This window comes from Triticum aestivum, chromosome 4D, assembly GCF_018294505.1.
Source record: "Triticum aestivum cultivar Chinese Spring chromosome 4D, IWGSC CS RefSeq v2.1, whole genome shotgun sequence".
Classification (NCBI taxonomy): Eukaryota; Viridiplantae; Streptophyta; class Magnoliopsida; order Poales; family Poaceae; genus Triticum; species Triticum aestivum.
In genome coordinates, this window is record NC_057805.1 from 145,694,453 (window position 1) to 145,838,631 (window position 144,179).

The 144,179-nt window shown below is 46.8% G+C and overlaps 1 pseudogene; it reads right to left on the reverse strand.

Moving 5' to 3' along the window:
* Nucleotides 1–36,957: 36,957 nt before the first annotated feature.
* LOC123096781 (uncharacterized) lies at nucleotides 36,958–118,577 on the reverse strand (annotated as a pseudogene).
* Nucleotides 118,578–144,179: the final 25,602 nt, after the last annotated feature.

Sequence of the window (144,179 nt, forward strand, 5' to 3'; positions counted from 1 at the left end):
GTACGGGTTCCGGCAAAACCCTTGAGGTTCGAACTCTGGGGTGTGCACGAAGATCTCTCTCCCCCTAGCTCACACTCTCGCAACGATCTCAAGGCCTAGCTCGCCGAACCCACGGAACAAGGGACACAAGAGTTTATACTGGTTCGGGCCACCGATGTGGTGTAATACCCTAGTCGAGTGTGGTGTGGTGGATTGCCTTGTAGGCTGGGGATGAACAAGTACAAGGGAAGAACGACCTCCTGAGGAGAGGTGTTCTTGAGCTCGGTGAGCTCGTGCGTGTGAGGATGGAATGGATCCGATTCAAGATCCGTCGCCTCCTATGGTGGTGGCTAGTCCTATTTATAGAGGCCCGGGTCCTCTTCCCAAATGTTTAGGCGGGAAGGGATGCCACAACGTCCAATTTGAAGGGGGACAACTAGTAGAAGCTATCCTGACAAAAGGTGGTCTTCGCCTGCCAAAGGCTCTGGTAGTGACGACGTCGTGGGCTCCGCGATGACCTCCGTCCTGCCGTCCTGCTGGTCTTGGTCTTGTTGTACCGATATGGAAACCTTTGCCTGATGCCTCGGAACTCCTTGCCTGCACCTGCCACTTTAGCATCAAAGAGGCAACCGGTACTCTGTGCCCGCTAGCGCCCGCCTGGCCTTGGTCATCATGGCTCACGTCGTCACGGAAACCTCGCGAGCTACCCCTCGCCTTGATCTCTCCGCTCCTCGTGAGCTAGCCTAATGAGGCAACCCCTGAGAAGGTCTTGTGTCGTCCGCCTCGCGAGGCTTGGCCCCTCGCGAGGGTCTTGAGTGTTTGCTGGTGAAGATGGGTCGTACCAGGTCGTTAGTGGAGCCATGCTGTGGGCCGCATGCAGGCAAGTCTAGGGACCCCCGTTCCCAGAACGCCGACAGTAGCCCCCGGGCCCAAGGCTCTCTTGGTCTTGGCTTTGAGGCGAAGCCAAGGGGCAAGTGTGAAGCGTCGCGTGCCCCAACCGCATGAGGCCTTGATTGATGCATGGCGACCCACGGCGTGGGCGCCTCCACTTCCCCACGCAACCTCGATTTCCGCCTGGCTAAGCAGCCACTGTTGCCTACACAACACTACCCCCATCGCAGGCGGGTGCTCCATGGCTCCCTCATCTTTTGGAAAACAACAGATATTTTCCCTCAGCCTGATCTGACACCAGCTCTCCCCGCTACCATGGCACCAAGCCGGAAGAAGAAGGGGAAGAATGAGTCCCGTACCTCGGCTCCTGCACCGCCGATCTTCAAACTCGCTGTCGAGCGGTCGGTGGTGCTCAACCTGAAGGTGATGGGCAACGTGTGCCCGGTGCTCGCCGCCGACTCCAATGAGTGAGGGGCGATGGTGGCCCGGCTCGCTTCTTGTGCTGAAATCGACATGATGGCCACCGAGATACCCCTCCATCCTCACGCCCTCTGGGCCGGTCTGATCCCTCCTTTCTCCGACTTCTTCAATGAGGTGCTTTCGCATTATCAGATCAACGCGCTGCACCTTGATCCCCAATCCATCATCCTCCTTGCCGTCTTCGCCTTTGTCTGCGAGGCAATGGTGGGCATTGCCCCTTCCGTGGCCTTGCTCCGCCACTTCTTCTCTCTGCATCTGACAAACGCTCGCCAGCGCTCGGGGTGTGTATCTCTCCAGGCTGTGGCCCCTATGGCTGGCTCGGGGATCGACTTCGAGCTCTCATCGGCCGTCGGAGGCTTCCGGAAGCGATGGGTGTATGTGGATGTTGGCGTGCGCAAACCCTTGCTGCTACTTCCGTGGATTCCGGTCGCCCCAAGCTCTGGCTGGGAGCACGCGAGGCTTGCCGACCAGCGGCTCGCTCATGTCTAGCACCGGCTAGCCAGGCTGAAGGGCCTTGGGGTGACAACACCTATGGTGGTGAAGGAGTTCATCTGGTGCCGCATTGCTCTGCTTTAGCGTCACTCTCGGCCGATGTGGACCTTCTCCGATTACGGGGACCGCATGAGGCTTCAAGTGCCGGCTCTTTCCCCTGAGGCACGACGCACGGTGCTCGAGCTCCTGACTGGTGACCCAACGCCAGCCTGCCTGCCAGGAGAAGGTTGTCTTCTGTACTGCTGCTCGAACAAGGTGGAGTTCGCGAAGCAGATGCCCTCCTTTGATGAATGGGGGCCATGCCCGACTGGCCTTGAAGGGCCTCGGGGGAGCCCTGTCTTCGTGGCTCCCTTGCCTACCGTTCGCGCAGTGATCTCCCCGGAAATGGCCACAGGGGGGCGACCACCGTCGGTCGCCAGTGACGCGGCTGCTGAGGAACCGGCGCCGCTCGGGGCTCCTGAAGGGTCGTCCCACGGGCCCCGTGAGAACCATCCTGAGGAAGCGGCCGGCGGGGCGACGCAGTCCAACACTCCTGAGGCCGAAGCCCCCGAGGCCCCGGCGGGTCGCCACGGGGCGGAGGCCGATGGCTCCATGCAGTCCTGCACCCCTGAGGTCAACTCCTCAGAAGCCGCTCCAGCCGCGCCCAACGCTGGTGATTGCACCCAGGGCTTCGGCCGGCTCTGACCGAACTTTGACGCGCTCCGGAAGAGGAATGGATCTCCAAGCTGCAGATGAGCGAGTACCTTATCTTTGTAATTTCTCGAGTGCTGCTTCCCCCCTGACTGTGATTCCTCAGGGTCCCTGCTGCCAAGGCGGCGAGATCTCCCGAGAAGCCACCTCCTCCTGCCTCGAGTCCTCAACTGACCTTGGGCGCCCCAAGCCGGCCTGCCGCACTTGTCGCGAGGTCAGCCGGTGTGGTAAGCGTGCTGGCCTGGCATCTCAACCATGCGTTCTTGCCGCCCCTCCTTTGCGGGCTTGCCTGGGATGCAGGAGGTGTGCCAAGGGTTCTTCCTCTAGTTATTAACCATGGCTGGGTGGCTTCAGCCCTGGCCTCCCCTTCGGGCAACGAGCTTCCACCCCTCCTGGTCCACGACGGGGCCCGAAGGGCGACTGGAAAGGCGCCGGCCCCCAGCCCCCTGCTGGGAGAAGGCGAGCCACCTCGGACTCTTCAGCGACTTCCGGTCTGGAGGACGGGCTCGGTTGTGCGTTCGAGCTTGCGCGTGAGCGGGGTGCCGTCCGTCACGAGCTCTTCCGAGAGGCGATGGGTGTGCTGAGCCAGCTTGGGGAAGAGCTCGTGGACGTCGACGCCCGCCTTAAAACTGAGGGTCTTCGGCTAGTGGACGAATGGCATCAACTGAAGGTGGCCATCAACCTCGGGCGTCTCCAGCGCAAGCGTGCCAATGCGAAGGCCAGTGCTCGAGCCTTGGAAGAGGCCAGGGAGGCTGACCACCGCCGCGAGGTTGCAGAGAAGCGCAGGCAGGAGCTCCAGGCCCTGAACGCCTCCCTGGAGCAGCAGGTCGAGGCCCACGGGGCTGTTTTGGTGTCGATGAAGGGGGCGCCTTCCGAGGAGGAGGAGATCTCGAGGCACGAGGAAGCGCTGGTGCTAGAGGCTATGGAGCGTAGTCTCGAGCTTGAACGGTTGGAGACGAGGAAGCGCCAAGTCGCCCAGGCGGAGGATGCTGCAAGCGCGCGAGAGGCCAGGATCCAGGAGGAGATTGATCGCAGGGTGGCGGAGGGCCGTGCAGATCTTGCCAACGGATACAACCTGAAGTTGAAGCTCTTGGAAGCCGAAGCTGAGGGCAGAACAGCTGCCCTCTGGTCGAAGCTGAATGAGGTGGAGCAGCGCGAGAAGGCCGCTGCTGCGGCCCTGATATCCTTTCAGGCGGAGTTGGCCTCCGCTCATGCTGAGCTACTCCCGCTTCAGCGGCGGGTTACCAATGCTGAGTCCTTCGCGCAGCAGAGCAGGGAAGAGGCGCTCCGCCGGCAGACGTTACTGCGCTAGCGCACTCCCATGCTTCGGGACCTTAGGACCAGGGCCAATCGGGCGCTAGGCGTCATCAGCGACGAGCACGCCCCTCACCCCCACGCGGAGGACTCTGCCAGCCACCTTTGCTTCTTCACCGACGTCGTGATGCGCCTGGAGAACCGGGCCAAGAGGGCTCGCGAGCTCATGGACGGAAAGAGCCGAGGCCTCCTCGGGCGCGCGTTCTCCTGCATCTTCAGCCATCTTCAAAATGCCGACCCCAACTTCGATTTTGACGCCGCCATTGCCCCAGTGCCCGGGGCTATTCGGGATAACCTGGCACACTGGCTGGATGACAATGTGGATGCTCTGGTCAGGGCCTTCGCCTCCTAGGACGACGGAGTGGTGGTAGTGGCGGATGAAGGCGGCGCGGTTGACGATGGTGCCAACAGCGCGTCCGGGAACGATTCGAAAGACGCTGCGAGCGACATGTCCGACTAGGCCTGCAGTCCTTTGTTTTAAACCTGCGCGCAAAAGCTTAGGCATGGCCCTTCAAGATGTAAGAGCATTTTTGGGGAGGGGAACCCCTCATGTAATCAGACTATTGTTTTATTCCTTGAGCCAGACTTACAGCATGCTTTTGTGAGTCCTTAAGTTCTTCCGCGAGCTTGCTGTAGCAACTTACCTCAGTCCAGGCAGACCTCGGACCGGTCTTGTGGTTGTCGGTGTGTATTTCTCCCGAGGGGAGTCCTTTACGGGCCCGCAAGATGTCGGGCTCCTGAGGAGCCTGCTAGTCCGCCCAGGAGGGCCTCGCGAGAAGCAAGCGCCTGAGTGCGGCAGGATGCGCATGCATGCCACACCCAGCCCCCGCTCGCGAGGTGCTCGTGAGAGAGGGGTAGCAGGCGTGGTCCTTAAAAACAAGGCGCAGGACCAGAAAATTCAAGAAACCAATGCAACGATAAAAAGACGCACCCTGTACTTGTTGCCGGAAATACAATTTCAAGTTCAAATCCGAAAAGGTGGCAAACCGAGCTACAGAAAAGAGGGGCCAAAAGCAAATAGCCGCGTCCGGCACCTAGCTAGTCTACTTGTCTTCCCACCAGCGCGGAGCTAAGTGCTTTCACAGGCCGTGAGCATAGTCATTGGGGGACAATGTCGACGGCCAGCGCGGAGCATGGTGCTTCCACTAGGACGTGGGCGGGAGCCCCCAAGGCCCGAGGGCAGCTCTCCGGAGACTCCGGGGCGTGTACAGCCCCACTCATTATTAAGTGAGAGTGTCACGGGCGGAGACCTTCACAGGCGTGAGCCTTGCTTCATATCGCGAGATGAGGGCCCCACCTTGCGCCACCCTCGACCACCGTTGGGGGTCCGGAAACTAGGACGATACCAAGGGGCAAAGGGAACGCTAGCGGTGCCCTCGGCGACCACGGGCTCTCTGCCGGGGGGAAGGCTCGCTGGTGCCTCCCTGACAGATGACCTACCTACGGGCGACGCCTTGCTCCGTGCGCCGCAGAGAGGGGCCTTGCTCCAGGCCCCTCCCGCGCAGCCCCAATGCGCTTCCCCTGGTTGAAGTGAGGTTGCCGCGCTGGGATCGCCGTCCATCGCTATGACCCGGTCCACCTGCGACCCATGGTTAGCATAAGCCTGCTCCTGAGAGATTAGTGGTTCCCTGCAGTTATTGTCGTTGGGGGGGTCGGCGAGGCTCCTGGGTGGTTCCTGGAAGGCCTCAACTTCCAGCATCTCCTCTTCCAACCCGGCTCGAGGAACGAGCCGGGATCATCCTCCAGTGTGTATTCTCGATCCACCATGCAGGGCACATAGATCTCCAGAGCCGCCGCCCCGGAACCCCCGCCGAGACGCCCCGTGCTCCACACCGCCGGGCCCAGCACGCCACCCTGGTGGTGGTAGGGTGGCAGCCCGCTGGGTCGCGGGGGGAAACGTCCGTACCTGCGCCCGCTGGGGGAAGCGCAGGGGCGGCCGGGTGCCCGGCACCATTGGTCACGCCAACGCTGACGAACCCTCCTGGTGCGCCTGGGAGCACACGGGCGCGACGAGGCCCACCGTGTGATCTGGCCACAACTTGAGGCGTAGGTAAGGAGCAGAAAGGCGGTGTAACCCTGGTTGCAGCGTCCAACAGCTCAGCGACGCGCTCCAGCAATGCATCGCGGCTGCTCTCCGCCAGCCGGCATCGCAGCAGCTCCCGCGCCACTATGAGCGTGGCTCACATGTTCGCTTGTTCTCGTCGGGTGTGCGGCGCCATTGCTGCTGCGTAGCTTGAGGCCCTTGCGGCGGCCCGCGCGCGCCGCATTGTGAGGGTGGAAGGCGCCGGACCGTGCCGCCCGCGCCCCGCCGCGTTCGGCGGTGCACGGGCTGCCTGGAGTGCGGAGTTGAGTTCTTCTTGGGCGGACGGTGCTGCCCTGACGGGCCAACCTGCCCAATGGTCGGCATTGGTCCTTAGGTCGCCGGACATCGGCACCATGGGGTGTTGGCGGATCAGCTAACGAAAGAGACGCTTCAGCGCACCCCTACCTAGCACGCCAAATGTCGGATTACGGGTTCCAGCAAAACCCTTGAGGTTCGAACTCTGGGGTGCACACGAAGATCGCTCTCCCCCTAGCTCACACTCTCGCAATGATCTCAAGGCCTAGCTCGCCGAACCCATGGAACAAGGGACACAAGAGTTTATACTGGTTCGGGCCACCAATGTGGTGTAATACCCTACTCCAGTGTGGTGTGGTGGATTGCCTTGGAGGCTGGGAATGAACAGGTACAAGGGAAGAACGAACTCCTGAGGAGAGGTGTTCTTGAGCTCGGTGAGCTCATGCGTCTGAGGATGGAATGGATCCGATCCAAGATCTGTCGCCTCCTATGGTGGTGGCTAGTCCTATTTATAGAGGCCTTGGTCCTCTTCCCAAATGTTTAGGCGGGAAGGGATCCCATAACGGCCAATTTGAAGGGGGATAGCTAATACAAGCTATCCTGACAAAAGGTGGTCTTCGCATGCCAAAGGCTCTGGTGGTGACGGCGTCGTGGGCTCCGCGATGACCTCCGTCCTGTCGTCCTGCTGGTCTTGGTCTTGTTGCACCGATATGGAAACATTTGCCTGATGCCTCAGGACTCCTCGCCTGCACCTGCCCCTCTAGCACCAAAGAAGCAACCGGTACTCTGCGCCCTCTGGCGCCTGCCTGGCCTTGGTCGTCATGGCTCACGTCACGGAAACCTCGCGAGGTGCCCCTCGCCTTGATCTCTCCGCTCCTCTTGAGCCAGCCTAGTGAGGCAGCCTTTGAGGAGGTCTTGTGTCGTCCGCCTCGCGAGGCTTGGCCCGTCGCGAGGGTCTTGAGTGTTTGCTGGTGTAGATGGGCCCTACCAGGCCGTTAGTGGAGCCACGCCGTGGGCTGCACGCAGGCAAGTCTGGGGACCCCCGTTCCCAAAACGCCGACAGACTTGACCGGGATTAGTCCCTATGTCAGTGATACGCGGGTCCCACCAGTCAGGTTTGACCCTAGTCAACTCGATTGACCTGCTGATGTACTAGTGACACAATGCTGACATCATTAATCATTTTTTGGATTAAAAATAATCCAGGAAATTCCAGAAAATGTTTAAAACTTCAAAAACTCCTTGAAAATAATCTATAACTCCAATGAAAACATTTTATATATGAAAAATTATCAGAAAAATATGAAGAATCTGTTTATGCCATGATCATGCATGTTTGAACAAGTTAACCTCACTGAATAGGACAAAATATGATTAGGGCAATTTATGAAATAACATTTGGAGTTGGAATTTGATCTTGTTTGAATTCCACTTCAATTAACTTGGCCAGATATTGCCAGGTGAATTCGGTGCCTTAACATTACATGTCATTCATGTGAATGTGAATGTGCATTGCATTGATTGTGTTCCTTCTTTTCTAGTCGGTGTTGTTCCCTCTCGATGGTCGATGTTTCCGACGTTGTGATGGTTGTCACTGATGAAGGGCAATACTATCTTCAGAACTGCCAAGCAAGCAAATCCCCCTTTGATCACTTCGATACAATCCGACTCTCTCCTTCTTGCTCTCTTTTACTGCATTAGTACAACAATGATTCAACTGTTACATGTTGCGGTAGTTGAATCCCATTCCTTTGCATAACCTGTCTTTGCCACAGTAAATAGTTGAAACCCACTAGCATGAGTAGAAGTTGTTTGAGCCATGATACGCCTACTCATTCATGCTTTCTTGTTATACCTGCTATGCTTAGAGTTGTGTCAGGTCTGATCCATCTGGGATGGATTGGGCTGGTGATGAACATGTCCTACCATCGAGAGCTAAGTGTGTGAACACGATTTGGTAAAGGTAGCGATGAGAGGTCATGTAGGAGTACATGGTGGGTTGTCTCATTGAAACCGTTCTCAGGAACTGAGTTCTATGTTTGTGATCCAAGACAATTACTACCACACATTGGGCTCCGGGCACTCCAAGCTCTCTTGACTTATTAATCACCTTGATCTCTGTCCAGGAGATGCAACTAGTTTCTGGTGTTTGTATGTTGTGTTAGTAGTCTACCAAGTGGCACCCGGCCAGGTGGGCTTGGGACAGACTAGGCACAGTGGCACGGTGTACCAAGTGGCACCCAGATGGTGGGCTTGGGAACCATGCTCACATTTTTTGGGGCCGTAGTGGAAACCCCGGCTGGACTTCCTTGCTGATGGAACTCGAATAGGCGAAAAACCTGGACTAGAGACTTGTGTGGTTAGTCATGTCGTGGCCGACACACTCACTGGGCTTCCGCTTGAAGGTTGCCGAGTACATGTCGTCTAAACGGTGATAAGTGGTGAGAGTGTGTGTGAAGAAGTACACCCTTGAAGGGTAATATGATCTATTCGAATAGCCGCGTCCGCGGATATGGACTACTTGGAATGCTTACATTGTTCGTAGACAAGTGAAAGTGGATACTCTAAATGTGCAAGATAAGTGTGAGTGCTATGGATGGCCCTCTCGTAGGGAGACGGGAGCGGATCCATAGTGGTGTATCATAACCCACAAGTATAGGGGATCGCAACAGTTTTCGAGGGTAGAGTATTCAACCCAAATTTATTGATTCAACACAAGGGGAGCCAAAGAATATTCTCAAGTATTAGCAGTTGAGTTGTCAATTCAACCACACCTGGATAACTTAATATCTGCAGCAAAGTATTTACTAGAAAAGTAGTATGGAAGTAATGGTAGCAAAAGTAACAGTAGCGGTTTTGTAGTGATTGTAACAGTGGCAATGGAAAAGTAACTAAGCGGAGAACAATATGTGAAAAGCTCGTAGGCATTGGATCGGTGATGGAGAATTATGCCGGATGCGATTATTCATGCAACAGCTATAACATAGGGTGACACAGAACTAGCTCCAATTCATCAATGTAATGTAGGCATGTATTCCGAATATAGTCATACGTGCTTATGGAAAAGAACTTGCATGACATCTTTTGTCCTACCCTCCCGTGGCAGCGGGGTCCTAGCGGAAACTAAGGGATATTAAGGCCTCCTTTTAATAGAGTACTGGACCAAAGCATTAACACATAGTGAATACATGAACTCCTCAAACTATGGTCATCACCGGGAGTGGTCCCGATTATTGTCACTTCGGGGTTGCCGGATCATAACACATAGTAGGTGACTATAGACTTGCAAGATAGGGATCAAGAACTCACATATATTCATGAAAACCTAACAGGTTCAGATCTGAAATCATGGCACTCGGGCCCTAGTGACAAGCATTAAGCATAGCAAAGTCATAGCAACATCAATCTCAGAACATAGTGGATACTAGGGATCAAACCCTAACAAAACTAACTCGATTACATGACAAATCTCATCCAACCCATCACCGTCCAGCAAGCCTACGATGGAATTACTCACACACGGCGGTGAGCATCATGAAATTGGTGATGGAGGATGGTTGATGATGGCAATGGTGACAGATTCCCCTCTCCGGAGTCCCGAACGGACTCCAGATCAGCCCTCCTGAGAGAGATTAGGGCTTGGCAGCGGCTCCGTATCGTAAAACGCGATGAATCCTTCTCTCTGATTTTTTTCTCCCCAAACATGAATATATCGAGTTGGAGTTGAGGTCGGTGGAGCTCCAGGGGGCCCACGAGGCAGGGGGCACGCCCAGGAGGGTAGGCGCGCCCCCCACCCTCGCGGACAAAAATAACACCATGGCAATTCTGCTGAAAACAGCGTCAGTCTGGGTTAGTTCCATTCAAATCATGCAAGTTAGAGTCCAAAACAAGTGCAAAAGTGTGTGGAAAAGTAGATACGACAAAGACGTATCAACTCCCCCAAGTTTAAACCTTTGCTTGTCCTCATGCAATTCAATTGATAAACTGAAAGTGATAAAGAAAAAGTTTTGCAAACTCTGTTTGCTCTTGTTGTTGTAAATATGTAAAGCCAGCATTCAAGTTTTTAGCAAAGATTATGACTAACCATATTCACAATAACATTTAGGTCTCATGTTTACTCATGTCAATGGCATAATCAACTAGCGAGCAATAATAATAAATCTCAGATGACAACACTTTCTCAAAACAATCATAATATGATATAACAAGATGGTATCTCGCTAGCCCTTTCTGAGACCGCAAAACATAAATGCAGAGCACCTTTAAAGATCAAGGACTGACTAAACATTATAATTCATGGTAAAAGAGATCCAGTCATAGTCATACCCAATAGAAATTAACAGTAATGGATGCAAATGACAGCGGTACTCTCCAGCAGGTGCTTTTTAATAAGAGGGTGATGACTCAACATAAAAGTAAATGGATAGGCCCTTCGTAGAGGGAAGCAGGGATTTGTAGAGGTGCCAGAGCTCAATTTTTGAAATAGAGATAAATAATATTTTGTGTGGCATACTTTCATTGTCAACATAAAAACCGAGAGATGGCGATATCTTCCATGCTACACACATTATAGGTGGTTCCCAAACAGAATGGTAAAGTTTATACTCCCCCTCCACCAACAACCATCAATCCATGGCTTGCTCAAAACAACGAGTGCCTCCAACTAACAACAATCCTGTGGGAGTTTTGTTTGCAATTATTTTGATTTGTTTTGCATAAAGCATGGGACTGGGCATCCCGATGACCAGCCATTTTCTCGTGAGTGAGGAGCGGAGTCCACTCCTCTTGAGAATGACCCGCCTAGCATGGAAGATACAGACAGCCCTAGTTGATACATGAGCTATTCGAGAATACGAAACAGAATTTCGTTTGAAGGTTTAGAGTTTGGCACATACAAATTTACTTGGAATGGCAGGTAGATACCGCATATAGGAAGGTATAGTGGACTCATATGGAATAACTTTGGGGTTTTAAGGGATTGGATGCACAAGCAGTATTCCCGCTTAGTACAAGTGAAGGCTAGCAAAAGACTGGGAAGCGACCAACTAGAGAGCGACAACAGTCATGAACATGCATTAAAATTAATAAACATTGAGTGCAAGCATGAGTAGGATATAATCCACCATGAACATAAATATCGTGAAGGCTATGTTGATTTTGTTTCAACTACATGTGTGAACATGTGCCAAGTCAAGTCACTTGAATCATTAAAAGGAGGATACCACCCTACTATACCACATCACAACCATTTTAATAGCATGTTGGCACGCAAAATAAACCATTATAAACTTCTAGCTAATTAAGCATGTCATAAGCAACTATAAACTATAATTGTCATTACAAACATGTTTATTCATAATAGGCTGAATCAGGAACGATGAACTAATCATATTTACAAAAACAAAAGAGGTCGAGTTCATACCAGCTTCTCTTATCTCAATCAGTCCATCATATATCGTCATAATTGCCTTTCACTTGCACGACCGAACGATGTGAATAATAATAATAGTGCACGTGCATTGGACTAAGCTGGAATCTGCAGGCATACAATAAATAGGAGAAGACAAGGCAATATGGGCTCTTGGTTAAATCAACAATAATGCATATAAGAGCCACTTTAACAATTTCATTATGGTCTTCTCCTCTCGACCCCCAAAGAACAAGAAAATAAATAAAACTATTTACACGGGAAAGCTCCAACAAGCAAAAGAAGAACAGTAAATCTTTTTGGGTTTTCTTTTAATTATTACTACTAAAGGCAAGAAAGTAAACTAGCTAAAAGCTACAACTAATTTTTTGGTTTTTCTTAAGGTTTTTCAAACACACAAGAAGAAAGCAGAAAAAGGAAAATGAACTAGCATGGATAGTATAGTGAAAAAGTGTGAGCACCCACAACTAGCAACGAGTGTGTGAACATGAATGTAATGTCGGTGAGAAATACGTACTCCCCCAAGCTTAGGCTTTTGCCTAAGTTGGTCTATTGCCACGGCTGGCCTGGCGGATATCCAAAGTTATAGTTGGGGTCGTACTGAGATGCAGCGGCTATTGCATCGTGGGATGCTGCTTGGAGGCGAGCTGTCTCAGCCCTCCTCTCGTACTCGTTCGCCTCCTCCCTGGTTATGACATATCTCCCCTTTGCCTGAAAGTCAAAGAAGGTAGGAGCAGGGAGAGCGACGTGATAGGTGCGTCGTCTGTCAAAGATTAGTCGGTACTGGAGGAACTGATCGTTCCTCTCAACAAACTGATGAAGAACCATAGCCTCATAATCTAAATAAATAGGAGGCAACTCAATATCATACTCACGTATGGGTATGCCTAGAAAATTAGCTAAACAGGTTGCATAAATTCCACCAAAGAAATCTCCATTAATTCTATTATTATGCAACCTACGTGCAACAATGTCTCCCAAATTATAATGTTTATCTCCTACTACAGCACTCCTGAGAACACTGAGGTCAGGGACACACATGTGACATGCTTCATCCTTACCATTGATGCACCTACCTATGAAGAGAGCAAAATAATGTATAGCGGGAAAATGAATGCTCCCTATGGTAGCTTGTGTTATATCTCTAGACTCCCCACAGTTATACTAGCAAGAAAATCTCTAAATTCAGACTTGCGAGGCTCACTAGTGCTACCCCATTGTGGAAGTTTACAAGCAGTGCTAAAATCCTCTAAGTCCATAGTATAAGAATTTTCATAAAGATCAAACAGGACAGTTTGAGAATTGCGTGAAGATGAAAATTCAAACCTTCTCACAAAGGAATCAGTGAGATAGTGGTACTGATGGCACTTATCTGCCTCGAAGCTCACAAGATCAGCGTTACGCACATATGCGTCAAATTCCTCCTTGATTCTGGCTCGATCCATAAAGTCCTCTGACGGCCATTCAGAAGCCTGCACTTGAACTTCCCTCGGTGGTTCATCGTCTGCATCACGTATTGCGAGCCTGGGTCCTTGCTTTCTTGAAGGACCACCTTGGTACATTTTCGTAAACATATTTCTTCCTCTGAAAAATTTCTGAAAATTTTAGTAACTCAAAATAAAACTGAACCAAACTCAACAAAATTGATAGCAACTATTACTAAAAGTGCCTAGAGACTATATCATGCATTAGAACTACTTGGGACCATATAAATTTGACATGCAAGCTCAAGAACAGGGTCACCTAGGCAGCAAAAATTTGCAATGAATAAAGCACTAGAACAAAAACTAATTGGACCATGGGAGGAGTCACATACCGAAGAACAATCCCCCAAAGCAGTTTTGTGAGTGAAGCTTTGAGCAAGGAGATCGAAAATCGCAGCAAAATGAGCTAGAACTCGTGCTTGAGCTTGTTGGTGATTTTTTGGGAGGAAGAAGGAGTGCGTGGTGGCTGGAATAAGTGGAGGGGAGCCACCATGGGCTCACGAGGCAGGGGGCGCGCCCAGGGGGGCAGGCGCGCCCTGGACCCTCGTGGCCAGGTGCTTGCTCCCCTGCTGTGTTCTCAGTGCGAGATATTCTCAAATATTCCAAAAAAATATTCTAATTTTAGGGCATTTGAGAACTTTTATTTTTGGGGTATTTTTCTATTGCCCAGATAATTCAGGAAACTGACAAAAAATACTATTTTTACTTTATTTTAACTAAATAACAGAAAGTAAAAGGAGGGTACAGAAGGTTGTGCTTTCTAACTTCATCCATCTCATGCTCATCAAAAGGAATCCACTAACAAGGTTGATCAGGTCTTGTTAACAAACTCATTCTGAATCGCATGAAGCCGGAGAATTTTCGAATAGCACTAGGTTACCTCAACGGGGATATGCACGTCCCCAATAATAAGAATATCATATTTCTTCTTGACAGTAGGTAGAGGAAATTCAAAACCTCCAAAAATAATCGATGGAATTTTTCCAATAGAGTTTATACTATGAACTTGAGGTTGTTTCCTCGGAAAGTGTACCATATGCTCATTACCATTAACATGAAAAGTGACATTGCCTTTATTGCAATCAATAACAGCCCTTGCAGTATTCAAAAAGGGTCTTCCAAGAACAATAGACATACTATCGTCCTCGGGAATATCAAGAATAACAAAGTCCGTTAAAATAGTAACGTTTGTAACCACAAGAGGCACATCCTCACAAGTACCGACATGTATAGCAGTTGATTTATCGGCCATTTGCAAAGATATTTCAGTAGGTGTCAACTTATTCAAATCAAGTCTACGATATAAAGAGAGAGGCATAACACTAACACCGGCTCCAAGGTCACATAAAGCAGTTTTAACATAGTTTCTTTTAATGGAGCATGGTATAGTTGGTACTCCTAGATCTCCAAGTTTCTTTGGTATTCCACCTTTAAAAGTATAATTAGCAAGCATGGTGGAAATTTCAGCTTCCGGGATCTTTCTTTTATTTGTAACAATTTCTTTCGTATACTTAGCATAAGGATTCATTTTGAGCATATCAGTTAAACGCATACGCAAAAAGATAGGTCTAATCATTTCAGCAAAGCGCTCAAAATCCTCATCATCCTTTTTGTTGGATGGTTTAGGAGGAAAAGGCATGGGTTTCTGAACCCATGGTTCTCTTTCCTTACTGTGCTTCCTAGCAACAAAGTCTCTCTTATCATAACATTGATTCTTTGATTGTGGGTTATCAAGATCAACAGCAGGTTCAATCTCTACATCTTTGTCATTGCTAGGTTGAGTGTCAACAGGAAAATCATTATTAACATTATCGCTAGGTTCATGTTCATTACCAGATTGTGTTTCAGCATCAGAAATAGAAATATCATTGGGATTCTCAGGTGTGTCAACAACAGGTTCACTAGAAGCATGCAAAGTCCTATCATTTTTCTTTTTCTTCTTTTTAGAAGGACTAGGTGCATCAACATTATTTCTCTGAGAATCCTGCTCAATTCTCTTAGGGTGGCCCTCAGGATACAAAGGTTCCTGAGTCACTCTACCCCCTCTAGTGGCAACTCTAACAGTGAAGCCATTATTCTTACTATTCAATTCATTGAGCAAATCATTCTGAGCTTTAAGTACTTGTTCTACTTGAGTGGTAACCATAGAAGCATGTTTGCTAATGAGTGTAAGTTCACCTTTAACTCTAGACATATAATCACTCAAGTGTTCAATCATATAAGCATTGTGTTTTAATTGTCTACCAACAAAATTGAAGTTTTCTTGTTGGACAATAAAATTATCAAACTCATCTAAGCATTGTCTAGCAGACTTATAACGAGGAATATCACCTTCATCAAATCTATAAAGAGAATTTACCTTTACTACCTATGTCGGGTTATCAAGACCATGTGTTTCTTCAACAGGCGGTAAATTAAGACCATGTATTTCTTCAACAGGAGGTAAACTCTTAACATCTTCAGCTTTAATACCTTTTTCTTTCATAGATTTCTTTGCCTCTTGCATATCTTCAGGAATGAGAAATAGAACACCTCTTTTCTTCGGAGTTGGCTTAGGAGTTGGTTCAGGAAGTGTCCAATTATTTTCATTTGTCAACATATTATTCAATAGAATTTCAGCTTCATCAATTGTTCTTTCCCTGAAAACAAACCCAGCACAACTATCCAGGTGGTCTCTGGAAGCATCGGTTAGTCCATTATAAAAGATATCAAGTATTTCATTTTTCTTGAGAGGATGATCAGGCAAAGCATTAAGTAATTGGAGAAGCCTCCCCCAAGCTTGTGGGAGACTCTCTTCTTCAATTTGCACAAAATTATATATATCCCTTAAAGCAGCTTGTTTCTTATGAGCGGGGAAATATTTAGCAGAGAAGTAATAAATCATATCCTGGGGACTACGCACACAACCAGGATCAAGAGAATTAAACCATATTTTAGCATCACCCTTTAATGAGAACGGAAATATTTGAAGGATATAATAGTAGCGAGTTTTCTCATCATTAGTGAACAGGGTGGCTGTATCATTTAATTTAGTAAGATGTGCCACAACAGTTTCAGATTCATAGCCATAGAAAGAATCAGATTCAACCAAAGTAATTATATCAAGGTCGACAGAGAATTCATAATCCTTATCAGTAACAAAGATAGGTGAAGTAGCATAAGCAGGATCATACTTCATTCTAGCATTCAGAGATTTTTGTTTCAGCTTAGCTAATAATTTCTTAAGGTCGCTCCTATCATTGCAAGCAAGAAAGTCTCTAGCGGTTTCTTCATCCATAACATAAACCTCGCGCACAACAGGCAATTCATATCTAGGGGAGAATCTTCATCATCACTTTCATCAATATTATCAGTTTCAATAATTTCATTCTCTCTAGCCCTAGCAAGTTGTTCATCAAGAAATTCACCAAGTGGCACAGTAGTATCAAGCATAGAAGTAGTTTCATCATAAATATCATGCACACCAGAAGTGGCATCATCAATAACATGCGACATATCAGAATTAATAGCAGAAGCAGGTTTAGGTGTCGCAAGCTTATTCAAAACAGAAGGTGAATCAAATGCAGAGCTAGATGGTAGTTCCTTACCTCCCCTCGTAGTTGAGGGATAAATTTTGGATTTCTCGTCTTTCAAGTTCTTCATAGTGACCAGCAGATATAAATCCCAAGTGACTCATAGAATAGAGCTATGCTCCCCGGCAACGGCGCCAGAAAATAGTCTTGATAACCCACAAGTGTAGGGGATCGCAACAGTTTTCGAGGGTAGAGTATTCAACCCAAATTTATTGATTCGACATAAGGGGAGCCAGAGAATATTCTCAAGTATTAGTAGTTGAGTTGTCAATTCAACCACACCTGGATAACTTAATATCTGCAGCAAAGTATTTAGTAGCAAAGTAGTATGGAAGTAACGGTAACGGTAGCAAAAGTAACAGTAGCAGTTTTGTAGTGATTGTAACAGTGGCAACGGAAAAGTAACTAAGCGGAGAACAATATGTGAAAGGCTCGTAGGCATTGGATCGGTGATGGAGAATTATGCTGGATGCGATTATTCATGCAACAGTTATAACATAGGGTGACACAGAACTAGCTCCAATTCATCAATGTAATGTAGGCATGTATTCCGAATATAGTCATACGTGCTTATGGAAAAGAACTTGCATGACATCTTTTGTCCTACCCTCCCGTGGCAGCGGGGTCCTAGCGGAAACTAAGGGATATCAAGGCCTCCTTTTAATAGAGTACCGGACCAAAGCATTAACACATAGTGAATACATGAACTCCTCAAACTATGGTCATCACCGGGAGTGGTCCCGATTATTGTCACTTCGGGGTTGCCGGATCATAACACATAGTAGGTGACTATAGACTTGCAAGATAGGATCAAGAACTCACATATATTCATGAAAACATAATAGGTTCAGATCTGAAATCATGGCACTCGGGCCCTAGTGACAAGCATTAAGCATAGCAAAGTCATAGCAACATCAATCTCAGAACATAGTGGATACTAGGGATCAAACCCTAACAAAACTAACTCGATTACATGATAAATCTCATCCAACCCATCACCATCCAGCAAGCCTATGATGGAATTACTCATGCACGGCGGTGAGCATCATGAAATTGGTGATGGAGGATGGTTGATGATGACGATGGCGATGGATTCCCCTCTCCGGAGCCCCGAACGGACTCGAGATCAGCCCTCCCAAGAGAGATTAGGGCTTGGTGGCGGCTCCGTATCGTAAAACATGATGAATCCTTCTCTCTGATTTTGTTCTCCCCGAACGTCAATATATAGAGTTGGAGTTTAGGTCGGTGGAGCTCCAGGGGACCCACGAGGCAGGGGGCGCGCCCCCAACCTCGTGGACAGGGCGTGGGCCCCCTGGCCTTGATTCTTTCGCCAGTATTTTTTTATTATTTCCAAAAATAATCTCCGTGAAGTTTCAGGTCATTCCGAGAACTTTTATTTCTGCACAAAAATAACACCATGGCAATTCTGCTGAAAACTGCGCCAGTCCGGGTTAGTTCCATTCAGATCATGCAAGTTAGAGTCCAAAACAAGGGCAAATGTGTTTGGAAAAGTAGATACGACGGAGACGTATCAGTGTATTGATATGGTGAATATGTGGACTCATGTGTGCCACCTCAAAAGAGTTACCAACATTTGTAGTACATGATAACCACTGAGTAAAAGCTGGTTTGCTGCAGTTAAACTCCACCACCCCTTTGTTGATACTAGTGCATATGTAGCTAGTTCTGATGTAAGTCTTGTTGGGTACATTTGTAATCACGTTTTCTTAATTTATATTTTGCAGAGAAGACTTTGGTCTCACTAGTAGTTCCGCGTGGACTTCGACGATTAGCTTGTTACCTCAGCTACGATCGTGTACCCTTGGGAGCGTCTTGTACATAGTCACGCTTCTCAGCCTTTTCATTTGTAGTTGTTTGTCGTCAGACATGTTATGCTTCTATTGCTTGTATGCTTTGTATGTTGGGTCATGTGACCCCTGTTTGTAATAAATGTTATGTGGCTCTTCTGGGCCTTTATTTATATGAGTTGTTGAGTTATGTTGTGATGCCATGCTCTACGGCACATACTTGCATGTTAAGCGTACATGTACCGTGTATTGCTATGTGTGGGATCCGACACCTAGTTGTTTATTCTTGGTAGCCTCTCTTAAGGGGAAATGTCTCCTAGTGCTTCCACTGAGCCATGGTAGCTTGCTACTGCTCCGGAACACATGGGATGATCGGCATGTGTCCTTCTTTGCTCATGTGTCTGTCCCTATGGGGAAATGTCATGCGGTGCTTACTGGAGTCCTGCTAGCTTGCTACAGCCCGGTTTCACTTGCTATTGACCGACACGTGCATTGCTGGGTCATGTATGCATGTCCCTGTAAGTTTGTGCCACCTTGGGTTCACAACTAGTCATGTCGGCCCGGGTTCTCTGTCATATGGATGCTAGCGACACTATCATACACGTGAGACAAAAGGCACAAACGGTCCCGGGCCAGGTAAGGTGGCACCCGTGGGGATACCGTGCGTGAGGCCGCAAAGTGATATGATGTGTTACATGCTAGATCGGTGTGACTTAGGATCGGGGTCCTGACAGATTCATTTTATCAATGGCAATAGATTGAAAGCGGCATTACTTAACAGTGACATCACATTAATAGTGGCATTGTTTCATTTTACCTGTGATGTTCAATTAACAGCAGCAATAAGGGTTTGGGACAGGGGCGGCACAAGCATGTTTTACATCCACTGAGGCATAAAATGGTGAGGCAGAGGTGTTGCCGAGTGCGGCAAACATGCAAAGCATGTCAGGATTTGTGCATTTTTTGTTCTCGTTAGTGACCTTTCCTATGTGACCACATGTGGGACCCCGACTCATAAGTCGTGATCACCGAATGCACGTGTAAAGTGATCCCAGAGATCAATGCTCACTGAACATATAGAAGCTGAATAACAAGAGTCTTACATCCGTACATACCGTCTTACATAAATTATGACCATTATGGTCAAGTCTTGAGTATAACATCGCAGCGGAAATCTTCGCCGATAACTTGGACTCCTGCCATCTTCATTAACCCTACAGGCATTCTGACTGGGAAGCGTCCTAGCTCGCACAATCGTCACCAAAGAGCTCTTCTTCATATCATGTTCTTTCATGCCTGGCCAATAAAATAACTAGTGGCAAGCCAATGAGTACTTTGAATGTACTCGCAAGCAACCCATGATTGGAACAAGGCAGAATAATGCAATGATATAGCACTAAGTAGGTAGTTTGCAGAAAGCTAGTTTTGAGTGCAATTACATGATCTATCAACCTGTAAAGTATGCATCATGAGAGCACAGATATCCGTATGAACAAGTTACAGATATCAACATAAGCAGAGTTGGACACCAATCCAACTTGATTATCGTGTAAACTCATCTGACTTAACCCAAATAGTTTCATCAACACACACACACACGCGCGGTTTGTAAAACTCTGGATAGAGTTTAAGCAGCACCGCCCAACTGTCCTTGACCGTGGACACGGCTATTCGAATAGTTTTACACTCTGCAGAGGTTGCACACTTTACCCACAAGATCTGGGGAACTTCCGTGCCATCCACGACCCGCGGTACCTCAAGTACCCGGGGTAAGCACCCGATCACTATCTTTCCCTAGACGACACTAACATAGAGTCCACTCGATTGGTAGTAACCCCCGTGCCCAACATTTCATATCTTAAAATTGTGGAGCCTCGCTCCCATATTCATCACATACCAGTGGCACGGGGTACCAACGGTGTGTCCAGTGCCCTGTGAAAACAGTCATGGCCGCCCTACCTGGCACGACCCCGTCCCGAGAGTGACTCCATGTCACCCCCGTCACTAGTAATGTGGGCACCATGCTAGTATCGGCCTAGGTAATCAATAATGCCCTTTCCCATATAAGGGTACAGTGGTTGCGCATGTAAGGTTGGGACAGTCGACAAATCTTAAATCTAATCCATTTTCGAAAACACTCCCACACAACTTGCTCTGGTACACCACTTCTTTATCAAGTGGTAACCTAGCTCACCATCTCCCTCGGGCATTAGTGGCACCCGACGGGGTTTTTGAAAAGTCTTTGAAAACAACTTGGTTTCCTTCACCATGCATATACCCATCCCATTTGTGTAGCAGCTACTTAGCATCCTAACTACACCCACTCGCACAACCCTCGAAGAAAGGTAGGGTCATGCATCATGCAAGTGTTAACGTGAAAAGCAACGGAGGCAAACCACCTCAAGTGGTCACCACATTATCATGACTTCGATGCAAGCAATAAAAGTGACATATAACATGCACAAAAAGGGTTTATTAGACATGGTCAAAGGGTTGCTTGCCTTGTCCATCAGAGTCTTCAAACCTTTTGGTCCATCATCAACTACTCTGTCTACTTCGCCAACTAACGACGGAAACAATCACAATAAGCAACACAACAAGGCAAAAATAAAAGTGCTCTAAAATGTGAGTTGGACTTTTCTAGGATACCTCTGGTCATATGAGGAATGACCAAAGTGATTTCATTGGAAGTGGATCAATGGATATTTCTAAACATTTCGATATGATGGAATCAAGGGGTTTGTGGATTTGCAGGAAGTGTACAGAAGAATTATTTTGAAAAATGAACAAAGGCACCCATTTAACAAGGAATAATTTTAGAAGCATCTAGGAGTTGGTTTCACTGGATTTGGAGTTCAAAGGAATTTCCTAGGGATTTGCAAAGTTGGTTATACATGGATAATGGACCAATATTTTATGTGGTACAAAAAGCATTGGGAAAAATGTTCAGAAACTAAGTTATGAGCATATAAGTATCCAGGAATTTGAAACATTGCATTTGGATCAGGAATGGGCCCACTGTGATTTTCTAAAGTTTATCACAGAAATGGAAAAATAGGATTTGCTAATTATTTGTGAAGAAAGTTTCTGAAAAAATGTGCAAGTTGCACCATATGATAGAGCATGAATTTATGAACTACTAGAATTTGAATCATCCAATTCGGAGCTCTGTTGAATTATTTATGTATTTTTGAAGTTGACGGGAAAAGAAAAAGGAAATACGACTTTAACCTTATCCTCCGCACAGGGCGACAGATAGTCCGTGGGCCGGCCCAGCTGCACGGCCGCACGGGGCGACAGCGGTGACGTCGAAGGCGCCTTCCTGGTAGTACGCCTTTGGTGCGGGTTCACGGAAACAATGGACCCGTCTCCACTTAAACGGCGGGGCCCGCCCGCTGGGTCGCTGACGCGCGGGGCCCAGCGCTCAGGTCGTCTTCCACCTCCGTCGCACGTTTTGGCCGCGGGGAGGAGCGTCTCCCGACGGCGATGGCCGGGGCTACAGGGCGTCTCCGGAGACGCTCTGCCCACCGGCGTTCTCAGGAGGATGAGTCGCATGCATCAGTGTACGGCTCGCTCGTCGAGGAGGGCCGTAGCGGTGTCGGCCTGGACGACCGTGGAAGAGGCCGCCGGCCATCTTTGGCTTCGAGCACACGACGCTCCAGGGGATGAACGGCGGCGAGGGAAGGGCTTTTGGTGGTGACAAGAGGGCTCGGGGCTGTCCAGGGGGAAGAGAGAGGGGTTGAGGCCTGCGAATTTAAGTAGCGGCCGGCGGCTCTGCTCCGGTCTAGGAGGAGGATGGAGGGCACGAGAGAGAGAGAGGGTTGGTCCGGGGGCATACGGGAGAGAGATAGAGCGAGTGGTGAGGAGAGGAGGGCTCGGGGAGGCTTTATACAGCCGGCCAGTGGCTCACCATCGGCCAGTGCGCCGGCGAGGTTGTTGTCGTCGTTGTAGGTCACAGGGGCCTCGTCGCGGTGTGTCTGGGGCGTTCCTGGATTCGGTCCAGAGCTAGGGGAGAGAAGAGAGAGAGAGCAGGGGGGCCAGGGGCATCGCGCGTGTGAGCTTGCTCACTGGTGCACTCGGGCGGCCGACACGCGTGCGAGCAGGGGCAGGAGGAGGGAGAAGGAGGAGGGGGCTGACCAACTGCCGTGCTGCGGATGCCGAGGCACCTCGTCGGGCGCGCTGGGGAGGCCCGAGGTGGCCGGAGGCGTTGGGTAGAGGGCCCGCACTGTAGCACGCTCCAGAGCGTGCAAATGGCCCACATGCCATTTCATATGCACGGTGAGCACGTCCATTGGTGTCTAGCAGGTGTGGGAGAGAGTAAAGAAAGGAGAGGGAGCCTTGGATGCTCCAGAGGGCTCGGTGAGAGAGGAGGGGTGAGAGAGAAGGGTGATGTGGCTATCCAGAGGGGTAAATGAGGAGGTTTCACCCCTCAATCATTGAGCTGAGGCCAGGGGAAAATTACTAGAGGTAGAAGAGGGTCAGGAGTAGCTGTGGTAAAAACTTAAACCCATGGAGATTAGTGGAAGAGGTCAAAGTGATGCTTTTGGAAAAATGGCAGAAGGTGTTTGTTGTTGGTTTGGGCAAGAAAATGAACTCCAATTGCCATGAGACTTAACAGGATGGAATGGCACTTAGAAATAGGGTGTTCCACAAAATTTGAGCACATTTGGGCAAAGTTGCAAGTGCAACTTTTGTAAACCCTAGAAATCAACAGAAATGGGTTTTCCAGGATCTAGCCATGCAAAACTATTCTCCTTAATGCACCACTTGGTGTAGTGTCATCATTTGGAGATGTGGGCATGTCCACAAAAATTTAGGTAAAAAGGAGAAAGTTGGCAATGTAGAGTTGTTCAAACTTGCATCTGGACAGAGATGGTTTTGGGGCACTTTTGTGAACCAAAACTATTCTGATCGGAATAAAACTTTTCAAGATCATCACATTAGGCATGTGTAACTTGCTAGAATTTTCCTAGATTTATTTGAAAATATTTCTTATAGAAATATTTCAAATACTTGAAATGAGCAGAAATGGTTCTGGAGGGTTTTGTCCAATATTTTGATCATGACCATATGTTGAAACTCATATATATGGACACTATAGAAATTTTTGTCCTTTTTCGACCAAGAGACCGGTCAGGCCAGCATCTTTACTTCCCTTTACAACCAAGAGATCGGTTCGTTAGCCAGTATCTGCAGTACTTTTTTCCTCTAATAGTAAAAATTTAGTGGTGTTCGAGTGTTCGACAAGCCAACGGAGCTAGCTACATGGGGAGCTTTATAATACTAGAAGAATATCCACATGCAGGATGCAACAACGTGGGGAGCAATCCTAACTTGATGAAAAAGGGGATGCAGCGACATGGGGAGTTGGGCCATTAGAACAAGGCTAGTTCTAAAATAAGTTATACCTCCGGTCTGCGGGATGTGATGAGGCAGGCGGCGAGATCTGCCAGCTCGATGACGGGGAGCAAGGGTGAGGAGGACCTCCCACGCCGGCGCCAGGTCAGAGAAGATGGCGCACGTCGGCTTCCTCCCTTGCCACCGACGACCACCAACGGAAGGGATCCGACCGGATCTCTGTCAACCGATGAGGAGAGAGAGAGAGAGAGAGAGAAAGATAGTGGACACCGCTGTCTTGTTTAGATCTGGAGAGGATGAGAGAGTGAGAGGAAGAGAGCAACCCTAGCAAGCAAGTCCCGAAGTGGGCTAGTGGAGTAGTAATTGTTTTTCTCTCCATAGCGATCATTTTAAATTGAATACACGCAAAGCCATCTTTTCATTTAACGTACCAGTAGAAAGAAACTCGATCAATAACTGCGCCACCGCGTTTAGGTCGCACTTGGTATGGCTGACATTTGGTCCCAGACCCCACATTAAGTTGATGATTAGATGTCTCAAATTGTCACGTTACCTGCCTTTTCGTGTGCAAATGCGCTCCACCATGAGTGTACCCGCGCGTGTGCGTGGGGGGGAGAGTGAAGTACTATTTATAAACCTTGAGGTTGTAGAGCTAGAAGAAACAAACCCTCACCTTTAAATCCCTGAAGTTTGTACCCTATCCTTTGTAATCCCGGTCATTTTTACACTGGTACGCGTCAGTGCTATACAAACGGTTTTTAACCCCTTTCCGCGACGCCATTTGGAACCGTCGCCATGTGAGTGTGGGCGATAGGGGGTCCTTCCCACACGACCCGTAAACCGTCGGGGATAGGGAGCCAAGATGCATACACAGTACTCCTACTCGTTTCTGCTCGCATTGGTATCGTAGTCGGTATTCTGTGGTGCTACGTTTACGATGCGCGGCCCATCACAAATGGTTCACTATTATAGAACGTGTATGATAAGCATACAATCACACACATTCGCTTTTCCCAAACTGTGTGCGATAACTAATTAAGAAGGTTAGCTAATATTCATACGACTGTCGAACAGTATTACGAAACATCGGACCGTCGTAATCGTCGTACATGACCACTATTGCACACGCTATTCTGTGGTGCAACGCTTACGATTCATACTTCATCAGAAATAGTTCATGGTTGCGAATCATGTACGATAAGGCAACTAACACAAACGTTTAGTTTTCCCGCACCATTTGTGATATTGTCTGACATCGCACACGCTTTGCAAACGGCAGTTGTGTGCATGCTTGCACACGTTTCCTTTCTATGAACTGTGTCGGATTATGGTGTGTGCTTTACCAAAAGGTTTGTGCTTTACTAACTGTGTGTGCCGTAACGACCTAGAGGGCGTAATTTCACCAAAATTTAATTGTTGCTATTTCAAATTGTACCTGATTTGGATTTGGATTTGAATTTGAATGTATGTTGTAGCTTTATTCATATCCATCAGGTTCCAACAACCAATGCATTATTCGATTCATAGGTACATATGTTCAAGAATTACAAAAGAACCAAATAAAGAATGATGAACCACAGTTGTATACTTGTACTATTAAAGACAGTGAAGAAAGAGGCGAAATACATTCTGGTTGCTGAGCAAGGTGAAGAGGAATGCCCATATTGTGCCCTCCTCCATGCAGAAGGCACAAACGACTCTAGTCCAACCCTTTGTGATGTCCGACCGCCCATCCTTCACGATCTTCAAGAAAACATCTAGATAATCATCATGTTCTAGTAGAAATACTTTAACCTTTGCATGGCCACCAATCATTTATTTTGAGAGGTAATCTTGAGTAAAGTGCTTTGGCAACCACTGCAAAGGAAAAAGATTCAGACATTGTCATCTAACACAACTCATTATGGGCAGTAAAAAGAAGGCTGCAGAGTTCTTACTTACCATCCTGCAGTTCGCTGTTGTCTTGGATAAAGTGCAAACAAATAGTTTAATTTCCATCTTTTGACCCATTTTACTAAAAATCTTTATCAGCTTCCTCACTTGATGTTGGTTCATCGATATCTCATTGCCCCATACGCAGAAAGGGTCGAAGCGCGGATCTTTACCAATGACATATGTACCTAAAAGCACCAAGTTAATATTAGAAGCTAAACAGCAATTGCACAATGATGTAGTACAACACTCTTTTATAATGTCTTATAACATCCAATATACTCACATATTAGATGAATTAACATCTTATATTATGGGCCGGAAGGAGTTTCTTGCATTCTTACAAATTATCGGTTGATTAACTGCTATTGTATCCATGGGTTAGAGTTAGTTTGAGCTAGTTCGGGATCAAATAGCCCTAAAGTATATCCAAACATGAGGGCTAGTTAGAGCTAGTTGCATCTAACCCACCCAAAAAATTATCCAACCCAAGAGGTGCTAATTGGAGCTAGTTCACCTAGTGCACTTATTGCCAATCTAACCTTGTCATCCAAACACCTCTTTGGATGGAGTTAGTTCAGGGTTAGTCATGAGCTAGAAACTAACTCTAACCTCTAGCTAAGTTGAGTATCCAAACAGGGTTGTGTTGTTGTTGTGGTTGTTCCTGCTGCTGCTCTTCTACGTATATCTAGACATCATCAGAACATTAAGGTAACACTCTTCCTTGTTGCTATGTAGCCTAGGATTGCATATTTAGACATTAAGTACAGTGCAAGTCACTATGTAGCCTCAGATATACTACATATGGCCCTAGTTAACCTAACGATAAATGGGTTATAGATATATTCAGTTAAAAGTCTGATTCACCGATTAGTCCCTTATCAGCCCTCGGCCTATCTGGTACCAGCTACCGATATCCTGAACAGTGAGTATATATAAGCCATGGGATGAAACTAACCTCGACGAAAAATAGTAGTCGTTCCCAAAATTGTCCTGTGTTGGTACATCGAGAGGCATGTTAAGCACAACAGGCTAAACATCAACCAAAATATCCATGGCAGACAAAATAATCTCCAAAAGATAGCTTCAGTGTGCAGGTTTAAGCACGCTAGTAAGCAAAACAAGTGGAAAGGTGTGTTAACTACAATAGGCCTAACATTTAACAACAAGCAAACATAGTCATTCAAACTGGTATTGTGCCAGTCTAAGTACACTGTTTATTGTTAAATAACAATGGGAAGGCGTGTTAACTACAAGATGTAGCAACCAAATGTAGTCATTCATAGTGGTATTGTTCAAACTGGTACTGATGAAATTGAACTGCACAGTTCAGACTTCCACATATAGAACATCACATTGGAAATAACTGGAATAAACAAGGCATACTACGAACAACCAAAGATAGCATTTGAAACTGGACATATGCTAACTAGAAACAATCGAACAATCAAAAAACTTTAAAAGAGGCATAGCTATAACAGGCTTAACAGCAAGCTAATATATGCATTCCTATCAGTATGTTTAAAACCGGATTGATGAAATGTATTGCACAGTAAATAATTGCACATATAGAGGATCACATTGTGACAACTAAAATAAACAAGGCATATTGCAAGCAACCAAATATAGCAATTAAAACTGGACATATTCTCACTACAAAAGGGACTCGACAAAACAAATCATGGGTTCCCCCTATGAAGAGGCACGGAAAAACAAATCATGGGTTTCCTCACTTGTCACAGATGGGCTCATTCCCGTGGGAAGAGCTCGGACCCTGTATGCGCTCCATGTTGGCGCAGATGGGCTCCTTTCCCTTGGAAGAGCACGGCTGTAGGGTACCTCCCTGATGTTGCAGATAGGCTCTTTCCTCTTGGAAGAGCAGATGGGCTCTTTCCCCTTGGAAGAGCCGGAGAGGGTGCCCTCCTGCTGGTCGTCGTCGATGAGGTCTGACTTGGAAGCTGTGCATCCCAAGCCAGCATCGCAGAACGTGTCCTTCAGAAATGAAAAATGGCTTGATGGCGATGTAGGATGGCAAATTGTTGACAACGAGCCAGAGGAGATCAGTTGCGGGGCCATGGATGAGATCGACGGCGGTTGAACCCGAGGAGTTGGGAGTGGGCCACTTAACCTGTGACATAGCCCGTCTCAGGCCGTTGTTGTTGATGACCTCGATGTCCTAGCCGGCGTCCGAGACATACCCGCATACTCTAGCCCGCTGCTTGAGTGCCTGCGGCCAGTAATGGTCGTCAGCTTCCTCGGCGACGTCGGGTGAAGAGTCTGCGATACAGCTCTTTTGGGCCAGTCGCTCCTCGAGCTCCACGGGAAGCGTAGCCGGGCTTAGGCTGCGACGCTCTGGAGTGGGGGATGGGGATGGGAATGGAGATCTGTGGGAAAGGGGGCATTTGGCAGGCGTCATCTAAGAAACTCAGGGCGGCCTGGGTATGAAGATAGGTGGGTAAGCTATTGGGGAATGTAGTATTTCAAAAAAATTCCTACGATCACGCAAGATCTATCTAGGAGAAGCATAGCAACGAGCGGGGAGAGTGTGTCCACGTACCCTCGTAGACCGAAAGCGGAAGCGTTTAGTAACGCGGTTGATGTAGTCGAACGTCTTCACAATCCAACCGATCCAAGTGCCGAATGTACGGCACCTCCGTGTTCAGCACACATTCAGCACGATGACGTCCCTCGAGCTCTTGATCAAATTGAGGACGAGGGAGAGTTCCGTCAGCACGATGGCGTGGCAACGGTGATGATGAAGTTACTGGCGCAGGGCTTTGCCTAAGCACTACGATGATATGACCGAGGTGTTAACTGTGGAGGGTGGCGCCGCGCACGGCTAGGAACAATTGATGTGTGTTCTAGGGGTGCCCTCCCCACGTATATAAAGGAGGGAAAGGGAGGGAGGCAGCCTAGGGCGCGCCCAAGTCGGAGGAATCCTACTTGGGCCCCTAGTCCAATTCGCCCCCCTACCATATTTGGACAAGGGGGAATGGAAGGAAGGGGGAGGGGAAGGAAGTAGGAGTCCTACTTCATACTTCCCTTTTCCTCCTCTCCTTTCCCTTTCTCCCCATGTGGCTAGCCCTATAGGGGGCGCACCAGCCCCTTGTGGGCTGGTGTGTTCCCTTACTTGGCCCATTAAGCCCATATCTTTGGCGGGGGTTGCCCGGAACCCCTTCCGGTGACCCGGTATCAACGGAACACTTTCGATGTACAAATACCATCGTCCTATATATGAATCTTTACCTCTCAACCATTTCCAGACTCCTCGTCATGTCCGTGATCTCATCCGGGACTCCAAACAAACTTCGGTCATCAAATCACATAACTCATAATACAAATCATCATCGAACGTTAAGCGTGCAGACCCTACGGGTTCGAGAACTATGTAGACATGACCGAGACACATCTCTGGTCAATAACCAATAGCAGAACCTGGATGCTCATATTGGCTCCTACATATTCTATGAAGATCTTTATCGATCAAACCGCATAACAACATACGTCATTCCCTTTGTCATCGGAATGTTACTTGCCCGAGATTCGGTCGTCGGTACCATCATACCTAGTTCAATCTGGTTACCGGCAAGTCTCTTTACTCGTTCTGTAATGCATCATCCCGCGACTAACTCATTAGTCACATTGCTTGCAAGCCTTATGGCGATGTGCATTACCGAGAGGACCCAGAGATACCTCTCCGATACTTGGAGTGACAAATCCTAATCTCGATCTATGCCAACCCAACAAACACCTTCGGAAACACTTGTAGAGCATCTTTATAATCACCCAGTTACGTTGTGATGTTTGATAGCACACAAGGTGTTCCTCCGGTATTCGGGAGTTGCATAATCTCATAGTTACAGGAATATGTATAAGTCATGAAGAAAGCAATATCAATAAAACTTAACGATCATTATGCTAAGCTAACGGATGGGTCTTGTCCATCACATCATTCTCTAATGATGTGATCCCATTCGTCAAATGACAACACATGTCTATGGTTAGGAAACTTAACCATCTTTGATTAACGAGCTAGTCAAGTAGAGGCATACTAGGGACACTCTTGTTTGTATATGTATTCACACATGTACTAAGTTTCCGGTTAATACAATTCTAGCATTAATAATAAACATTTATCATGATATAAGGAAATATGAATAACTTTATTATTGCCTCTAGGGCATATTTCCTTCAGTCTCCCACTTGCACTAGAGTCAATAATCTAGTTCACATCGCCATGTGATGTAACACCAATTGTTCACATCTTTATGTGATTAATACCCATAGTTCACATGTCAAGTGACCAACATTCAAAGGGTTTACTAGAGTCAATAATATAGTTAACATCGCTATGTGATTAACACCCAAGAGTAATAAGGTGTGATCATGTTTTGCTTGTGAGAGAAATTTAGTCAACGGGTCTGCCACATTCAGAGTCGTATGTATTTTGCAAATTTTCTATGTCTACAATGCTCTGCACGGAGCTACTCTGGCTAATTGCTCCCACTTTCAATATGTATCTAGATTGAGACTCAGAGTCATCCAGATCGGTGTCAAAGCTTGCATCGACGTAACTCTTTACGACGAACTCTTTTATCACCTCCATAACCGAGAAATATTTCCTTAGTCTTCTAAGGATAATTTTGACCACTGTCAAGTGATCCACTCCTGGATCAATATCGTACCCCCTTGCCAAACTCATGTCAAGGTACACAATAGGTTTGGTACACAACATAGCATACTTTATAGAACCTATGGCTGAGGCATAGGGAATGACTTTCATTCTCTTTCTATTTTCTGCCGTGGTCGTGTTTTGGGTCTTACTCAAGTTTACACCTTGCAATACAGGCAAGATCTCCTTTGATTGTTCCATTTTGAACTACTTGAAAACTCTTTTCAAGGTATGTACTCATTGAAAAATCTTATCAAGCGTCTTGATCTATCTCTATAGATCTTGATGCCCAATATGTAAGCAGCTTGACCAAGGTCTTTCTTTGAAAAACTCCTTTCAAACACTCCTTTATGCTTTCCACAAAATTCTACATTGTTTCCGATCAACAATATGTCATTCACATATACTTATCAGAAAGTCTGTAGTGCTCCCACTCACTTTCTTGTAAATACAGGCTTCACCGCAAGTCTGTATAAAACTATATGCTTTGATCAACTTATCAAAGCGTATATTCCAAATCCGAGATGCTTGCACCAGTCCATAGATGGATCGCTGGAGCATGCACATTTTGTTAGCACCTTTAGGATTGACAAAACCTTCTGGTTGTATCATATACAACTCTTCTTTAATAAATCCATTAAGGAATGCAGCTTTGTTATCCATTTGTCAGATGTCATAAAATGTGGCAATTGCTAACATGATTCGGACAGACTTTAAACATCGATACGAGTGAGAAAATCTCATCGTAGTCAACATCTTGAATTTGTAAAAAACCATTTTTGACAAGTCGAGCTGTGTAGATAGTAACACTACTATCAGCGTCCGTCTTCCTCTTGAAGATCCATTTATTCTCAATGGCTTGCCGATCATCGGGCAAGTCCACCAAAGTCCACACTTTGTTCTCATACATGTATTCTATCTCAGATTTCATGGCCTCAAGCCATCTGTCGGAATCTAGGCTCATCATCGCTTCCTCATAGTTCGTAGGTTCATCATGGTCTAGCAACATGACTTCCAGAACAGGATTACCGTACCACTCTGGTGCGGATCGTACTCTGGTTGACCTACGAGGTTCGGTAGTAACTTGATCTGAAGTTTCATGATCATCATCATTAACTTCCTCACTAATTGGTGTAGGCATCACTGGAACTGATTTCAGTGATGAGCTACTTTCCAATTTGACAGAAGGTACAATTACCTCATCAAGTTCTACTTTCCTCCCACTCACTTCTTTCGAGAGAAACTCCTTCTCTAGAAAGGATCCACTCTTAGCAACAAAGAGCTTGCCTTCGGATCTGTGATAGAAGGTGTACCCAACAGTTTCTTTTAGGTATCCTATGAAGACGAACTTCTCGAATTTGTGTTTGAGCTTATCAGGCTAAAACTTTTTCACATAAGCATCGCAACCCCAAACTTTAAGAAATGACGGCTTAGGTTTCTTGCTAAACCACAGTTCATACGGTGTCGTCTCACCGGATTTTTAGACGGTTCCCTATTTAACGTGAATGCAGCTGTCTCTAATGCATAACCCATAAATGATAGTGGTAAATCGGTAAGAGACATCATAGATCGCACCATATCTAATAAAGTACGGTTACGACGTTCGGACACACCATTACACTGTGGTGTTCCAAGTGGCGTGAGTTGCGAAACTATTCCACATTGTTTCAAATGAAGGACAAACTTGTAACTCAAATATTCGCCTCTGCGATCAGATCGTAGAAACTTTATTTTCTTGTTACGATGATACTCAACTTCACTCTGAAATTCTTTGAACTTTTGAAATGTTTCATACTTGTGTTTCATTAAGTAGATATACCCATATCTGCTCAAAACATTTGTGAAGGTGAGAAAGTGAAGATACCCGCCGCGAGCCTCAACACTCATCGGACTGCACACATTGGTATGTATTATTTCCAATAAGTCAGTGGCTCGCTCCATTGTTCCGGAGAACAGAGTCTTAGTCATCTTGCCCATGAGTCATGGTTCGCAACCATCAAGTGATTCCAAAATCCCATCAGCATGGCATTTCTTCATGCGCTTTACACCAATATGACCTAACCGGCAGTGCCACAAACAAGTTGCACTATCATTATCAACTTCGCATCTTTTGGCATCAATATTATGAATATGTGTATCACTACGATCGAGATTCAATAAACCATTTACATTGGGTGTACGACCATAGAAGGTTTTATTCATATAAACAGAACAACAATTATTCTCTAACTTAAATGAATAACCGTATTGCAATAAACATGATCTAATCATATTAATGCTCAACGCAAACACCAAATAACATTTATTTTAGGTTCAACACTAATCCCGAAGGTAAAGGGAGTGTGCGATGGTGATCTTATCAACCTTGGAATCACTTCCAACACACATCGACACCTCGCCCTCACCTAGTCTCTGTTCACTTTGTAACTCCCATTTCAAGTTACTAGTCATAGCGACTGAACCAGTATCAAATACCCAGGGGTTACTATGAACACTAGTAAAATACACATCAATAACATGTATATCATATATACTTTTGTTCATGTAACGCCCACGATGCGGCTATATCTCCCACGTGTCGAGGCACGACTTAGAGGCATAACCGCATTGTGGTTTTGTCGCAAGAAGGGTCCTCTTCACACAATTCCATGTAATGAACAAGAAAGGGATAAATAGAGTTGGCTTGCAATCGCCACGTCACACAATGCGATAAATAATTCATACATCATTCAGAGTACACACATAGTCCGACTACGGACAAATCTAAATGAAAATAAGATAACCCCAAATGCTAGATCCCCGATTGTCCCAACTGGGCTCCACTACTGATCTTCAGGAAACAAAACATAGTAACGACCAAGGTCCTCGTCGAACTCCCACTTGAGTTCGGTAGCATCACCTGCATTGGCATCATCGGCACCTGCAACTGTTTTGGTAGTACCTGTGAGTCACGAGGACTTAGCAATCCCAAAACCCGCGAGATCAAGACTATTTAAGCTTATGGGTAGGATAAGGTTATGAGGTGGAGTTGTAGCAAGCACTAAGCAGATATGGTGGATAACATACGCAAATAAGAGTAAGATGAGAAGCTACACAAGGGTCGTGAAGTTAGAAATGATCAAGATGTAATCCTGAACTACTTACTTCAATCATAACCCAAACCGTGTTCACTTCCCGGACTCCACCGAAAAGAGACCATCACGGCTACACACGCGGTTGATGCATTTTAATTAAGTCAAGTGTCAAGTTCTCTACAACCCGATATTAACAAATTCCCATCTGCCACATAACCGCAGGCATGGCTGTCGAAAGTTTATACCCGGCAGGGGTGTCCCAACTTAGCCCATCACAAACTCTCACGATCAACGAAGAATGTTCCTCCTCCCGGAACAACCCGATCAGACTCGGAATTCCGGATACAAGACATTTCGACAATGATAAAACAAGACCAGCAAGACCGCCCGGATATGCCGACAAATCCCGATAGGAGCTGCACATATCTCGTTCTCAGGGCACACTGGATGAGACAAGCTACGAGTTAAACCAGCCCTCAAGCTTCCCCGAGGTGGCCCTGCAGACTGCTCGGTTCGGACCAACACTTAGAGGAGCACTGGCCCGGGGGGTTAAATAAAGATGACCCTCGGGTTTACAAATCCCAAGGGAAAAGTTTAGGTTGTTAGTTAGGCAAATGGTAAAACCAAGATTGGGCCTTGCTGGAGGAGTTTTATTCAAAACGAACCCTCAAGGGGGTCCCATAACCCCAACCGCGTAAGGAACGCAAAATCAAGAAACATAACACCGGGCGGCAAGAGTGGAACAAAACACCGAGCAAAAGGCCAACCTTCCACCCTTTGCCAATTATATAGATGCATTAAATAAATAAGAGATATTTTGACATCCCAACATATCCATGTTCCAACATGGAACAACCTGCACTGCACTTGCAACTAGCTATGCTATAAGAGGGGCTGAGCAAAAGTGTAACATAGTCAAACAACGGTTTGCTGGGAAGGTGGGTTAGAGGCTTGACATGGCAATATGGAAGGCATGATAAACAAGTGGTAGGTAGTGCGACATAGCGATAGAATGAACAACTAGCAAGCAAAGATAGAAGTGATATCGAGGGTAATGATCATCTTGCCTGAAATCCGGCTAGGAAAAAGATTGAATCCATGAAGTAAACGAACCAACGTAGTCGAACGAATTCTCACAATCACAACGTAACCGGAATTATCAAGGAGAAGCGCAACGAAAAGAAGCAAACATCATGGTAAACAACCATAACATAAACAGGGCATGATGCACAATCAAGTATGATGCATGTCCAGTTTTAATAGGCATGGCATGACAAAGTGCAACAAACAACACTACAAATTAAGTGGAGCTCAATATGCAACGAGTTGCATATTGACGAAACACCACCTCAACTATTTAGTTCTCTCTCGTTTATGTACCCAACAATATTAGATGTTATTAAACATGGCAAGGGGTGAAGCATATGAAAACTACCTATCTAGGCAAGTTTAAATGAGGCCGGAACAACAAACAAAAATTCCTGAAAATCCCCATATGCATATTTAGCAATTTAATGCAACAATTTTAAACATCCTAAATGTTGTTATCATGATGCGGATGAGATATACAAGTTTTATGCAAGTTTTATGAAAATGTTGACATGAGCATATTATGAAGCATTTTTCACCGTGGTGGAACGAAAGGGGTGCCACGGCAACTACAACGGAAATGGTGCCACGGCAACATTCCGATGATCCGGCAACTCGATTGAGATACCGATGCAAAAGAGAAGTGTGCGGATGTGTGGAACACGCAAGAGATGGTGGGGTGATCCTGGTAACCGGGTTCCCACGGGTCGATGGCAAACGAGGAGGACCGAGCAATGAAAACTCAGACACGGTGCAAACACGATCATCTCATACAACATGCATTCATCCACGGGCGTCGTTCCGGCGGTTATACCTTCGAAGCGTTCATTTTTGGGGCCGAACGAGTTCAATGCGGTGTAGATGGAAGGAGACGTTCTCGCGATGGTAGTGGAAGTAGTAGTTCACGAGTCGAAGAGGAAGTAGTCGTTCATATTCCATAGGTGTTCGGGGTCGCCGGTAGTTGTACACAGTCGTTATTGGACTTGACGGATCCGAGGTCTCCGGGCGTAGTGGTACTTGGCGATTTCGGAGACGGCGGAAGACGAACTTGGCGGTCCTCATTGACCTGGTACTTGGCGTTATTCCCTATTCAGTGGTCAAACTTGGCGTCTATAGCAACAGCAAGTGGAGGTGTATGACGCGGGGCGTGCACAGGAGCCAAAGGTCATCGGGGCCAAACAGAGGGCCTTGGCAGTCTTCGATGGAGGCAGCAGCAGGGTTCGAAGGAGGGGCTCCGAGAGCAAAACCCCAACAGAGAAGACAATAGGGGGCCTCGGATTGGAAGTTGCGTGGCCTATTGGTGGAGTTGCAGCAGAGCCGGGGCTTCCCAGACCAGGGGAGCAACGGAACAGCGGCGGACGAGCTCCTCCTGGTGACGGCGACGGCGAGGATGACCTGCTTGTGCTGATCACCGGCGAGAGGACGGCGGGGGAGGAGCAAGGCGGCGGCCAACTCGGAGCTCGGGGACGAGGCGCCGCGGACGAGGCGGGGAACCAGCGGCCTGGTGGCACTCTGGCGCACTTGGCCGCAGGGACGTCCGGGTAGCAGCAAAGGAGCGGGCGTGACGAGGGAGGCGGGACGCGCGCAGCAGAGTAGCGGCAGTGCACGTCCATGGCTGAGGTTGGGCGGAGGAAGGAGAGGCCGGCGTGGTCGCGCGCATAGGGCGGCGCCCTGCTGGTGGTCGTCGGCGTGGCTCCATGGCCGAATGCCGAGGTCAGCGTCGAGGGGATCGGGCGTCTCCCTTGGAGGCGCTGGGTGTATGCGTGTGGGAGATCGAGAGGCTGAGGAGGAGATCGAGCGGAGGGAGATGGGGATCAGGGTACTGGCGGCGCTGGAGGGAGATGGGATCGAGAGAAGAGCGAGGGGGTCGGACCTAGGGTTAGATAGGCGGCTGGGCTTAGGGGTGTGTTTGGTTGGGGAACCAACTGTCATGGAATGGAATGGTTCCATTCCAGAGGAATGGGTCCGTTCCATTCCTGTGTTTGGTAGGAGCAAAAGAGCGGAACGGGTTGGTTCCATTCCGCTGTTTGGTTGGAAGAACGGAATAAAAAATGGCATGATATAAATTCAAAATTTCGGCAGCATTTCATTTGTATTTTCAAGAAAGACAACATGACAATATATATTGACAATCTTAACATATAAATGACAGCACATATAACACAGGTTTCAACAACACATAAAACACAGGTTTCCCAAAAGCAATCAGAGTGCAATAGAGCCATACATGTCAAGTTCACATACTTGACAGCCACACATGTCAAGTTCACATACCAAATGTCCAAAAGCAATCAAAGTGCACTACATCCATACATGTCAAGTTCACATACTTGGAAACCATACAACCATATCGAATTTAGAAGTTCTTCTTGACATACCTACTCACCCAAACGGACTTGTTGATTTGGGTAAGTTTCATGAAGGCTCTTGCAGTCTTGGGGTTGTCCACAAGATGAGCATAGTAGTGGGCTAGGTGCTCTTCTTCAAAATCTGGCAATGTGGATAATACATCCCAAAGGTCATCGGGTATGTCATCATCATCTCCACTAAACTTCACAAGCGCTTCAGCCACAAGTTTGAACCCATCTTTGAGAGTGATAACTAGTGGATCCTCAACAACGTGCTTTATCTTAGCCTTCTTTTTGGGTGGTGCTTTGGGGTCAGAAGACTCACCAACATTTGGTGACGTGTTCACCTCACCATTCTCCTTGTCTTCGAGATCAATAGAAAGAAGATCATTGCCAGACCTAGCATTCTGCCCCTTGGCCCCCATTGTCCCATAAATGGAAGCCATGGCATGATAGTGTTCAATTGGTGTATTCAAGAAGGGGGCATCAGCTTTGTGGGTCTACAAACATTGTGCAAATTGATTAGCATAATGCAAACATAAATGGCATCAGATTTGTGGCGTGAGAAGCATACCATACAATGCCCTGCATAGTGCTCCTCGTTGAGCCTAATTGTGCAAGTGTCTTCATCCCATAGAGCTCCACTTAAATTCTTCAAGTTGGCTACCCTTCCCCATATCTTCCTCCACTTCTTGAGATGGTTTTTGACTTGATCTCCAGTGACAGAAAGCTTGAATTGCTCGTTCAAAACAGCAGCACATTGTCTATGATGCACATCCCTGAATCCACTTGAAGTTCTCTTCCCATCAGCAACAAGACCAGCCAAAAAAACAAAGCATGGTTTTCGTCATGGAATTGGTCCATACAATGATGCCAGCTCTACCGTCACCCATAGTGAAGAGTGCCTAAGGTTGAATAGCTCCTTATCATTTTGGACTGGATTGTTGCCCCACTCATTCAAATGGTACCTCACACCACGAAAAGGTGGTAAGAACCCGGGCTTGGCTCCATAACCGGCATCAACTAGGTAGAACTTCCCTAAAAAGGTGAAACAAATAATTGTGACAATGGTTTCTTGAGGCAAAGAACATATGGACAATTTCTATCTAAGCCATCTTCTTACCTGGTGGTACTTGTAAGCCTCTCTCACGTGTTAACGCATCAGCTAAAACGGTTGCATCGTGTGCTGACCCTTCCCGACCAGCCAATACATACGTGAAGCGGAGATCAAAATCTACCGCTGCCATCACATTTTGAGTTGTAAAGGCCTTCCTACCATGAAAAGAATGCTCCACATCTTTGGTAACACCTGCTCGCACATGTGTACCATCGATAGCTCCAATACAATCCTATATAGTGACAAGTAGTAAATACCATATCATATAGCCTACATACCTAAGGAATAATTTTAGAAATTACCTTAAAGTATGGGTCAAACCGATGATTTCCTGCAATTTTTGTGGGAGTCTCCAATGATGGTGGCCGTATATAATCATTATGAAGCTCGCCTATGGCATGAAGAACCTTTCTAAAATATATGCTGGTTGTGCCGTATGATCTACAAAAATTGGCTGACACAACCCTATTCCGAAGGTTATGCCCAATTGTATGCAAAAACATCGCCAATTGTTGCTCCACAGTAAGATGTGGACTGTCTTCTAGCAACTTGCGATCCCTCATTATGCGACACAAATTAAAAAACGCCGCTCTTTCAAACCTTAACATGTTTTCGCACAACACATCACTTTGCCATATTTTTTGGTTTAGATAATCAAATCTGACTCGATCTCTTTCATGCACTGGCCCATAGGTAATGCGTGGTCTTCTTTTCCTTATTACAGCCCAAACAATGACTGCCATTGTAGCTAGTGCAACAAAAACAGCAGCTCCCCTAACCATCTTTTTTCTTGTTCATCTTCTTGACCATCTACAAGTGATGCATACTATCAAAAATATGGCTACCAATGATACTTACATCAACATATATATTGCAAAGATACACTGGACAACATGTATTTTGCTAGGAATATACATGAGCAGCAGCAACATATACAAGAGGAAGTGATGATTGTTTTACCTTGAGAGTCAGGTGTTGTGTTGCGCCTCTGCTGCCGTTGTCAGCTCGTCGGAAGCCGCCGCCGCCCCGCTGGTAATCCTCTGCAAGCCGCCGCAACAAGATCCAGACCGACCTCCCTTGTGTTTTGCTGCAAATCGCGAGAGGAAAGAGAGGGTTAGCGGGCGGAGGGGAAGGGAGGAACCGGCCAGCGGGGAATGGAGGAACCGGCCGGCGGGGAAGGGAGGAACCGGCCGGCGCCGCTCAGATCGGTGGGGGAGAGAGAGAGGATGGGAGGCGGCGCACCTGGGAGGGCGAGGGGATAGGGCTGCTGCGAGTGCGAGGGTGAGCGGTTCCGCGTGGTCCGGCCGTTTTCGAGGTCTCACCACGTTCTGCATCTGGGCCGAATATTTGGTCCGTGGGAACGAGTGGGTTCCGGTCCATTTTCTAACCAAACGCGAAAACGAGGCCTGGGACTGGGTCAGACCCATGCCATTCCGGTCCATGACTCCAACCAAACACACCCTAGGAGGACATGGGTCGGCCTGTGCATAGGTTGCAGCTGGGCTAGGCTCTCTCTCTCTCTCTCTCTTTCTCCCTCATATTTTCTTTAGCAGAAAAGAAATAGAGAGAGGAAAAGAAAGATAGGGTTAGGGAAATATTTGCGCATGGGTCAATTTTCCCGGACTCACAAAAATGAGCTTGTTCCGAGAAAATAGGAATGGCCATGGTTGCAAGATTTAAATTCAAATGCATTTGAATTTAATTCAACTTGTTTGAACAACGAGTAGGAATCCGAAGTTTCTGAAAATGTTGAACATTTAGGAAGAGCCTCGATAAAATGATAAAAGAATATGAGGACAAGTCGGAGACCAAGAATTGAGATAACAAAGGCATTGAGATTTATTTGCAAGTGTGTCAAAGGTAATTCCACATCAATGGAAAATTTTATACTAGCTCCCTAATATTGGGAGGGTAAGTTAGCTGAGTTTTTTTAAAAGGGGTGCAAGATGACATGATGCAATGCACATGATGCAAAGATGAATGCAACGAACAAAACAAATCACACGACGAATCTCGGAATCCATAAGGCATCTGGAGCGCCGGTCTTGGGGCGTCACAACTCTCCTCCACTTACAAGAGATCTCGACCCGAGATCTAAGGATGGCACCGGAGAGAAATGGAAGAAGGAAGAGGTAAAACTAAGTTGCTTCTTTGACAAACGAGTGAAACTGATGGACCTTGAGAGGTTGAAAACTTGAAAGAAAGAACACAACAGAGTTGAACGAAATTGAGAGCACTCCGGTAGAAAAAAGAAACAAGGAACACCATGTGAACCTTGGAGGTTGCAAAGCTATGAATGACGAGCACAATGGACAAGAAGGAATTGAAACCACTCTGGTTGGAACGAGATAAACAAGGAACAAGGAAGAACAGATTCGAACAGCAGTCCGGTTGAAAAGAGGTGCAAGACTTGATAAGATGAAAAGAACTTGAAGAGGTGACACAACACTCCGGTTAAATGGATATGCAAGGAAAGAACATGATCTTGAGAGAACGAGAAGATTGGTTGAAGAGAGAAACATCACAATGCCTCCAGAACGAACGAATAGAATCTAGATCGTCGGAATAAGAGAACGGAGAAGGAATGACAACTTCTACCAGAAATTAATTTGGAAAGCATCCTTGCAAGAAGGTTAGAGAGGAGTTGTTGGAAAACCAACAACGAAAGGATATGATCCTCGTGGGCTTATGGAGACATCTCAAAACTTGATGTGAAATTCTGCCACTAACGAATGCTTGCTTGAGATCAGCGAAGAGATGAAAACTTCTTCCACCAAGAGAATAAAGAGCAAGCTTGGGTCATGCATAATCAACAAAAATAGCAACAACCCTTAAGGAAAGGCTTTAGGTGAAACCTATACCAAGATAACACCAACGAAGAGATCGATGGATTGCGAAGGATCTTCTTAACAAAGAGAAAATGATGGGTTTAAATATCTCATCCTTAACAACTTGTGAACCTTGAAACACAAAGGGAAATTGTCTAGAATGGCATAACACCATCTCAAAAGATAAGGCAGAAAGAATTGCACTTCGAAATGCAAGATGAAGAATGGTTGAGCTCCTCCAATAAGAATTTTGGCGAACACTTCGAGAAGGAATTAAACCCTTGATGAACCACCATGAAGAAACTCTTGAAGAACTCCAGATAGATAAAAAGATGGTCGCAAAGAAAGGAAGCTTGAAAAGAATAAGATGAAGCCTTGCAATGATTTAGATGGAACTTCGCGACGAGATAATTGAGAGCTTGGAACTCCAGAAACAAAAGATGAAGCATCTCGAACCGAGAATGTGATATGATGAACAACTCCAGAAAGAATACATTAGATGACTTGGATGAAACAATAATAAGAATTATGTTATGCGTATCCTTCACCAATTTAAATTGATGACAAGCAACGGATTTGGCATACTACTTATTCTCGTAGAATGATTAAGAGAGATATAGCGTAAACTTGAGAAAGGTCTTCAACGAACCACCGGTAGGATTTGGGAAGAAAGAATGAATAGATTCGGTAACAAGGAAGCGGAATCTCGAACGAACCACCGTAAGAATTGAAAATGAATGAAGAAAATATAAAGAAACACCGGGAAGAATTAGAAAACGAACAAAGATACTTGAGAGATTTTAGATACAAGAGAATGAAGACATGACAGGCAGACTAGAGAATACTTGAACGATGCACCGGAAGAATTCGAGAACGAGAGCTGAAAGCTGAGAACGAATAAATCCGAAATGATGGCCTTCGTCGGAACAAAATGGAAAGAACTCATGAAATGCTTCGGGTGGGCATGAAAAGAATTCTCGAAATCAAAAATAATTTTGAGAGGACGGCAACAAGTTAGAACCACGCATCTCTGAGAGAACAGATAAGATTTAGAGGAAAAACTCTTCTTCGGTCTTGAAATGTTGAGAATGATGATGAGAACCACCATGACAATTGATGAGCCACTCCGAAACAGTGAAGAGTAGAAATGATGAACCAACGATGACAAAGTTTCGAAAGCAATCTTGAAGAAGGAATATGACTGATGGGAATTCATTCTTACGTCAAACTTTGAAAAGAATTTGAGAATAGCTTCGGAAAAATTAGAAGAATCAGGTAAGATCCTAGGAAAAGACATGTGGGTTAGGGCCCACTCAAAAGGAAACACCGTTGAACGATTTAAAAGAGAGATTGCGCTGGTTGAATTAAATGGCTCAAAAGAGATAACAACGTCGAGATATCTTGAACGGATTAGGAATGAAAACACTAATCTCTTGAGATATCTTCAGCACTCCGGGACAAATAAATAGCGAGAGGTGGATGATTAAGAGGTGCACCAGCATGAGAAACATTTGAAACGAGGAAAGGATATGATCGACAAAGCTTGAATTGAATCCACCGGAGAAGAAAACAGAACGAAGAATAATAAACTTGAAGCTCCGTTAGTATCTTCCTGAGAATCACCAGGTAAGAACATTGACGGAAAAGAATGGAGAGACTTCCCATCAATAAAAGGATAATTGATTAAGAAATCTGAGTCCTTGAAGAAAAGGGTGGGTGGGCGGGAAAACAAAGGCAACTTGGGGCCGATGGAATGGATACCGTTGAGAAAACTTAGAATTGATCTCGCGAATGGGAAAAATGATAAGATTAGCCTAGAGAGAAGCACGCCGGTTAGAAAAGAATTGACTTGACAATCTCGATGATCGAAAGGATTAGCACTCCCATAGAAATATGAGAACACCATTTAGAAAAGGTATGGAATCCACATTTGACAATGAAGCAACACGAATACCACAAACAAAAACAAAACAAAGTATTTGGCTTGGAACATTAGCCGGAACAAACATATGATAGACCCCATATCGTATCATGTGTCTGTTGGAAAGACATCCTATGTGATACTCGAATTCCCACCTATAAACTCCCGAAACTTTCTGGTTATGCAATCTGGTGTTGGGGATGCAGGGGAAGCAATATATCTCACCCAACTAAACAATCCCTACATCCAGTTGTATCCCTCCGTCAACACATAACCAAGAAAACTCTGGAAATCGTGTACCTCAACCTTCAAAAAGCATCTGTTATACAAGCTATGACAATACTCCTGAACTCCCGCCCCAGTACTAGGTGGCGTCAAGGTTATCTCACCAACAATTGCATAAAAGAGATTTTCGATGTCGGCAAACTCAGGTATTCCAGAACTGCAACGATAAAATTGTGACAACAACACCTCGGAGCTCAACTCCCCAGGACACTGCCACAACCCCTCAATGTTAGGAGGCACCAAGAACAATGTTGTCGCCACAAGAATATCGGAACGATCCCAAGATACCCGCGTGATCCTAAAAAAATTCGTGAAATTTGAGGAGAGGAAAGTCAAAACGTCTACCTCACGAGGCCTCACCAGAGCGACGAAGGGACAGAGGAGTAAAAAGAATCCTACTCTCCGATATATATAATCCTAAGACTCAAAACATTTTTGTTCTAGACTCAACAACATCAGCGATTCAATCAAGCAGGGGGCTCCTAAGTCGGGGATTGCTCTGATTACCAACTTGTAACACCCACGATGCGGCTATATCTCCCACGTGTCGAGGCACGACTTAGAAGCATAACCGCATTGTGGTTTTGTCGCAAGAAGGGTCATCTTCACACAATCCCATGTAATGAACAAGAAAGGGATAAATAGAGTTGGCTTACAATCGCCATGTCACACAATGCGATAAATAATTCATGCATCATTCAGAGTACACACATAGTTCGACTACGGACAAATCCAAATGAAAAGAAGATAACCCCAAATGCTAGATCCCCGATCGTCCCAACTTGGCTCCACTACTGATCATCAGGAAACGAAACGTAGTAACGACCAAGGTCCTCATCGAACTCCCACTTGAGTTCGGTAGCATCACCTGCACTGTCATCATCGGCACCTGCCACTGTTTTGGTAGTATCTGTGAGTCACGAGGACTCAGCAATCCCAAAACCTGTGAGATCAAGACTATTTAAGCTTATCGGTAGGATAAGGTTATGAGGTGGAGTTGCAGCAAGCGCTAAGCAGATATGGTGGCTAACATACGCAAATAAGAGTAAGATGAGAAGCTACGCAACGGTCGTGAAGCTAGAAATGATCAAGAAGTGATCCTGAACTACTTATGTTCAATCATAACCCAAACTGTGTTCACTTCACGGACTCCGCCGAAAAGAGACCATCATGGCTACACACGCGGTTGATGCATTTTAATTAAGTCAAGTGTCAAGTTTTCTACAACCGGATATTAACAAATTCCCATCTACCACATAACCATGGGCACGGCACTCGAAACTTTATACCCTGCAGGGTGTCCCAACTTAGCCCATCACAAGCTCTCACGATCAACGAAGGATATTCCTCCTCCCGGAACAACCCGATCAGACTCGGAATTCCGATTACAAGACATTTCGACAATGGTAAAACAAGACCAGCAAGACCGCCCGAATGTGCCGACAAATCCCGATAGGAGCTGCACATATCTCGCTCTCAGGGCACACCGGATGAGACAAGCTACGAGTAAAACCAGCCCTGAAGTTTGCCCGAGGTGGCCCCGCAGGCTGCTCGGTATGGACCAACACTCAGAGGAGCACTGGCCCGGGGGGTTAAATAAAGATGACCATCGGGTTTATAACTCCCATGGGAAAATTTTAGGTTGTTAGTTAGGCAAATGGTAAAACCAAGGTTGGGCCTTGCTGGAGGAGTTTTATTCAAAACAAACTGTCAAGGGGGTCCCATAACCCCAACCGCGTAAGGAACGCAAAATCAAGAAACATAACACCGGTATGACAGAAACTAGGGCGGCAAGAGTGGAACAAAACACCGAGCAAAGGGCCAAGCCTTCCACCCTTTGCCAAGTATATAGATTCATTAATTAAATAAGAGATATTGTGATATCCCAACATATCCATGTTCCAACATGGAACAACTTGCACTGTACCTGCAACTACCAACGCTATAGGAGGGGCTGAACAAATGTGGTAACATAGCCAAACAACGGTTTGCTAGGAAGATGGGTTAGAGGCTTGACATGGCAATATGGGAGGCATGATAAAAAAGTGGTAGGTAGCGCGACATAGCGATAGAACGAACAACTAGCAAGCAAAGATAGAAGTGATATCAAGGGTAATGATCATCTTGCCTAAAATCCTGCTAGGAAAAAGATCGAATCCATGAAGTAGACGAACCAACATAGTCGAACGAATCCTCAGAATCGCAACGTAACCGGAATTATCAAGGAGAAGCACAACCGGAAAGAAGCAAACATCATGGTAAACAACCATCCCATAAACATGGCATGATGCACAATAAAGTATGATGCATGTCCGATTTTAATAGGCATGGCATGGCAAAGTGCAACAAACAACACCTCAAATTAAGTGGAGCTCAATATGCAACGAGTTGCATATTGACGAAACACCACATCAATTATTTAGTTCTCTCTCGTTTATGTACCCAACAATATTAGATGTTATTAAACATGGAAAGGGGTGAAGCATATGAAAACTACCTATCTAGGCAAGTTTAAATGAGGCCGGAACAACAAGCAACAGTTCCGGAAAATCCCCATATGCATATTTAGCAATTTAATGCAAACAACAATTTTAAACATCTTAAATTTTGTTATCATGATGCGGATGACATATCCAAGTTTTATGCAAGTTTTATGAAAGTGTTGACATGAGCATATTATGAAGCATTTGTCACAGTGGCGGAACGAAAGGGGTGCCACAGCAACTACAACGGAAATGGTGCCACGGCAACATTCCGATGATCCGGCAACTCGATTGAGATACCGATGCAAAAGAGAAGTGTGCGGATGTGTGGAAAACGCAAGTTATGGTGGGGTGTTCCCGGTAACCGGGGTCCCATGGGTCGATGGCAAACGAGGAGGAAAGAGCAATGACAACTCGGACACAGTGCAAACACGATCATCTCATATAACAACATTCATCCACGGGCGTCGTTCCGGCGGTTATACCTTCCAAGCGTTCATTTTTGGGGCGGAACGAGTTCGATACAGTGTAGATGGAAGTAGACGTTCTCGCGACAGTAGTGGAAGTAGTGGTTCACGAGTTGAAGAGGAAGTAGTCATTCATGTTCCGTAGATGTTCGGGGTCGCCGGTAGTTGTACATAGTCGTTGTTGGACTTGACGGATCCGAGGTCTACGGGCGTGGTGGTACTTGGCAATTTCGGAGACAGCGGAAGACGAACTTGGCGGTCCTTGTTGACCTGGTACTTGGCGTTATTCCATGTTCGGTGGTCGAACTTGGCGTCAACAGCAACAACAAGTGGAGGTGCATGAGGCGGGGCGTGCACAGGAGCCAAAGGTCATCGAGGCCAAACAGAGGGCCTTGGCAGTCTTTGACGGAGGCAGCAGCAGGGTTTGAAGGAGGGGCTCCGAGAGCAAAACCCCAACAGAGAAGACAATAGGTGGCCTCGGACGGGAAGTTGCGTGGCCTATTGGTGGAGTTGCAGCAAAGCAGGGGCTTGTGGGAGCAGGGGAGCAACGGAACAGTGGCGAACGAGCTCCTCCTGGTGCTGCTCACCGGCGAGAGGACAGCAAGGGAGAAGCAAGGTGGTCGCAAACTCGGAGCTCGGGGACGAGGCGCCGAGGACGAGGCAGGGAAGCAGCGGCCTGGTGGTACTCCGGCGAACTTGGCCGCAGGGACGTCCGGGTAGCAGCGAAGGAGCGGGCGCGACGAGGGAGGCGGGGCTGTTGGGGATCGTAGCAGAATTTTAAAATTTTCCTACACTCACCAAGATCCATCTATGGAGTATACTAGCAACGAGGGGAAAGGAGTGCATCTACATACCCTTGTAGATCGCGAGCGGAAGCGTTCCAATGAACGAGGTTGATGGAGTCGTACTCGTCGTGATCCAAATCACCGATGACCGAGTGCCGAACGGACGGCACCTCTGCGTTCAACACACGTACGGAGAAGCGACGTCTCCTCCTTCTTGATCCAGCAAGGGGGAAGGAGAGGTTGATGGAGATCCAGCAGCACGATGGCGTGGTGGTGGATGTAGCGGGATCTCGGCAGGGCTTCGCCGAGCTTCTGCGAGAGGGAGAGGTGTTGCAGGGGAGGAGGGAGGCGCCAAAGGCTGTAGTATTGCTGCCCTCCCTGCCCCCCTTTATATAGGCTCCCTGGGAGGGGGGCGCCGGCCAAGACCCATCTGCATGGGGGGCGGCGGCCAGGGGGGGACTTGCCCCCCAAGGCAAGTGGGGCGCCCCCCCACCCTAGGGTTTCCAACCCTAGGCGCAGGGGGAAGGCCCATGGGGGGCGCCCCAGCCCACTAAGGACTGGTTCCCTTCCCACTTCAGCCCATGGGGCCCTCCGGGATAGGTGGCCCCACCCGGTGGACCCCCGGGACCCTTCCGGTGGTCCCGGTACAATACCGGTGACCCCCGAAACTTTCCCGGTGGCCGAAACTTGACTTCCTATATATAATTCTTCACCTCCGGACCATTCCGAAACTTCTCGTGACGTCCGGGATCCCATCCAGGACTCCGAACAACTTTTGGGTTTCCGCATACTCATATCTCTACAACCCTAGCGTCACCAAACCTTAAGTGTGTAGACCCTACGGGTTCGGGAGACATGCAGACATGACCGAGACGCCTCTCCTATCAATAACCAACAGCGCACTACTAGGAAAAGTCCTACTAATGGCGCACCTAATTTGGCCATTAATGGCGCATTAGTGGTGCGCCATTAGTAGCACACCATTAGTATATTTTACTAATGGCGCACCACTGGTGCGCCATTAGTATCTGGTATACTAATGGCGCACCCCAGATGCGCCATTAGTATATACAACAGTGCGCCATTAGTATGCCTCCCAGGGGGCCATCTATACCCAGGTGCTTTGGCATACTAATGGCGCACAACAACAGGATGCGCCATTAGTAACTTCGGCATACTAATGGCGCACTGTTTAGTGATGCGCCATTAGTATCCTTTGCTATTTTTGAATTTGGATCTGGATCGCGATTTTTGTGCCCAATTTTTGCTCGTTTTTTGGCTCATTTTTTTGCACGATATTATTTCTAATTTTGTTCCTGTTTTTGGATCTTGTACGTACTTTTGCCGTGTTCTTTTGCCGGAGAGGAGGAGGAGGAGGTCGCCGGAGAGGTGCTCGCCTACATCGCCGGAGAGGAGGAGGAGGTCGCCGGAGAGGAGTTCACCGGAGCATCGGAGAGGCGGAAGGAGAAACCATGAGGGGAGCTCACCGAAGAGGAGGGAGGAGGAGCTCACCGAAGAGGAGGAAGGAGGAGCTCACCGGAGAGGAGGGAGTAGGAGCTCACCGGAGAGGAGGGAGGAGGAGCTCACCGGAGAGGAGGGAGGAGGAGCTCACCGGAGAGGAGGGAGGAGGAGCTCACCGGAGAGGAGGGAGGAGGAGCTCACCGGAGAGGAGGGAGAAGGAGATGAAGTGGAGGAGAGGTGGAGTGGAGCAGAAGAATGAAGAGGTAAGGAGGAGAGGACACGCCCAGCCATATATACGGCATAGTAATGGCGCACCGTGGGCAGGTGCGCCATTAGTAACTTTTTTTGAATTTTGAAGGCGGGAAGATACTAATGGCGCACCATGGGCAGGTGCGCCATTAGTAACTTTTTTTATTTTTTTATTTATTTTGAATTCTGAAGGCGGGAAGATAGTAATGGCGCACCATGGGCAGGTGCGCCATTAGTAACTTTTTTTTTATTTTTTTTATTTATTTTGAATTCTGAAGGCGGGAAGATAGTAATGGCGCACCATGGGCAGGTGCGCCATTAGTAAGTTTGATTTTTTTTGAATATTTTTGCCTCTCCAGATCTTAAAAGCCCCGTATCTTTTTTTCTGTTAGGTTTTTGAGGATTTTGAAAACGTTTAACAGGGTTCCCGTGGGGGTGGGGGTGCATTCGGTGGAATGGGCCAAGTTACTAATGGCGCACCGTGGGGGTGGTGCGCCATTAGTAGTTCACCTAGTAATGGCGCACCTCCCCAACCGTGCGCCATTAGTAGTTTTTCAAAAAAAAATTGAAACAAACAAAATTTGTAACAAAATTACTAATGGCGCACCTGTGAGTGGTGCGCCATTAGTAGTTCAACTACTAATGGCGCACTGTGGGAGTGGTGCACCATTAGGTGCGCCATTAGTAGTTTAAAAAATAAAAATAAAAAAATGGAAAAAAAATTTGAAACATAATTACTAATGGCGCACCGTGGGGTGGTGCGCCATTACTAGTTGAACTACTAATGGCGCACCATCCCACGGTGCGCCATTAGTAGTTTTGAAAAAATAAAAAAAAAATTACTAATGGCACACCGTGGATGTGGTGTGCCATTAGTATTTTCACACTAATGGCGCACCGACACATGGTGCGCCATTAGTATTTAGTAATGGCGCACCACATGTACAGTGCGCCATTAGTGGCCATTCCATCTATAGCCCTTTTCCTAGTAGTGGCGGGATCTGGATACCCATGTTGGCTCCCACATGTTCCACGATGATCTCATCGGATGAACCACGATGTCGAGGATTCAATCAATCCCGTATACAATTCCCTTTGTCAATCGGTATGTTACTTGCCCGAGATTCGATCGTCGGTATCCCAATACCTTGTTCAATCTCGTTACCGGCAAGTCTCTTTACTCGTACCGCAATGCATGATCCCGTGACTAACTCCTTAGTCACATTGAGCTCATTAAGATGATGCATTACCGAGTGGGCCCAGAGATACCTCTCCGTCATACGGAGTGACAAATCCCAGTCTCGATCCGTGCCAACCCAACAGACACTTTCGGAGATACCCGTAGTGTACCTTTATAGTCACCCAGTTACGTTGTGACGTTTGGCACACCCAAAGTACTCCTACGGTATCTGGGAGTTGCACGATCTCATGGTCTAAGGAGAAGATACTTGAAATTGGAAAAGCTCTAGCAAACGAACTACACGATCTTTGAGCTATGCTTAGGATTGGGTCTTGTCCATCACATCATTCTCCTAATGATGTGATCCCGTTATCAATGACATCCAATGTCCATAGTCAGGAAACCATGACTATCTGTTGATCAACGAGCTAGTCAACTAGAGGCTTACTAGGGGCACGTTGTGGTCTATATATTCACACATGTATTACGATTTCCGGATAACACAATTATAGCATGAACAATAGACAATTACCATGAACAAAGAAATATAATAATAACCATTTATTATTGCCTCTAGGGCATATTTCCAACAGTCTCCCACTTGCACTAGAGTCAATAATCTAGTTACATTGTGATGAATCGAACACCCATTGCGTCCTGGTGTTGATCATGTTTTGCTCTAGGGAGAGGTTTAGTCAACGGATCTGCTACATTCAGGTCCGTATGTACTTTACAAATATCTATGTCTCCATTTTGAACACTTTCACGAATGGAGTTGAAGCGACGCTTGATATGCCTGGTCTTCCTGTGAAACCTGGGCTCCTTGGCAAGGGCAATAGCTCTAGTGTTGTCATAGAAGAGAGTCATCGGGCCCGACGCATTGGGAATCACCCCTAGGTCGGTAATAACTCCTTCATCCAGACTGCTTCCTGTGCTGCCTCCGAGGTTGCCATGTACTCCGCTTCACATGTAGATCCCGCCACAACGCTTTGCTTGCAACTGCACCAGCTTACTGCTCCTAAATATACACGTATCCGGTTTGTGACTTCGAGTCATCCACATCTGTGTCGAAGCTAGCGTCGACGTAACCCTTTACGATGAGCTCTTCGTCACCTCCATAAACGAGAAACATATCCTTAGTCCTCTTCAGGTACTTCAGGATATTCTTGACTGTTGTCCAGTGTTCCATGCCAGGATTACTTTGGTACCTTCCTACCAAACTTACGGCAAGGTTTACATTAGGTCTGGTACACAGCATGGCATACATAATAGACCCTATGGCCGAGGCATAGGGGATGACACTCATCTTTTCTCTATCTTCTGCCGTGGTCGGGCATTGAGCCGTGCTCAATTGCACACCTTGCAATACAGGCAAGAACCCCTTCTTGGACTGATCCATATTGAACTTCTTCAATATCTTGTCAAGGTACGTACTCTGTGAAAGACCAATGAGGCGTCTTGATCTATCTCTATAGATCTTGATGCCTAATATATAAGCAACTTCTCCAAGGTCCTTCATTGAAAAACACTTATTCAAATAGGCCTTTATACTTTCCAAGAATTCTATATCATTTCCCATCAATAGTATGTCATCCACATATAATATGAGAAATGCTACAGAGCTCCCACTCACTTTCTTGTAAACACAGGCTTCTCCATAAGTCTGTGTAAACCCAAACGCTTTGATCATCTCATCAAAGCGAATGTTCCAACTCCGAGATGCTTGCACCAGCCCATAGATTGAGCGCTGGAGCTTGCATACTTTGTTAGCATTCTTAGGACCGACAAAACCTTCCGGCTACATCATATACAATTATTCCTTAAGGAAGCCATTAAGGAATGCCGTTTTGACGTCCATCTGCCATATCTCATAATCATAGTATGTGGAAATTGCTAACATGATTCGGACAGACTTCAGCTTCGCTACGGGTGAGAAAGTCTCATCGTAGTCAACCCCTTGAACTTGTCGATAACCCTTAGCGACAAGTCGAGCCTTATAGATGGTCACATTACCATCCGCGTCTGTCTTCTTCTTAAAGATCCATTTGTTTTCTATGGCTCGCCGATCATCAGGAAAGTCAGTCAAAGTCCATACTTCATTTTCATACATGGATCCTATCTCGGATTTCATGGCTTCTAGCCATTTGTCGGAATCCGTGCCCGCCATTGCTTCTTCATAGTTCGAAGGTTCACCGTTGTCTAACAACAAGATTTCCAGGACAGGGTTGCCGTACCACTCTGGTGCGGAACATGTCCTTGTGGACCTACGAAGCTCAGTAGTAACTTGATCCGAAGCTTCATGATCATCATCATTAACTTCCTCCCCAGTCGGTGTAGGCACCACAGGAACATCTTCCCGCGCTGCGCTACTTTCCGGTACGGAAGGGGTGACTATCACCTCATCAAGTTCCACTTTCCTCCCACTTACTTCCTTCGAGAGAAACTCTTTCTCCAGAAAGGACCCGTTCTTGGCAACGAAGATCTTGCCTTCGGATCTGAGGTAGAAGGTATACCCAATAGTTTCCTTAGGGTATCCTATGAAGACGCATTTCTCCGACTTGGGTTCGAGCTTTTCAGGTTGAAGTTTCTTGACATAAGCATCGCATCCCCAAACTTTTAGAAACGACAGCTTAGGTTTCTTCCCAAACCATAATTCATACAGTGTCGTCTCAACGGATTTTGACGGAGCCCTATTTAAAGTGAATGCGGCAGTCTCTAAAGCATAGCCCCAAAATGAGAGCGGTAAATCGGTAAGAGACATCATAGATCGCACCATATCCAATAGAGTGCGATTACGATGTTCGGACACACCGTTTCGCTGAGGTGTTCCAGGCGGCGTGAGTTGTGAAACGATTCCACATTTCCTTAAGTGCGCACCAAATTTGTGACTTAAATATTCTCCACCACGATTTGATCGTAAGAATTTTATTTTTCTGTCACGTTGATTCTCAACCTCACTCTGAAATTCCTTGAACTTTTCAAAGGTTTCAGACTTGTGTTTCATTAGGTAGACAAACCCATATCTACTTAAATCATCAGTGAGAGTGAGAACATAATGATATCCTCCGCGAGCCTCAACACTCATTGGACCGCACACATCGGTATGTATGATTTCCAATAAGTTGGTTGCTTGCTCCATTGTTCCGGAGAACGGAGTCTTGGTCATCTTACCCATGAGGCATGGTTCGCACGTGTCAAATGATTCGTAATCAAGAGACTCCAAAAGTCCATCTGCATGGAGCTGCTTCATGCGCTTGACACCAATGTGACCAAGGCGGCAGTGCCACAAGTATGTGGGACTATCGTTATCAACTTTACATCTTTTGGTATTCACACTATGAATATGTGTAACATCACGTTCGAGATTCATCAAGAATAAACCATTGACCAGCGGGGCATGACCATAAAACATATCTCTAAAATAAATAGAACAACCATTATTCTCGGATTTAAATGAGTAGCCATCTTGAATTAAACGAGATCCAGATACAATGTTCATGCTCAAAGCTGGCACTAAATAACAATTATTGAGGTTTAAAACTAATCCCGTAGGTAGATGCAGAGGTAGCGTGCCGACGGCGATCACATCGACCTTGGAACCATTCCCGACGCGCATCGTCACCTCGTCCTTTGCCAGTCTCCGTTTATTCCGCAGTTCCTGTTTTGAGTTACAAATATGAGCAACCGCACCGGTATCAAATACCCAGGAGCTACTACGAGTACTGGTAAGGTACACATCAATTACATGTATATCACATATACCTTTGGTGTTGCCGGCCTTCTTGTCCGCTAAGTATTTGGGGCAGTTCCGCTTCCAGTGACCACTTCCCTTGCAATAAAAGCACTCAGTCTCAGGCTTGGGTCCATTCTTTGACTTCTTCCCGGCAACTGGCTTACCGGGCGCGGCAACTCCCTTGCCGTCCTTCTTGAAGTTCTTCTTACCCTTGCCCTTCTTGAACTTAGTGGCTTTATTCACCATCAACACTTGATGTTCTTTTCTGATCTCCACCTCCGCTGATTTCAGCATCGAATATACCTCAGGAATGGTCTTTTCCATCCCCTGCATATTGAAGTTCATCACAAAGCTCTTGTAGCTTGGTGGAAGCGACTGAAGGATTCTGTCAATGACCGCATCATCCGGGAGATTAACTCCCAGCTGAGACAAGCGGTTGTGTAACCCAGACATTCTGAGTATGTGCTCACTAACAGAACTATTCTCCTCCATTTTACAGCTGAAGAACTTGTCAGAGACTTCATATCTCTCGACCCGGGCATGAGCTTGGAAAACCATTTTCAGCTCTTCGAACATCTCATATGCTCCATGCTTCTCAAAACGCTTTTGGAGCCCCAGTTCTAAGCTGTAAAGCATGCCGCACTGAACGAGGGAGTAATCATCAGCACGTGATTGCCAAGCGTTCATAACGTCTTGGTTCTCTGGGATAGGTGCTTCAACTAGCGGTGCTTCTAGGACATAATCTTTCTTGGCTGCTATGAGGATGATCCTCAGGTTCCAGACCCAGTCCGTATAGTTGCTGCCATCATCTTTCAGCTTGGTTTTATCTAGGAACGCGTTGAAGTTGAGGACAACGTGGGCCATTTGATCTACAAGACATATTGTAAAGATTTTAGACTAAGTTCATGATAATTAAGTTCATATAATCAAATTACTCAATGAACTCCCACTCAGATAGACATCCCTCTAGTCATCTAAGTGAAACATGATCCGAGTTAACTAGGCCGTGTCCGATCATCACGTGAGACGGACTAGTCAAGATTGGTGAACATCTCCATGTTGATCGTATCTTCTATACGACTCATGCTCGACCTTTCGGTCCTCCGTGTTCCGAGGCCATGTCTGTACATGCTAGGCTCGTCAACACCCGTTGTATGCGAACGTTAGAATCTATCACACCCGATCATCACGTGGTGCTTCGAAACAACGAACCTTCGCAACGGTGCACAGTTAGGGTGAACACTTTCTTGAAATTATTATAAGGGATCATCTTACTTACTACCGTCGTTCTAAGCAAATAAGATGCAAAACATGATAAACATCACACGCAATCAAATAGTGACATGATATGGCCAATATCATTTTGCTCCTTTGATCTCCATCTTCGGGGCACCATGATCATCTTCGTCACCGGCATGACACCATGATCTCCATCACCATGATCTCCATCATTGTGTCTTCATGAAGTTGTCACGCCAACGATTACTTCTACTTCTATGGCTAACGCGTTTAGCAATAAAGTAAAGTAATTTATATGGCGTTTATTCAATGACACGCAGGTCATACAAAATAATAAAGACAACTCCTATGGATCCTGCCGGTTGTCATACTCATCAACATGCAAGTCGTGATTCCTATTCAAGAATATGATAAATCTCATACATCACATATATCATTCATCACATCTTCTGGCCATATCACATCACATAGCACGTGCTGCAAAAACAAGTTAGACGTCCTCTAATTGTTGTTGCAAGTTTTTTTACGTGGCTTGTATAGGTTTCTAGCAAGAACGTTTCTTACCTACGTAAAACAACAACGTGATATGCCAATTTTTATTTACCCTTCATAAGGACCCTTTTCATCGAATCCGTTCCGACTAAAGTGGGAGAGACAGACACCCGCTAGCCACCTTATGCAACTAGTGCATGTCAGTCGGTGGAACCTGTCTCACGTAAGCGTATGTGTAAGGTCGGTCCGGGCCGCTTCATCCCACAATACCGCCGAAACAAGATAAGACTAGTAGCGTCAAGAAGAATTGGCAACATCTACGCCCACAACTGCTTTGTGTTCTACTCGTGCATAGTAACTACGCATAGGCCTGGCTCATGATGCCACTGTTGGGGATCATAGCAGAATTTTGAAATTTTCCTACGCTCACCAAGATCCATCTATGGAGTATACTAGCAACGAGGGGAAAGGAGTGCATCTACATACCTTGTAGATCGCGAGCGGAAGCGTTCCAATGAACGAGGTTGATGGAGTCGTACTCGCCGTGATCCAAATCACCGATGACCGAGTGCCGAACGGACGGCACCTCCGCGTTCAACACACGTACGGAGCAGCGACGTCTCCTCCTTCTTGATCCAGCAAGGGGGAAGGAGAGGTTGATGGAGATCCAGCAGCACGACGGCGTGGTGGTGGATGTAGCGGGATCTCGGCAGGGCTTCGCCGAGCTTCTACGAGAGGGAGAGGTGTTGCAGGGGAGGAGGGAGGCGCCAAAGGCTGTAGTATTGCTGCCCTCCCTCCCCCCCTTTATATAGGCCCCCTGGGAGGGGGGCGCCGGCCAAGACCCATCTGCCTGGGGGGGCGGCGGCCAGGGGGGACTTGCCCCCCAAGGCAAGTGGGGCGCCCCCCCACCCTAGGGTTTCCAACCCTAGGCGCAGGGGGAAGGCCCATGGGGGGCGCCCCAGCCCACCAAGGACTGGTTCCCTTCCCACTTCAGCCCATGGGGCCCTCCGGGAGAGGTGGCCCCACCCGGTGGACCCCCGCGACACTTCCGGTGGTCCCGGTACAATACCGGTGACCCCCGAAACTTTCCCGGTGGCCGAAACTTGACTTCCTATATATAATTCTTCACCTCCGGACCATTCCGGAACTTCTCGCGATGTCCGGGATCTCATCCGAGACTCCGAACAACTTATGGGTTTCCGCATACTCATATCTCTACAACCCTAGCGTCACCGAACCTTAAGTGTGTAGACCCTACGAGTTCGGGAGACATGCAGACATGACCGAGACGCCTCTCCTGTCAATAACCAACAGCGGGATCTGGATACCCATGTTGGCTCCCACATGTTCCACGATGATCTCATCGGATGAACCACGATGTCGAGGATTCAATCAATCCCGTATACAATTCCCTTTGTCAATCGGTATGTTACTTGCCCGAGACTCGATCGTCGGTATCCCAATACCTTGTTCAATCTCGTTACCGGCAAGTCTCTTTACTCGTACCGCAATGCATGATCCCGTGACTAACTCCTTAGTCACACTGAGCTCATTATGATGATGCATTACCGAGTGGGCCAAGAGATACCTCTCCGTCATACGGAGTGACAAATCCCAGTCTCGATCCATGCCAACCCAACAGACACTTTCGGAGATACCCGTAGTGTACCTTTATAGTCACCCAGTTAGGTTGTGACGTTTTGCACACCCAAAGTACTCCTACGGTATCCGGGAGTTGCATGATCTCATGTTCTAAGGAGAAGATACTTGACATTGGAAAAGCTCTAGCAAACGAACTACACGATCTTTGAGCTATGCTTAGGATTGGGTCTTGTCCATCACATCATTCTCCTAATGATGTGATCCCGTTATCAATGACATCCAATGTCCATAGTAAGGAAACCATGACTATCTGTTGATCAACGAGCTAGTCAACTAGAGGCTTACTAGGGACACGTTGTGGTCTATATATTCACACATGTATTACGATTTCCGGGTAACACAATTATAGCATGAACAATAGACAATTACCATGAACAAAGAAATATAATAATAACCATTTATTATTGCCTCTAGGGCATATTTCCAACAGGGGCGTGCGCAGCAGAGTAGCGGCAGTGCACGTCCATGGCTGAGGTCGGGCGGAGGAAGGAGAGTCCTGCATGGGCGCGCGCACAGAGCGGTGGCCTGCTGGTGGTCGTCGGCGCGGCTCCATGGCCAAAGGCCGAGGTCAGGGTCTAGGGGATCGGGCGACTCCCTTGGAGGCGCTGGGTGTATGCGTGTGGGAGATCGAGAGAGTGAGGAGGAGATCGAGTGGAGGGAGATGGGGATCGGGGTCCTGGCGGCGCTGGAGGGAGATGGGATCGAGAGAAGAGCGAGGGGGTCGGACCTAGGGTTAGATAGGCAGCTGGGCTTAGGAGGACATGGGTCGGCCTGGGCATAGGTTGCAGCTGGGCTGGGCTCTCTCTCTCTTTCTCCCTCATATTTTCTTTAGCAGAAAAGAAATAGAGAGAGGAAAAGAAAGAGAGGGTTAGGGAAAGATTTGCGCATGGGTTAGTTTTCCCAGACTCACAAAAATGAGCTTGTTCCGAGAAAATAGGAATGGCCATGGTTGCAAGATTTAAATTCAAATGCATTTGAATTTAATTCAACTGGCTTGAACAAGGAGTAGGAATCCGAAGTTTCCAAAAATGTTGAACATTTAGGAAGAGCCTCGATAAAACGATAAAAGAATATGAGGACAATTCGGAGACCAAGAATTGAGATAACAAAGGCATTGAGATTTAGTTGCAAGTGTGTCAAAGGTAATTCCACATCAATGGAATATTTTATAATAGCTCCCTAATATTGGGAGGGTAAGTTATAAAGAGAAGTCACCATTGTGAACATCTCTCAATTTAAATGGATCAAAGATCTATGCAATTTATTTAGCTGAGTTTTTTTAAAAGGGGTGCAAGATGACACGATGCAATGCACATGATGCAAAGATGAATGCAACGAACAAAACAAATCACATGACGAATCTCGGAATCCATGGAAGGCAACTGGAGCGCCGGTCTTGGGGCATCACAGTTCACTTTACTATCCTTCTTATCGCTAAATACATGGGGCAGTACCGCTTCAAGTGACCAGTCCCTTTGTAGTAAAAGCACTCAGTCTCAGGCTTAGGTCTAGCTTTGGGCTTCTTCATGGGAGTGGCAACTTGCTTGCCATTCTTCTTGAAGTTCCCTTCTTTCCCTTGCCCTTTTACTTGAAACTAGTGGTCTTGTCAACCATCAACACTTGATGCTTTTCTTGATTTCTACCTTCGCCGATTTCAGCATCGCGAAGAGCTCGAGGAATCGTTTTCGTCATCCCTTGCATATTATAGTTCATCATGAAGTTCCAGTAAATTGCTGATAGTGACTAGAGAACTCTGTCAATCACTATCTTATCTGGAAGATTAACTCCCACTTGATTCAAGCGATTGTAGTACTCAGACATTCTGAGCACATGCTCACTGGTTGAGCTATTCTCCTCCATCTTGTAGGCAAAAATACTTGTCAGCGGTCTCATACCTCTCGACTCGGGCATGAGTCTGAAATACCAATTTGAACTCTTGGAACATCTCATATGCTCCATGGTGTTTCAAAACATTTTTGAAGTCCCGGTTCTAAGCCGTAAAGCATGGTGCACTAAACTATCAAGTAGTCATCATACCGAGCTTGTCAAACGTTCATAACGTATGCATTTGCTCCTGCAATAGTTCTGTCACCTAGCGGTGCATCAAGGAAATAATTCTTCTGTGCAGCAATGAGGATAATCCTCAGATCACGGACCTAGTCCGCATCATTGCTACTATCACCTTTCTACTTAGTTTTCTCTAGGAACATATCATAAATAAAATGGGGAAGCTATACGCGAGCAATTGATCTACAACATAGATATGCAAATACTATCAGGACTAAGTTCATGATAAATTTAAGTTCAATTAATCATATTACTTATGAACTCCCACTTAGATAGACATCCCTCTAGTCATCTAAATGATCACGTGATCCATATCAACTAAACCATGTCCGATCATCACGTGAGATTGAGTAGCTTTCAATGGTGAACATCACTATGTTGATCATATCTACTATATGATTCACGTTCGACCTTTCGGTCTCAGTGTTCCGAGGCCATATCTGCATATGCTAGGCTCATCAAGTTTAACCCGAGTATTCTGCATGTGAAAAACTATCTTGCACCCGTTGTATGTGAACGTAGAGCTTATCACACCCGATCATCACGTGGTGTCTCAGCACGAAGAACTGTCGCAACGGTGCATACTCAGGGAGAACACTTATACCTTGAAATTTTAGTAAGAGATCATCTCATAATGCTACCTGTCGTACTAAGCAAAATAAGATGCATAAAAGATAAACATCACATGCAATCAAAATATGTGACATGATATGGCCATCATCATCTTGTGCCTTTGATCTCCATCTCCAAAGTACCGTCATGATCTCCATCGTCACCGGCATGACACCATGATCTCCATCATCTTGATCTTTATCAACGTGTCGTCACATGGTCGTCTCGCCAACTATTGCTTTTGCAACTATTGCTATCGCATAGCGATAAAGTAAAGAAATTATATGGTGCTTGCATCTTATGCAATAAAGAGACAACCATAAGGCTCCTGCCAGTTGTCGATAACTTTAACAAAACATGATCATCTCATACAACAATTTATATCTCATCACATCTTGACCATATCACATCACAACATGCCCTGCAAAAACAAGTTAGACATCCTCTACTTTGTTATTGCAAGTTTTACGTGGATGCTACGGGCTTCTAGCAAGAAACGTTCTTACCTACGCATCAAAACCACAACGATTTTTCGTCAAGTGTGTTGTTTTAACCTTCAACAAGGACCGGGCATAGTCAAACTCGATTCAACTAAAGCTGGAGAAACAGACACCCGCCAGCCACCTATGTGCAAAGCATGTCGGTAGAACCAGTCTCATGAACGTGGTCATGTAATGTCGGTCTGGGCCACTTCGTCCAACAATACCGCCGAATCAAAGTAAGACATTGCTGGTAAGCAGTATGACTATTATCGCCCACAACTCTTTGTGTTCTACTTGTGCATATAACATCTACGCATAGACCTGGCGCGGATGCCACTGTTGGGGAACGTAGTATTTCAAAAAAAATTCCTACGATCACACAAGATCTATCTAGGAGAAGCATAGCAACGAGCAGGGAGAATGTGTCCACGTACCCTCGTAGACCGAAAGCGGAAGTTTAGTAACGCGGTTGATGTAGTCGAACATCTTCACGATCCAACCGATCCAAGTACCAAACGTACGGCACCTCCGTGTTCAGCACACGTTCAGCACGATGACATCCCTCGAGCTCTTGATCCAGTTGAGGACGATGGAGAGTTTCGTCAGCACGACAGCGTGGCGACGGTGACGATGAAGTTACCGTCGCAGGGCTTTGCCTAAGCACTACGACGATATGACCGAGGTGTTAACTATGGAGGGGGCGCCGCACACGGCTAGGAACAATTGATGTGTGTTCTAGGGGTGCCCTCCCCATGTATATAAAGGAGGGAGAGGGATGGAGGCAGCCTAGGGTGCGCCCAAGTAGGAGGAATCCTACTTGGGCCCCTAGTCCAATTCGCCCCCTACCATATTTGGACAAGGGGGAAAGGAAGGAGGGGGAGGGGAAGGAAGTAGGAGTCCTACTTCATACTTTCCTTTTCCTCCTCTTCTTTCCCTTTCTCCCCAAGTGGATGGCCCTATAGGGGGCGCACCAGCCCCTTGTGGCCTGGTGTGTTCCCTTACTTGGCCCATTAAGCCCATATCTTTGTCGGGGGTTGCCCGGAACCCCTTCCGGTGACCCGATATCACTCGGAACACTTCCGGTGTCCAAATACCATCGTCCTATATATGAATCATTACCTCTCGACCATTTGGAGACTCCTCGTCATGTCCGTGATGTCATCTGGGACTCCGAACAAACTTCGGACATCAAATCACATAACTCATAATACAAATCGTCATCGAACGTTAAGCGTGCGGACCCTACGGGTTCGAGAACTATGTAGACATGACTGAGACACATCTCCGGTAAATGACCAATAGCGGAACCTGGATGCTCATATTGGCTCCTACATATTCTATGAAGATCTTTATCGGTCAAAGCGCATAACAACATACGTCATTCCCTTGGTCATTGGTATGTTACTTGCCCGAGATTCGATCGTCGGTATCATCATACCTAGTTCAATCTCGTTACCGGCAAGTCTCTTTACTCGATCCGTAATGCATCATCCCGCAACTAACTCATTAGTCACATTATTTGCAAGGCTATAGTGATGTGCATTACCGAGAGGGCCGAGAGATACCTCTCCGATACTTGGAGTGACAAATCCTAATCTCGATCTATGCCAACCCAACAAACACCTTCGGAGACACCTGTAGAGCATCTTTATAATCACCCAGTTTTGTTGTGATGTTTGATAACACACAAGCTGTTCCTCCGGTATTCAGGAGTTGCATAATCTCATAGTCAGAGGAATATGTATAAGTCATGACGAAAGCAATAGCAATAAAACTTAACGATCATTATGCTAAGCTAACAGATGGGTCTTGTCCATCGCATCATTTTCTAATGATGTGATCATGTTCATCAAATGACAACATATGTCTATGTTTAGGAAACTTAACCATCTTTGATTAACGAGCCAGTCAAGTAGAGGCATATTAGGGACACTCTTGTTTGTCTATGTATTCACACATATACTAAGTTTCCGGTTAATACAATTCTAGCATGAATAATAAACATTTATCATGATATGAGGAAATACAAATAACAACTTTATTATTGCCTCTAGGGCATATTTCCTTCATAAGCTACACGGGACCGACAGATGTTGACAATGCAGGCCTTGCGGTGGCGGCGGCGGTGGCGGGGACCTTGCTAGGGTTTCGAGCGTGGGAGGGGGTATGTGTGTGTGCGCGCGCCCGAGGAGGTTTTGGTGTGTGTGTGTGTGTGTGTGTGGAGGGGGCGGGGCTGTGTTTGAGGAAATGACGCAGGTACTGAAAATTTTACTATGCGGGAGTCAAACGCGAGAGTGAAATGTCGGGGCTATTGAAAATTTTGATGATGGTGCATCGCACACGGTCCGGAGATAACAACCGTGTGTTATGAAACAGAAAAACCCTCGAGGCGGGCAGATATTTTCGAGGGATGCAGGCGGGGTTGAGAACAAGAAACATCACACACGGTCGAAACACAATAACCGTGTTCTATCAAACAGAAAAAAGCTGCAGGCGGGCAGATATTTTTGAGAGGGGAAGCCTCGTGCCCTCCTGGAGCCCAATGTACTGTGCGGATGTGTGCATGACAGGGGCACCGGCTTGGTACACGGTTAGTTTGGGTGAACTGTGTCTATTGCGTCATCCGACTTGTCTAATGTTCATAAATTTGGCTAAAAATGATGCGAGAGATGGTCAGAACAGGAACACGCTTGCATGCGGACCAAATTTATGCGTGAAAAGGGTGGTTTGATGTTCAAATACCAAATGCAACTTCGATGTGGCACCTATCTCACAAAGCGCACAGTATTGCTTGCCCCCCACGTGTCGGCATGAAGGGAATCCTAAGCTATGAATGCATGCCCCCCCATCGAGGTTCACCCAGCAAAGTGCGAAGTAGCTATCAACCCCCCCTCGTGTTGGCACGAAGGGAACCCTAAGCTATGAATGCATGCCCCCCTCATGTCGGCATGAAGGGAATCCTAAGCTATGAATGCATGCCCCCCCCCAACCGAGGTTCACCTAGCAAAGTGCGAGGTAGCTAGAATCCCCCCTCGTGTCGGCACGAAGGGAATCCTAAGCTATGAATGCATGCCCCCCCAACCGAGGTTCACCTAGCAAAGTGCGAAGTAGCAGCCCCCCCACACACACACATACTTTCAGTCGGCAGGCCAGAGAGGCATCTCACCAAGATGGATCGTAACGGACCAAGAATAATCCACCTTCGTTGTACAACCTCTCTCTTGTTGTTGGTGAAAGTGATGGCCGTCCATGCGACCCCGGAGATGGGCTAGCTTGCCAATAATCAGGCAAGTAGCTACTCCCCGAAGACAACCACTGCATGCATGTGGCCCAAACATATATATGTATGAAGAGGTGTGTTTTTAAATGCACAATGGAACAACTTTGGAGTGGCACCATGATATCGAACTAGAAATCCCCACACTGAGTGAGAGTTATTGGGTTGACAATGCATCTGTATGTTACACCACACTTCAAGCCGATGACGGGATTCATGCCTGCATGCGTGCATAGTATATGCTCTCAAACTTAATTAGGTCTAAATATCACCATGACCTATACTACGATAACAGGAACTGGAGGAAGAATCCGCCATGGTAACCAATCTTGTTGTCGGTCAAGGTGATCATGGATGTCCACGCGGGCCCACGAATATATAGGCTGGTTGCCGATAACCACGCGAGGGAGTGTACCGTTCGAAGACAACCACTACATGCATATGTATGGAGGTGATGCGTGCATGCATGTTTGAATACCATTTCCCAACATTGTTGTGGTGCGTGCGTCGAAAATCATACAGTCCCCACATAGAGCGAGATCAGTTCATGACGTGTCGTAGTCCTAGCCACTTCGACTCGATGGGAGGGATTCATGCGTACACATGCATGTGTGTGTGTGCTCAAACTGTATCATGTCATCCCAGAGCATGACCTATATATATACACTGTATTAGAAGCAAAAAAATAATCCCTCCTAAATCAAATTAACCTCTCTCGTTGTCAGGCAAAAAGTAGTGATGGACCAAGCGGGCCCACAGATGGAAAACATCGATATCACCGATAACCGCTTAAGTGGCACTGGTGCGCGTCGGTCCTAAACAAACGGTTTTTAACCCATTTGCGCGACGGCATTTGGAACCGTCGCCAAGTGAGTGTAGGCGATAGGGGGGTCCTTCCCACACGACCCAGAAACCGTCAGGGATAGGGCCCCTACAGTACTCCTACTCATTTCTGCTCGCATTGACATCGCAGTCGGTATTCTCTGGTGCTACGTTTACAATGCGCGGCCCATCACAAACGGTTCACTATTATAGAATATGTATGATGCGCGGCCCATCACAAATGTTTCACCGTTAAGAAGATTAGCTAATCGTCGTACGAGTGTCGGACAGGATTACGAAACGTCGGACCGTCGTAACATCGTCGTACACAACAATTATCGCACACGCTATTCTGTGGTGCAACGTTTACGATGCATACTTCATCAAAAACAGTTCATGGTTGCGAATCGCGTACGATAAGGCAACTAACACAAACGTTTAGTTTGCCCGCACCATTTGTGATATTGTCTGACATCGCACACGCTTTGCAAACGGCAACTGTGTGCATGCTTGCACACGTTTCCTCTCTGTAAACCGTCTCGGATTATGGTGCATATCGCAAACGTTTGTGTTTTACCAATCGTGTGTGCCGTAACAACCTGGAGAGCGTAATTTCACCGTAATTTAATTGCTGCTTTTCCAAATTGTATCGGATTTGGATTTGAATTTGAATTTGAATGTATGTTACAGCTTTATTCATATCCATCAGGTTCAAACAACCAAAGCATTATTCGATTCATAGGTACATATGTTCAAGAATGAAATAAGAACCAAATAAAGAATGATGAACCACAGTTGTATACTTGTACTATTAAAGATGGTAAAGAAAGAGGCCAAATATATTCTGGTTGCTGAATAAGGTGAAGCGGAATGCCCATATTGTGGCCTCCTCCATGCAGAAGGCACGCACGACTCTAGTCCAACCCCTTGTGATGGCCGACCGCCCATCCTTCACGGTCTTCATGAAAACATCTAGATAATCATCATGTTCTGGTAGAAATACATTAACTTTTGCATGCCCACCAATCATGTAGTTTGAGAGGTAGTCTTAGTAAACTGCTTTGGCAACCACTACAAAGGAAAAAGATTCAGACATTGTCATCTAACACAACTCATTATGGGTAATAAAAAGAAGGCTGCAGAGTTCTTACTTACCATCTTGCAGTTCGCTGTTGTCTTCGATAAAGTGTAAACAAATAGTTTAATTGCCATTTTTGGACCCATTTTACTAACAATCTTTATCAGCTTCCTCACTTGATGTTGGTTCATCGATATCTCATTGCCCCATACGTAGAAAGGGTCGAAGCGCGGATCTTTACCAATGACATATGTACCTAAACGCACCAAGTTAATATTAGATGCTAAACAGCAATTGCACAATGATGTAGTACAACACTCTTTTATAATATGTCTATATACATCCGTATGTGGTAGTCCATTTGAAATCTCTAAGAAGACAAATATTTAGGAATGGAGGGAGTTTCTTGTAACATCCAATATACTCACATATTGGATGAATTAACATCTTATATTATGGGCCGGAAGGAGTCTAGTTCATTCTTACAAATTATCGACTGATTAGCTGCTGCTGTATCCATGGGTTACAGTTAGTTTGAGCTAGTTCGGGCTCGAATAGCCCTAAAGTATATCTAAACATGAGGGCTAGTTTGAGCTAGTTGCATCTATAACCCACCCAAAAAAACTATCCAACCCAAGAGTTGCTAATTGGAGCTAGTTCTCCTAGTGCATTTATTGTCAATCTAACCCTGCCATCCAAACAACTCTTTGGATGGAGTTAGTCCAGGGTTAGTAATGATCTAGAAACTAACTTTAACCTCTAGCTCAGTTCAGTATCCAAACAGGGCTGTGATGTTGCTGTTGCTACTGCTGCTCTTCTACGTATATCTAGACATCATTAGAACATTAATGTAACACTCTTCCTTGTTGCTATGTAGCATAGGATTGCATATTTAGACATTAAGTACAGTGCATGTTGCTATGTAGCCTCAGATATATTACATATGGCCCTAGTTAACCTAACGAAAAATGGGTTGCAGATATATTAAGTTAAAAGCCTGATTCACTAATTAGTCCCTTACCAGCCGCCGGCCTAAATGGTACCAGCTACCGATATCCTGAATAGTGAGTAGATATAAGCCATGGGATGAAATTAACCTCGATGGAAAACAGCAGTCATTCCCAAAATTGTCCTGTGTAGGTACATCAAGAAGCATGTTAAGCACAACAGGCTAAACATCAACCAAAATTATACATGGCAGACAAAATAATCTCCAAAAGATAGCTTCAGTGTGCAGGTTTAAGCACACTAGTAAAGCAAAACAAGTGGAAAGGTGTGCTAACTGCAACAAGCCTAACATTTAACAACAAGCAAACATAGTCATTCAAACTGGTATTGTGCCGGTCTAAGTACACTGGTTATGGTTAAATAAAATGGAAAGGCGTGTTAACTACAAGATGCAGCAACCAAATGTAGTCATTCATAGTGGTATTGTTGAAACTGGTACTGATGAAATTGAACTGCACAGTTCATACTTGCACATATAGAACATCACGTTGTGAATAACTGGAATAAACAAGGCATAGTACGAACAACCAAACATAGCATTTGAAACTGAACATATGCTAACTACAAACAACCAAACAATAAAAAAACTTTAAAAGAGGCATATGCTAGCTATAACAGGCTTAACAACAAGCAAATATATGCATTCCTATCGGTATGTTTAAAACTGGATTGATGAAATGTACTGCACAGTACATAATTGCACATGTAGAGCATCATATTGTGAACAACTGAAATAAACAAATCATGGGTTTCCTCACTTGTCACAGATGGGCTCGTTCCTGTGGGAAGATCACGGACCCTGGATGTGCTCCATGTTGTCGCAGATGGGCTCCTTCCCCTTGGAAGAGCACGGAAGTAGGGTGCCCTCCCTGATGTCGCAGACGGGCGCTTTCCCCTTGGAAGAGCAGATGGGCTCTTTCCCCTTGGAAGAGCCGAAGAGGGTGCCCTCCTCGTGGTTGTCGTCGATGAGGTATGAATTGGAAGCCGTGGATCCCAAGCCAGCATCGCAGAACGTGTCCTTCAGAAATGAAAAATGGGGCTCGATGGCGATGTAGAATGGCAAATTGTTGACAGCGAGCCAGAGGAGATCAGCGGCGGGGCCATGGATGAGATCGACGGCGGTTGAACCCGAGGGGTTGGGGGTGGGCCACTTAACCTGTGACATAGCCCGCCTCAGGGCATCGCTGTCGATGACCTCGATGTCGTAGCCGGCGGATGAGACATGCCCACATACTCTTACTCGCTGCTTGAGTGCCTACCGCCAGTAATGGTCGTCATCTTCCTCGGCGACGTCGGGCGAAGAGACCTCTATACACCTCTTTTGGGCCAGTCGCTCCTCAAGCTCCACGGGAAGCGTAGCCGGGTTTAGGCTGCGACGCTCTGGAGTGGGGGGGATGGGGATCTGTGGGAAAGGGGGCATTTGGAAGGCGTCATCTAAGAAACTCAGGGCATCCTGGGTATGAGATCGGTGGGTAAGTTGCACGGGCAAACCGACAGATGTTGACAATGGAGGCCTTGCGGCAGCGGCGGCAGCGGCGACGGGGACCTTGCTAGGGTTTTGAGCGAGGGAGGGTGTGTGTGTGTGTGCGCGCGCGTGCATGCCCGAGGAGGTTTTGGTGTGTGTGTGTGTGTGTTGAGGGGGCGCGGGGTGTTTGAGGAAATGACGTGGGTACTGAAAATTTTACTATGCGGGAGTCAAACGCGGGAGTGAAATGCCGGGCTATTGAAAATTTTGACGATAGTGCATCACACACGGTCCGGAGATAACAACCGTGTGTTATGAAACAGAAAAACCCTCGAGGCGGGCAGATATTTTCTAGGGATGCAGGCAGGATTGGGAACAAGAAACAACGCACACGGTATGGAGATAACAACCGTGTGTTATGAAACAGAAAAACCCTCGAGGCGGGCAGATATTTTCTTGGGATGCAAGCGGGATTCGGAACAAGAAACATCGCACATGGTCTGGACATAACAACCGTGTGTTATGAAACAAAAAAACCTTCGAGGTGGCAGATATTTTTGAGAGGAGGAGCCTCGTGGAGCCCAATGTACTGTGCAGATGTGTGCGTGATAGGTGCACCGGCGTGCCACACGGTTAGTTTGAGTGAACCATGTCTGGTGCGTCATCCGACTTGTCTAATGTTCATAAATTTGGCAAAATATGACGCGGGAGAGGGTCAGAACACGAACTACTTGCATGTGGACCAAATTTATGTATCAAAAGGGTGGTTTGATTTCAAATACCAAATGCAACTTCGATGTGGCACCTCTCTCGCAAAGCGCACGGTATTTCTTGCCCCACCCCACCCCCCTCGTGTCGGCACGAAGGGAATCCTAAGCTATGAATGCCCCCTCCCCCCCGAACCGAGGTTCACCTAGCAAAGTCCGAAGTAGCTAGCAACCCCCCTCCTCCCTCGTGTCGGCATGAAGGGAATCCTATGCTATGAATGCATGCTCCCCAACCGAGGTTTATTCACCTAGCAAAGTGCAAAGTAGCTAGTAGCCCCCCTCCCTCGTGTCGGCACAAAGGGAATCGTAAGCAATGAATGCATGCCCCCCCAACCGAGGTTCACCCTAGCAAAGTGCGAAGTAGCTAGCAGCCCCCCTCCCTCATGTCAGCACAAAGGGAATCCTAAGCTATGAATGCATGCCCCCCAACCGAGGTTCACCATAGCAAAGTGCGAAGTAGCTAGCAGCCCCCTCCCTCATGTCAGCATGAAGGGAATCCTAAGCTATGAATGCATGCGCCCCCCCAACCGAGGTTCACCTAGCAAAGTGCGAAGTAGCTAGCAGCCCCCCTCCCTCGTGTCTGCACGAAGGGAATCCTGAGCTATGAATGCATGCCCTCCCCCCCCAAACGAGGTTCACCCTAGAAAAGTGCTAAGTAGCTAGCAGCCACCCCTCCCTCGTGTTGGCACGAGGGGAATCCTAAGCTATGAATGCATGCCCCTCCCCCCAACCGAGGTTCACCTAGCAAAGTGCGAAGTAGCTAGCAGCCCCCCCTCGTGTCGGCACGAAGGGAATCCTAAGCTATGAATGCATGCCCCCTCCCCCCAACCGAGGTTCACCTCACAAAGTGTGAAGTAGCTAGCAGCCCCCCACCCCCCCTCGTGTCGCCATGAAGGGAATCCTAAGCTATGAATGCATGCCCCCCCAACCGAGGGTCACCTAGCAAAGTGCGAAGTAATAACCCCCCCCCCCCCACATACACACACACTTTCAGTCGGCGGGCCAGAGAGGCATATATCTGACCAAGATGGATCGTAAAACGGACCAAGAATAATCCACCTTGGTCGTACAACCTCTCTCTTGTTGTTGGTCAAAGTGATGGTCGTCCATGAGACCCCGGAGATGGGCTAGCTCGCCAATAATCATGCAAGTAGCTAGTCCCGAAGACAACCACTGCATGCGTGTGGCCCAAACATATGTACCGGAGAGGTGTGTTTTTGAGTAATAATGGAACAACTTCGATGTGGCACCGTGATTTCGAACTAGAAATCCACACACTGAGTGAGGGTTATGTTGACAATGCATATGTATGTTACACCACACTTCAAGCCAACGACAGGGATTCATGCATGCATGCGTGCATAGTATATGCGCTCAAACTTAATTAGGTCTGAATCTCACCATGACCTATACTATGATAACACGAACCAAATGAAGAATCCGCCATGGTAACCTATCTTGTTGTTGGTCAAGGTGATCATGGATGTCCACGCGGGCCCATGAATATATAGGCTTGTCGCCGATAACCACACGAGGGAGTGTATTGTTCGAAGGCAACCACTACATGCATATGGATGGAGGTGATGCATGCATGCATGTTTGAATACACAACATTGATGTGGCGCGTGTGTCAACAATCATACACTAGCTCCCCACACAGAGCGAGATCGGTTCATGATGTGTCGTTGTACTAGACACTTCGACTCGATGGGAGGGTGATACGTCTCCAACGTATCTATAATTTTTGATTGTTCCATGCTATTATATTATCTGTTTTGGATGTTTAATGGGCTTTATTATACACTTTTATATTATTTTTGGGACTAACCTATTAACCGAAGGCCAGTGCAAATTGCTGTTTTTTTGCCTATTTCAGTGTTTCGCAGAAAAGGAATATCAAAAGGAATCCAAACGGAATGAAACCTTCGGGGGAGTTATTTTTGGAACAAACGTGATCCAGGGGACTTGGAGTGGACGTCAAGAAAGAAGCGAAGAGGCCACGAGACAGGGAGGCGCGCCTGCCCCCTGGGCGCGCCCCCACCCTCGTGGGCCCCTCGCAGCTCCACCGACCTACTTCTTCCTCCTATATATACCCATATACCCAGAAAACATCTAGGAGCACCACGAAACCCTATTTCCACCGCTGCAGCCTTCTGTACCCGTGAGATCCCATCTTGGGGCCTTTTCCGGCGCTCCGCCGGAGGGGGAATCGATCATGGAGGGCTTCAACATCAACACCATAGCCTCTCCGATGATGTGTGAGCAGTTTACCACAGACCTTCGGGTCCATAGTTATTAGCTAGATGCCTTCTTCTCTCTCTTTGGATCTCAATATAAAGTTCTCCTCGATCTTCTTGGAGATCTATTCGATGTAATTCTTTTTGCGGTGTGTTTGTCGAGATCCGATGAATTGTGGGTTTATGATCAAGATTATCTATGAACAATATTTGAATCTCCTCTGAATTCTTTTATGTATGATTTTTTATCTTTGCAAGTCTCTTCGAATTATCAGTTTGGTTTGCCTACTAGATTGATCTTTCTTGCAATGGGAGAAGTGCTTAGCATTGTGTTCAATCTTGCGGTGTCCTTTCCCAGTGACAGCAGGGGCAGCAAGGCACGTATTGTATTGTTGCCATCGAGGATAAAAAGATGGGGTTTATATCATATTGCTTGAGTTTATCCTTCTACATCATGTCATCTTGCTTAATGCGTTACTCCGTTCTTATGAACTTAATACTCTAGAGCATGCTAGACAGCGGTCGATGTGTGGAGTAATAGTAGTAGATGCAGAATCGTTTCGGTCTACTTGTCGCGGACGTGATGCCTATATACATGATCATGCCTAGATATTCTCATAATTATGCACTTTTCTATCAATTGCTCGACAGTAATTTGTTCACCCACCTCAATACTTATGCTATCTTGAGAGAACCCACTAGTTAAACCTATGGCCCCCGGGTCAATTTTCCATCATATAAGTTTCCAATCTATTTTTACTTTGCAATCTTTACTTTCAATCTATATCATAAAAATACCAAAAATATTTATCTTATTATCTCTATCAGATCTCACTTTTGCAAGTGGCCGTGAAGGGATTGGCAACCCCTTTATCGCGTTGGTTGTAAGGTTCTTATTTGCTTGTGTAGGTACGAGGCGACTTGTGTGTGGTCTCCTACTAGATTGATACCTTGGTTCTCAAAAACTGAGGGAAATACTTACGCTACTTTGCTGCATCACCCTTTCCTCTTCAAGGGAAAAACCAACGCAGTGCTTAAGAGGTAGCAACAAGGATTTTTGGCGCCGTTGCCGGGGAGATCTACGCTCAAGTCAAGACATACCAAGTACCCATCACAAACTCTTATCCCTCGCATTACATTATTTGCCATTTGCCTCTCGTTTTCCTCTCCCCCACTTCACCTTTGCCGTTTTATTCGCCCTCTTTTTCCGTTCGCCTCTTGTCGCTTGCTTCTTGTGTGCTTGTGCGTTGGATTGTTTGTCACGATGGCTCAAGATAATACTAAATTGTGTGACTTTTCCAATACCAACAACAATGATTTCCTTAGCACTCCGATTGCTCCTATTGCCGATATTGAATCTTGTGAAATTAATGTTGCCTTGTTGAATCATGTCATGAAAGATCAATTCTCTGGCCTTCCTAGCGAAGATGCCGCTACCCATCTAAACAACTTTGTTGATTTGTGTGATATGCAAAAGAAGAAAGATGTGGATAATGATATTGTTAAATTGAAGCTATTTTCGTTTTCGCTTAGAGATCGTGCTAAAACTTGTTTTCGTCTTTGCCTAAAAATAGTATTGATTCTTGGAATAAGTGCAAAGATGCTTTTATCTCTAAGTATTTTCCTCCCGCTAAAATCATCTCTCTTAGAAACGATATTATGAATTTTAAGCAACTTGATCATGAGCATGTTGCACTATCTTGGGAGTGGATGAAATTAATGATACGTAATTGCCCTACACATGGATTGAATTTATGGATGATAATACAAAAAATTTATGCCGGATTGAATTTTGCTTCTAGAATCTTTTAGATCCGGCCGCGAGAGGCACTTTTATGGAAATCACTTTAGGATAATCTACTAAACTCCTAGATAATATTATGGTTAATTATTCTCAATGGCACACCGAATGATCCACTAGTAAAAAGGTTCATGCAATAGAAGAGATTAATGTTTTGAGTGGAAAGATGGATGAACTTATGAAGTTTTTTGCTAATAAGGGTGTTTCTTCTGATCCTAATGATATGCCTTTGTCTACTTTTATTGAGAATAATAATGAATATATGGATGTGAATTTTGTTGGTAGGAACAATTTTGGTAACAACGCTTATAGAGGAAACTTTAATCCTAGGCCGTATCCTGGTAATTCCTCTAATAATTATGGTAATTCCTACAACAACTCTTATGGAAATTCTAATAAGATGCCCTCTGATTTTTAGACTAGTGTTAAAGAATTTATGATTTCTCACAAGAATTTCAATGCTTTGCTCGAAGAAAAATTGCCTAAGATTGATGAGTTGGCTAGGAACGTGGATATAATTTCCCTTGATGTTGATTCTTTGAAACTTTGATCGATTCCTCCTAAGCATGATATCAATGAGTCTCTCAAATATATGAGAATTTCCATTGATGAGTGCAAAGAAAGAACCGCTAGGATGCGTGCTAAGAAAGATTGCTTTGTAAAAGCGTGTTCTTCTAGTTTCCATGATAATAGGGATGAAGATCTAAAAGTTATTGATGTGTCCCATATTAAATCTTTATTTTACAATATGAATGTTGATAATGATGGGGCTGGAGATGAGTCAACTTTAGTTAAAGGGCGTCCCAATGATTCAGAGTTTTTAGATGTTGATGCAAAAATTGGTAAAAGTGGGATTGAAGAGGTCAAAACTTTACATAGCAATGAACCCACTATTTTGGATTTCAAGGAATTTAATTATGATAATTGTTCTTGAATAGATTGTATTTCCTTGTTGCAATCCGTGTTAAATTCTCCTCATGCTTATAGTCAAAATAAAGCTTTTACCGAACATATCGTTGATGCTTTAATGCAATCTTACGAAGAAAAACTTGAATTAGAAGTTTCTATACCTATAAAACTTTATGATGAGTGGGAACCTACTATTAAAATTAAGATTAAAGATCATGAATTCTATGCTTTATGTGATTTGGGTCCTAGTGTTTCCACGATTCCAAAAACTTTGTGTGATGTGTTAGGTTTTCGCGAATTTGATGATTGTTCTTTAAACTTGCACCTTGCGGATTCCACCATTAAGAAACCTATGGGAAGAATTAATGATGTTCTTATTGTTTCAAATAGGAATTATGTGCCCGTAGATTTCATTGCTCTTGATATAGATTGCAATCCTACATGTCCTATTATTCTTGGTAGACCTTTCCTTAGAACGATCGGTGCAATTATTGATATGAAAGAAGGAAATATTAGATTCCAATTTCCGTTAAGGAAATGCATGGAACACTTTCCTAGAAAGAAAATAAAATTACCTTATGAATCTATTATGAGATCCACTTATGGATTGCATACCAAAGATGACAATACCTAGATCAATTCTTGCCTTTATGCCTTGCTAGGGGCGTTAAACGATAGCGCTTGTTGGGAGGCAACTCAATTTTATTTTTGTTTCTTTATTTTTGGTTCTGTTTAGTAATAAATAATTCATATAGCCTATGTTTAGATGTTTTTTCATGTTTTAATTAGTGTTTGTCCCAAGTAGAACCTTTGGGAAGACTTGGGTGAAGTCTTTTTGATCTTGCTGTAAAAAATAGAAACTTTAGCGCTCACGAGATTAGCTGCCATTTTTTACTGGGGAGTGATATTTAGTTGACTCTTTTTTTCAGATGATTAATAGACAAATTCCTCACGTCCAGCAATTTATTTCAGAATTTTTGGAGTTCCATAAGTATACGTTTGATACAGATTACTATAGACTGTTCTGTTTTTGACAGGTTCTGTTTTTCGTGTGTTGTTTGCTTATTTTGATGAATCTACGGCTAGTATCGGAGGGTATGAACCATAGAGAAGTTGGAATACAGTAGGTTTAACACCAATATAAATAAATAATGAGTTCATTACAGTACCTTGAGGTGGTGGTTTTTTTTTAGATAACGGAGCTCATGAGATTTTTCTGTTGAGTTTTGTGTTGTGAAGTTTTCAAGTTTTGGGTAAAGATTTGATGGATTATGGAATAAGGAGTGGCAAGAGCCTAATCTTCGGGATTCCCAAGGCACCCCAAGGTAAAATGAAAGGACAACCAAAAGTCTAAGCTTGGGGATGCCCTGGAAGGCATCCCCTCTTTCGTCTTCGTCCATCGGTAACTTTACTTGAGGCTATATTTTTATTCACCACATGATATGTGTTTTGCTTGGAGCATCTTGTATGATTTGAGTCTTTGCTTTTAGTTTACCACAATCATCCTTTCTGTACACACCTTTTGGGAGAGACACACATGAATCCGAATTTATTAGAATACTCTATGTGCTTCACTTATATCTTTTGAGCTAGATAATTTTGCTCTAGTGCTTCACTTATATCTTTTAGAGCACGCTGGTGGTTTTATTTTATAGAAATTATTGATCTCTCATGCTTCACTTATATTATTTTGAGAGTCTTTTAGAACAGCATGGTAGTTTGCTTTGGCTATAAAATTAGTCCTAATATGATAGGCATCCAAGATAGTTATAATAAAAACTATCATAAAAAGTGCATTGAATACTATGAGAAGTTTGATACTTGATGATTATTTTGAGATATGAAGATGGTAATATTAGAGTTGTGCTAGTTGAGTAGTTTTGAATTTGAGAAATACTTGTGTTGAATTTTGCAAGTCCCAAAGCATGCACGTATGGTAACTGTTGTGTAACAAATTTGAAACATGAGGTGTTCTTTGATTGTCATCCTTATGAGTGGCAGTCGGGGACGAGCGATGGTCTTTTCCTACCAATCTATCCCCCTAGGAGCATGCGCGTAGTGCTTGGTTTTTGATGACTTGTAGATTTTTGCAATAAGTATGTGAGTTCTTTATGACTAATGTTGAGTCCATGGATTATACGCACCCTCACCTTTCCATCATTGCTAGCCTCTTCAGTACCGTGCATTGCCCTTTCTCACCTTGAGAGTTGGTGCAAACTTCGCCGGTGCATCCAAACCCCGTGATACGATACGCACTATCACACATAAACCTCCTTATATCTTCCTCAAAACAGCCACCATACCTACCTATTATGGCATTTCCATAGCCATTCCGAGATATATTGCCATGCAACTTTCCACCGTTTCATTTATTATGACACGCTTCATCATTGTCATATTGCCTTGCATGATCATGTAGTTGACATCGTATTTGTGGCAAAGCCACCATGCATAATTTTTCATACATGTCACTCTTGATTCATTGCCCATCCCGGTACACCGCCGGAGGCATTCATATAGAGTCATATTTTGTTCTAGTATCGAGTTGTAATCATTGAGTTGTAAATAAATAGAAGTGTGATGATCATCATTTAATAGAGCATTGTCCCAATTAAAAAAAAGAGCATTCCACATCATCGTTTACCTACTCGAGGACGAGCAGCAATTAAGCTTGGGGATGCTTGATACGTCTCCAACGTATCTATAATTTTTTATTGTTCCATGCTATTATATTATCTGTTTTGGATGTTTAATGGGCTTTATTATACACTTTTATATTATTTTTGGGACTAATTAACCTATTAACCGAAGGCCTAGTGCAAATTGCTGTTTTTTTGCCTATTTCAGTGTTTCGCAAAAAAGGAATATCAAACGGAATCCAAATGGAATGAAACCTTCGGGAGAGTTATTTTTGGAACAAACGTGATCCAGGGGACTTGGAGTGGATGTCAAGAAAGAAGCGAGGAGGCCATGAGGCAGGGAGGCACGCCTGCCCCCTGGGCGCGCCCCCACCCTCGTGGGCCCCTCACAGCTCCACCGACCTACTTCTTCCTCCTATATATACCCATATACGCCGAAAACATCCAGGAGCACCACGAAACCCTATTTCCACCGCCGCAACCTTCTGTACCCATGAGATCCCATCTTGGGGCCTTTTCCGGCGCTCCGCCGGAGGGGGAATCGATCATGGCGGGCTTCAACATCAACACCATAGCCTCTCCGATGATGTGTGAGTAGTTTACCATAGACCTTCGGGTCCATAGTTATTAGCTAGATGGCTTCTTCTCTCTCTTTGGATCTCAATACAAAGTTCTCCTCGATCTTCTTGGAGATCTATTCGATGTAATTCTTTTTGCGGTGTGTTTGTCGAGATCCGATGAATTGTGGGTTTATGATCAAGATTATCTATGAACAATATTTGAATCTCCTCTGAATTCTTTTATGTATGATTTTTTATCTTTGCAAGTCTCTTCGAATTATCAGTTTGGTTTGGACTACTAGATTGATCTTTCTTGCAATGGGAGAAGTGCTTAGATTTGGGTTCAATCTTGCGGTGTCCTTTCCCAGTGACAGTAGGGGCAGCAAGGCACGTATTGTATTGTTGCCATCGAGGATAAAAAGATGGGGTTTATATCATATTGCTTGAGTTTATCCTTCTACATCATGTCATCTTGCTTAATGCGTTACTCCGTTCTTATGAACTTAATACTCTAGATGCATGCTGGATAGCGATCGATGTGTGGAGTAATAGTAGTAGATGCAGAATCGTTTCGGTCTACTTGTCGCGCACGTGATGCCTATATACATGATCATGCCTAGATATTCTCATAATTATGCACTTTTCTATCAATCGCTCGGCAGTAATTTGTTCACCCACCGTAATACTTATGCTATCTTGAGAGAAGCCACTAGTGAAACCTATGGCCCCCGGGTCTATTTTCCATCATATAAGTTTCCAATCTATTTTTACTTTGCAATCTTTACTTTCAATCTATATCATAAAAATACAAAAAATATTTATCTTATTATCTCTATCAGATCTCACTTTTGCAAGTGGTCGTGAAGGGATTGTGTAACACCCCGGATGTAACTTTCCATATTTGTAACTCCAACTCTTGCCATTTTCGGCTATGTGTTATGATATTCCCTTCGTGGTTGGGTTTTGTTTTTCGTTTTGCATTTTGTTCATGTCATGCATCTCATATCATGTCATCATGTGCATCTCATTTGCATACGTGTTCATCTCATGCATCCGAGCATTTTCCCCGTTGTCCGTTTTGCAATCCGACACTCCCACGTGCACCGGCGCACCCCTCTTGTTCCTTTTTCGTGAGCGGGTGTTAAACGTTCTTGGAATGGACCGAGTCTTGCCAAGTGGCCTTGGTACACCACCGGTAGACCACCTGTCAAGTTTCGTTCCATTTGGAGGTCGTTTGATGCTCCAACGGTTAACCGGGTAACCGTAAAGTCCTTTTGGGTGTTGCAGCAAAAAAACCCTCCAAACAGTCCAATAACCCATCTAAGTCACCTCCATGCTCTCGGTCATTCGATCATGATCGTGTGGGCGAAAACCGCACTCCATTTGGAGTCTCCTAGCTCCATCTGCCTATATAAACACCTCCCCCTCCGAAATTTCGGATCAAACCCTAGCGCCGCCGGACGTTTCTTCCTCAGCCGGCCGGACATGTCCGCCGCCCACACCGCGCCATGTGGCGGCTCCTGATTCGCCGAGCCGCCGCGCCCACTTCGCCTGCGCGCCCGCTTGCCGGCCCGCGAGGCCCCCCGGAGCCCGAGCCGCACCCCGCGGATCCGACCGCGCGCCTCCGCCTCCTCCGCCCGCGGATCCCCGCCGCCGCGGTCCCGCGCCCGCCGAGCTCGCCCGACGCCGCCCAACGCCGCCTACTCTCCCCGTCTACGCGCCCGTCCCCGACCACCGTCGTCGTCCTCGTCTCCTCCCGCACCTCCTCCGGCCGCCGCCATCTCCCTCCGTCTCCGGCAGCCGCGCCAGCCCCGTCTCGGAGTGCGCGCCGGATCTGGATCCAGTGAGGTTGACCCCAAAAATCCCGCAAGTCCCGTATATTTCACATTATGTGCTCTTGTTCATTGCATCATAACTCCGTGCATACTGCTCCGTTTCGTGCGCGTAATATATCGAAATTTTCGCCTCGAGATGCTCTTCATTTTGTTCCAGTGTGCCCTGCTCGTTTGAGTCCATCTTGGTGCCCAAATCTCTGTTGCAAGAGTGCTATATGATGTTTACTGCTGTTACTTATCAGAACTTGGGGAATTGTTATTTTTTGCAATTGATGTGTGCATCTTATGAGCATGAGCTCTACAGGTGTTTTGATCTATGCCATGCCATCTTTACAGAGGTGTATGCCATGTATTTTTTTGATCTACGTGGTGACTAGAACAAGCATGCAAACTAGGCTTCGTGATGTTTCTGTTTTCAGGGACTTAGTATTTTCACCGTCTGTTTCTGCTGTTATTTTGTTGCCATGTATCCATGTGTCTACAGAGAGATCCATGCTCCTTTTGGTGATGTCCAGTAAGGATGTTTTGTAGATATAGTTGTGCTCTATTCATCCATGCGCCTGTTTGCAATTATGGAGTGCCCTAGCATGACTCAAACTTGCTCTACGTTTGCTATAAAATATTTCTGGCAGAATATTAACATGATATTCAATTTTTTCAAGGTTGTTGTAGTTGATCCATACATGCTATGTACTTTCTCTTGCCATGGTTAGCTTCAAGAACATGCCATCTTGCTGTAGGTATGCTTGTTTTGTCATGCATTGCTTTGTGAGGAGTATATCGAGCTCACGAACATGCCTTCATAATACTGTTTCTGCTATGCTCTGTTTTCTGCTAAGTCTGAAACCTGTTAACGGAACTTGCTATGTTTACATGGGTGCCATCATATCTTCTGCTCCTTTCTGGCTCATGGCCAGTAAGGGACGTTTTTGCTATGCAATTATTAGTTTCATGCCATGCCTTGTTTTGCTATGTTTAGTTCCTGTAGCATGTTGATTGCTTGCTCTGAACATTGCTACCTGATGCTGTTCCTGCCATGTCCAGTAATTTCACCAAGTCTGTGAACCTGATATCTTTTGCACTTTTGCCATGCTTGTTTGAACCTGTTATGATGTGATCTAGCCGTAGCTCAGTGTTCATCTTTTGTCAAGCATCTCCTGTAGATTACTTCCATATGTTTTGTTGCTATGTTGGGATGCTGTAGCATAGCTACTTGTTGCACTCTAAGTGCTATCATGCTGTTAATCGCAGATTCGTGTCATTCTTGTTTTGCTTGCCATTTGCAAACCGTGCATCCGTTTCCGGTGATCTTCATATCGATTTCGACTGAAATCATCTCATCTTGCCAGTGGCATACTTGGTTTGCCAAGTTACTGCCTTGTTCATCATTTTTCTTCCAGAGCATGCATATGCATCGCATATCATATCCCGCATATCATGCATGTTTTGCATCATGTTGCTTGTGCATTTCCCGTATTTGATTGTGGTTCCATAGCTTGTGTTCTTGCTGTGGGTAGAGCCGGGAGACGAGTTCATGAACGAGGAACCTGTTGAGTACGCTTACGACGATCAAGCTTTCGACAACTCTGAGAACCTTGCAGGCAAGATGACCATACCCTCGAGATCACTTCTATCTTTGCTTTGCTAGTTGTTCGCTCTATTGCCATGTCGCGCTACCTACCACTTGCTATATCATGCCTCCCATATTGCCATGTCAAGCCTCTAACCATCCTTTCCTAGCAAACCGTTGTTTGGCTAAGTTACCGCTTTTGCTCAGCCCTTCTTATAGCGTTGCTAGTTGCAGGTGAAGTTGAAGTTGGTTCCATGTTGGAACATGGATATTTTGGAATATCACAATATCTCTTATTTAATTAATGCATCTATATATTTCGTAAAGGGTGGAAGGCTCGGCCTTATGCCTGGTGTTTTGTTCCACTCTTGCCGCCTTAGTTTCCGTCATACCGGTATTATGTTCCTTGAGTTTGCGTTCCTTACGCGGTTGGGTGATTTATGGGACCCCCTTGACAGTTCGCCTTGAATAAAACTCCTCCAGCAAGGCCCAACCTTGGTTTTACCATTTGCCACCTAAGCCTTTTTTCCCTCGGGTTTTCGCGAGCCCGAGGGTCATCTTTATTTAAACCCCCGGGCCAGTGCTCCTCTGAGTATTGGTCCAACCTGTCAGTCGCCGGTGGCCACCAGGGGCAACTCTGGGCTCGCCTATCGGAATCTTGGACAATCCGGTGTGCCCTGAGAACGAGATATGTGCAGCCCCTATCGGGATTTGTCGGCACATTCGGGCGGCTTTGCTGGTCTTGTTTTACCATTGTCGACATGTCTTGTAAACCGGGATTCCGAGACTGATCGGGTCTTCCTGGGAGAAGGTTTATCCTCCGTTGACCATGAGAGCTTATAATGGGCTAAGTTGGGACACCCCTGCAGGGTATTATCTTTCGAAAGCCGTGCCCGCGGTTATGAGGCGGATGGGAATTTGTTAATGTCCGGTTGTAGAGAACTTGTCACTTGACTTAATTAAAATACATCAACCGTGTGTGTAGCCGTGATGGTCTGTTCTCGGTGGAGTCCGGGAAGTGAACACGGTTTGAGTTATGCATGAACGTAAGTAGTTTCAGGATCACTTCTTGATCATTTCTAGCGTCGCGACCGTTGCTTTGCTTCTCTTCTCGCTCTCAATTGCGTATGTTAGCCACCATATATGCCTAGTGCCTGCTGCAGCTCCACCTCATTACACCATCCTTTCCTATAAGCTTAAATAGTCTTGATCTCATGGGTGTGAGATTGCTGAGTCCTCGTGACTCCAAGATTCTACCAAAACAGTTATAGGTGCCGGCAATGCCAGTGCAGATGACGCAACCGAGCTCAAGTGGGAGTTCGACGAGGAACGTGGTCGTTACTATGTTTCTTTTCCTGATGATCAGTAGTGGAGCCCAGTTGGGACGATCGGGGATCTAGCATTTGGGGTTATCTTATTTTCATTTGGATGCGACCGTAGTCGGCCTATGTGTGGAATTTGGATGATGTATGAATTAATTTATGTATTGTGTGAAGTGGCGATTGTAAGCCAACTCTCGTTATCCCATTCTTGTTCATTACATGGGATTGTGTGATGATGACCCTTCTTGCGACAAAACCACAATGCGGTTATGCCTCTAAGTCGTGCCTCGACACGTGGGAGATATAGCCGCATCGTGGGCGTTACAAGTTGGTAATCAGAGCCATCCCCGACTTAGGAGCCCCCTGCTTGATCGAATCGCTGGCGTTGTTGAGTCTAGAACAAAAATGTTTTACGTCTTAGGACTATATATATCGGAGAGTAGGATTCTTTTTACTCCTCAGTCCCTTCGTCGCTCTGGTGAGGCCTCCTGACGTAGAAGTTTTGACTCTTCTCTCCTCAAATTTCACAATAAAAATTAGGATCACGCGGGTATCTTAGAATCGTCCCGATGGTTTTGTGACGAGAACATTGTTCTTGGTGCCTCCTGACATTTAGGGGTTGTGGCAGTGTCCTAGAGAGTTGAGCTCCGAGGTGTTGTCGTCACAATTTTATCGTTGCAGTTCTGGAATACCTGAGTTTCGCCGACATCGAAAATCTCTTTTATGCAGTTGTTGGTGAGATCACCTCGACGCCACCCAGTACTGGGGCGGGAGTTCGGGAGTATTGCCATAACTCGTATAACGGATGCTTTTCGAAGGTTGAGGTACACGATTTCCGAAGGTTTCTTGGTTATGTGTTGACGGATGGATACAGCTGGATCTAGGGATTGCTAGTTTGGGTGATATATTTTGTGTCCCCTGTATCCCCAACACCAGATTGCATAACCAGAAAGTTTCGGCAGTTTATAGGTGGGATTCAAGTAGCTCTTAGCATTTCTTCCCGCAGATATTTGGTTTGAGATTGGGTAATCCTTACCACTTATTTGTTCCAGTTGCACCTTGTTATTTTATTCATCAACCCTTTATCAAGTGGCTTCTCACCTTAATGGAAGTGTGATGATTTACTATGGAATTCATTCGTTCATCCTCGTTCGAATGTTTATTGTGAAGACTATATGTTTCAATTTCTATCCATTGATTCAACTTGTCTATTTGTCTATCAAGATGCTAACGGATGTCACCCTCTTCAGGATGGCTCCGCCAACGCGTCAGAATCCGGAACGCAATGAGGGGAGTCAGGCGAAACCTCCGCCACCACCTCCGCCTCCGGAGGCATGGCAAGCTATCATGGCAGCCACCAACGCCAATGCTCAGATGATTTTGCAACTCTTGCAAGAACGCACCCAAGGGCAAGGCAATCAAGGAAATCAAGGCCAAGGCAACAATCAGCCTCACTTCGCTACCCTCAACCAGTTCCTCGCAAATCAGCCGAAGTCTTTCAGCTGCTGTGCCGAGGCCACAGACGCCGATGATTGGCTCGTGGACATCAACAAGCATTTTGAATGTAGAAATGTCAGGCCTGAGGACTTTGTCAAGTTCGCTTCTTTTTAACTCAAGGATCAAGCTGCCGAGTGGTATCAACAATACAAAGATTCCAGAGGAGGTCGTGTGATTACCTGGGATGATTTCCACCAAGACTTCAAAGCTCACCACATTCCACAAAGTGTTGTTGAGAGCAAGCGTGAGGAGTTCCGCAATTTCAAGCAAGGCAGCATGTCCGTGTATCAATATAATACTCAGTTTCAGAAACTCGCTCGCTTCGCTAAGCAAGACGTTCCTGATGAAAAGAGCATGATCTATCAATTCAGAGGTGGCCTCAGAGAAGATCTGCAATTGCCTCTCGTGCTTTTTGAGCCGACCAAGTATGATGATTTCTACAATATGGCACTGAAGCAAGAGGCTGCTCAGCTCAAGTGTGAGGCTTCCAAGAAGAGAGTCAGGGACGCAGTTCAGTCTTCTTCTTCCTCACTAGTGGCTGCTAAGCAACAGAAGTTCTGGTTGCCTCCTCCTCCTCCGTTTCGTCAGCCTTTCCAGCAGAAGAGCAAAGATGGCCATGGATCTTCCCACCCACCCAACCCTGGCTATCAGAACAAGTCTCAGAATCAAGCTCCAAAGTCGAATGCTCCTTATGATCGTCCACTCTCAGAGGTGACTTGCAACAAGTGTCAGCAGAAAGGTCACTATGCTAACAAGTGCTTCAATCAAAGGCGCCTTCCGCCTCCTCCTCCTGTGAGATCTTCCAGCAATGCAGTGGTCAAGAATAATCCCAAGTTTGCAAAGGTCAACATGATGAACGCAGCTCAAGCGGAGGAATCTACTGATGTGATAATGGGTAATCTCTCAGTTAATGATTTTCCTGCAAAAGTTCTTTTTGACACTGGTGCATCGCTTAGCTTCATCTCAAGACCATTTGCATCTAAGCATGAATTGCATTTCCACGAATTGCCTAGAACGTTAGCAGTTGTCTCTCCGGGCAAATGCATGAACGCAAGCTACATGGTTCCGGATGTTTCCATCAAGATGGGGAACTATAAATTTCTGTCTAAACCAATTGTTCTTGGTGACTCGGATATTGATCTAATTCTCGGGATGGACTGGCTTTCTAAGCACAAGGCTCAACTTGATTGTGCTGCCAGGGAAATTCAATTGACACACTCTTCTGAGGATGTTATCATCTATGACGCTCGTGATGAAACCATTCGGTTGTTTTCTCTCAATGAGAAGGGTGAGTTGGATGCTATTTCTCAAATTCCAGTCGTTTGTGAGTATCAAGATGTCTTTCCAGAAGAGCTTCCGGGTATGCCTCCTCACCGGCCAGTTGAGTTCGTTATCGATCTTGAGCCCGGCACTGAACCCGTTTGCAAGCGTCCTTACAAGCTTGGACCCAAGGAGCTGAAGGAATTGAAGAAACAGCTCGATGAACAAGAGCGTCTGGGTTTGATCAGACCGAGTTCATCTCCATGGGGTTGTGGTGTTCTTTTTATCCAGAAGAAGGATGGCACGGACCAACTTTGTGTCGACTACCGTCCATTGAACAAGAAGACAATCAAGAACAAGTATCCACTTCCCAACATCAATGAGCTATTCGAGCAACTCAAAGGTGCTAAAGTATTCTCCAAGCTTGACCTTCGTATGGGTTATCATCAGATTCGCATTCGTGAAGAAGATATTCCCAAGACAGCATTCAGAACAAGCTTTGGTTCTTATGAATATACTGTCATGTCTTTCGGCCTTATCAATGCTCCTCCAACATTCTCTCGGATGATGAATTTCATCTTCAACCCCTATACCAATGAATTCGTCCTGGTGTATCTCGATGATATCTTGGTCTTCTCCAAGAATAAGAAGGATCATGCCAAACGTTTGCGATTGGTGCTCGACAAGCTTAGAGAGTATCAATTCTATGACAACCCCTTTATCGCGTTGGTTGCAAGATTCTTATTTGTTTGTGTAGGTACGAGGCGACTTGTGTGTGGTCTCCTACTGGATTGATACCTTGGTTCTCAAAAACTGAGGGAAATACTTACGCTACTTTGCTGCATCACCCTTTCCTCTTCAAGGGAAAAACCAACGCAGTGCTCAAGAGGTAGCAGAGGGATACATGCGTACACATGCATGTGTGTGTGCTTAGACTGTATCATGCATGTCATCCCAGAGCAAAAATAATAATCCCCTCCTAAGTCAAATTAACCTCTCTTGTTGTCAGGCAAAAAGTAGTGATGGACCAAGCGGGCCCACAGATGGAAAGCTTTGATATTGGTGATAACCGCTTAAGTGGGTGCGAGAGGACAACCACCACCGCTTTGCATGTGGGCCAAACATATATATGTTGAATACCCAAAATGCACAACTTTGATGTGCAAAATGCCTCAAAAACGGTAAACCATGCACCCACACAGAGTGTGGTTCATATCAAGCGTACTACATATGATGGTCCCCTTCCCCCCTCTTCACCGCATACTATATGCTCCTGCCATAATATATGTACAACCCAAAAGAACCCTCATCGATGGTGAAATTAATTAACCTCTCCTGATGTAGGTCAAAGTGATGCATGCATGCATCGACGATGGCCTCGTGGGCCCACAGATGGAAGCATCACACATGAGTGTCCTAGCTAGGATATGCATGTGGCCCGAAAAGGTGTTGTGTGATGTTTGAATAACCAATTTCACAATTTTGATGTGGCACATGCCTCGGTAACCAAAAAGTCCCGACACTGAGTGAGGTGTACTTGTTCATGGACGCGTACGTATAGTATATATGCTAGTCCCCTCCCACCTCTTCGATGCGTACTATATACCACCATAACACAAACAAAAAAAGATTCTACCTTGCTGGTCAAATTAACCTCATTGCCGACTGTTCGTCAAAGTGATGGACGACGACCTCGCGGGCCCATAGAAAGCGTCACACGCGAGTATCGAGTGTCGTGTAGGACAACAATCGACTGCATGTGGCCAAAACATTTATGTATGAAAGGGTTGTGTAATGTTTTAAATAACGATTTTCACGACTCTCATGTGGCACCGGCCTGCCTAACAAAATGGCCAACCCACACGGTGGCTCACAACTTGTAGTGTACTGTGAGCCACCAGCCACCCCCAGAAGCACACACCCACACACACACTACGAATCCACCGCAACTACGATGCATGTTAAATTAATTATCCGGAGGTTAACATACATGTTACCAAAGGAGGGACGTTTTAATTTCAAAAAAATCACAGAGATCATTAAGACGTTTTAGTACATTGATTGATTGATTTTCTATGGGTATAATGTGCAAAAATCAAATTTGAGCTACATGCACAAATGACAGTGCACCTAAATGGATTGCAAAAACACATGTGCCTCACTGGGTGCATGTTTACTCCCCGTGCAACAAATTTCAAACATTGAGAATCTTGATTTTCAAATTCTAGTACATCTAAAACTTATTTGAAGTTCATGAAACTTATCGTGTTGTCATATGGACACCAATACAAAGTGGCATTGTACTTTTTTTTGTCAAATTTGAGACCAGTTTTGATGTAATCTTTATCTAATTACAGACGGGAGATTATTAATAATTGGGAACCAATATCCCAAACGGATTATTTGTTCGAACCGTGAGCGTTAGACCAACAATAGATACGTGCCATGCTTCGGCTAAGCAATAAAGCGACAACATTAATCATCCAAATAGAAAAACAATATACGTGCCGCCGCGTGACCCGTGTGGCGTGCGAGCAGGCAAGAGTTGACGGGACGCATGCGAGCAGTCCGCCGCGCAGGCAGACGGGGAGGCGTGCGTGCAGGTGTGTGAATTGAAGGAGGCGTGCTCGCTACGCAGTGTCATCGGGAGGCGTGCGAGTAGCTATGTGAAACTCTGGTAGGCATGCCAGCAGTCCGATGCGCAGGCTCACCGGGAGGCGAGCCATCGGTTTGACCGCCACCCGCCTCTCTCCCACAACTCCCACTACTCCATATTAATGGTGCGCCCAACGGCCGCACCCCCCATCCTCGCTACGCACACACAATACTCTCTCTCTCTCTCTGCTTGCATCCTCGACGCCGCTCTCAGTCCTCAAAGTTTTCAGTGTATGAGGATGCCACCAAAGCGCCCCATCGGAGGGAGTGGTGACGCCGGGGCTGCTAAAGCACCGGAGCACGGCGTGGAGATGGAGACAGAGGTTGCCGTCACCGCCGGCGAGTTATCGCTGCACCCTGACATCGTCGACGGTGTCGAGCTTCCACAACCGGAGGCGGAGTTCCACACCGACTCCGACGACCACTCCGGCGACGACTCCGACAACGACGGACAGCTGGTTAGTCATCTATACTCATTTATGTGTCAAATAGATCATAGGGTTTCTCTGCTTACTCCTGCCTCCCCCTTTTTGGAATAGAATCATGTGGTTATGTTCTCCCAATCCATGAAATCTGAGTAAGTTTCGTTAGATCCGTGTAGTGTATTGATTGTTTGAATGGTACAGGTGATAAGTGATTATTTGTTTCATCTGTGCAAACGATTTCTGCTAGTAATCCGACTAGGGTTAGCGTTCATGCTAATAATTCCTAGCCAGGACTTGAAAATTGATTTTGAATGCCCTACATATGTTTGTGCCATTATTTTCTTCAAGATTGGTCTGTACATAGACGACTGTGCTTAAAAATCGAACCATAATCTCTGGATATGTATAAATAAATAGCCATAAATTCCTAATCCTACTTCACGGCATGTAATCAGTGATTTGATGCCAAATTTGTTTTACTATTTGTATAGGTGCTGTCTCACGATGTGGACAGCGAGGATGAAGATGCCCAGAGGAGGTACAAGAGGCGAATCCTGGGGGGGCTTTATGCGGGAATGCATAACAGGCGTATTAGGACCTGGAACGACGGCTATGGATGCCCATTTTGTAACCACAAGATTCATGACGCATATCTAAGTGTTCTGGTGCATGCAAGAGGACGGGTCGTTGGCTCTTTCAAGCAGAAGTATTCTCGCAGGGTGGCGCACGACGCGTATGCCGAGTACCTGGAGAAGCTTCAGGATCGTGCCGGCCGCATGTGAGATGAGATGTGGGATGGATCGAACTTTGTACGCTTGAGTATGCTTAATGATGGTTGAACTATGTACTTATGGTTGAACTATGCTTATGTACGTGTACGCTTATTATCTATGTCTGAGTATGTTAAATATTTCGCCAAATTTTGGTAAAAATTACAACGGGGGACCAATAAACCAGGACGGAGGTAGTACGTCAATCACACATGGTTCCCAAAATTGGAACCGTGTGCAATGACTTTCATTTTGCCTGCTGCGTCAATCACAAACGGTTCGCTCTAGCAAACCGTCGCCCCCAAAATTCTTTGTGGGACAGAAAACCCTCACCACCCAATTCAAAAAAGAAAAAAGAAAACCCTCACCATCCCCATGTCACAAAAACCCTCACCCCGCCCGCCACCCCCTCCAGTACGGTCCCCATTCACACCTGCACAAGCTCCTCCACGTCTATGCCATGGCACCGCCTATCGTGGCGGTAAACACTTAGCTCGATGTCTGCCGCCGCCGCCAGGCTGCCGGCAAAGTCCACCACATTTTTTCGCTTCCGCTTGCCGCCGCCTATCGCCATCGACTTTCTCGGTGCTGCTCGCGGTCGACCCAGCTCCGCTCGGTTGGGGAATCTGCCGTACTGTGGCTTCTTTCTCATGGACGACGAGGTAACTAATTTAACGAGATATTATCTCATCTCTTATCCCAGTTCATCTGCCTCCTTTAATCACCCGGCGAAAATCACCGAGAATTCATTTTTATTCGAGCTGATTTGAGGGTTTTCTTTCATTCATAGAATGTACAGTGCGCCGACACTTCAGGACTTGGCGACCGCCGCCAGAGATTCCATCTCATTGTACCAGATAACTTGAGGACGCGCGCGGTATGTTCAATCTCACCCTAAATCGGTTGGCATGGCCTACTTTCCTGAACATATTCTAAATATTGCTACATTTGGATAAAAGGTGCCACATGCACCATATACGTCAAAGGGGATTTCCCCCTCTTTTTCTATATTAGGGAAATTAATGATGTATTGTTCTTTCGATTACTCTCATTTTTTCATGACATCATGTTTACCCTATCTATTTAATTATAGATTTTGTCCTTCGATTTCAACTGATGTACAGTTCTTTCAATTTGGGCCCATATTTGCATGTTACCATATTTTCTTTAACAATCCTACCATTTTCTGTAGGACATCCCTCGCTATGCAACATATTATGTAGTGCACAATTTTTCCCTTTACATAGATCAAGGCTCCACGAATGTCACACTGCACACAAACCATGGATTTACAATTGTTGCTACTGTAAGACTTGATGACCGTGGTAACTCCTATTTTGCCACTGGCTTTGGAATGAAATTGCAAAGTTTTATGTACTGAAAGCTGGCACTAAAGTTGCACTGCACATAGAAGCGCCTGGTCATGAGTTATATGCTAACTTCCCTAACAAAATCATCCGTCCAGACTTTGTTCGAAGTAAGTTTTCTTTTCAACTATCTGCATATGTTGACTTACCTAGCAATGTCAAATGAATTGTGTAGTATTTAAGCAACCAATTGTTATTCCCTTTTCTTACTATATTCCTACCTAATAACTTCTAGTTACCAATACACTTTTCTATTGCCCTGTTTTAACTAAATATTCCTTGTACTCTCATTTCTATCCAAATGCGCCTCTGACAAGGAGACTCCGGAGGTGGAGAACGGGGATGCCAACAAGCGGAGGCGGGGCGAGCTAGAACCGCAAGCGACTCCAGCAGGCCTAGACTTAATCAGCAGCCTCCCCGATGATATGTTGAGAGTCATCATCTCCCTCCTCCCAATCAAATATGGGGCACGGACAACCCTCCTTTCCCGGCGGTGGCGCCCCCTATGGAACTCCAGCCCTCTCGACCTCATCGACATCCACGAGCTCTGCCATGGCTATCGCAAAAGCTTGGATGCATTCTCCAAGATCCTCGGCAGTCACCTTGGCCCAACCAAAAGCTTTATAATGGGCAAGTTCCGTTCCAACGGCAAGGACCGAGCCAAGCTTGACGACTGGTTCCGATCCCCTGCCCTAGATCAGCTCGAGGAGCTCACTTTTGATGATGGGCATATGCGGTCGCTGCCAACGTCCGCACTCCGCCTCGCGCCCACGCTGCGCGTCGCCAAGTTCAGGAACTACCATTTCCCGCCCCTTAATGACGCGCCCGCTCTTATTCTACCATGACTAAAGCACCTCGAGCTCGTCGCCGTTTGCCTCTCAAAGGGTGACATGGAGCGCCTGCTCCATGGCTATACTGCACTCGAATACCTTCATCTTCAGGCGATCGATGGGTTGAGTACCTTCCACATCACCTCCATGACTCTCCGGACAATTTATGTGTGTTGCTGGTGCAGCAGGAAGACATCACAAAAGGTGGACCACGGTATGGTCATCCAGGACACACCTGCACTTGAGAGATTACTTGTAGTTGATCAAGGTCCAACAAGAATCAATGTCATTTCTGCACCAAAATTGACAGTGGTGGGCTACTCGTCTGACAAATACTCCGAACTTGTTATTGGATCCACACCCGTTCAGGTACAACAGCCGCCTTCTACCTCTCCTTCTACAAATTAACATTATTTCTAATTTTGAAGATGTTTGTTCGTCTGTCATTCAGTAAATGATTCCGACAAGCTTGACCCCGAAACTGCGCATAGTGAAGGTCTTGGCACTAGAATCTATTGGCCCCGACTTGGAGCAAGTTGTCAGTTTCCTGAGATGCTTTCCGTGCCTGGAGAAGCTATATATCGAGGTGATGTTCCTTTCCTGTTAAATGTTAACCATAAGGGAGTTCAATTTGTAACACCTTTTGCCCAGTTTACAATGACAATGTACTACGATTTCTGAAGGTTCTTTTGGAGGATTTCAGTACATACATGCCCCCACCCCCATATTGGTTGCTTGATCCATATGGTTACAATCAATAAGCATTTGTCCTTTGGATTCATATGTACTAGTTTTCTTAGGGAACTTTTCATCCACTCCAACCTCTTGTGAAGAAGGCTACATTTTTCTAGAATGTAATCAAATGCCCATGTTAATCATGTCAGATCGAAGATGGCATGTTAGTGCATTTTACAAATCCTGCAAACCAAACAACTAGGCATGTAGTAATGTTCAAAACTGCATGTAGGCACTAACATGTTTTCTTCTTTTGCAGATAAGATTAGGCCCAGTGGTGGATAATGTGATACAATATAACAATCACGTCGAATGACTAGGTCTGCATCTCTCATAAATTACTTTGAACTCCTACCGAGGGACCTTACCGGAGATTATATTCACCAGGTTCTTTGTTCTTAGAGCAAGGGTGCTGAAGACAATGAGGTTTGCCCTACATTTATTTCGCAAAAATGAATGGTTTGTTGATCACCGCCGGCGCCTGCGGCAGAATGGAGTAGGCTCCAAAAATGCTGAATTTCGTTTGGAACTTCAGATGATAGAGTAATCGGAAGTCATCATGTCAACCCCATACATGACTTCTCAGTGGTTGACCCCTTTGCAAAAATTGTGAGGTTTCGAAGCCAGACTTAGAAGCGGTGATATTAGTTTGAACCTCTCTGATATCCATGTTCAACGGATCAGCGCGAGCATTTGTAGCTGATGAGCTGAATTTCGTTTCTAATACCAGTTTCAACCTTGTAATCTTTGGATTTGAGCCATATAACTCTGGATTTGAACCTTGTAACATTTCGAGCTTTTGTGGTACAATCGTTGAAATGGCATCGTATGAGACTCGTATATTGCTATCACTATTTTGACCTTAATATGCAACGGGCTTAGATTTTATTAACCATTCTCGAATCAGTTTACCTTGTCGATATCACAGCACATGATCTGTATAGCTAACTCGACTGCGATCTTCGACATTATTGCACACAGTTGGTTTCTTCCACCATGTGCACTGTAGATCGTAGAATTAATTATCGCACTCGAGTGTCCATCATCACCCTTCTGTGTAACTTAGACATCATCACCCAAGGGTAAACTTATGACCGAAGTCATTCCACATACTTTGTTTTTACAAAGCTTTTTGGCAATAAAAGCCCACGATTTATCCCTCTTCTAGCCGACGCGTGGCCAAACTAGCCGGGCGGGAAGCTTGCGCGGTAAACAGCACGGTAGCGCGGGAACAGGCTCACCGACGATACATTTGGCGCCTCTTCGAACCCATGCGTGCGGTGCGGTGTTGTCAAGCGTGCACTGGAATCCTCCGCTATGAACGCCGTGACAAGACGTGACGATTACAGGCCGGCCAGCCCCCATTTATTACAGCGGCCATTTAACCTACCCTTATGTCTCTTCAACCTTTCGATCGCGCCCCACCATTGCAAGAAGCACACCCACCACGAGAAATTCTTAGAGGGTATCCTGCGTGGCTCCAATGGCGCTCCGAGCGGCTGCCAACGACGAGCAGCAGTTCACCAGGCGTGCCATGGTGGACACCCACAAAAGGTTCATGGACCTCTCGGTGGTGTACACCAATGACCCGGTCTGGGTGGAGCGCTCCATCCACATCATGGAGCTGTTGCTTGCCGAGGAGAAGTACAAGGTGCTCGGGTTCGACCTCGAGTACACTCGCGCTCGTGTTGGGTCTCGTCCTAAGGTCGCCGTCGCCCAGATGTGCGTGCGCCACCACGTCGTCGTCTACCACTACTGCCTGGCCACAAGGCCTTGCGAGCGTTTCGCCAGGTTTGTCAACAGCCCCCACTACATGTTCGCTACGGTGGACATCACCAACGATGTAAAGGCGCTCGAGAATTCGGGCATCGCCTGCCAGAATCTTGTCGACATCCACGGCCAATACAAGATCTGGGGCAGCAAGGAGCATGAGAAGGACTCACTGGTTCACCTCGCCGAGGCCATCATCGACCCCTAGTACAGAGACATGAAGGATTTGTGCAACAAGGACAAGCGTGCTTGGCACTCGGCCTGGATGGAGAAACTCGACAAAGCTCACGTCGTGTACGCGGCCAAGGAGGCGTACACGAGCTACGACATGTACAAGCGGATCGTTGACATGAGGAAGTGCCTCCTTCCCCAAAACGGCCAGGGATCCATCCGGAAGCAGAGCAATGGCAAGCGTCGTCACAACAATAAGTAGATGATTAGATCCTCGTTTCTCCTACTTTAGTATGCATGTAATTGCTTACTTTTGTGTGTGCAAATGTTATGTGTGTAGTCACTTGTGTAATTGTATGCTTAATTTGGTTATGCTATGCTGTCTTTTTAAGTATATATGTTGATGCTCTGTAGACAGAGCGTAGACGGTGTGCGGACAAACAAAATCACATCGCACACGGACTAAACAATGGAACCCATCGGTGATGTTTTCATCAATCACTCACAATTGTATACCAGCAATCGTTTCCTCACAACACACACGGCTTGTTAGCAGTAATCGTCTGTGTTCTTATCGGTCCTCGCACACATTTCCGATTACAGACCTGTTTGCCTCGTATCACACACATCTTGTTCATTTGAACCATTTCTGTTCTCATGTCTCAACACAAACAGTTCATCCGAGTGAACCACATGTCGTATATCGCACACACCTTTGATCTGGCTGACCGTTTCTTTTGAGTTTCCTAATCACAAACAGTTCATCCGAGTGAACCATATGATGTACATCGCACACACCTTCATCTGGCTGCCCGTTTATTTTGTTCCTCCTCATCGCAAACAGTTAATTGAGCCGAACCGTATGCCCTGCATCGCACATGCAACTAAAATCTAAACCGTGTATGATGCATCCTCCATCACAAATGTTTTGCACCTTTTTTGACGGTTTTTTACACCACCGTTTGCGATAATGGCATCGCACACAGTTTCGTCGAAGGGTCTCTGATCGTAGTGTCGAGTTACCAGCATCCTGCAGTAGTGTGGGTGCGAGAGGACAACCAGCATCGCTTTGCATGTGGGCCAAACATATGTTGAATACCCAAAATGCACAACTTCGATGTGCCACATGCCTAAAAAACCGTAAATCCCCACACACAGAGAGGTTCATGAAGCGTAGTACATATGATGGTCCCCTTCCCCCTCTTCTACACATACTATATGCTCCTACCATAATACAACCCAAAAAGAATCCTCCTCGATGGTGAAATTAATTAACCTCTCCCGATGTAGGTCAAAGTGATGCATGCATCGACGATGGCCTCGTGGGCCCATAGATGGAAGCGTCACACATGAGTGTCCTAGCAAGGATAACCACCGCCTGCATGCATGTGGGCCAAAGTGCTGTTGTGTGATGTTTGAATAGCCAATTTCACAACTTTGATGTGGCACGTGCCTCAAAAATCAAAAAGTCCCGACACTGAGTGAGGTGTACTTGTTCACGGACGCGTACGTATAGTATATATGCTAGTCCCCTCCCACCTCTTCGACCCGTACTATATACCACCATAACACAAACAAAAGAGATTCTACCTCGCTGGTCAAATTAACCTCACTGACGGCTGTTCGTCAAAGTGATGGACGACGACCTCGCGGGCCCACAGAAAGCGTCACACATGAGTACCGAGTGTCGTGTAGGACAACCATCAACTGCATGTGGCCAAAACATGTATGTATGAAAGGGTTATGTAATGTTTTAAGTAAGAAATTCACGGCTCTGATGTGGCACCTACCTAACAAAACGGCCAACCCACACGGTGGCTCACAACTCGTAGTGTACTGCAAGCCACCCCCCCCACAGACGCACACACCCACACACAAACCGCGAATCCACCGCAACTACAATGCATGTTAAATTATCCCGTGGTGAACATATGTTGCCAAAGGAGGGACGTTTTAATTTAAAAAATAGAGATCATTAAGACATTTTAGTACATTAATTGATCGATTTTCTACCGGTATAATGTGTAAAAATCAGATTTGAGCTACATGCACATGTGATAGTGCACCTAAATGGATTGCAAAAACGCATGTGTCTCACTGGGTGCATGTGTCTCAAACATTGAGAATCTTGATTTTTTAATTCTAGTATATCCAAAGCTTATTTCAAGTTCATGAAACTTATCGTGCTGTCATATGGACACCAATACAAAGTGGCATTGTACTTTATTTTGGTCAAATTTGAGACCAGTTTTGATGTAATCTTTATCTAATTACAAACGGGAGATTACTAATAATTGGGAACCAATATCCCAAATGTATTATTTATTCGAACCGTGAGCGTCAGACCAACAATGGATTCATGCCATGCTTCAGTTAAGCAATAAAGCTGCAGCATTAATCATCCAAATAGAAAAACAATATACGTGCCGCCACGCGACCCATGTGTCGTGCGAGCAGGCGTGAGTTGACGGGACGCATGCGAGCAGTCCACCGCGCAGGCAGGCCGGGAGGCGTCCGTGCAGGTGTTTGAATTGATGGAGGCATGCTCGCTGTGCAGTGTCATCGGGAGGTGTGCGAGTAGCTGTGTGAAACAACGGTAGGCATGCTAGCAGTCCGTGCGCAGACTCAAAGGGAGGTGAGCCAGCAGTTTGACCGCCGCCCTCCTCTCTCCCACTACTCCATATTAATGGTGCGCCCGAGCGGCCGTCCCCCCATCCTCGCCACACACACAATCCTCTCTCTCTGCTTGCATCCTCGACGCCGCTCTCAGTCCTCAAAGCCGTCAGTGTATGAGGATGCCGCCGAAGCGCCCCATCGAAGGGAGTGACGACGCCGGGGCTGCTAAAGCACCGGAGAATGGCGTGGAGATGGAGACAGAGGTTTCCGTCACCGGCGGCGAGTTATTGCTGCACCCTGACATCATCGACGGTGTTGAGCTTCCACAGCCAGAGGTGGTGTTCCATTCCGACTCTGGTGACGACTCGGGCGACGACCCCGGCGACGACTCCGATGACCACTTCGGCGATGACTCCGATGACGACGGACAACTGGTTAGTCACCTATACCCATTTATGTGTCAAATAGATCCTAGGGTTTCTCTGGTTACTCCTGCGTCCCCCTTTTTGGAATAGAAATCCTATGGTTATGTTCTGCCAATCCATGAAATTAGAGTAAGTTTTGTTAGATCTGTGTAGTGTATTGATTGTTTGAATGGTACAAGTGATTGTCGGTGTCCTGGGAACGGGGCTACCCAGACTTGCCTGCCTGCGGCCCACGGCACGGGTCCGTCGACGGCCCGGTATGGCCCAGCTTCAGCAACAACAACCCAAAACCCTCGCGAGGCGGACGACACCAAGACCTCCCTGGGGGCGGCCTCACCAGGCTGGCTCCCGAGGGTACACCTCGCGAGGTTCATGTGACGTGAGCCATGACGACCAAGGCCAGGCGGGCGCAGTGTACCAGTTTCCTCTTTGGTGCTAAGGAAGCAAGCGCAGGTGCGGGGTCCAGAGGAATCAAGCAAAGGTTTCCATATCGGTGCAACAGACCAAGACCGCCAGGACGGCAGGACGAAGGTCATCCCGGAGCCCACCATGGCATCACCACTAGAGGCTTTTTGCAGGCGAAGACTACTTTTGTTAGGATAACTTGTACTAGTTGTCTTCCTTCAAATTTGGCCATTGTGGGATCCCTTCCCGCCTATATTTGGGGAGAGGACCAAGGCCACTATAAATAGGACATAGCCACCACCATAGAGAGGACTGATCATTCAGATCATCCTCTCATCCACAAGCTCATCGAGCCCAAGAACACCTCACCTCCTGAGGCTGTTCGACCATTTTACTAGTTCGTCCTCGGCCCCTCGAGGCAATCCACCACAAAGCTAGAGTAGGGTATTACACCACAAGGTGGCCCGAACCAGGATAAACTGTTGTGTCTCTGGTCCCTTGGGTTTGATGAGCTAGGCCATGGATACGGTGAGCGGGCAGACTAGGGAGGACAAGTTCTTCGCACGCACCCCAGAGTTCGAACCTCTCAAGGGTCTCCGGAACACTGAATCCGACATTTTGCATGCCAGGTAGGGGTGCGCCGGAGCCTCTCTTCCGCCGGTCGACCCGCCGCCGCTCCACCACTTCCATGGCAGACACCCGTCGAGCGCGTGCTGAGCGTCGGGCCGCCCTTGCCGCTTGTGTCGCTCAGACGGCGCCCGTCGTTCTCCATTGCTTGCCGCCAGCGCCGCCACCGGCCCGGCGGGGCACGAGCAGCAAGCTTCGTCGCTGCACCCCTCCGTGTGGCGTGATGGGTGAATGGCCACTCCGTCGCTGACTCCAGCTGCTTCGTCGTCTCACGCTCGTCGCGTGCCGGAGGACGCGCAGGCTGCGCTGCTCATGGCGCGCGAGCTCCTGCGCTACTGATACGTCTCCAACATATCAATAATTTTTTATTGTTCCATGCTATTATATTATCCGTTTTGGATGTTTAATGGGCTTTAATATGCTCTTTTATATTATTTTTGGGACTAACCTATTAACCGAAGGCCCAGTGCCAATTTCTGTTTTTTTGCCTATTTTAGAGTTTCGCAGGAAAGGAATACCAAACGGAGTCCAAACGGAATGAAACCTTCACGATGATCTTTCTTGGACCGAAAGCAATCCAGAAGACTTGGAGTTGAAGTGTGGAACTCTACGAGGCGGCCACGAGGCAGGAGGGCGCACCTAGGGGGGTAGGCCCACCCCCACCCTCGTGGGCCCCTCGTAGCTCCACCGACATACTTCTTTCACCTATATATACTCTTATACCCTAGATCGATCAGGGAGAGCCACGAAACCACTTTTCCACCGCCGCAACCTTCTGTACCCGTGAGATCCCATCTTGGGGCCTTTTCGTACGATCTGCCGGAGGGGGAATCGATCACGGAGGGCTTCTACATCAACACCATTGCCTCTCCGATGAAGCGTGAATAGTTATTAGCTAGATGGCTTCTTCTCTCTCTTTGATTCTCAATACAAAGTTCTCCTCGATGTTCTTGGAGATCTATTCGATGTAATACTCTTTTGCGGTGTGTTTGTCGAGATCCGATGAATTGTGGATTTATGATCAAGATTATCTATGAACAATATTTGAATCTCCTCTGAATTCTTTTATGTATGATTTTTTATCTTTGCAAGTCTCTTCGAATTATCAGTTTGGTTTGGCCTACTAGATTGATCTTTCTTGCAATGGGAGAAGTGCTTAGCTTTGTGTTCAATCTTGCGGTGTCCTTTCCCAGTGACAGCAGGGGCAGCAAGGCACGTATTGTATTGTTGCCATCGAGGATAAAAAGATGGGGTTTATATCATATTGCTTGAGTTTATCCCTCTATAGCATGTCATCTTGCTTAATGTGTTACTCTGTTCTTATGAACTTAATACTCTAGATGCATGCTGGATAGCGGTCGATGTGTGAAGTAATAGTAGTAGATGCAAAATCGTTTTGATCTACTTGACACGGACGTGATGCCTATATTCATGATCATTGCCTTAGATATCTTCATAACTATGCGCTTTTCTATCAATTGCTTGGCAGTAATTTGTTCACCGACCGTAATACATGCTATCTTGAGAGAAGCCACTAGTGAAACCTATGGCCCCGGGGTCTCTTTCTTAATATATTGCATCCCTTTTATTTACATCGCATCTTGTTTACTATTTTGCAATCTTTACTTTCCAATATATACAACAAAAATACCAAAAATATTTACTTTACTATCTTTATTAGATTTCACTTTTGCGAGTGACCGTGAAGGGATTGATAACCCCTTTATCGTGTTGGTTGCAAGGTTCTTGATTGTTTGTGCAGGTACTAGGTGACTTGTGCGTTGTCTCCTACTGGATTGATACCTTGGTTCTCAAAACTGAGGGAAATACTTACGCTACTTTGTTGCATCACCCTTTCCTATTCAAGGGAAAACCAACGCATGCTCAAGAGGTAGCAAGAAGGATTTCTGGCGCCGTTGCCGGGGAGATCTACGCCAAGTCAAGACTTACCAAGTACCCATCATAGACTCTTCTCCCTCGCATTACTTTATTCGCCATTCGCCTCTTGTTTTCCTCTCCCACTTCTAAAACGATTTTCGAAAACCTTTGCCTTTTCTTCGCCCTTCTTCCGTTCGATCTTTTGTTTGCTTGTGTTACCGTGTACCTTATTTTTGCTTGCATCTTCGCTTGCTAAAAGTTTATGGATCCTCATCCACTTGCTAATCGATCCAATTATGATGAACCTATTGCTAGTGAGTTCAGTGCACTAGATTATCTTTATGAGGTTTTGCTTGAAATTCGTGAATCTGGAAATTGTAATGAAGTACTTCATGAAGTGATTCATGGTAGATCTTTGAATGAAAAGCATCATTGCAATGATGGTATTATAAATTCTATTAATTTCAATTGTGTTAATGATATGCAAAACCCTAAGCTTGGGGATGCTAGTATTGCTATGTCCACTACTTGTTGCAATGATCATGATTGGGGTGATTCTTCTTATGATCTTGAAAATTTATTTAAGCCCCATGATGAATATCAGATTGATAATAGTGTTTGCAATAATACTGAAAGTGGGTTTGGAAGAGTGTCAACTTTAGATCCCACATATTTGGAGAATGTTCAGTCTTATGAAATTTTTGATAAAAGTGGGTTTGGAGAGGTCATGACTTTAGTTAATGTTAATCCCACTATTTTGGAAGAGTGTCAACTTCACATGCATGTGGATCGTGTTGAAAATATGTTATGTGAGAGCTATATTGTTGAATTTGAATATGATCCCACATGTAATTATTATGACAGAGGAAAATATGGTTGTAGAAATTTTCATGTTACTAAATTTCCTCTCGTTATGTTGAGATTGTTATTGTTTCTCACTTCTTTCTTGCATATGCTAGCATTTGCTTGTCTTGATAATTTATTTTCCTATAATATGCCTATTCATAGGAAGTATGTTAGACTTATATGTGTTTTTCATATGCTATATGATGCTCTCTTTGTGCTTCAATTCTTGTCTTTCATGTGAGCATCATCGAAATTATCAATGCCTAGCTAGGGGCGTTAAACGATAGCGCTTGTTGGGAGGCAACCCAATTTTATTTTTGTTCTTTGCTTTTTGCTCCTGTTTAGTAATAAATAATTCATCTAGCTTCTGTTTAGATGTGGTTTTATGTTTTAATTAGTGTTTGTGCCAACTAGAACCTTTGGGAAGACTTGGGTGAAGTCTTTGCGATCTTGCTGTAAAACAGAAACTTTTGCGCTCACGAGATTAGCTGCCATTGTTTTTACTGGAGAGCGATTTTAGGTTGATTCTTTTTACAGATGATTAATAGACAAATTCCTCACGTCCAAAAATTTATTTCGTAATTTTTGGAGTTCCAGAAATATTCGAACAAGTCAGATTACTACAGACTGTTCTGTTTTTGACAGATTCTGTTCTTCGTGTGTTGTTTGCTTATTTTGATGAATCTATGAGTAGTATCGGGGGGTATGAACCATAGAGAATTTGTAATACAGTAGGTTTAAGACCAATATAAATAAAGAATGAGTTCATTACAGCACCTTAAGGTGGTGGTTTATTTTCTTATACTAACGGAGCTCATGAGATTTTCTGTTGAAATTTTGTGTTGTGAAGTTTTCAAGTTTTTGGGTAAAGATTTGACAGATTTTGGAATAAGGAATAGAAAGAGCCTAAGCATGGGGATTCCCAAGGCACCCCAAGGTAAAATACAAGGAGAACCAAAAGCCTAAGCTTGGGGATGCCCTGGAAGGCATCCCCTCTTTCGTCTTCGTCTATCGGTAACTTTACTTGAGGCTATATTTTTATTCACCACATAATATGTGTTTTGCTTGGAGCGTCTTGTATGATTTGAGTCTTTGATTTTTAGTTTACCACAATCATCCTTGCTGTACACACCTTTTGGGAGAGACACGCATGAATCGGAATTTATTAGAATACTCTAGGTGCTTCACTTATATCTTTTGAGCCAGATAATTTTGCTCTAGTGCTTCACTTATATCTTTTTAGAGCATGGTGGTGGTTTTATTTTATAGAAATTATTGATCTATCTTGCTTCACTTATATTATTTTGAGAGTCTTTTAGAACAGCATGGTAATTTGCTTTGGCTATAAAACTAGTCTTAATATGATGGGCATCCAAGATGGGTATAATAAAAACTTTCATATAAAGTGCGTTGAATACTATGAGAAGTTTGTTGCTTGATGATTGTTTTGAGACATGAGGATGGTGATATCAGAGTCATGCTAGTAGATTAATAGTGAATTTGAGAAATACTTGTGTTGACGTTTGCAAGTCCCGTAGCATGCACGTATGGTAACCGTTGTGTAACAAATTTGAAGCGTGAGGTGTTTCTTTGATTGTCTTCCTTATGAGTGGCGGTCGGGGACGAGCGATGGTCTTTTCCTACCAATCTATCCCCCTAGGAATCCTCGTCATCGGCTCGAAGTGTGGTGTGACATACATATATAAAACGCGTCGTCAACTAACCCTCCCTCCGTGTGGGGATACCTGGTTCCAAAGCACGGTGCCACATCAAAGTTTTGTTCCATTGGGTATTCAAACATCAACACTGATCCATACATATGTTTGGGCCAAATGCAGGAAGTGGTTGTCTTCGGGCACTAGCTACTTGCGTGATTATTGGCGAGCTAGCCCATCTCTCGGGTCACGTGGGCGTCCATCACTTTGACCAACAACAAGACAGAGGTTGTACGGCCAAGGTGGATTCTTCTTGGTCCGTTTTATGATACATCTTGGTGAGATGCCCTCTCCCGCCGACTGGAAGTGTGTGTGTGTGTGTGTTTGAAGGGGGCTGCCACTTCACACTTTGATAGGTGAACCTCCGTGGGGCCGGGGATGTCCGCTTAATTTGCGAGGCATGTGTCGCATCAAAGTTGTAAATTGGGTATTTAAGTATCACACCACCTTTTTCATACATATAGTTGGGCTACCCGCAGGTAGTTTGTATGTGGTCTCACCCCATCTCGCACCAGAAGCACACATTTCTCACCTTTCAGTGGAAACTAAAGGGGGCGTGGTTTGACCATGATGGACTCCCATAGGTGTAGTGTTACAGTAGGGTGATATGTTAGACCTTGTGATTTGGGGGCATGCATTCATAGCTAGGATTCCCCTCCTGCCGACACGAGGGGGGGACAAGCAATACCATGCGCTTTGCGAGACAGGTACCACATCGAAATTGTGCATTTCGTATTTGAACATCAAAATACCATTTTCATTCATATTTTTGGTCCACATGCAGTGTGTTCGTGTTCTGGCCCTTTCCCGCGTTGTTTTCGCCAAATTTATAAACATTAGAGAAGTCGGATGACGCAGCAGACACGGTTCACTCACACTACTCGTGTGCCACCCCGATGCCCATGTCACTCACGTCAGCATAGTACATTGGGCTCCATGAGGATTCCCTCACAATCTCAAAAATATCTACCCGCCTGCAGGGTTTTTCTGTTTGATAACACACGGTTATTATGTTTCAACCGTGTGTGATGTTTGTTGTTCCCGCTCCCGCCTGCATCCCTCGAAAATATCTGCCGGGCTGGAGGGTTTTTGTATTTGATAACACATGGTTGTTATCTCGGGACCGTGTGCAATGCATCATCCAAATTTTCAATAGCCCCGGCATTTTACTCCCGCATAGTAAAAAATTTAGTAGCCGCGTCATTTCCTCAAACACCCCACCCCTCCACACACACCCCAAAAACTCCTCGCGTGCGCACACACACACACACACGCACACCCCCGCCCACCACAACCCCCCCTCGCTCAAAAACCTAGCAAGGTCGCCGCTGTCGACGCAAGGCCTCCATTGTCAACATTTGCCGGTTTGCCCGTGCAGCTTACCCACTGATCTCCTTACCCTAGCCGCCCTGAGTTTCTGCGATGACGCCTGACAAATGCCCCCTTTCCCTCAGATCCCCATCCCCCACTCCAGAGAGTCATAGCCTAAGCCCGGGTATGCTTCCGATGGAGCTCGAGGAGCGACTGGCCCAAAAGAGGTGTATCGCAGCCTCTTCGCCCGACGTCGCCAAGGTGGCTGCCGAGAAGCTGACGACCATTACTGGCTGCATGCACTCAATCAGCGGGCTAGAGTATGTGGGTATGTCGCGAACGCCGGCTACGACATCGAGGTCGTCGATGGCGACGGCCTCACGTGGGCTATGTTGCAGGTTAAGTGGCCCACCCCCAACCCCTCTGGTTCAACCGCCGTCGATCTCATCCATGGCCCCGCTGCTGATCTCCGCAGGCTCGTTGTCAAGAATTTGCCATCCTACATCGCCATCGAGCCCCTTTTGTCATTTATGAAGGACACGTTCCGCGACGCTGGCTTGGGATCCACAGCTGCCAAGTCATACCGCATCGATGGCGACCACGAGGAGGGCACCCTTGATACGTCTCCAACGTATCTATAATTTATGAAGTATTCATGCTGTTATTTTATCATTCTTGGATGTTTTACAATCATTTTATAGCAAGTTTATATCATTTTTCTGGGACTAACCTATTGACCCAGTGCCAGTTGCTGTTTTTTGCTTGTTTTTTACATTGCAGGAAATCAATATCAAATGGAGTCCAAACACCGCGAAACTTGCTGGAGATTTTTTTATGGACTAGAACACCCAAGATGGGCAGAGCAGCACCTGGGGGCCCAGGCGTGCCCAGGTGGGTTGTGCCCACCTCGGTGGCCTCCCGCACCCCCTCTTTACCCTATAAATTCACAAATATTCCAAAACCCTTCGGGGTTAACCTAGATCAGATGTTCCACCCCCGCAAGGTTGTTTAGCCACCGAAAACCAATCTAGACCCTTTTCGGCACCCTGCCGGAGGAGGGAATCATCTCCGGTGGCCATCTTCATCATCCCAGCGGCCACCACGATGAGAAGGGGGTAGTCCACCCTCGGGGCTGAGGGTTTGTACCAGTAGCTATTTGTTTAATCTCTCTCTCTCGTGTTCTTGAGATGTCATGATCTTGATGTATCGCGGGCTATGTTAATATAGTCGGATCATATGGTGTTTCCCCCTCTCTATCTTGTTGTGATGAATTGAGTTTTCCCTTTGAGATTTTGTTGTTATCGGATTGAATACTTCTATGGATTTGAGAACACTTGATATATGTCTTGCAATTGAATACTCGTGCTGACCATGGGGTATCGTATTGATTCACTTGATATATGTTTTGGCACTCAACTCGCGGATTCCCGAGGTGACATTGGGGTAATCTATGAATAGCGGTTGATGCACGTTCTTGTCTTTGTTTCTCTGGTAGAAATCTTGGGGCACTCTTTGAAGTTCTTTGTGTTGGATTGAGTATTATGTATATGAATTTGCTTTGGTGTTATTTTAGTATGAACTCTAGGATAGATTGAACGGAAAGAATAGCTTTGTGTTATTTTAGTACAGACTCTTGAATAGATCGAATGGAAAGAATAGCTTTGAGGTGGTTTCGTACCCTATAATCAATTTATTCTTATGTTCTCCGCTAGATAGGAACTTTGGAGTGATACTTCGTCGCACTTTGAGGGATGGTTATATGATCCAATTATATTAGCACTGTAGAGAGATTGCACTAGCGAAAGTACGGACCCTAGGCCTCATTTTCAAGCATTGCAATACCGTTTTTGTGCCCGTTTACTATTTGCTACCTTGCTGTTTTTATTTATTCAGATTATAAAAATATATTTCTACCATCCATATTACACTTTTATCACCATCTCTTCACCGAACTAGTCCACCTATACAATTTGCCATTGCATTGGGTGTGTTGGGGACACAAGAGATTTCTTGTATTTGGTTGCAGGTTCGTTTGAGAGAGACCATATTCATCCTACACCTCTCACGGATTGATAAACCTTAGGTCATCCACTTGAGGGAAAATTGCTACTCTCCTACAAAACTCTGCGCTTGGAGGCCTAACACGTGTCTACAAGAATAAAGTCGCATAGTAGACATCAAGCTCTTTTCTAGCGCCGTTGCCGGGGAGGTGAGTGCATGAAGGTATATCTTTAGATCTTGCAATTGGATCTTTTAGTTTCTTGTTTTATCACTGGTTTGGTTTATAAAAAGAAAACTACAAAAAATGGAATTGAGGTTGCATCATATTATTGATCATCTTTACAATATCTTTCTTGAAAATGATGGATCGGAAAATTGTGCTCAATTGTTAGAAGAAGAAGTCAATAAAATGACTGGCACAAAATATTTGAATGATGAGCATGATTCCAATGTTGTTAGTATAAATTCTTTGAACATCCATGATGCTAATGATATGCAAAGGTACAAGCTTGGGGATGCTATATTTGATGAATATGATATTTTTAGTCCCCCAAGTTTTTATGAGAAAATTTATTATGATGATTGCATGCCTCCTATTTATCATGATTATATTGATGAAAGTGGATTTGGAGAGGACATGACTTTATTTAATGACGAATCCACTATTTTGGAGGAGGTTGCAATTGAGTATGAACACAAAGTTCCTATCTATGATGATTATGGTGATGACAAGTATGCTACAAAGAATTATGATAACCATGAAACTTGTCATCATGATTTTAATTTTCAGTCTCATGATAGTTATTTTGTAGAGTTTGCTCCCACTACTTTTCATGAGAATAAATTTGCTTATGTGGAGAGTAGGAAAATTTGTATGCTTATGTATCATGAAAAGAATGCTTTATGTGATCGCTATATTGTAGGATTCATTCATGATGCTACTGAAAATTACTATGAGAGAGGAACATATGCTTTTACATATTGCAATAATATCAAGTTTCCTCCTATGTGTTGAAAGTTTTGAAGTTATGCTTGTTTTCCCTTCCTATGCTAGTTGATTCTTGTTCCCGTAAGTTATTTGCTCACAAAATCCCTATGCATTGGAAGTGGGTTAGACTTAAATGTGCTTGCCATGTGATTCATGATGCTCTTGTTATGCGAGCATTATTGAAATCATCATGCCTAGCTTAAAAGGCATTAAAGAAAAGCGCTTGTTGGGAGACAACCCAACACTTTTAACTACTGTTTTTATGTGTTAACATGATTAAGATACTGTAGTAATCATGTTTTATTGCTTTTGTTTCAATAAAGTGCCAAGTAAAGCCTTCGGGATCATGTTGGGTGATAGTTGATTTGACCCTGCTGAAAAACAGAAACTTTTGCACTCACGAATACAGGTCTCATTTTTAACACAAAACTGCTTTTGAGTTGATTCGTTTTGCACAAGTTTAATATACAAATTTCCCACGTGTTCCTATTTTTTTCATAATTTTTGGTGTAGCAGAAGTATGGTAGTTATCCAGATCATTACAGACTGTTCTGTTTTTGATAGATTCTATTTTCAATGCATAGTTTGCTTGCTTTCTAGTTTCTATGGCTTATATTGCTCAATATAAATTGTGGAAATGATACGCTAGAGTAGGAATTGTGTGAGAACAATTATGAATCTTATCTTTGACAGTACCAAAAGTGAAATGGTTTGCTCTTTATCATACTAACCTATCTCACGAAGTTCCGTTAAGTTTTGTGTGATTGAAGTTTTCAAGTTTTGGGTGAGATATCGATATGAGGAGAATAAGGATTGATAATACCCCGAGCTTGGGGATTCCCAAGGCACCCCAAGATAATATTCAAGGAATATCCAAGCAACTAAGCTTGGGGATGCCCCGGAAGGCATCCCCTCTTTCGTCTCCAACATTATCGGTAACCTCACTTGGAGCTATGTTTTCATTCGTCACATGATATGTGTTTTGCTTGGAGCGTCAATTTATTTTGTTAAGAATTTACTTGCTGATTATTTAGAATAATGTTTTGCATCTTTTATTTCAATAAAAGTGGCATTGATAGCCTTTGCCATGCTTATCTTGCAAGTATACATGTTGCTGTTTGAAAACAAAAAGTTTATTGATGTTGCAAAAATTCCCGAGGAAAGTCAAAATGTGATAAAATGTTGAAACTTTTTGCATAATAAGCTCTAATAAATTTTCTACAGTGTGGTAGAATTTCATAATGTTTGGAGTTGAATAAGTATTAATATTCTTGCATTCTTTACAGACTGTACTGTTTTGGCAGATTGCTGTTATGTTTGCATTGTTTGCATTTGCTTGCTTGTTTAATGAATCTATTTGAGGATAGGAGTATTAAATATGCAGAGGCATTTAGTATGCAATGTTGAATAATAATTTTAGTGATTTGCTACACTAGAGAATGATAAAGCTTTTGCATTGGTTTATACTAACTTATCTCACGAGTTCTTTTTGAATTTTGTGTGGATGAAGCTTTTGAGATTTAGGAAAACCGTGATATGAGAGGAATTAAGGAGATACAAGAGCTCAAGCTTGGGGATGCCCAAGGTACCCCAAGATAATATTTCAATAAGTCTCAAGCATCTAAGCTTGGGGATGCCCCGGTAGGCATCCCACCTTTCTTCTTCAACAATTATCGGTTAAGCCTAAGTTTTTGCTTCTTCACATGATTTGTGCTATTCTTAGAATGTCATTTTATTTTGTTTTACTTTCTGCTTTAATAAAATACTTAGATCCTAAAGTTTTTTAAATAAAATAGATTCCTTAAATAGTTGCCAAGGAGGCTAAGTAAGCGGCACTCACATCCCGTCAACGAAGCTCTTTTCTTTGGAATTGCTCTTGTGCTTCACTTATATCCTATGAGTAAATTGTTGAATAAATTGAATGTCAGAAAGTTGAAATTATATCATGCCTAGTGGTAGCTTCACATTGGGTTCAGAAAGTGAAATCTTTTGAGGCCTGACAATCACAAGATTGGTCATACAAGCAATTCACGAATAATTAGTATAAGGAAGAGAACTTTCACATGCAAATACACTTTCCTAGAAATCTTTTGTGATTGTGAGCCCCATCAAAATATTATATGCCAAAATTGTTGACGTTGGACAAGGAAGACAACATAATGATTTATGTTTGTTCATATTCACAGAGAAGTTATATTGTCATAGATCCTTCAACATGTGGTGCTTGCCCCCCATCTTTGCTAGCCAAAAATTCCGCACCAAGTAGAGATACTACTTGTGCATCCAAAAACCCTTAAACCCAAATCTTATTTTCAAGAGTCCACCATACCTACCTAAGGATTGAGCAAGATCCTTCAAGTAAGTTGTCATCGGTGCAATAAGGCAATAAAAATTGCTTCTAAAAGTGTTAGATCATTTAGTGTAAGAGAAAATTGAGCATTGTACGAACTTGTGATGGCAAAGAATAAAAGCGACAGACTGCATAATAAAGGTTGCTATCATAAGGGGCAATATAACGTGACGTTCTTTTGCACTAAGGGGTTGAGCATACAAACAAATAAGCGCATGGCAACCTGCTTCCCTCTGCGAAGGGCCTATCTTTTACTTTTCAGTATTTATTTTATGCAAAGAGTCAAAGTTATTCTCTCTATTCCTTTTTATTTTTCTCTTTTGGAAAGCATCATGTGGTGAGGAAAGATCTAGGCACATTGTCCAGTTGAATATGGGTGGCATGAGTTATTATTGTTGACATCACCCTTGAGGTGAATACGTTGGGAGGCAAAACAATAAGCCCCTATCTTTCTATGTGTCGGTTGAAAGATTTTGCTCATGCGTATGCGGCGAGTGTTAGCAATCATAGAAGACTATACGATAGTTGAGTATGTGGAGCACTTACTTAAACTCTCTTGAATAAGTTGAATTGTAATTGCTTGGTGACTAAGAACATAGGTTGTTGAGTTTCAAGAGAGTTCATTGTTTGAACCTTAACATATGAATTAGTTGCTACTATAACATGAGAAGTTTTATAAGAAAGAATTGATGTTATGATTCTAGGAAGAGTGATTGAAATTGTCATTGATCAAACCTCTGCACTTCGCTAGCATTCACACTTCATAAATTATTTCTTTTATCATTTACCTACTCGCGGACGAGTAGGAATTAAGCTTGGGGATGCTGATACGTCTCCAACTTATCTATAATTGATGAAGTATTCATGCTGTTATTTTATCATTCTTGGATGTTTTACAATCATTTTATAGCAAATTTATATCATTTTTTGGGACTAACCTATTGAACCAGTGCCTAGTGCCCGTTGCTATTTTTTTGCTTTTTTTTACATCGCAAGAAATCAATATCAAACGGAGTCCAAACACCGCGAAACTTACTGGAGATTTTTTATGGACTAGAACACGCAAGATGGGCTAGAGCAGCACCTGGGGGTGCCCCGAGGGGGGCACAACTCACCAGGGCGCGCCTGGGGGCCCAGGCGCGCCCAGGTGGGTTGTGCCCACCTCGGTGGCCTCCCGCACCCCCTCTTTACCCTATAAATTCACAAGTATCCCAAAACCCTTCGGGCTTAACCTAGATCAGAAGTTCCGCCGCTGCAAGGCTCTGTAGCCACCGAAAACCAATCTAGACCCTATCTGGCGCACTGCCGGAGGGGGGAATCATCTCCGGTGGCCATCTTCATCATCCCAGTGGCTACCATGATGAGAATGGAGTACTCCACCCTTGGGGATGAGGGTTTGTACCAGTAGCTATGTGTTTAATCTCTCTCTCTCTCTCATGTTCTAGAGATGTCATGATCTTGATGTATCGTGGGCTATGTTAATATAGTCGAATCATATGGTGTTTTCCTCTCTCTATCTTGTTGTGATGAGTTGAGTTTTCCCTTTGAGAGTTCGTTGTTATCGGATTGAATACTACTATGGATTTGAGAACACTTGGTATATGTCTTGCAATTGAATACTCGTGGTGACAATGGGGTATCGTATTGATTCACTTTATATATGTTTTGGCACTCAACTCGCGGATTCCCGAGGTGACATTGGGGTAATCTATGCATAGGGGTTGATGCACGTTCTTGTCTTTGTTTCACCGGTAGAAATCTTGGGGCACTCTTTGAAGTTCTTTGTGTTGTATTGAGTATTATGAATATGAATTTGCTTTGGTGTTATTTTAGTATGAACTCTAGGATAGATCAAACAAAAAGTGTAGCTTTGTGTTATTTTAGTATGGACTCTTGAATAGATCGAACGGAAGGAATAGCTTTGAGGTGGTTTCGTACCCTACAAACAATTTATTCTTATGTTCTCCGCTAGATAGGAAATTTGGAGTGATTCTTCGTCGCACTTTGAGGGATGGTTATATGATCCAATTATATTAGCACTGTTGAGAGATTGCACTAGCGAAAGTATGGACCCTAGGCCTCATTTTCAAGCATTGCAATATTGTTTTTGTGCCTGTTTACCATTTTCTATGTTGTTGTTTTTATTTATTCAGATTATAAAAATATATTTCTACCATCCATATTACACTTTTATCACCATCTCTTCGCCGAACTAGTGCACCTATACAATTTGCCATTGTATTGGGTGTGTTGGGGATACAAAAGATTTCAGGGTCGTTTGAGAGAGGCCATCTTCATTCTACACCTCTCATGGATTGATAAATCTTAGGTCATCCACTTGAGGGAAAATTGCCACCATCCTACAAAACTCTGCGCTTGGAGGCCCAACACGTGTCTACAAGAATAAAGTTGCGTAGTAGACATCAACCCTCTCCAAGTCTTCCAAGGGGAAATAGCCCATCTACGACATCAAGGAGGGCACCCTACAGTCGTGCTCTTCCAAGGGGAAGGATCCCATCTGCGACAACATGGAGCACACCCAGGGTCCGTGCTCTTCCCACGAGAATGAGCCCATCTGTGACAAGTGAGGAAACCCATGTTTGTTTTGCCGTGCCTCTTCACAGGGGGGAACCCATGATTTGTTTTGTCGAGTCCCTTTTGTAGTGTAGTGAGAATATGTCCAGTTTTAATTGCTATATTTGGTTGTTTGCAGTATGCCTTGTTTATTTCAGTTGTTCACAATGTGATGCTCTATATGTGCAACTATTTTCTGTGCAGTACATTTTCATCAATACCAGTTTTAAACATACCGATCGGAATGCATATATTTGCTTGTTGTTAAGCCTGTTATAGCTAGCATATGCCTCTTTCAAAGTTTTTTGTTTGTTCGGTTGTTTGTGGTTAGCATATGCCCAGTTTCAAATGCTATCTTTGGTTGTTCGTAGGATGCCTTGTTTATTCCAGTTATTCGCAACGTGATGTTCTATATGTAAAAGTATGAACTGTGCAGTTCAATTTCATCAATACTAGTTTCAACAATACCACTATGAATGACTACAGTTGGTTGATGTTAAGCATGTTGTGGTTAACACGCCTTTCCTTTTTTATTTAACAATAACCAGTGTACATAGACCGGCACAATACCAATTTGAATGACTATATTTGCTTGTTGTTAAATGCTAGGCCTATTGCAGTTAACGCACCTTTCCACTTCTTGTTTTGCTAAACTAGTGTGCTTAAACCTGCACACCAAACCTATTGTTTAGAGATTATTTTGTCTACCAAGGATATATTTGGTTGATGTTTGGCCTATTGTGCTTAACATGCCTCTCGATGTACTTACACAGGAAAATTTTGGGAACGACTGGTGTTTTCCATCGAGGTTAGTTTCATCCCATGGCTTATATATACCCACTGTTTAGGATATCGGTAGCTAGTACCATATAGGCCGGGGGCTGATAAGGGACTAATCGGCGAATGGGAATTTTAACTAGATATATCTGTAACCCATTTATCGGTAGGTTAACTAGGGCCATATCTAATATATCTGAGGCTACATAGCAACATGCACTGCACTAAATGTCTAAATATGCAATCCTAGGCTACAAAGCAACAAGGAAGAGTGTTACCTTAATGTTCTGATGATGTCTAGATATACACCTAACAACAACAGTTAATCAGCCGATAATTTTAAAAATGCAATAAACTCCCTCCGGCCCATAATATAAGATTTTAATTCATCCAATATGTGAGTATATTGGATGTTATAAGATATTATATAGTGGGACAGAGGGAGTGTTCTACTACATCATTATGCAATTTTTGTTTAGCTTCTAATATTAACTTGGTGCTTTTAGGTACATATGTCATTGGTAAAGATCCGCACTTCGACCCTTTCTGCGTATGGGGCAATGAGATATTGATGAACCAGCATCAAGGGAGGAACCTGATAAAGATTGTTAGTAAAATGGGTCAAAAGATGCCAATTAAACTATTTGTTTACACTTTATCCAAGACAACAGCGAACTGCAGGATGGTAAATAAGAACTCTGCAGCCTTCTTTTTATTGCCCATAATGAGTTGTGTTAGATGACAATGTCTGAATCTTTTTCCTTTGTAGTTGTTCCCAAAGCATTTTACTCAGGATTACCTCTCAAACTACATGATTGGTGGGCATGCAAAGGCTAAAGTATTTCTACCAGAACACGATGACTACCTAGATGTGTTCATGAAGACAGTGAAGGATGGGCAGTCGGCCATCACAAGGGGTTGGACTAGAGTCATGCATGGCTTCTGCATGGAGGAGGGCACAATATGGGCATTTCGCTTCACCTTGTCCAGCAACCAGAATATATTTCGCCTCTTTCTTTACCGTCTTTAATAGTACAAGTATACAACTGTGGTTCATAATTCTTTATTTGGTGCTTATGTAATTCTTGAACATATGTACCTTTGAATCAAATAATGCATTGGTTGTTTGAACCTGATGGATATGAATAAAGCTATAGCATACTTTCAAATTCAAATTCAGTACAATTTCAAATAGCAGCAATTAAATTAGGGTGAAATTACGCTCTGCAGGTCGTTATGGCCCACATGGTCGGTAAAACACAAACATGTGTGATATACACCATAATCCGACACGGTTCATAGAGAGGAAACATGTGCGAGCATGCACACTGTTTCCATTTGCAAAGCGTGTGTGATGTCAGACAATATCACAAACGGTGTGAGCAACTTAATTGTTTGTGATATTTGCCTTATCGTAGATGATTTACAATCATGAACTATTTCTGATGTGGTACGCATCATAAATGTTGCACCACAGAATAGCGTGTGCGATAGTTATCATGTATGACACTGTTACGACGGTCTGACATTTCGTAATCCTATCCGACACACGTACGATGATTAGCTAATCTTCTTAATTAGTTGTCGCATACGGTTAGGGAAAAGTGATGTGTGTGATTGTCTTCTTATCATACACGTTCTACAATCGTAAATTATTTGAGATGGGCCGCGCATCATAAACATAGCACCACAGAATACCGACTGCGATCCTAATGCCAGCACATACGAGTAGCAATGATGGAGTGTTGGGATATTAGATATATCCCAAACAGTTGTGTGAAGAATCGCGTTTGGGATAGGTGCGGGCATCGCATATGTTGTTCTAGAAAACGTATGCATTCCTACTCCCCATCCCCGACGATTTCTAGGTCGTGTGGGAAGGACCCCCCTAACGCCCACACTCACAAGGTGACGGTTTAAGATTGCATCGCGGAAAGGGGTTAAAATCGTTTGTATAGCACCTCGTTCTACCAGTGGTTGAAAAATTCTTCAATCGTCGTGCACCCCGCACCCCTTTGCTGTCGTCACCGAGGTCCTTGGATCATCCTCATTGACTCCAGCGTGCCCTCGCCACCGGATTCCTCCGCTGTTGCCACCATAGAGAATCTTCACCGAGTTAGGGTAAGATTCGATACCCTCTGTGCTCCGAAATCTGATTCAATGCACGGATGGTTTCGCCTAGATCTTGCTACTACTTGCACTTCGTTATCTACTAGAAAATTCCTAGAATTAGCTCGAATTACAATTTTAAGTTTAGGGTTTCTCAGATTTCATCTCGGATTGACCGAATCAAAACAACCCGGCATCACCGATTTGGCTTCGGCCATTGCACATAGTACAATTCGGTGAAACCAAGCGGTGTGGTGTCAGCGAGTTTTTTTTGTAGCATCATGTGCACTTCGATGGAACTAGGAGCAGCTTCGCTCTAACCAAAATGCAAACCCTAGTTTGAGTTGTTGCCTCGATGCTGCCAAGAATTTCAAATAGGTAACTCCAAAATGCTCTCTATCAAAACTTAAAACTGAAGTTTGAATTCGAATATTTTCAAAAATAGTTGTGTTATGTGATGCTCGTCCACTCCACTCTACTTATTCTAATTCACAAGGCCAGTTGTCAGCATGTTAGAGGCAAGTAACGGTCAGAACCCAAGTGTTGACTTGGATGTAGGAACAAGTGCAGAAGAGAGTAATCATGAGGGAGAGAGGAGGTCTCCTAATTTGCCTCCTACTGCCACAAGCGCAAGGAAGAAGAGAAATAATGATGATGATGATGAGGATTTCCTTGTTGAGGAAGTTACTTCCAAGGAGAAGAAAACTGTGCTAGCCAAGGAATATGGCACAGCTAGTAGTTCAAGGCCAGCCAAGGCAAGTCTATGGCCAAAGTGGCCGAGAAGAGAAGGGGGAGGAAACAAACAGCTCATGTGGTTTTCAAACCCACATCTATGAGGAGGGAAGAGGAACCAACTGCCAATTGATAACCCACAAGTATAGGGGATCGTTTGTAGCTTTTTTCGATAAATAAGAGTGTCGAACCCAGCAAGGAGTTAAAGGTAGAACAAATATTCCCTTAAGTTCTATCGACCACTGATACAACTCTACGCACACTTTACGTTTGCTTTACCTAGACCAAGTATAAAACTATTTGGTACGTGAAAGGATAAGTTTGCAAGAATAAAACTAGAAGTACTTTGCAAGAATAAAACTACAAGTAAAATGCAAGACAATAAAAGTAGATAGCTTTTGTCAACAAGAAAGTCATTTGTCCCTAGGTGATCGATAACTAAACCGGTGATCATTGTTGCAGTTTTATATGAGGGAGAGGCATGAGCTAACATACTTTCTCTACTTGGATCATATGCACTTATGATTGGAACTATAGCAAGCATCCGCAACTACTAAAGGTCATTAAGGTCGTGAAACCCAACCATAGCATTAAGTATCAAGTCCACTTTATCCCATACGCAATTACCCCCAAACTCGGATCTGTGCTTCTGTCACTCACGCCACCCACCATAAGCGAACCATTAACACATTGCAACACCCTACAATGGGGATCCCTTCGTTTGCGCATCACAGAGTACACCGTAGGACAGCACCAAAATAAAATATACAAATCAAACCAATCATGATCACCGTAGGATAAAACACATCTACTCAACCATCATACGATAGCCATAGATCATTGGGAAATAATATATAGCGTTGAGCACCATGTTTAAGTAGAGATTACAACGGGGACAAGAGGTGTTACACCGTTGCATAGCGGGGAGAAAGTTGGTGTCGACGGTAGCAAGATTGTTGATGTAGATCGTTGTCACGATCCTTGCACCGGTGGCGCTCCGGTGCCACCAGGAGAGAGGGGGAGAGAGCCCCCTCCTTCTTCTTCCTTGGCCTCCCCCTAGATGGGAGGAGAGTTCCCCCTGTGGTGCATGGCCTCCATGGCGTCGGAGGGGCGGGAGCCCCTTTGAGATTGGATCTATCCCTCTGTTCTCTTCTGTTTGGCGTTCCGGTTTTCTGGCGCTTCACCGTTGCTTGAATTCCCAGAGATCCGTAACCCGATTGCGCTGAGATTTTAACATGATTTTTTCTGGATATAGGCTTCATTGGGCCCGAAGTAGAGCTCTAACCAACTTACGAGGAGGGCACAACCCATCACCACGCGCCTGGGCTGCCTGGCGGGCCCAGGTGTCTTGTGGTGGCTGTGGGCCCCCGTTTGCGTTGATTCCACCTCCCAATATCAAAAATATTCCAAAATAATTCTCCATAAATTTTAATCGTGTTTGGACTTTGTTTGATATGGATATTCGGCGAAACAAAAAACATGCAACAAACAGGAACTCACACTGGGCACTGGATCAATAGGTTAGTCCAATAAATCTTATAAAATGTTGCCAAAAGTATGTGAAAATTGTATAATATTGGCATGAAACTGTCGGTGTACAAAAGTAGGGGCCTTCTGTATCCCTTTACTTGTGCAAGGGCAGTTGTAGCCACGCCTGCGGCCACGCATGGCGGGGCAGAGGAAGCAAAGATACAAGACTACCAGGGCGGCACTCAAGCCAGAGGCATGAAGAACAAGGGAGCAAGATGGGTCTCCCCCGGCAACACCCTTGCCGGGGTGGCCTGCGTAGCCCCGGCAAGAGCCTTGCCGGGGCAACTTGCCCAACATCAGCAAGGCCACCACCCTTGAGCCTAAGAGTTCCGACACCATCGACAACACTAGGAACCAAGGCTCGGGAGGCGCCTGCATGGTGGCATGCGGATCTTTGTGAAGACCGAAGGCCTGCAAGACTAGATGAGAACCAGAAGACAAAAGCCCCCCGGCAAGACCCTTGTTGGGGACGCCCATGAGACCCCCGGCAAGATCCTTGCCGGGGACGCCCACAAGACCCCGGCAAGACCCTTGTCGCGGACATCTGCAGGGCCGCAGTCAGGCCCACACCTACCGAGGCTTCGCTGCCTCGCACCCGTTCCGACGTGGCGACCGGCCCGCCAGCTAGGCGAGCACCTGCGTGGCAGCATGTAGCTTCTAGGCCAACTAGCCAAGCACCTGTGTGGTGGCATGCAGATCTTCGTGAAGACCCTGCCACCGCACCAGCTCACCAGCCAGCCAGCGTGGCGCTGCATGCCTCGTCAGCTTGGACGCGCGTCGGAGTGAGGCGAGGCGGCGACGGACGGGACGAGCTTCTTTGCCGTCCCCGATAAAGCAAGAGGGCACGTTGGCAGCGCATTAAATGCGTTTGTCCTATGGTGCCAGGCGATAGACTTGTACACTGTACATACTTTCCACCTCTTGTGTGCCGTTGTGGCGACCCCTTTGACGTATAAAAGGAGGCCCGAGGCATACCGAGGAAGTATTCGGACTTTTTGGGCTAGGCATGCACCGCAGCTAGTTTAGGAGCTCAAGAACACCAAATATACACCAAAGCAGGACTAGGGTATTACGCATCGTTTGCGGCCCGAACCTGGATAAAATCCCCTCGTGTTGATCTTCTAGACCCGCTCTTTGCACAGCCCCGCGCCCCGCCAACCGTAGTAGGGATTCCATGTGATCCCATAGTTGTCGTTCTTGAGCCCCGACATCTTTGAAGCGCCAGGTAGGGGGCACAAGCTATGAAAAATCTGGTTTAGAAGTTAGCTCATCGATTTCTTCATCGCGATGGCTCGAGAGAAGAAGGCGACATCGATCAGCCATGCTCTGGTGCCATCAGCTAGGTGAGGCGGTGTTGTCCGCAGCCGCAACAACCCTCCACGTGACGACGGAAAAGCTAAATCACGCAAAACCTTGAGCAATTTCTTCTTTTTAAAAGGTTACCCTCCTCAAAAAATCTGGCCCCTTGCATGGAAAACCTGTACGCAATGGAAGCCTTCCGCTATTGGCAACGCCTTTGTTCTGTTTCGAGTCCGCTCAACAGTTCAAGCGGCCGCACTGAGAACGGCAAGGTGGCTTGCCCGGCAGCAAGCGCCCCCCGGCAGGCTGCTAAGGATCTGTTCCTCAAAGCGCCATAACATGGGTTTACGTGCCAGCAAACCTATCCAACTAGGCATGGGGTGTATACATACAAGGAAAGATCGAACAAGAAGATAGCATGCTTCATTTCAAAGTACCGCAGAGTTATATTACATCAATAGTTGTTGCGGTTCTAACTTAAGAAAAAATTGTCTTGGTCATGAACTCACAGCGGCAATGAGAAACGGGGTGCCTATTCCCGGCGCTGGCCCTCCATCCTCTTGACTCCGTCGACGCAGCTGATGATGGGCTCGATACATTCCTCGAGCACCGCGAGGTCCACATCCTCCGGCAGGCTCTCCAACGCGTTGGCAAAGTCAACACTGGGGTTCCAGAACGCCACCTTGGTGAGCACCTTGGTTAGGGCGCCCCGGCAGAGCCTCCGGGACTAGTTGGCTAGATAAGCTGCTCGATTGGAGCGGAGCTGCTCCAGAGCTTCGAGGACACCCTCGAAGAACAAGGTCAGCCTGGCGTTGGGGCTTATGTTCACCTCCGGGGAGTACCTGAAGCTCGGCATGCCCATGGCGGCCAGCTGCGTGGTGAGCCTCTCTGCAACGTCGACGAGGCGGCTGATCCAGAGGTTTACGCTCTTCACGTAATCCTTGTGGGCGGCGGCGTCATCGCTCCGCAGCTGCTTCTCGTCCTCCAGGGCCTTGTTCAGGGTCTCCTCATGAGCCCTGGCCTCCGAAAGCTTCCCCTCCAAGCCGTCCAGTTTCAGCTTCAGATCATTGATGGAGTCGTTGGCCTCGGAGAGCAGCCTGGCCTTGTCAGAGATGGCGACCTGCGCATCCGCCAGAGTGCGGTTGGCCATGTCCCTCTCCTCTGTCAGCTCCGAGACCTTCTTCTTCAGCTCCTCCCGCTCCCGCTCCAGCTTCTTCACCTTGCCGGTGTGGTCCAGGGCCAGAGCATTGAGTGCGTCTTTGTGCTTCTGCTCCAGCTCCTGGGTCCGCTGCGCGACGATCTTCCCGATTTCCTCGTCCTTGCCATGGAGCGTGGCAGCAAGCGCCTGCTCACGAGCAACGAGGTCTTCCTCCTGGCTGTTCATTAGAGCCTGCTGCTGCTGCTGCTGCCGGGCAGCCTCGTCCTTGGCGGCCTGATCCTTTGCCACCTGCTGGGCCTTCTCGATATCGACCTGCTTCAGGATGAGCTCTCGCTTGCGCTCATCCAGCTCACCCTGGGCAACCCTCAGTTCATCCCAGGCCTCACCAAACCAGACCTGCGTCTGAGCGACGTGCTCCTCAAAATCCGCCTCCGTCTTGTCCACCACCGCCATCCTTGATTTCACTTTGTCTTGGCGGGCACAGTGGAGTGCCTGGAGCTTCTAGAACTTGACGCTCATGGCTCGGAGAAGCTGCTCCTCTTGGGAACCGTCGCCGCTGGTGCTCGGTTCGTCAACAACCTAGAGCCCGGCGGTGGCGAGCGCCTCGCCATCAAACACCTCCCCCTCGGTTGGCGCTCTGGTGCTTGCCATCCCCGGGAGGCGGACGAATAGATCGTCGCCCACCTTCAAGTACTTGCCCGGGGCGGGGGCTATAGGGGAGGAGGGTTGGTCGTCGGCCACCTCCTCCTCGGCAGCGGCCTTGCCAGCCTCCTTGGCAGTAGCCCTGCCGGCCTCCTCGGCAGCAGCCTTGCCGGCCTCCCCAGCAGGCCCCTTAGTGCCCTCCTCAGCGGCGGTCTTGGGCGGCTTCCCTGGCAGCAATCTTGGTGGCCTCGGCTTCAGCATCCCTGGCGACCTCCTCAATAACAGTGTCGACGTCCTCCTGGTCCGTCGAGGGAGGGTCTGGAAACCAGAAGGGAAAATGAAGCAAGGCCAAGGTCAAGGTTCAGGGCAAAGCAAAAAAACGTCGTGTGGCGAGAAGAAGAACAAGAACAAGGACGGGAGGCGGGCTACTTACCCGTACCGAGTTGAGAAGAAGTGGTCCCCTCCCCGCCAACGTTCGTTGCCAGGACAGAGCCGCCGGCGCCCAAGCTCGCCCCCTCTTCCTCCGTGTGCGTGGGCTCGTCGGTAGTTACCCTTGCCAGGGACGCCCCTCTGGGCAGCGTGGTCGATGGGGCGGCATGTCAGGGGCGGCCCTCAACGGCTCCTCCTGTTGCTGCTCCCCTCCTGCAGATCCGGCAAGGTCAGCACCAAGGCTCATGCCCGAACGCTCATCAACGAGGAGTGAGTAATGAACTCACGCTGGGGCCTGAAGCGGGGGCTGTGTCGAGGGCTGTTGTCCGGACTGATCTCCACCAACACCAGCGAGCGCGGAGTGCTCGCCGGGGGCTTGTCGCCCGTCGAAGACTTGGCCCTCTTCACCGCCCTCTGGGCCAGCATCTCCGTGTCCCTGCAAAGAGGAGGTCAAGTCAGGGAAGATGGCACAGGCTGAGAGTCAGAAATGACGAAGGCCGAGATGCTTACTCCTCCTCCTCCGCCAGCCTCTCTTCCTCTTCGGGCTGAAGGACCCAAGGTCGAAGTCGGCCTCCGGACCGCTGTCCGAAGGAGGAGGGGAAGGGGCAGGCGTCCTGCGCCGCTTGGACGTGGAAGAAGCAGTGGCTGCTGCCTTCTTCTTTGCTGCCACGACCCTCGTCTGGCGCACGGGCTGCGCCTGGTCCTGTTGCCGTTGTGTGGTCCTGCCAGGCCAGACCGGCTCGCCAGAGCTAGCCCACCGCAGGACGCATTTCCTCGCCGGGGCCGAGGAGTCATCCGCCTAAGTCTCCTCTTCAGCCAACTCCTGGGCCACATCTTCGAGAAGGGGGCCCCGGCGCCGGCGCCGCTGGCTTCCCCGGCAGACCCCGCCCATTCGGCGAGCTCTTTCTCTTCTGCGGCCATGTCGGCCTCGTCCTCCATGGTGCCGATGCTGCCGGCCTCCTCGGCGAGTGCCGCCTCCTCCGCCCTGGCGGCAATGTGGGCCAGCTCTTCCTGAGTGGTGTCGTAGATGAGCAGTGGCTCGTCACAAACGTACCTCTCCGATAGGTTGTCGAAGAAGGCCTGCACCCGCTCCGCTTCCGGCTCAGCCTAGCTTGGATTGAGGTTGTGTGCGTTGAAGTCCGGCATCATGGCAATGATGGCGGTTTCGCAAGAGTTGTTGCTCAACGGGACCACTCCCGCTGGCAACCCAAACGGAGACCTGCCGGCCTTCTCGGCCTTGCCAGTCCTCTCGACCCCGCCGGCCTTGTCCACCTTGAGCTGAAAGATCCTCTGGCAAAGATGGGCATGCTGCAGCACCGTGAAGTTGTGCTTCAAGCCAGGGCGGAGTCTCATGACGTCGGCCGCATTCCTGAAGTCCTAGGCCGGCCTCCCCTTGTTGTGCAGTGGGGCAATTCGGCGGCGGATGAAATTGGCCCCGATCATCTCAAGGGTGAGCCCGGCCGAGGTGAGGCGATGTATTCTGGTGGGGACGACCGTGAGCTTCTTGTCGTGGCGTCGACATCACCCCAGTCCTTGCTATGGACTGGCGGCTTTCGACGGACCCGGCAGAACTCACGCGGATCCTCCTCCACAATCCAGCACCACCGGCCCCGCCACTCTTCCCACCTCTCCTTATGGGCACCCTCTGGGTATGTGCCCCTGCCCTGGGTCCTCGAGATCCAGGTGATGCAGCCAGAGATGGCGCCCCTCGCTGGATGCGAGGGTAGAAGTAAGGGCGGAAGAGCGTCGTGCTGGGGAGCACTCCGGCAAAGCCCTCGCAGAGATGGGCAAAGAAGGCCATGCACACCACGGCGTTCGGCGTAAGGTCCAGGAGGTGGAAGCCGTAGGTGTGCATGACGTCATTGAAGAAATCCGAGAAAGGGGGTGAGGGATCGAAGGCAATGGGGGCACGGCGGTGGCGAGCAGGGGCAAGAACTTCGACTTGCGTTTGTAGAAGAAGAGGGGAACGGCGGTTTCCAAGATTGGAAAGGGTGTCGATGGTAAATGAGCAGTGCCCCTGCGTTTTCCCTTCTTTTATGGGGAAGACGTGGGCGGCCTCTTTACTATTCACCACGATATGACGCAAGCGTGCTGCAACCGCTCCACGCACGACCCCCACGTCACGCACTCAATGCGGGTCATGGGGAAGTGCAACTGGCGAAGGGATTACTACGGTTAACACTTTGCCATGCATGCCCGCGCACCGTTCTGGCCCTGGCCCAACAATGCTCCGCGCTTATATGTGGCCCAGGCACGGGGGCTCCTGTCAGTGTACAAAAGTAGGGGCCTTCTGTACCCCTTTACTTGTGCACGGGCAGTTGTAGCCGCACCTGCGGCCACGCTTGCCGGGGCAGAGGAAGCAAAGATACAAGACTACCAGGGCAGCACTCAAGCCAGAGGCATGAAGAACAAGGGAGCAAGATGGGTCTCCCCCAGCAACACCCTTGCCCGGGCGGCCTACGTAGCCACGGCAAGAGCCTTGCCGGGGCAACTTGCCCAACACCAGCAAGGCCGCCACCCTTGAGCCTAAGAGTTCCGACACCATCGACAACATTAGGAACCAAGGCTCGGGAGGCTCCTGGATGGTGGCATGCAGATCTTTGTGAAGACCGAAGGCCTGCAAGACTAGATGAGAACCAGAAGATGAAAGCCCCTCGGCAAGACCCTTGCCGGGGACTCCCACAAGACCCCCGGCAAGATCCTTGCCGGGACGCCCACAAGACCCCGGCAAGACCCTTGCCGGGGACATCTGCAGGGCCGCAGTCAGGCCCACACCTACCAAGGGTTTGCTTCCTCGCACCCGTTCCGACATGGCGGCCGGCCCGCCAGCTAGGCCAGCGCCTGCGTGGCAGCATGCAGCTTCTAGGCCAACTAGCCAAGCACCTGCATGGTGGCATGCAGATCTTCGTGAAGACCCTGCCACTGCACCAGCTCGGTAGCCAGCCAGCCAGTGTGGCGCTGCATGCCTTGTCAGCTTGGACGCGCGTCAGAGCGAGGCGAGGTGGCGACGGATGGGGCGAGTTTCTTTGCTGCCCCGATAAAGCAAGAGGGCACGTCGGCAGCGCATTAAATGTGTTTGTCCTACGGTGCCAGGCGATAGACTTGTACACTGTACATACTTTGCACCTCCTGTGTGCCACTGTGGCGACCCCTTTGACGTATAAAAGGAGGCCTGAGGCGTACTGAGGAAGGATTCGGACATTCTGGGCTAGGCATGCACCCCGGCTAGTTAAGGAGATCAAGAACACCAAATATACACCAAAGCAGGACTAGGGTATTACGCATCGTTTGCGGCCCAAACCAGGATAAAATTCCCTCGTGTTGATCTTCTGGAGCCGCTCTTTGCATAGCCCCCCCCCCCCCGCCAACCGTAGTAGGAATTCCCTGTGATCCCATAGGTGTCGTTCCTGAGCCACGACAAAAACAATCAAAAATTATAGATACGATGGAGACGTATCAGCATCCCCAAGCTTAATTCCTGCTCGTCCTCGAGTAGGTAAATGATAAAAAAGATAATTTTTTATGTGGAATGCTACCTAGCATAATCTTGATCATATATCTAATCATGGCATGAATATTAAGACATGGATGATGCAAAGCAATAGTTTATAATTTGACATAAAGACATCAATACTCAGGCATCCCAACAAACAGTCGTGTTTTTCAAAATATCAATGCTAAAGAAAGCTATCCCTACAAAATTATATAGTCTTGTCATGCTTTGTCTTCTCGACACAAAGTATTTATCATGCACAACCCCGATTACAAGCCGAGCAATTGGTTCATACTTTTTAACGCGCTTCATCTTTTTCTGCCCTCATGCAATACATGAGCGGAAGCCATGGACATAGCACCATGGGTGGAATAGAGTATGATGATAGGGGTAAATATAGAGAAGACAAAAAAGTAAGAAAGTCTCACATCGATGCGGCTAACCAATGAGCTATGGAGATGCCCATCAATTGATATCAATGTGAGGAGTAGGGATTTCCATGCAACAAATGCACTAAGAGTTGTAAGTGTATGAAAGCTCAACATGAAAATTAAGTGGGTGTGCATCTAACTCTATAATTAAAAATTCCCACTAGTATATGAAAGTGAAAACATAGGAGACTCTCTATATGAAAAACATGGTAATACTTTGAAGCACAAGTGTGGAATTAGCATGCCCCTTCTCTTCCTTCTTTCTTCCTTTGTTTTTTTCTTTTTTTCTTTTGGTCCGGTGTCTCATCCCGACTTGTGGGGGAATCATAGTCTCCATCATCCATTCCTCACTGGGACAGTGCTCTAATAATGAAAATTGATGATCATCACACTTATATTTATTTACAACTCGATATTACAACTCGATACCTAGAACAAAATATGACTCTATATGAATGCCTCTGGCAGTGTACTAGGATGTGCAATGATCTAGCATAACAATGATATAAAAAAACAGACAAGCCATGGAAATATCATGCTAGCTATCTTACAATCATGCAAAGAAATATGACAATGAATGATCAAGTCATCAAAATGGAAGCGATGGAAGTTGCATGGAAATATATCTCGGAATGGCTATGGAAAGGCCATAATAGGTAGGTATGGTGGTTGTTTTGAGGAAGATATAATCAGGCTTATGTGTGATAGAGTGTACCATATCACTGGGTTTGGATGCACCTGCGAAGTTTGCACCACATCTCGAGGTGAGAAAGGGCAATGCACGGTACCGTAGAGGCTAGCAAATTGCGGAAAGGTAAGAGTGCGTATAATCCATGGACTCACATTGGTCATAAAGAACTCATATACTTATTGCAAACATTTATTAGACCTTGATGTAAAGTACAACTACACATGCCCCTAGGGGGTAGATTGGTAGGAAAATACCATCGCTCGTCCCCGACCGCCATTCATAAGGAAGACAACCAATAATAAATCATGCTCCAACTTCAAAGCATAACGAGAGACTATACGTGCATGCTTCGGGAATCACAAACCTTAAAACCAATATTTTTACTAACCACAACCTTTTACTAGTACCTCCCACATATTATTATCTCTATATCGCAAAACTATTGCAAGGAATCAAACATATCATATTCAATGATCTGTAAGTCTTATGTAGGATTTTATGACTAACCATGCAATTGACCAATTCCTGTTGACTCTCTAAATAGATATAAGTGAAGCATGAGAGTTTAATTATTTCTACAACAGACCATGCTCTAATAAATATAACTAAAGCAAAAGAGCATTCTACGAACAACGGTTTTCTATGTGAAGAGAAACAGGCAATCCAAACTTCAAATGATATAAGTGAAGCACATGAAGCATTCTATAAAACCACGCTCAAAAGATATAAGTGAAGTGCAGTGAGCATTCTACAAATAAACCATGGAATATCTCATACTAGCATGGTGCATCAAAGAAAAATGAAAACTAAACACAAAAGACGCTCCAAGATTTACACATATCACATGAACGAAACAAAAACGAAAACATACCGATACTTGTTGAAGAAAGAAGGGATGCCTTCCAGGGCGTCCCCAAGCTTAGACACTTGAGTCTCCTTGGATATTTACTTGGGGTGCCTTGGGCATCCCCAAGCTTGAACTCTTGCCTCTCCACCTTCTGCTCATATCGAGACCTCCTCGATCTTTGAACACTTCATCCACACAAAACTTAACAGAAAACTGGTGAGATCCATTAGTATAATAAAGCAAATCACTACTTTAAGTAATGTTGCAAACAAATTCATATTTTGTTTTTGCATTTTAGCTATTGTATTATAACTTTTCCATGGCTTATACCAGCGATAGAATCAATAGTGTCATCAAAACAAGCAAAACAATGCAACAAAAACAGAATGTGTCAAAAATAGTACAGTCTGTACAAATCTGAACTTGGACCATACTTATGGTACTCCAAAAATTCTTAAAACTTAGGAAAAAATTATTGAAATACTGTGCAAAAAGTTTCAGAAACTTTCGACGTTCCAGTAAAAAATGTAAAATCGTGCACTACAGCCAAAGTTTCTGTTTTTGCACTGCACATACCAACAAGCAATCTAATCATCCTAAAGGCAAATCTTGGCACATTATTTTTATGATACAATGGATTTGTACAAGGGGATAATTGTTTTTTGTTGAAAAGTTTCTGTAATCGAGATTCACAAAGTTTCCATGGGCATGAACAAAGTTCAAGGATATCCCCCACTTCCATGGGCATGAACAAAGTTCCCCTCTATATTTTTTTGTTTTTAAACTTTATAAATGCACTCAACAGAATAAAATGACTTCCTAAAACTTCCGGGTTATCTCCCTGGTAGAGCTTTCTTTAAAGCCATTAAACTAGGCATAAAGTGCTCAAGTAATGGATCCACCCGAATCCCAAGGTATATCAAAGCCACTTTTAATTAACAATGATTTGTAATTTAGTAGTGAGCACAAAGCAACATATATCATGCAATGATGAAGTCTAACTCTCTTCCTATGCATTGGCATGTCATAAAAGAACAATTCATGCACATCAAGTAAAGGCCAATACAGAGCATAAGCAGTTTCTTGCAATTTTATCGTGTTGGAAACATAGAGAGGTGGAGATATAGTTCCTCTCTCATAATATTTGCAAGTAGGAGCAGCAAGCACATGCATATTATACTCATCAAAATCACCATCTGCAACGGTAAAAGGCAACCCATCAATGTAATCCTTAATAAGTGCAAACTTCTCCGATATAGTGTAGTTTGGAGAATTCAAAAAGATAATAGGGCTATCATGTGTGGGTGCAATTGCAACAATTTCATGTTTAACATAAGGAACTATAGCAAGTTCATCTCCATAAGCATAATTCATATTGGCATAAAGGCCACAAGCATCAAGTTCATCAAAAAGGGATATTTCAAAAGAATCAATGGGATCATAGCAATTATCATAGAATTCATCCTTCGGTAAGCATGAAGGGACATTGAGCAATCTATGAGTTGAAGAGTTACTCTCATTAGAAGGTGGGCACGGGTAGCTAATCTGTTCTTCCTCCGTTTGTTCTTCACTCTCCTCACCATCTTTTTCATCCAATGAGCTCATAGTTTCACTAGTTTCTTCTTCCATAGACTCCTGCAAAATATTAATCTCTTCTTGGATAGCGGAGAAGTCCTCAATATATGGTTTGATATAAGCATTAGAAAATAAATTTTCATAGCAATATTTAAGTATGGCAAAATTTTCAGATTTGTAAAGAGTAGCATCATACTTTTCAATCAAAGAAGCAATTTCATAAGCACCCTTAAAAGCAACAAATTCTTCAATTTGTTCAATATCATAATAATTATAAACACCCTTGTCATAAGAAGATAAAATTCCATTATCCTTAAACTCACATTGGAAGGGAAGGTGTTTTTTAGGGTCTTCGGAACAAGTAAAATCATGTATTTCGCATATATTCAAAGCATAACAATACAAACTATTAATATGATGCCATAAAAGTTTCCCTTTTTGAGATAAGCGGTGTTGCACAAAATAAGCATGGTCATTTAATGATTTTCCCTCAACTAAGCTAGTTGGGGTTTCAGCACGAGCACATAGGGATCGAAGATGATCCAAGTAGAAAGCTTTAGCAGTATGATAGATTTTGGGTGGTTCTTCAACCATTGGTTTAGTAGGTACAACTATTTTTTTTGGTATTTTATGTTTCCTACCCATAACTAGAGATATAAAACAAGAGCACAAAATAAAAACTACTTAGTGATAAAGCAAGCACTACTGCAGGATGGTCCAAACGCGACACTACGATCAGAGACCCTTCGACGAAACTGTGTGTGATGCCATAATCGCAAACGGTGATGTAATAAAACCGTCAAAAAAGGTGCAAAACGTTTGCGATGACGGATGCATCAAACACGGTTCAGATTTTAGTTGCGTGTGCAATGCAGGGCATACGGTTCAGTTCAATTAACTGTTTGGGATGAGGAGGAACAAAAGAAACGAGCAGCCATATGAAGGTGTGTGCGATATACAGCATACGGTTCACTAGGATGAACTGTGTGTGATTAGGCAACACAATGGAAACGGTTCAACTGAACAAGACGTGTGTGATACGCGGCAAACAGGTCCGTAATCAGAAATGTGTGCGAAGACCAATAATAACACAGATGATTGCTGCTAATAAGCCGTGTGATTTGCTCTGTCTAGAGAAGAATAACATGTGTGTGTGTATATAACTGAAATAAACATCCAATTACATAAGTGACTATACAGATCATTCGCAGACACCTCAATAAACAATTGCATGCATTCTAAAGTAGGAGAAATGATCGTCTAGTCATCTACTTCTTGTGATGCTCCCGCCACTGCTCTGTGGCTCAATCCATCGTCTAGGGTAGGAAGAAGACACTTCCTCATGTCAACGATCTGCCTGTACATCTCGTAGCTTGTGTACGCATCCTTGGCCGCGTACTTGACATGTTGTTCATCCAGTCTCTCATGCCACACACTGTGCCAGGCGATCTTGTCCTTCTTGCTCTCATTCTTCATCTTCATGTAGTAGGGGTCGATCATGGCCGAGGTAAGGTCAACCAGGGAGTTTAGTTTGTTTTTGTCGCTGCCCCAGACCTTGTAGTGGTGCTGGATTTTGACAAGATTCGGGCATTTCAAGCCCGAAAGCTTGAGCGCTTTTCGATCATTGGTGGTGTCCACCGTAGCGAAACTGTAGTCGGAGCTGTTGATAAACCTAGAGAAATGCTCGCAAGGCCTTGTGGCAAGGTGGTAGTGGTAGATGAGGACGTCATGTCACACGCACAACTGGGCGATGGAAACCTTCTGATCGTGCCCGGCACGACCAATGGTGTACTCGAGGTCGAAGCCGACCACTTGGTACTTGTCCTCGGCAAGGAACTGCTCCATAGTTTGGATGGAGCTCTCCACCGAGACCGGATCGTTCGTGTACACCACCGAGAGGGCCTTCCCCCTCACGTGGGTGTCCACTACGTGATGCGTGGTGAACTGCCCGCCGTTGTCATCGTCGGCCGCTGGGAGCGCCATTGGAGCCACGGGGAGCGCCATTGGAACCGCTGGATGTCCTCTCTATATGTGTCGTCGTGGGTGTGCTTATTGTGTCGTGTGATGCGAGAGATGAAGGTAAATGGCCACAGGAATAAATGGGGGTCAGGCGGCCTGGATTCTCTGCGCATCCGCATGGCAGTTTTCGCAGCGGGTAACTGCATTGTCGTGCCGCGCCCGGCGCAACCGCATGCACACGAACGTGCGTGAATGTGCGCCGGCCCCAAACACTGGCAGCGCGCTTGGAGGGACGAGGGCAAAGCGCCCGGAGGGACGCGGGAGCAGAGCGCGCGCGGCAGGACGCGAGCAGAGCACGCCGCGACCGCCTGAACCGCAAGCAACCACACACATATCGCAGTTGAACACGCAGGAAATGGTCGCCTACTAGCCGGCCGACAGTTGCGTCACTGCGTAGAGAGCGGCCGTGTGCTCCATGTATGAACAAGGGTTGATTTTACTTCCACACTTAGCTACTCTAGGTTGGGGAGTAGGGCCAGGGGGGAAGTTCTAGACTACCTCCTTCTAGTCTATAGTCCCCTTTATATTCTATGCCATACTTTGCCCTCAAATTTAACCAACAAAATGTTAATGCATGTTATAAAAATTATATAATTGGATACTATGTTCAAATACGAATCCAACTATATAATCTTTGGTGACATGCATTCGTAATTTATTAGTTAAATCATACTTATAAACCAGGATGGGGGTATAGTAGGTAATTAAATTGCAAACGTTTTTTTATTAACCGTATGTGTACGTGGCCTTTCGCCCACCTCTCGCACGTCTTGTCACCCCGCTGCCGCAGACGGCTTACAGCGCAAGCTTGCGCAGCGCGCGGGGGCGTTCTTTTGGCCAAACGGTGGCACCAATGAATCGTCGGTGAGCCTGTTCCCGCGCAACCTCGCAGGTTCCAGCGCAAGCTTCCCACCCGACTCGGTGAAATCACCCAAAATCCCAATGCTTACCAGCCTGCTATATAAACCCTCACGGCGGGTGAGTCCTGCGTCGCATTTTCCCCTCGCTCCCTATAGCTTATCTCGTCTGCTTCTCCTACAATCGCCAATGGCACCGGTCCGTTGTCGTCGCTCAGCCACTCCGCCGTCATCAGAGGACAGCTCCAGCTGGGAGGCTACACCATGAGGGCGGTGCAGTCCCCGGCGTAGTGTAGTGCACGTGGCGTCCCTGTTGGGTGTGCGTGGAACACCCACAACACGCTCCGTTGCCGCTGCCCGTCGGCAGCTGTTGCCGGCCGCCGTTGCTGCAACACCACCGTTGAAAGCCAGGGCCATCACCTCCACCGCCGTGGCCCGAAGGCGGGAGGTGGCCGTCGTGGCCGCCACCCCACTGCCGGCCACCGTGGCCATCACCCGCTCCGCCACCGCGGCCCAAAGGCAGGAGATGGTGGTCGTGGTCGCCACCCCATCGTCGGCCGCCGTGGCCGCCAGCCCACCGTCGACTGCCGGGGCATCACCCGCCTCGCCACCGCCGCCCGAAGGCGGGAGGCGGAGGTGGATGCCCGCACGTGTGTCAGCAACGTTGCGCGCTACACCGAGTTCCCGCGGGAGGAGGAGGAGCACCTCGTCAAGCACGCAAAGAGCCTCACCCCCGCTGTCGGATCTTGGGTTCCGGCAAAACCCTTAAGGTTCGAACTCTGGGGTGCGCGCGAAGTTCTTTCCCTCCTACCGATCCACGCCCTAGCTCGCTAAGATCTCACGGACGAACTAGACGAACTCACAACACAGAGAGACACGAGGTTTATACTGGTTCGGGCCACCGTTGTGGTGTAACACCCTACTCCAGTGTGTGGTGGTGGATTGCGTCTTGGGCTGATGATGAACAGTACAAGGGGAAGAACAACCTCCTAAAGTTGAGGTGTTCTTGTGCTCTGTGGACTGGTGGATGAGAACTTGATTACTGTGGTGGCTAGCCCTACTTATATAGGCCCTGGTCCTCTTCCCAAATATCGAGCGGGAAGGGAGCCAACAACGGCGGGCAAATTTGAAAGGGATAGCTAGTACAAGCTATCCTGACAAAAGTGGTCTTTGCCTGCGAAAGGGCTCTGGTGATGACGCCGTCTTGGGCTCCATGGTGACCTCCGCCCTGCCGTCCTTCCAGTCCTGGTCTTGTTACACCGATATGGAAACCATTGCCTGATGCCTCGGTACTCAGCGCTTGCGCTTGCCGCCTTAGCACCGAAGAGGAAACAAGGACGCTGCGCGCGCTGGCGCCCGCCTGGCGCCCGCCAGGTGTCGATCGTCATGGCTCATGTCACGAGAGTCTCGGGAGGTTTGCCCCGCCTTGATATCTCCGCTCCTCGTGAGACTGCCTGGCTAGACCGCTCCTGAGGAGGTCTTGCGTCGTCCGCCTTGCGAGGCTTGGCCCCTCGCGAGGGTCTTGAATGCCTTGTTGATAAAGATGGGCCGTACAGGCCCGCTAGCTTAGCCACGTCGTGGGCCGCAGGCAGGCAAGTCTGGGGACCCCCGTTCCCAGAACGCCGACAGTAGCCCCCGGGCCCAAGGTGCGCTCGGGCTTGGCTTCGAGGCGAAGCCAGGGGTCAAGTACGGAGCGCCGCGGGCCGCCAAAGCCTGCGGCCTCGGTCGACGCGTGGCGGTTGATTGGACGTGGGCGTCTTCGCTTCCCCACGCTGCCTCGGCAACTGCTCGACTTGACAAGTCCCTGCGACATGCAAGGAAAACCATCATTACCTGCGATCGTGGGAGGCGCCGGTTGGCCTTCTTCCGCTATAAATGGGGAGGGGGGCGGATCCCCCGTTGCCCATCTCTTCCTTGCTCGCTTGCTTCTCCCTCCTTGCTTCTCTGCTTGCAACAATGGCGCCCATCCGAAGGTTTTCCGCGGACGAGAAAGGGAAGGCTGCTCCTGACGATCCGGGGCCGCTTCCGCCGAAGAAGAGGTCGGTCCATCGCCGCGACGAAATGGCGATGCAGGTGGTGACGAGACCTTGGTGCGAGCGGCCTCCCCCTGGGTATCCGCTACCCTTGTACGCCCGAGTCGAGGGCGGAGCGGCGGCGCCCGCGCCGCGCCGGTGGTTGTCATGGGCGCCGATGCCCCCAAGCTCTTGGATCCGCTTCCCGCGGTTCTTCTTCGACGTGATGCCGCCGAGAGGGCCCCTCGAGCTTTGGTTGCAGCACGTCGACTGCAACGCTCCGGTGACCAGAGAAGAGATCGAAGCGGTCCCCGCCGGCAAGATCTTCATGACCCGCGGCTGGGGCGAGGTCGCACGGGTTTGCCGTGCGAGGGGTGCCCTTGCGATCCACTTCGAGTACGACGGTGCCACCACACTCTTCTTCAAGGTCTTCGACGCGGAGGGCCGCCGCGTGGAGTGTTGCCCTGGAGGGGAGCGCCAGGCTGACGCGCCCTCCGCTCGTGGCTATCCCGGCAGCGGCCCCTGGGAGTCCAGTAGCTCTCCTGAGCCTTACAAGACTCCGGAGACGAGCGACGACAGCTACGTGCCCCCGAGCTCTCGCCGGGCTCGGAGCAGGGCTGCGGCGTCCAGCCGCCGCCGCCGCCGATCTGGATGAGGTTGGCGCCGGCCTCCCGTGGCCCACTATTGATGATGGCATCCGCCACGGAAGGCTGTAGATAGGATTCCTCTTAGTTCTCGTTTCCGTTTCCTGCGGAGAACCATGAGGTACCCCGTGGGGGTGTGTAAGGATCCGTGATGCCCTTTTGTGTATATCTTCCTTATTATGAAAATTCGCGAGCGCATGTCCTGTCAAGGCTCGGTCTCCCCTTTCCAACCCCGCGATAGCTTGTTGCTCTATGCTGACAGGTCCCAGTCCCCAGGCAGGCTACAACCGCCGCTGGTATGCCAGCTCGCGTGCCGTGGTCAAGGCCAGGAGGTGTGCGGCCCGAGGTCCGGTAAGAGCCCCTGAGGCGCGATGCTCAGGAGGTCCCCTTTAGCACTCAAGAAGCTACAATAAGATAAGAAAGGGAGGCGGCGTGGCCGCGGCAGAGCTGCGATGACCGCGACCCTAAGGTTCCAACGATTAACTGATCCGAGCGCGAGACTTATCTCAGTGGCGCGGGGTCGATTCTTCGCGATGCGCCAGGCCTATGCACAGATCCCCGCAGCGTAGCTAGGTTAGGCCCGCACGAGTCTTCCCCTCCCCGTGCTCTCCTTAGTGCTCTACGTCCTCAGGTCCCGGCCCTCGAGCGAGATCAGCCGCCGCCGGTATGCCAGGTCGCGATGCCGTGGTCAAAGCCAGGGGGTGAGGGCTGGAGAGCCAGTAAGAGCTCCTTAGTCGCGATGCTCAGGAGCCCCCCTTTTAACGCGCAAGCGAATTGCAAGAAGGAAAAGGAAGCTCGGGGTGCCGCCCGCTGTCTTCTTCATGAGGTTCCTGTAATCCATCACAAAGGGAGACAAGGTTTTACCGTTATGGTTGCCAGCCTGCCGCTGGTCGCTTGGTGAGGAGACGAATGCACTGAGGGCCTGGTGAGGTGACGTGCGCGAGGCGTGCCGCGAGCCAGAGCTCGACCGCTCAGGTTTGTCGACGTGGCAGGGATGGACCCATGGACCAACGTCGTGCCAGTGTGAGGAGGCCCCGTGAGGGCGACGACCGAGCAGGTAGCAATCAGGCAGGTTAAGCATGGAAGGCAAACTAGCTTGGGCAAATGTAGAAAGATGCATGCCACTGGGTCAGGCCCGAGCGGCTTGGGGATGATGCAGCCCGAGGGGCGCCCCCAACAAGGTAAGCTAAAGACATAAGCAAAAGGGATACATGCCACAAGAACGGACCCACGCGGCCTGGTAATAATGCAGCCCGAGGGGCGTTCCCAGCTAAACGAACTTGGAAAATGTCACCTGGTTCTGTTGACGAAGGAGGGTTAGTGCAGCTGAAGGCGCATCGCGAAGGGGTAGCTCCTCACGAGCCACCGGGGCCCTGAGCCTCGGGAGGCTCTGGGGGCTCAGGTGGTTCCCTGAGGACCATCTCCATCTCTTCCAGGACGGCGTGGTACCTGGCCTCCTGAGCCGCCAGGACACGCTGCATGTTGCGCTGATAGGCTGACGCCACGCTCGGCAAGCCGAAGGGCATGCGAACGTAACTGTGTGGTGGGCCCTCGCAACGGCCCACACGCGAAGGCCAGAAAAGCTCCTGATATGCGGCTCTGTTGAGCCCCGGGACGTCGATGCAGACGCGCGGCCCGGCATCCTCGCCTGGATGGGGAGCTGCGCCTGGGGAGCGGCGGTCGCCGCGCATGGCCCTTGCGTCTTGCAGTTCCTGAATGGTCTTGGTGATGAACTCCTGAGTGGTGGGCACTCCTTGCCTTGTGTTCTCCTGAGGGAAACGTGCCGCGAAGCACGACTCCAAGTGGTGCCCAAGCGCCTCCCTCGTGAGGTCGGCAAGGTCAGAGGCCCTCCAGAAGAGAGCCCCCGAGCCCTGCCCGAGGAGGGCGCCGAGCGCGCCTTCCTATGCAAGGGAGGGAGGCGCCCCTGGAGCGGGCGCTGATCCTGACGAGGCTCCAGGTGCGTCGCCACCCTCCTGAGAATCTGCATGGCGCAGCTTCTTCTTCTTGGGGATGGTCTTCGGAGGGCCCTCACTTCTGCTGTCGGGGTCATCGATTGCTGCAGCTTGGAAGGCGCGCTCGAGGGAGCACACCGCATCTCTTTCTTCACATGGGACCGTGATGATTCCGCCGCTTCCCGGCATCTTGAGGACGTTGTAGCCGTGGTGGGTCACCGCCATTAACTTGGCCAGGGCTGGATACCCGAGGATGGCGTTGTATGGCAGACGGATGTGCGCGACGTCGAAGTCGATGAGCTCGGTGCGGTAGTTCTTACGTTCTCCGAAGGTGACACGGAGGCGGACCTGACCAATTGGTGTGGTGGAACCATCGGTCACCCCTGAGAAAGGCTTGGTAGGCTGAAGTTGCTCGTATGGCACTTGGAGGTTGTCGAATGTGTCGACGGACAGGACATTTAGTCCGGCGCCGCCGTCGATGAGGGTCTTGGTAACTTGCACGTTGATGATGACTAGGGAACAAAGCATCGGGAGGGCGCCTGCAGTGGCTGCGCACTTGAGCTGATCTGCCGAGTTGAAGGTGATGGTGCACTGGGACCACTTGAGTGGGCGCGTGGCCTTGAACTTGGGGAGGACCGCGTTCACTTCACGAGCAAACTATTTGAAGATGCACTGCGAGGCTGGGGCCTGAGCTCCGCCCAAGATATAGGCGATTTCACGCGGCTCCTGGAAGCCCCCAGCCCCCTCGTCTTGGTGGTGGTCGTCGTTCCTCCTTGGCGGTGGCGGCAGTGGGGGAAGACCGGCATTGCCCTGAGGGTGGTCCTCGCGAGGCTGGTCTCTCTAGGCGCCCTCGCGAGGATGATCCTGCCAGTGGTCCTCGCGAGGATGGTCACGCCACTCCTGGCGTGGGCCACGATCGTCCCAGCATCCACCACCACGTCCTCCTCCACGGCCGTAGCCATGGTCGCTGCGTTCAGGGCGTCAACCGAAGCGTCCCTCGTGGATGGCTCTGAGCTCTTGACAGTCACTGGTGTTGTGGGTGTTCAGGTTGTGGAAGGCGCAGAACGGTCGGCTGTTCTTCGATGACTCAGGCTAATCTCTGCCCCGCTTGGTGTCGGGCTCCGCTGCGAGCACGGCCGCTTCCTTGCGCTTCACGTCCTTGGCCTTGACCTTCTTTTCCTCTGCACCCGCAGCTGGCATCTCGAGGAGGGAAAGGCGCCCCTCCTCAGCTCTTGCGCACTTGGTTGCCAGGTTGAACAGCTCCTGAGATGTGCACAGCTCCTCTTGGATAGCGAGCTCCTCCTTCATCTTGACATCACGGACGCCGCCAGAGAACGCAGAGATGATGGCCTCGTCCGTGACCTTGGGGATCTTGAGGCGCGTGTTGTTGAAGCGCTGGATGTACTTCTGGAGGGTCTCTCCTGGTTGTTGCTTGATGCGGTGCAGGTCACCCGCGGCCGGCGGGCAGTCGCGGGTGCCCTGGAAGTTGGCGACGAAGCGGACGCGCATCTCATCCCAGCAGGAGATCGAGCCGTGCTGTAGGTTCAGGAGCTAGGAGCGGGCACCATCCTTGAGAGCCATGGAAAACCAGTTCGCCATGACTTTCTCGTCGCCGTTGGCTGCTTCGATGCTCAGCTCGTAGAGCTGCAGGAACTCCGTGGGGTCGGCGGTGCCGTCGTAGCGAGGGGGCATATCCGTCTTGAACTTGCCCGGCCAGGCGACGCTACGCAGCTCGGGGGTGAAGGCGCGGCAGCCGGCCGTGGTTGCCGGGGCTCGTCTCGGAGGTGGAGCTTGGTCTTTGTGAGGCCCGCGTGCCGCTACCGCAGGTTGCGCGCGGTCTTGACGGGGTGGCGTGGGGAGCGCACATGCAGCTTCTCGCGACCGAGGGATTTCTTGGCAGCTCCTCTCTTCGCGCGCGGGCGCCGGGCGTGGTGGATCGTGCCGTGGGGCCGCGCGCCTTGCCGCCAAGGCGCAGTCTTGGGGCAGAGGTGGTGGAGGCGCGCCATGGGCCACGTCGCCCGTGGCTGGCGGAGGGTGAGGTAGAGAGAAGGACGGCGCCGGGGAGCCCCCTGCAGCGCGGACGAGCTCGGCGATGCGGTCGAGCCACTCGTTGTAGAGGTCGTCAATCGGGCGGTAGCGCAGGAGCTCGTTTGCCGCGAGGAGCGCGGCCCGCCCATCCATGGGAGGGCGGCGTGCATGAGACGAAGAACCAGCCGGGGTCAGCGATGGAGTGGCGGTGTGGCCGTCCTGCCGCACCGATGGGTGCAGCGAGGACGCTTGCTGCTCATTCCCCGCCGGACTGGTGGCGGGGTTGGCGGCGGGAGATGGAGAAAGACGAGGTGGCCCGCCGACGGGAGCCGTCTGAGCAACGCGGGCGGTGAGGGCAGCCCGGCGCTCAGCTCGAGCGCGGCGAGCATTCGCCATGGAGACGACGGAGCGACGGATCGACGGAAGGGAAGCTACGGCACACCCCTACCTGGCGCGCCAAATGTCGGATCTTGGGTTCCGGCAAAACCCTTAAGGTTCGAACTCTGGGGTGCGCGCGAAGTTCTTTCCCTCCTACTGATCCACGCCCTAGCTCGCTAAGATTTCACGGACGAACTAGACGAACTCACAACACAGAGAGACACGAGGTTTATACTGGTTCGGGTCACCGTTGTGGTGTAACACCCTACTCCAGTGTGTGGTGGTGGATTGCCTCATGGGCTAATGATGAACAGTACAAGGGGAAGAACAACCTCCTGAGGTTGATGTTCTTGTGCTCTGTGGACTGGTGGATGAGAACTTGATTACTCTACTGTGGTGGCTAGCCCTACTTATATATGCCCTGGTCCTCTTCCCAAATATCGAGCGGGAAGGGAGCCAACAATGGCGGGCAAATTTGAAAGGGGATAGCTAGTACAAGCTATCCTGACAAAAGTGGTCTTCGCCTGCGAAAGGGCTCTGGTGATGACGCCGTCTTGGGCTCCATGGTGACCTCCGCCCTGCCGTCCTTCCAGTCCTGGTCTTGTTGCACCGATATGGAAACCCTTGCCTGATGCCTCAGTACTCCGCGCCTGCGCTTGCCGCCTTAGCACCGAAGAGGAAACAAGGACGCTGCGCGCGCTGGCGCCCGCCTGGTGTCGATCGTCATGGCTCACGTCACGAGAGTCTTGGGAGGTTTGCCCCACCTTGATATCTCCGCTCCTCGTGAGCCTGCCTAGTTAGACCGCTCCTGAGGAGGTCTTGCGTCGTCCGCCTCACGAGGCTTGGCCCCTCGCGAGGGTCTTGAATGCCTTGTTGATGAAGATGGGACGTACAGGCCTGCTAGCTTAGCCACGCCGTGGGCCGCAGGCAGGCTAGTCTTGGGACCCCCGTTCCAAAAACGCCGACAGCCGCCGTGGCCGCGGCACATGCCGCCTCAAAGGCGAGGAATCAGGACATCTACGAGGAGAGTCAATGATTCAAGAGGGGTCGTCTCGAGCGGGAGAGGGCGTTCGAGGTGAGCGTCGCTGACGCTGCAGCAGCGGCAGGCGCCGTATTGCAGTTGTCCAGCTCATCGGTAGGCTCCTCCTCCTCTGTCTCTTTCTGAGCACGCTCGGCAGAGGAGAGGCAGCTGGAAGTAGTACAAAGCCCCTCCGTGGTAGTAGTATTTAGGGGCTATTTTGTTCAGTTCATCTGACTATAGATGTGGTGGAACTGTACAACATACTTAAAATTAGCTCGTATATATAGTTGAACTAGCTATTTCAGTACGTGGTTGGCAACAATTGGGGAAAAGTTTGGTCGGTTCAGCTGTCGAGTTGAAATGTTTGTATAAATTAAGAATGATTGCTTAATCTATGAATGAAATCAATGCTTAATTACTGAATTTTAGTTGCAAAAATTAGATACTGCTAATGATTTTTAGCTTCATATTTTGACAAATCGCAGTGTTACAAGGTTGACAAATGCCAATGTTACTATATCAACAAATGTCAATCTTTCTAGTTTTGCAAATGGCAACATACCCAAATTGTTTGTAAGTGGTTGCACACGGGTCATCCAAAAGAACCGTTTGCGTTGAAGAGATGCACAAATCCTGCTCTCACTTTGCATACGGGTGTTATATATAAAATGTTTGCGATCAAGTGCTGCACAAATCCTGCTCGGCATATTTTCCCTTGGCTTCCTGGGGAAGCTGTCGGTTTGCATACGGGTGTTCTAACTAAAACGTTTGCGATGAGTGTTTTATATTTAAAAACCATTGACATTTTTTCAAAAGAAAGTCGTTTGATAAGTCTATACATTAAGAGAGAAAAACGCAAGTTCGCTCAAACCATATCTTTCATTCAGTCATACTAGAAATTTATATTCGTATGATTGAGATACAGTATTAAACCCAAGAAAAAATATTTCCGGCGGCGGCGGAGGCGGCGTGCCGCGCCATCATTGTCGTTGTCGTCCTTCGGGACGCCGTTGTTGAAGTCTTCAATGCAGCACAGAATGTTCTTCACTTGTAAATCAAACATCATGTCGTCGCGCGATCGACAGGCAAGGCGCGGGAGGACGGCAGCTGGCAGTGCTAAGAGGTAGCGGTCGACGGCGGCGTCCCATGCCGCTGAGGGGGGCGCGCGCACGGGCACGGGCGCGGTGGGTGCAGCCAAACGCACGGGGACCGACGTCGCGGTGGGTAGAAGGGCGCGCACGAGCACGCGCACGGGCGCTGATGCTGGCATGTACACGAGCTCGCGCGGGTCCGCGCATACCTTGCTGACACCGCGGCTTCCAACTCTGCGATAGTGCTCGGCGACCAGCCCGTCAATACTACGGGAATGGTCGCTGGCGCGGGCGGGGGGGATGGGAGCTGGGACGGGAGCGGGGGCAGCAACCGCCGCAGCCAGCTCGTTCTGGGCCATGTCCATGAGGCCCCATTCCTCCTTATTTTCTATCTCCTCCGGCTCAAAGTCAACTTCACCAAACTTGAAGACAAGTGGCAGATGATCCTTCTGCGCCATGGCATTGGTAGAGGTCTGCGGGAGGGAGGGGAATGGGGGGCGAACAGTAAGGCCGCCCGTATGAAGCAGCTGCTCGGGCGCCATTAATGGAGAGGAAGGCGGGCGACCATGGAAGTCAAAGGGCTCTCTCCCTGTGAGCCTGCGCAACGTACAGCTCGCACGCTTCCTAGTGAGCCTGTGCATTGGAGGACAGCTTGCACGTCTCTCGGTCAGCCTGCGCACCGGACTATGCTCGCACGCCTCCCGTACAGTCAAGGTCAAGAAGTTGTCCGCACGACACCTCCTATAGCCATTAAAACCAAGACATGTGGCGTCACGTGAATGGTTAACAGAACACACACAGTTTGAATTATACAAACGTTTGAGATATTAAAGTGGCAGCTATTTTTTCAAAATGCCTTTGTTGGTTGTTATTCGAGTGCGCCTTCTCTAAAAATGGACATGAAAAATACCACAGCATGTCGGGTGCCATTCCATGATAGCATGCCAAGTTTCATGAATTTCAGAGAGTTTTGGATTTACTAGAATTTAAAAACAAATTATCCCAACGTTTTGCCAACAATCAACGGTGCTCTGTTGTTTGAAATTCATTCCCATTTCTTGCATGGGACCTAAGCATGCACCCAAGGACACAGATTTGATTTTTCAACCAATTTATATGCACTGGAGCATGTGCATGTAGTTCAAATTTGAATTATGCATTGAAAAGTCAGTTAATGCATAAAATGTCCAAACGAACCCTGAAAAATCACAACAATTGACGCAACACTCCTGTTGTTCTACCTTGACACGAGAAAAAATTTGAAAGCAATAAGAGGCAATGGATATCGTTTCGTCCCCAAAAGGTGGGATGTTCCCTACCGAAACCATCATGCTTGTTGTGAGAAGCTCTGGTTTGTGAGAAGCATATACCCAAACCTACCCCAAATGGGACAAAAAATTTACCGCGGCATGTTGATGCCACTCCATGATAGTATGTCAAGTTTCATGAATTTCAGACGAGTTTTGGATTTACTAGAATTTAAAAACAAGGTATCTCAATGTTTGCGGCTGAGTGATGGTGGCAGGGTGTTTGACATTCATTCCCATTTCTTGCATGGGACCTAAGCATGCAACCATGGGCACAGATTTGAATTTTCAACCAATTTATATGCATTAGAGCAGGTGCATGTAGTTCAAATTTGAATTATGCACATAAATGCATTGAAAACTCAATTAATGCATAAAAAAGTCCAAACGAACCCTGAAAAATCCCAAAAATTGACACAACACTCCTATTGTTCTATGTTGGCACTAGGAAAAAAATTGAAATCGAGAAGAGGCAATGTATATCGTTTCGTCCAAAAAGGTGAAACGCTCCCTACCGAAACCATCAGGCTTGTTGTGAGAAGCTCTGGTTTTTGAGAAGAAAATCCCCAAACCTGCCCCAAATGGGACAAAAAATTTACCACGGCATGTTGATGCCGATCCATGATAGCATGCCAACTTCCATGAATTTCAGACGAGCTTTGGATTTACTAGAATTTAAGAACCAGGTATCTCAATGTTTGCGGCCAAGTGACGGTGGTGGGGTGTTTGACATTCATTCCCATTTCTTGAATGGGACCTAAGCATGCAACCAAGGACATAGATTTGAATTTTTAACCAATTTATATGCATTAGAGCATGTGCATGTAGTTCAAATTTTAATTATGCACATGAATGCATTGAAAACTCAATTAATGCATAAAAATGTCCAAACAAACCCCAAAAAATCACAAAAAATGAAACAACACTCCTTTTGTTCTACGTTGACACGAGAAAAATTTTGAAAGCAATAAGAGGCAATGGATATCGTTTCGTCCCCAAAGGTGGGACGTTCCCTACCGAAACCATCATGCTTGTTGTGAGAAGTTCTGGTTTGTGAGAAGCATATACCCAAACCTGCCCCGAATGGGACAAAATTTTCACCATGGCATGTTGATGCCACTCCATGATAGCATGCCAAGTTTCATGAATTTCAGACGAGTTTTGGATTTACTAGAATTTAAAAAGAAGGTATCTCAATGTTTGCGGCCGAGTGACGGTGGCAGGGTGTTTGACGTTCATTCCCATTTTTTGCATGGGACATAAGCATGCAACCAAGGACACATATTTGAATTTTCAACCAATTTATATGCATTAGAGCATGTGCATGTAGTTCAAATTTGAATTATGCACATAAATGCATTGAAAACTCAATTAATGCATAAAAATGTCCAAAGGAACCCCGGAAAAAATCCCAAAAATTGACACAACACTCCTGTTGTTCTATGTTGACACTAGGAAAAAATTGAAATCGAGAAGAGGCAATGGATATCGTTTCGTCCAAAAAGGTGAAACATTCCCTACCAAAACCATCAGCCTTGTTGTGAGAAGCTCTGGTTTGTGAGAAGCATATCCCCAAATGGGACAAAAAATTTACCACGGCATGTTGATGCCACTCCATGACAGCATGCCAAGTTTCATGAATTTCAGACGAGCTTTGGATTTACTAGAATTTAAAAACCAGGTATCTCAATGTTTGCGGGCGTGTGACGGTGGTTGGGTGTTTGACATTCATTCCCATTTCTTGCATGGGACCTAAGCATCCAACCAAGGACACAGATTTGACTTTTCAACTAATCTATATGCATTAGAGCATGTGCCTGTAGTTCAAATTTGAATTATGCACATGAATGCATAGAAAACTCAGTTAATGTATAAAATTGTCCAAGCGAACCCCGAAAAATCCCAAAAATTGACACAACACTCATGTTTTTCTATGTTGACACTGGGAAAAAATTTGAAATCGAGAAGAGTCAACGGATATCATTTCATCCAGAAAGGTGAAACGTTCCCTACCGAAACCATCACACTTGTTGTGAGAAGCTCTAGTTTATGAGAAGCTTATACCCAAACCTGCCCCAAATGGGACAAAAAATTTACCACAGGATGTTGATGACGCTCCATGATAGCATGCCAAGTTTCATAAATTCGAACAAATTTTGGATTTACTAGAATTACAAAAGCAAGTATGTCGATGTTTGCTGGAGAGCCACGGTGCCGTGGTGTTCGAATTTCATCCCCATTTCTTGCATGGGACATAAGCATAAACCCATGGACACATATATGATTTTACGACCCATGTTGGTGCACCGGAGCATGTGCATGTAGTTTAATTTTGAATTGTGCACCTGAAATGGCTAGAAACCCAATTTAATGTGTAAAATGTTCAAACAAACCCTGAATCCAATTCTTTTACGACACACATATAGTTGCATGTTCACTGCAGATAAAAGGTCTAGCAATTCAAACACCGTCCATTGCCGTTGTGACCCCATTATGTAATTCAAATCAAGATGAAAAATCTAGTAGATCCCACACAGTTTATTATCACCAACCGCGTGAGATGCAGCACAAAATATCCTGGAGCACCGTCGGTGCATAGTACGCCTATGGCCTATGCGAGAAGGTGCGTCAGCTACAGTCCACAGCTGACGTCTCAAGCACACTAGCTTGCTCCTCAAATATCAATTCACTTTTCAATCATCGCCGGTGAATGATGGGCACGTGGACCCGCATCATGAGGGCAACTTCGGTGGCCCACTCCGGCGAGAGTGCGGCCACTGCCGCCATGCGCGTGCTAACAAGGTGCATGAGCACGACCGCAATCTGCAACCGGGCGGCCAAGGCAGCCCAAACGGCCGCTGTTGCTTCTTAGGTGGTGGCAGCAACATCTGCCTCGGGGATAGCAACTGGCGAGAGCGGCACAGAAGATTTCCGTTCCGCAGTGGCGGCCTTAGCCCTGATGGAGGCCGCCCACGACCATGTTGAGGCCACCCACGCCCAGCTCATGGCGGTCACTGCACAAAGCGAACGAAGCTTCTCCGACAACGGTCGGCAACCCACGGCCGAAGAGTTGGCAATCGCCGAGAGTATTCGAGCAGCCGTTCGTTCCTCCGTCGCATACCTTGCAACGACGGAGCCCGTCCAAGCCCAGATCGCGGCCGCCCATGCCCAGCTCATGGCGGCCTTTTCCAAAGAGATGGCGGATGTGGATGGCGAGACGCTTGTCGAGTATGGTGCGATGGATGCATGGAGCCCCTTCCCCAGGAGACCGTCGGGCGCGAGCTTGGACATGGAGGCAGCGACGGAGATCGACGAGCACCAGCTGTATTAGTACTCTTTGTTTTGTTTAATTAAGAGCGATGGTCTTTAATTTTTAGAGTAATGTTTAGGTCAGCTAGCTCTGTTTAATTGCTGAACTTGCTCGATTAAGAAGTGTGGGTGTGTTGTAGTCTCCTTTGTGTACCCAAATTATGCAATGACGTGGATGACCACTGTAACTGGGGAAATTCAAACCAAAATTTTTGACGTTCAAACTCATCACACACGGGTTAAGCTATCCGAATCGTTTGTGATGTTCACATATCGTACACAGTTCTGAATAAGGGACCGTGTCTGATGACACTTTGCGCGCCAGTTTTTTCGCTGAAGCGATTCCAAATTTTTGGCTTCCGCGGAAATATCTACCTCCCCGCCCCTCCCACTTACCAAAAGCCACATTTCCCCTGTTTCCGCCTTCCTTTCCAAGTTGAAACCTTCACTCCTTGCTCGCGACCCTCCTTCACGCTACTCGACCTCGTCTATCCAGGCAGGTAATCCACACCCGACCCCATCCTCCTCCTCCTTCCACATCCCACATGCCCCGACCGCCGGCGCGACACCTTCCAACCAAATCACCGACCCCTCCCCCAAATAAGCGCCGCCCTAAGCCATGGTGCACGCAGTATAGCCAGGATCTCAAGGAGCATTGGGCAGCGGAGAAGCAAATCATGGCCGCACGCACGGATGAGGTCGCGATGGCTGCCATTCGTGCCGACGCCCGTATCATGGAGGAGCACCTTGCCATTTGCTAGCTACGCCGGTTAAGCATGCTCGGTTTACCCGTTGCGTATGCTGCTCCTGCCTTTCCTTCACAAATTCTAGTGAATTGTGCTATCTAATTTTACCATGCAATCTGTTGCTCTAGTGTATATGTTATATATGTCGTGCAGTGTGGTGGTCACTTATTAACTATTTTGTTAATTAGTTGTTGTCTTTAGTTAACTGTTGGGTTCAATTCTGCAAATGTGATGTTCAATTCTTCAGGCTGCAATTTTGTATTGTCTTCCATGTGAGAAATAAATCAAATTTATCTTTACAAAATACATGAGAAACAAATACAATTGTTAGATTTCCAAGTTGTCAATCATGCTTGGTTTGGTTATACATTGTGCAATGTGGTGCTCAGTTAACGTTTGGTTCTTTGTGTTGTGGTGTTTAGTTGACTGTTTGGTTCAATTTTTGCAATGCGATGTTCAATAATTGTGGGTGCATTCTGTTATTGTATACCATGTGAGGAATAAATTGAATTTGGCTGTAGTAAATACATGAGAAACAAATACAATTGCTATATTTCCAAGTTGTTAAGCATGCTTGGTTTGG